We start from the raw sequence: 139,817 nt of genomic DNA, 5'->3' as shown, positions 1-139,817 counted from the left end.
GGGAAATCTGAAGATTACAACAGCAGGTAAAACCAGATAGTCCAGCCAAAGGATCAACAAAGTTAGCCATGGGAAAAGTAAACACAACGTGCAAGCCTTATAGCCAGCTCAAGGACTTGGGAGGCAGGGACTAAATCTGTTCTGAGAGACCAGACTGCAAGAAACTAAGATATTCTTTGCCCTCTTGGTCCCTGAGAGTGATAAGAGAATTGCCATCTTGAAAAAGTTTCTCTGAGAAGGGGAAAATCTGATCAAGAAATACTGGACACTTAACTGGACGTGGTAAATGGTAACTACCTTGTACAACCTTTTGGAGTTCAGAAAAAATTAGATCACTGAATTTTAAATAATGTTTCTCTGCAAAAGAGGGAACATATTATACTAAGCAAAAGGAAAGAAATGTACATATCACCTGGAAGAAATTGTTTTATATTGTTAATGTTCATAGAGTTCATAAGCATTGTAGACTAGAATGACGATGTCCATCATTGGGAAGGTTAAGAAAAAGGAGGAAGGGGGGGGGTTGGGGGAAGGGAAGGTGGGAGAAAAATGAGGAAGCGGGTAACAAGTATTGTTACAGGGCTCGAGGAAGGGAATTTCCCCATCCCTCCAAGAGTCCACCACTCAGAGACAGTCTTTTTTTTTAAATTTATTGTGAAGTAGTCATTTATTTCAAACAAATTTCACAAAACCTTTCTTGCTAAAACATGGATAGTTTTGAAAACTGACAGTCTATCAGTAAACAAAAAGTATGATGAGGAAGTAAGAATTTGTTAGCAATATTATACTCACTTCTCTTCAGTTATATCCTCAGTACCACATAAACAATTTTTTTTTTTTTTTTTTTTTTTGCCAGTCCTGGGCCTTGGACTCAGGGCCTGAGCACTGTCCCTGGCTTCTTTTTGCTCAAGGCTAGCACTCTGCCACTTGAGCCACAGCGCCACTTCTGGCCATTTTCTATATATGTGGTACTGGGGAATCGAACCCAGGGCTTCATGTATACGAGTCAAGCACTCTTGCCACTAGGCTATATTCCCAGCCCATAAACACATTTTTTAAATTAAAAAAATCTACTCAATGTAGTCTATGTAATCTCTTTTGTGGACTCTATGCTAGTTTTTTTTTAAATCTTTTCACTGACATTTTAGAAGTGTTCATTATCATTCATTTAAACTTAAGACCAAAATGTCTTGAACATTTTTTAAAGAGATACCCATCATTTTTTCAATATGTCTTTAGCCTCTTTCTGAAAAATGATTTCATCTAAATTTAAATAGTACTGACTTCTTTGATGTGTAAAAGTCTGTTTTCTTTTTTTTAATTTATTTTTATTTTTTACTTTTTTGGCAGTCCTGGGATTGGACTCGTTTTTTATATATACAGTGTTGGGGAATTGAACCCAGGGCTTCACGTATACAAGGCAAGCACTCTTGCCACTAGGCCATATTCCCAGCCCTTAAAAGCCTGTTTTCTTTTCTTTTTTTTTTTTTTTTGAGAGGTTGAATCTTGGAGTCATTATTTTATTTTATTTTATTTATTTATTTTGGCCAGTCCTGGGCCTTGGACTCAGGGCCTGAGCACTGTCCCTGGCTTCTTCCCGCTCAAGGCTAGCACTCTGCCACCTGAGCCACAGCGCCCCTTCTGGCCGTTTTCCATATATGTGGTGCTGGGTAATCGAACCGAGAGCTTCATGTGTAGGAGGCAAGCACTCTTGCCACTAGGCCATATTCCCAGCCCCCCCTGTTTTCTTTTAAAGCAAACAAAATGAATAGAAATATGGCCCCATTCCAATAACTAATTGTTCACAAAAATGGCATCAGTACAAAGATTTAAACCTCAAAATAGCAAATTAGTAATTAGATGATGAAATCTGATTTTTGATGAAAACAGAAGCTTAATACTAGTCAAAGAAACAACATAATGCATTAAATTGAATACTGAGCTGAAATTATTTTACAAAGTCTTCAATTCACAAATACTTACTTTTGAACAATTAAGTGTTAGCCTCACTTTTTAAATTAAATGCCTATTTAAGAAAGCCATTTGGACAAACATCTTCACAAACTTCTAGGATACCAGATTAAACACCAGACATTATTCAAAGAGCAATAATACAGTTCTATTCTTTTTCATCATCTGAGTGATCAGGTTGCAAAGGACATGGTTTTTTCTTTGCTTTTCGTAAGCCACTGGGTCCTGCCTCTTTAGGAATCTGATTTTCTTTTTCAGAACCTTTAGGAGACAGCCTGAAGAACTCTCCAACTCCTTTTTGCCACTTGGGAGTTGGGCGTACACAAACTGGATTCCCTCCTGCATACTTGTTTTCAGCTTTCCTGGATGAAGGAGATGGAGTGTTGATGGCAGAGGTGGAGGAGCCAAGCACCTTCCTGGGGGCCTGGGAAGTCACCACTTTTCTATAGGTGCTTGGGGCACTGTCTGCTTTAGTCCGCACCATGTCTTAATAAAAGGAGACAAAGCCCTAGTTCCAGGTGATTGAGTAGCCATGGATCCTCAGAGACAGTCTTAAGCAAAAAAGATGGGTTTATTATGGAAGCAAAAAGCCAACTGACCAGCCAGGGACACAGTACAGACTCAGGAGGTGTCACTGTGACCCCAAGCAGTCCTCAAATTGGGGTTTATAAAGGTAAAAGCATAGCACAGATGTAGGGGGTTGATGCAGGGGGTAGAGCAAGCAACAAGTTAAACAAGCCATTTACAGAAGCAGAATTTTGGGGTCAGGTTGACCTAATCTCCCCCCAACATTTCCTACCATGCTTCCCTAGTCAAGATGGAGTCAGCTTTGCTTCCTACAACAGTATGACAAGAAATGTACTTATTACCTTACGTAACTAACCCTTCTGTACATCATCTTGACAATAAAAAAAGGAAAAAAATGTTTGTCTGAGAGCTCAGGGCCAAAATCAATCACAGCTTAAAAACCTACAGGAGCTGGTGGTTAATGCCTGTAATCCTAGCTACTCAGGAGGCTGGGAACTGAGGATCATAGCTTGAAGCCAGTCAGGGCAAGAAAGTCCATATGACTCTTATTTTCTCCCTCAAAAGTCACAACAAGAGAGAATGAAGAAATCCCAAACAATGAGACTGACAAAACAATGATAAGATTGGTGAATAAAGTAAAAGAACAGATGTTTAAAAAAAACTGGACGAATTTAAAAAGCATTCAATTAAACAACAAGAAAATGAAAACAAACAGCTAAATGAACAGCTAAAAGAAGTCACTGCAAGATATGAGTAAGGAATCCAATAAAAAGATGGAGAGCTTCCAAAAAAAATCTTGGAAATGAAGAGCTCAATTGCCCAAATAAAAACACTTAAAAAAACCACACACACACAAAAACACCTACTCAATAGAATAGAAGTTGAAAACAGGGTACTAGAGGTTAAAGCAGAGGCATTAGCTCAAACAGCCAAACATATTAAAAATACACTTAGAAGATTAGGAAGACTTAGGAGATTTCACAGATGCTGTCAAAAGGTCAATCCTACAAATGATGGGGATGTATGAGGACAAAGAAATAAAACCTAAAGGCATTGAGAAACTATCCAACAAAATAATAGCAGAAAACCCTCTCAAGTTCAAGTGAAAGAGTGTTCTCCGTGTGACAGAGACATACAGAACTCCTAGCAGGCAAGCTTGAGGATGAAATATCCATGGAATAAATTAGAGAAAATTACTAGATATTAGAGTAAAAATACTAAATTTGCAGAATAAAGAAAAAATATCGAGGGACTCCTCTTTAGTCTCCTCTCCAGATGGAGAGCTTTTTTGCCATTTTCTTTCATGGCTTTCCTTTCACTTTCAAATAAACTTTCCTTTATCAGGGAAAAAAGTATATTAAAAGCAGCAAAAAACAAGAGACAATTTATGATGGTAAACTTGCTAGAATAATAGCAGATTTATCAACACAGCCACTAAAGTCAAAGAGGACATGAAAAGACATAAATCAAACCCTGGAAGATAACAACTGCCACATCAGATTACCAAGCAAAACTACCCATCAAAATTGATGGAGATGTAAACCTCCCATGATAAACACAAACTAAAGGGGCTCATGACTACTAAACCAGTACTGAAAAAAGATACTTAAGAAAGAACATTCCACCCACAAAAGAAGAGACTATAAAACAGAAAAATACAGGAAAAAAAACCCTACAGGAAGAGTAGATTAGCAAGGCAGGAAGAGGAAAGAAGCAAGCATCTCTCTCTCTCTCTCTCTCTCTCTCTCTCTCTCTCTCTTTCTCTCTCTCTCTCTCTCTCACACACACACACACACACACGGAATATGGCATATCTTTCGATACTAAAATATGAATGATCTTCAGTCTACGGCAACTTGGGTTTAAAAAAAATATAACAACAGGGGCTGGGAATGTGGCTTAGCAGTAGAGTGCTTACCTAGCTTGTATGAAACCCTGGATTCAATTCCTCAGCACCACATAAACAGAAAAAACCAGAAGTGGTGCTGTGGTTCAAGTGGTAGAGTGCTAGCCTTAAGCAAAAAGAAGCCAGAGACAGTGCTCAGGCCCTGAGTCCAAGCCCCAGGACTGGCAAAAAAAAAAAAAAAAAAAAGACTTCAAGCTAAAATTATTCAGAAGAGATAAAGCAAGTCACTTCATATTAATAAAAGGAATGATTATGAAGAGGAAATTACAGTTAACATTTACATGAATTACAGTTGTTGGACAAATAGTGGCACATTCAGATTCAGTCTCTGGGTTTTATCTGCCCAGTTCTGGTTTCAAACTTCAATCCTCAGATCTCAGCCTCCCGAGTAGCTGGGATTACAGGCGTATGCCACTAACACCCAGATCAATTGCTCTGGTTTTAAATGTTTTGAAACAGTTGTTTTTCTCTGGGATTATAGCACTAACTTTGAAGATGTTTTTCAGTTCTGTGGATTACACTCAGGCCCTCATGCATGCTAGAAAAACATTTAACCATTGAGTTACATCCTCACACCCATATTCCTTTTATTTATATATATATATATTTTTTTTTAACTTTTTTTTTTGGCCAGTCCTGGGCCTTGGACTCAGGGCCTGAGCACTGTCCCTGGCTTCTTTTTGCTCAATGCTAGCACTCTGCCACTTGAGCCACAGCGCCACTTCTGGCCATTTTCTGTACATGTGGTGCTGGGGAATTGAACCCAGAGCTTCATCTATACAAGGCAAGCAGTCTTGCCACTAGGCCATATTCCCAGCTTCCTTGTAGTTTTTGAGATAGTGTCTCACTATGGTAGCCCAGGCTGTCCTTGTACTTGTGATTCTCCTGTTTCAGCTTCCCAAGGACTGGAATTACATAAGTGTGCTACCATAGCTGGTTCCTTCTTATTTTGGCAATATATGCTGGCAATTACTTCATGGCAATATGAAAATCCTTTTCCCCAGAGTTTTTAGGATAGATTTCTAGGAATAGTATTGCAGTTTGAAGGGGAAATGCATATCTAACTGTGCTAATTACTGACAACCAAATTCCCCTCCCTTGAGGTTCTCATGTTTTGCTTTCCCACCGGCAATGAACTGTGACACCTGTTTCCTTGTAGCTTCGCCAACTAAGTGTGCTCACAAGATTTGGATCTTTTCCAATCTGATAAGTAGAATATGTTACCTTAGTATGGTTTTAATTTGTGTTTAGCTTATTGGAAGCAAAGTTGAACAATGTGTGTGTGTGTGTGTGTGTGTGTGTGTGTGTGTGTGTGTGTATGTGATGGGGCCTTTTACATTTCTTTTCCTGTGAAGTGCTTTTGATATCTTTTGCCGATTACATTGGTCATTTTGCCCTTTCTTTAAAAGGTTTTTATGTATTAGGGACGTTAATGTTTTCCAGGTGTGTTCTTACTCTGCTTGCAGTAATGTTTCCCTTAGGTTTCCCTTTCCTTTCAGGGCCTCTCACATGCTGGTTAAGTGCCTCACTACTAAAGTATAGCTCCAACACTGAAACTTGAAATCAAGGCCTCGTTCATACTCTCATTTGGCTTTCTTGATGAGAGCTGGTGCTTTATCATTTGAGCCACGTCTCTCCTTCTGGCTTTTTGCTAGTTGGAGATAAGTATCTCTTGGACTTGTCTCCCTGGGGTAGCTTCAAACCTGGATTATGAATGTAAGCCACTGATGCCTGACTTGTTTTTAATATTTTAATATAGTCAAACGTATCCAGATTTCCCTTCCATTGCAGCTGGACATTTGGCTGGTTATGAGTCTTTTTTTTTTTTTTTTTTGGCCAGTCCTGGGGCTTGGACTCTGGGCCTGAGCACTGTCCCTGGCTTCCTTTTTGCTCAAGGCTAGCACTCTGCCACTTGAGCCACAGTGCCACTCCTGGCCATTTTCTGTATATGTGGTGCTGGGGAATCGAACCCAGGGCCTCATGTATATGGGGCAGGCACTCTTGCCACTAGGCCATATCCCCAGCTGGTTATGAGTCTTTTCTCCCAAGATGTAGAGGAATTCCCCTCCCTCCCCTACCCCTGTTAATATAGAAGATGGCACAGAGTTTCACATGGAATCTATCCTTTTGTATGCTATGACAAAAATTAAATCGTATCTCTTTTAATAGAGTGTCTCAAATTTGGTATTGCTAGCTCCTCTCCCCTACTCTCTCACCTCAACTTGCCTTTTCCTGGACATGTTATTCCGTTCCTGGTTTGGCCAGAACTGGACATAGATCAGACGCACAGATCAAGATCTGTCCAGCTCCTTGCATTTGGATCTACTTCGTTGCCTGTTTTCTTTCCTGGAAACAGTGTTTTCCTAATAGTTCAAAGGAGTTGTGACCTTTTGAGCTTGTAGAAAGCACACTGAAGACCTGTCCAGAGGGAGATTTGAGTTGGAGGAGTCCTGTAGAATTCCAGGGGTGGGGCAGCAGTGAGGAAAGGGGGCAGCTTTGCTTTGGGGCTGGGCGTGAGGGTGGAGAATCAGATTTAGGAGGGGGAAAGGTGCTCATTTATGGAACTTCCAGGAGCTCTGTGTGTGTGTGTGTGTGTGTGTGTGTGTGTGTGTGTGTGTGTGTGTGTGTGTGTACTGGAGTCTGAACTCAGGGCCTCAATCTGTCCTTTAGCTTTTTCACTAAAGGTTAGCACTCTCCTCTACCTCCACTTCTGGCTTGGGGCTTAATTGGAGATAAGAGTCTCACAGACATTCCTGCCTGGGCTGGCTTCAAACTTTGATCCTCAGATCCCAGCCTCCTGAGTAGTTTGGATTACAAGCATGAGCCAGACTGGTGGCTCATTCCTCTAATCCTAACTACTTAGAAGGCTGACATCAAGGTTCAAAACCAGCCTGAGCAGGAAAATCCATGAGACTCTTATCTCCAATAAAATAGTGCCTGAAAAGCCAGAAGTAGAGCTGTGACTCAAGTGGTAAGTGGGAGGGCACTAGCCCTGATCAAAAAGCTCAAGGTCAGTGTCTAGGCCCTGAGTATAAGCCCCAGAACCAGTATGTGTGTGTGTGTGTGTGTGTGCACGCACAAGCATGTTCAGGGGTGGGTGGGAGTACATGCAATGCACACACACACACAGCAAGAAGAAGAGGAAGATGTATTTGAAACAAAGGGGGCAGTGGTAGAGGCAGAGCTACAAGAGCAGATCTGGGGGAAGTGTCATGTTCTGGGAGGGACCTGGGTTGCTATGCAACTTGTTTTGGGATTTCATCCAGGAAAATAGCTTTGGTTGTTTGCTTTTTGATCATTGATGATGTGATCTGGGCTGTGGCCACTCTCTGGTTTTTTGTGGGTTTTTTTTCCCTCTCTTTTCATCTTCTTTCTTTTTTTTTCAGAAGTCCTGGGGCTTGAACTGGGTACCTGGAGCTTGCTCTACCATTGGAACCATCCCACCTCCAGCCCTCTTTCACTTTAGCCTTTTTTCAAGTAGGTTTTTTGCATTTCTTGCCCAAGGCCAGATTAGAATCAGACTGTAATCGTTCTCTCTATACCCCCTTGAGTAGTTGGGATCATATACACATCCCACCAAGGCGTGGCTTGTTACTTTAGATTGAGGTATCACTACCTTTCTCCCCAAGTTAGCTTGCTAGAGCTGCAAACCTCCTGATCTCCATCTCCTGAGTGGCTGAGATCCGAGGTGTGAGCCCTGGTACCTGGCTGCCCCTTATCTCTTACTAGATAAGTTTATATTTCTATTGCATCTGCCCATCAACCCAAACTCAGAAACTGCAGAAGTAGAAAGGACTTTACTTGGAGTTACAGGAATTGCTATAAGAAAACAAAAACAAAAAACAACAACAATACAGTTTCACATAGTTCCTAGTCAGTGTCATTCAAAGACTGTGGACTTACCACAAAGCAGTGGGAATGCTTCTTGTGGGAACACTTCTGTTGGGACGTACTCCTGAGCATGCTAGGAGCCATGTGATGGATAGAAGGAAACTAAAGAAAAGAATGCTCATGAACTGGGAAGGTGGCTTAGTGGTAGAGTGCTTGCCTAGCACGCATGAACACCTGGGTTTGATACCTCAGTACCACATAGACAGAATAGGACAGAAATGGCTCAAATGGTAGAGTGCTAGCCTTAAGCAAAAAGAAGCCAGGGACAGTGCTTAAACCTTGAGTTCAAGCCGCAGGACTGGCAAAAAAAAAAATAGAAAAATACTCATACCTAGTAAAAATGTCCATAAAACCAAAAGCCCAGTTGCTGCGGCTTCTTCTTTCCTTCCTCTCCCCCTCCTCCCCCTCCTCCCCCCCCCCTCCTCCTCCTCCTCCTCCTCCTCCTCCTCCTCCTCCTCCTCCTCCTCCTCCTCCCTCTTCTCCTCCTCCCTCTTCTCCTCCTCCCTCTTCTCCTCCTCCCTCTTCTCCTTCTCCTTTTCCTTCTTCTTCTTGCCAGTCCTAGGGCTTGAACTCAGGGCCTGAACACGGTCCTTGAGTTCTTTTTGCTCAAGGCTAGCACTCTACCACTTGAGCCACAGCGCCACTTCCAGCTTTTCCTGTGTATGTGGTACTGAGGAATGGAATGCAGGGCTTTGTGCATGCTAGGCAAGCACTCTGCCACTAAGCAAAACTCCCAGCCCCCTAGTAACTTCTTTTTTTTTTTTTTTTTTTTGCCAGTCCTGGGGCTTGCACTCAGGGGCTGAGCACTGTCCCTGGCTTCTTTTTGCTCAAGGCTAGCACTCTGCCAACTTGAGCCACAGCGCCACTTCCAGCTTTTTCTATATATATGTGGTGCTAAGGAGTCGAACCTAGGGCTTCATGTATATAAGGCAAGCACTCTTGCCACTCTTGCCATATTCCCAGCCCCTCTCCCCCCACCCCCCCGCCGTAACTTCTTGATATGCATCTTAAGACTCTGGGAAGTATACAATGATCTGTTCTAGAAGTCTGCAATCAGAAGGTAATCACTTTTCCCATTCCTAAGTGGGAGCTGGAATCTTGCCTAAGATTCCTCCTATGAGACTCCAGACTTCATTCTGGAAAGTTCTTTCAATGTTGTCTCCATGGTAATTTTCCCTGTATTTTCATACACCCTGAACTCTCCTTTCAACCTGGAAAACAAAATAACAACAACAACAAAACAAATGGGGGGACAGGGGAGGAAGGCAGCCTTAAACAACAATCTGATGGGAAGGAGGTATTCAGCTCTCTTAGGTAGTGAGTTCAAGTCCTAGTATAGGCAAGAAAGAAAGGAAGGAAGGAAAAGGAAAGAAAGAAGAGAGGGAGGGAGGGAAAGAGAGAAAAAATAAAATGATGCATACAAAAATGCTGAAACTGTATGGGCTTTCTTTTCACTCTGTGTGCTTTTCACCCTAGATACTGCATATTCCTGCCTGTCTCTGTTGAATAGATCACACCCTTATATAGCAGGGTATGAATGATTCACACCCTGTAGCAACCCCACTACCTCCTACCTCTTCAAAGTCCCTTCTTTTCCTTCATTTTCTTTTCTTCTTTACTCTCAATATTTTCTCAGTCACATTTCTCAGTATTTTTCTTTCCAGTTCTTCTTTTTTCTTTTGTCGTGGGGTTTGAACTCAGTGCCCAGACAATGACCCTGAGCTTTTTCCTCTACCACTTTGAGCCACAGCACCACTTCCGCTTCTCTGGTGGTTAATTGGAGATAAGAGTACCACAAACTTTCCTGCCCAGGATGGCTTTGAACTATGATCCTCAGATCTCAGCCTCCTGAGTAGCAAGGATTAATGAGCCACTGGGGCCCTTTTTTGTTTTTTTTCCAATCCCCACCTTTGATCTCTTCTTTATGATCTTTACCTCCTCTGTAGTTTCAGACTAGTCCTTGCTTTTCTTCTTTTCCTTGCAATCCGCCTGCTACCTCAGTATCTGATCCACTGAAACTTATAATTTGCTAAAAGAATGTTTATCCAAGATGTTGTCTTCAGTCTTAGCATCTAACAATTCCCCCAAACAGTCAGATATAAAGGCTGCACCTGTAATTCCAGTTTCTAGGGAAGCAGAGATGGGTGAATCATAACATTGAGGCAAGTCAGTGAGATCCTATCTTAGAAACATGTAAAAACAAAAGGGTTGGGGGCTTGGCTCAAGGAGTAGAATTGCCTAACTTGCAAGAAGCCCTGTGTTCAATCCCCACCATCAAACACACAAATAATGATCATGATGATAGTGGTGGTGATGACTATAATAAAATGTTTAAAAATAAGAAAAAAATAGTTCACATAATAACCTAAAATTCCATCTTAAAACAAAACAACTAGCCTATCTGGCATCTAGTCATTATCATTGGTGGCTGGTAGTGAGGGGCGCTAGATGAGATGGCCGTTCACAGTGGGGCCTCATGGGGAGAGGAAGAGGAGGAAATGTCAACGGACCTTATCACCTAGCTCAAACACAAGTTTTTTTTCCCTGAGAAGACACTTCGTTTTCGCAACCCCAGCCCTCCTACCTCATTTACATTTCTTGCTTTCACCCAGCAGTGGGGAAAGTTTACAAACTCTCCCATAGACTCAGCCTTGGGTCTCCCAGCCCCATGTCTCTCATCACTCCCTTCTTTTTTCCTGTCTCCATAGATCCTTGTCCATCTTTTGTTTCTATGAAGTTAGTATTTAATGTATGGCTGTAAGGATAAATAGCTTCAGGACCACTTCTCAGAAGATTTCAGTCTCCCAATATTCAGGGGTGATGTTTACCTGCTAGGAACAGAAATCTGAAAAGCAATGGTTATGAAACATTAGATGTTAGTGGGTTGGTGGGTCACACCTGCAATCCTAGCTACTCTAGTTGATTAAAACATATCCTGGCTACCTTTATAGCACCCAGCACCCAGCTCCCTCTGCCTTCCACCACTCTTATGACTCTCTACCTTACTTCAAGAATCTAATTTCTGGGACTAGCATGCATGAAGCCCTGGGTTCTATTCCTCAGTACCACATAAACAGAAAAAGCCAGAAGTGGCACTGTGGCTCAAGTGGTAGAGTGCTGGCCTTGAGCAAAAGATGCTCGGGGACAGTGCCCAGGCCCTGAGTTCAAGCCCCAGGAGTAGGGAAAAAATCTAATTTCCTTTTCACATTTTAATTAATTTGTAGAAAGGAGTCTCACTATGTTTCCTAGGCTAATATACTACTAGGCTCCCGTGATCCTCTTGCCTTGGCTTCCTGAGTTGTAGAACTATGGGCTGTCCACCATTGTGCTGAGCTAAGAATCTTCTTTCTTTTTTCTTTTTCTTCTTTTTTTGGTGTTGATACTGGGGCTTGAACTCAGGGCCAAGACACTGTTATTAGCTTTTGGGCTAGAGTTCCACCACTGGAGCCACAGGTCCACTTCTAGCTTTTTGCTGGTTAATTGGAGATACACATCTCATGGACTGTCCTGCCTGGGCTCGTTTCCAATCTTGACCCTCAGATCTTTGCCTCCTAAATAGCTAGTATTACAGACCTGAGCCACTGGCTCCTGATGAGTAGCGGGGGGGGGGGGGTGGAGAGTGTGGGGAGAGGGAGAGAGATGGAGAGAGGGAGAGAGATGGAGAGAGAGAGAGAGAAAGAGAGAGAGAGAGAGAGAGAGAGAGAGAGAGAGAATTGTGTACTGGTGCTAGAACTCAGGATCTCTCATTATACAGCTTTTATGGTCCTGGGGTAAGAACTAAGGGCTTGAGGTACTGTCTCTAAGCTTTCATTGTTCAAGATTATTGCTCTATAACTTGAGCCACAGTTCTACTTCCAGCTTTTTGTGGTTAATTGGAGATAAGAGTCTCATGGACTTTCCTGCCTGCACTGACTTTGAACCAGAATCCTCAGAGCTCAGCCTCCTGAGTAGTTAGGGCAGATATCTATTTTTAAACTTTTCTTTAGGACTGAAAACAATCCTCAGGACTGACAGCAGTGGCTAGCATATATTTGGTGAACAAATGAATGGACACAGTTGAGATGATAGTCATGGCTCAGGCTATTCTGTTTTCCTCCAGACAGGAAGAAGTGGGTGCATAACTGCTGAAAGGAAGCCCAGGTCAGCTGAGTCAATTTCCAAAAAGAAGTTTCTGGAAGTTCCAGTGAAATGACTTAATCTGTCATCTCATTGCTAGTGTTGTGTCACATGATCACTCCTACCTGCCTAGGAGATGGAGTGGGATTTTTTTTTCTTTTTAAAGCACAGAACTTGGACGCAAATGAAACTTGCTCAATGAAGGAGGGCTGGGAGAGTGGTGCTGGGTCCCTCCAAGATGGCTGTGTGCGCACAGTGGGCTCCCAGTTCTAGAATCACACATGCAGGAGTTCTTTATGAGGGTCCACGGTTTTTCACTCTACGGATTACTTAAGTCCATACTTGGTGTTTACTTGTTGGGTTTCTAAGACATAATTGGATATAATTCTAGGGTCTATAAATACTAACATGACACTGGCCTACATTTATTTTTATTTATTTTTCGCCAGTCCAGAGGCTTGGACTCAGGACCTAGGCACTGTCCCTGGCTTCTTTTGCTCAAGGCTAACACTCTGCCACTTGAGCCACAGCGCCACTTCCGGTTTTTTCTGTTCCTGTGATACTGAGGAATGGAACCCAGGGCTTCATGCATGCAAGGCAAGCACTCTACCCCTAAGCCACATTCCCAGCCCTGGCCTATTTTAGATATCACTATTTCTACAGAAAACTCAGTGGCTTGTAAGTTCTACACCTGTGAGCCTGTGCCCAACCAGCACAAAAGGATGGAGCGAGAGGAAGACTCTCTACATCCTTATTCTTCTTTTCCAAGGCTGATGCTGTTCCTTAACTGAAAACGTTCTTCTTTTGCTTTCTGAAAATGTTTTAATGTGTAGAATGCACCTCAACAGATAGCCCAACCACTGGGAGAGGGGGCGCACCTCAGACCCTACCTGTGAACCCCGCAAGTCAGTGGGTGGTTCTGAATTCTAGTCTGGACTCAGCTCCCTTGGCCTCACACCTTGCCCAAAGGGATCCCTTTTTCTCTTTATATTTCTTTTGCCGGTACTAGAGCTTGAACTCCAGGGTTGTTTTGCTCAAGACTGTGACACTCTTGAACTGTACTCCCAACTTTCCAGCTTTTGGTTGGTTAATTGGAGAAAAGAGTCTCTCAGATTTGTCTGTCTGGGCTGGCTTGGAAGGTTAATCCTGAGATCACGGCCTCCTGAGGATCTAGGATTACAGGTGCCAACCACCCATGCCTGGCTAAACCACTTTTTCTTTTTCTTTTTTCTTTTCCTGCTTTTTCTTACTTATACAAAAGTTGATCTTTAGGGCTGGGAATGTGGCTTAGCGATACAGGGCTTGCTTAGCATGCATGAAGTCCTAGATTCAATTCCTCAGTACCACATAAACAGAAAAGGCTGGAAGTGGTGCTGTGGCTCAAGTGGTAGAGTGCTAGCCTTGAGCAAAAGCAGCTCAAGGACAGTGCCCAGGCCCTGAGTTCAAGCCCCAGGACTGGCATAAATAAATAAATAAACAAATAGCTGGGTGTTAGTGGCTTGGACTGTATTCCTAGCTACTCAGGAGGCTGAGCTCTGAGGCTTGCTGTGCAAAGCCAGCCCAGGCAGGAAAGCCCATGAGACTCTTTATCTCCAATTCACTACCAAAATGTCAGAAATGGAGGTGTGGTTCAAGTGGTAGAGTGGTAGCTTTGAGCAAAAAAAGTTCAGAGATAGGGGCTGGGGATATGGCCTAGTGGCAAGAGCGCTTGCCTCGTATACTTCAAACCGGGTTCAATTCCCCAGCACCACATATACAGAAAATGGCCAGAAGTGGCGCTGTGGCTCAAGTGGCAGAGTGCTAGCCTTGAGCAAAAAGAAGCCAGGGACAGTGCTCAGGCCCTGAGTCCAAGCCCCAGGACTGGCAAAAAAAAAAAAGTTCAGAGACAGCACTCAGGTCTTACTTAGTTCAAGCACCAGGATCGGCACACACACAAGTGTGCGTGCACATACACATACACAAGTTAGTCATTTTGCTAATTAAATCCCATAGAGCAGTTTACTATATAACACATCTGAAAGGGGCTGAGGAACTGCGTCCTGCCCACTAGGTACCATCCTGGATATTTGTTAGAGTTCTGGAGTGTTCTACAGATGCCCAGGGTCTATTTGTTGAATATGGGTGGCCAATGTGTGGGGAGGTGGGAAAAAATCCAGGCTTGGAGTCAGGATGAGTTGAGGCCTTGCTCGGCTACTATCTCATGACCTGAGGCAATGGAATAACCCACTCTCTCCCCAGCAGCCTCACCCCCTCACGGAAACAGAGCAAGCTGCCGCAGGTGGCTGCTCCTCAGCTGGGAGAAGACTCCAGGATCCCTCCTCCCCCTCATTTCCTCTCATGGCCTTTCTCAGCATCCTCCTCCAGCTTCTCCGTAGGCAGGCTGTGACCGACCTTCCTTCCTTCCTTCCTTCCTTCTTTCCTCCCTTCCTCTCTTTCTTTTTTTTTTGTGCCAGCCCTGGGGCTTGAACTCAGGGCCTAGGCACTGTTCCTGAGCCATTTTTCTCTTGGCTAGCGCTCTACCACTTAAGCTACAGCTTCACTTCTGACTTTGTTAGAGGTTAATTGGAGATAAGGTTCTCAGGGATTTTCCTGCCTGGACTGGCTTTGAATTGCAGTCCTCAGACCTCAGCCTCCTGAGTAGCTAGGATTACAGGTGTGAGCCACTGGTGCCCAGCTAAGCTGTGCGTCTCTATAGCCTGGCAGATGAAGCTGATTGCCTCTTTGCAGCCCATCATCCTCTTCTTCCTGGTCAGTGGCACCTCAACTTGGTGAGACCCAGGAGCCCATTTGGCAACTTTTGTTTCTCTCCATTGCCTTGTATCTAGGGATGGCTCCGTGACTGTCACCCACACAGGTCAGTTTGGTGGGGCTCTCAAGGGGACAGTTACTTTCCTGAATAAAGAAAGAAGCCAGGCACCAATGGCTCACACCTAAAATCCTAGCTACTCAGGAGGCTTGACACCAGGATTTCCATCAAAGCCAGCCCAGCCAGGAAAATCTGGGAGACTCATCACCAAGCTAACTACCCCAAAGCTGGAAGTGGAGGTGACTCAGGTGGTAGAGCACCAGCTTTGAGCAAGAACACCCCAGGACAGGACCCCATTCCTGAGTTCAAGCCCTAATACTGGCTCAAAAAAAAAATCCTAACTCATGATCAACTCTACTGTTACCAACATCCCTTATTCATCTTCAGTTGTTTTTTTTTTTAAGGTCCTTCCCAAAGCAAAATAGGAAACGTTTCTCTCAAGCTCACCTGGGAGGATGCCCCAACCAGAACATTCCTGGTATCTTGAATCTTCATTTCCTTCGTCTAAGAACAAAGGCTAGTGTTTTCACTTACCTAGGTACACCTGGAACGGGTGGGAGGTGGGATGCTCTGCCCAGCCAGAAGAGTCGGGTCAACACCCCTGCCATCTCTTTCTTGGCGAGTACTGGCTTCCTGGGGGACTAGGTAACGGTGACACCTCAGAACCACCCATATCCATCCTACCCAAGAGGGTGGAGAAACAAAGTAAAATGAAAAAGTTGGGTCTGATCTGGAGTCTGTGAAAAATTAAGGGACAATAATTGGTCTTTCCTACCTACTTTGGGGGGGGTGTTATAGGGCTTGAACTCAGGACCTGGGTGCTGTCCCTGAGCTCCTTTTGCTCAAGTACTACTCTACCACCACTTTGAACCACAGGGCCACTTCCAGTTTTCTAGTGGTTAAGTGGAAATAAGAGTCTCAGGACTTCCCTGCCTGGACTGGCTTTGATCCTCACATCTCAGTCTCCTGAGTAGCTAGGATTCGAGGCGTGAGCCACCAGAGCCTGGGTATATAATTACTTCTGCCTTAGTTCTGTCTTAGGCTCACTTCTTGAAACCTGATCTCCCCTATCTCAGCAGCTTTGGTGGAGCAGGCCTGCAGGGAGCAGCCATTTTCCTTCCCTGAGACCCACAACACGTTGTTGCTAAGTGTCAACAGACTGAAACCAGCTTGCATTAGACTTAGCTCTTACACCGTTCCTTTGCCATCCCTAAGGCAGGAACTGTACTCAGCCCTGCCCTTGGCTCAATACACTTGGCTCAATATTATTCAATGAATGCAACTAAGAAAAAAATCCCAACTTGGAAAGAGAAGGCAGATGTATACCCAAAACAATACAGTTAAATAAAGTGGAGATCATTTTCTTCGAGATCTGCCCTAGGGAGGCCTCTGCCATGCAGGTGTCAGCCTGTGGGTAAAAGGTGTGGTTAAAATCCACCTACTCAAAGGACAATTAAATAAATCCCTACGCCTCTCATCCCCTGCAATCAGGAAATTCTGAATGACTCTTTCCTGGGACCCACTGAGTCAGAGGTTCCCACCTGACCAGGCAGGTAGTGGGTGTGAGTAGAGATGACTGTTCACAAGGACTCAGCACCAGTACTGGGTATCTCTCCATCAGGAAGGCCAGTCTCCAGGTATAGAGTCCTGGGACTGTTCACGGGGCTTTCATACACAAGCTCCAACAGGAGTAGACCCAGTGAGTGACCTAGAAATGGTGGTGCTCTGCGGAGCAGACTCACGAGGGTCCCTTGATTGTGCCACTGAAGAGTTGGCCTTCAAGCTTTGTGCCTGCGGCTCATGCCTGTGATCCTAGCTACACAAGAGGCTGAGATCTGAGGATCGTGGTTGGAAGCCAACCTGGGCAGGAAAGCCTGTGAGATGCTTGTCTCCAATTAATCTCCAGGAAACTGGAAGTGGTGCTGTGGCTCAATGTGGTAGAATGTTAGTCTTGAACAAAAAAAGCTCAGAGACAGCACCCAGGCCCTGAGATCAAGTGCCAGTATCACACACACACACACACACACACACACACACACACACACACACACACACAATGGAATTGGAGGCAGGCAAAAGGATGGACTGGAATAAAAGTGGAGGTGGAAGGTGGATTCCATGGTGCCAGGGAGGGAGGAATTAGACAAGCTGAGTGTGGCAGACATGAGAACACCGACCTCGATCTCTCTCAAGAACTAAAATGGCTGCCTGGTGAGCACTGGTCGCTCACATCTGCAATCCTTTCTACATAGGAGGCCTGCCGGTTGAGCACTGGACAGGAAAGCCTTGAAACGCTTATCTCCACTCAACTACCAAAAAGCCAGAAGTAGAGGTATGGCTTCAGTGGCAGGGTGCCAGCTGAAAAAGCTCAGGGATAGCATCCAGGCCCTGAGTTCAAACCCAGTACCAACAAAAATCAACTCTGTTGCCCCACTATGAGAAGAGCAGTGAGCAGACAGCTTCTGCCATCAGTCTCGCCAGGGACCCCTTGGCTGCAGCATCTGGGCCTTTTCTCCAGGTAGTCCCATATGGTGAGTGGGCAGAGCCAATCCAACTAGATTTGCTCTGCTGCTTCAAGCTCCACAGAAGGATGGGAGGCGAGGCTGCCCCCCACCTCCACCCCACCCCACCCCCGCCCAGCTCATCTTCCCCCTCGGTCCCCTCTGCAATCCCGCTTCTTCATTCTTAGGTCTCAGCTCTGGATTTCCATTCAGCATTTCCACCTCCAATTCCTCCTCACTCGGCTTCAGAGGCTGAGTCTCTGAGTGAGATCGGGCAAATGGGGCTTTTCAAAGTTTGTGCAGGGCGGGGTGGGGGGCCTTAATGACTCACCCCTGTAATCCTCACTACTCCTCAGGCTGAGATCTGAGGTTCAGGATTGGAAGCCAGCCCAGACAGAAAGTCTGTAAGATTTGTTATCTCCCATTAACCACCAAAAAGCATGATGGAGCTATGATTCAAGTAGGAGAGCCCTAGTAAAAGAAAAAAAAAAGGGCAAACAACAGTAAAAAGGCTAAGGGACAGTGCCCAGACTCAGTGCAAGCCTCAATACCCATTCCCTCAAAACAAACAACAACAACAAAAAAAGCTTGAGGAATGTAGAGCAAAAGCAACAGTCCTTCCTTCCTTTCTTCCTTCTTCTCCCCTCCCTCTCTCCCTCTCTTTCTTTCTTTTCTCAGTAGGAAGGAGCCAATGGAGAGGGATGTTGAAGATACTGCCATAGTAGTTAAGGCCCAGGAAAAGTGACTAGCCTAGGAAAAAAAAGGATCAGTACGAATGGCTTATTCCTAGAATCCTATTACTCAGGAGGCTGAGGTCTGAAAATCAAGGTTTGAAGCCAGCCCAGGAAGACAAATCCAAAAGCCTCTTACTTCCAATTAAACACCAAGTGGGCTCAAGTGGTAGAGCACCAGCTTGAGTTAAAAAGTCAAGCTAGATGTGAGGACCTAAGTTCAAGCCCCTGGCACAGGGGGTGGAAGGACAGCATGGAGCCTTGAATAGAGGAAAGGTTTGCTTACTTTTGTTAGAATCTTTTCGGTAGGTGGGCACTAGTGGCTCACGCCTGTAATCCTAGCTACTCAGGAGGCTGAGATCTCAGGATCTTGATTCAAAGCCAGCTGGGGCAGAAAAGTCCCCAAGACTCTTATCTCCAATAAACTACTCAAAAAAGCTGGAAGCAGCACGGTGGCTCAAGTGGTAGAGTACTAGCTTTGAGCCATGCCCAGAGTTCAAGCCCAGGACTGGGGAAAAAATAATATATTTTTGGTTTGCTGATATGCATTTTATGTACTGATTCTGGAACCCCGTGGATTTGCTATTTGATTTTTAGACTGTCTCATCCATGTAGATGCTGGTCATACTCTACAAAACGAAGAAGACATGATAAAAGTATTGACCAGGAAAGGATTGAGGAGGGAACCTGTCACAACCTAAGGAATCTGTCATTTATCCGTTCCAATGTTTCCTAGCATAATGTATTTAATTTCTCCAGGAGGATGTAAACTGGGTTCATGGAAGGCTGTGGTAAAATGCAGACCCTTTGTCTAGACTACCACCTTATTCAGCCTGCCCAGTGATCATGCCAAAAGCACACGAATTGATGCTCCCTGTCCTTACTGAGCCTCTAGCGCCCCCTGGTGGCCACGCTGCAGTTTTTGTGTTTGTTCTTTTTTTTTTCCCTTCAAATTTTTATTATCAAACTGATGTACAGAGAGGTTACCGTTTCATACATTAGGCATTGGATACATTACTTGTACTGTTTGTTACCTCGTCCCTGATACCCCCCTCTCCCCACCCCCTTTCCCTTTCCCCCCATGAGGTGTTCCATTCACTTAGAACAAACAGTTTTGCAAGTATTGCTTTTGTAGTTGTTTTTCTTTTTTTACCCTGAGTATCTCAATTTTGGTATTCCCTTTCAATTTCCTAGTTCTAATACCAGTATACACGGTTTCCAATATACTCAGATAATGTTACAGAGAAAGTGTAGGTACAACCACAGGAAGGTGATACAAGAACATCATCTATAATAGATGCTAGAGATACACATGGTACATTGAAAGTAATTACAACTGTGATATAACAATCGTTTCCATAACATGGAGTTCATTTCACTTAGCACCATCTTATGTGTTCATAAGGGTATAGCTCATGGGCTCTTGTGATCCTCTGCTGTAACTTGCCTAAACCTGTACTAATTACTCCCAATAAGGGAGACCATAGAGTCCATGTTTCTTTGGGTCTGGCTCACTTCACTTAGTATAATTTTTTCCAAGTTCTTCCATTTCCTTACAAATGGGGCAATGTCATTCTTTCTGATAGAGGCATAAAATTCCATTGTGTATATGTACCACATTTTCCTGATCCATTCGTCTACTGAGGGGCATCTGGGTTGGTTCCAGGTTCTCGCTATGACAAATTGCGCTGCGATGAACATTGTTGTGCTGGTGGCTTTACTGTGATTTTGTTTGTGGTCTTTTGGATAGATACCCAAAAGTGGGGCTGCTGGGTCACAGGGGAGTTCTATATTTAGCCTTCTGAGGAATCTCCATACTGCTTGCCAGAGTGGCTGAACCAGTTTACATTCCCACCAACAATGAAGTAGGATTCCCTTTTGGCCACATCCCCTCCAACAATTGTTATTGTTAGTTTTCTTGGTATATAACATTCTTACCGGGGTAAGATGGAATCTCAATGTTGTTCTTTAGAGACCCATTATTGCTAGGTAGCTCAGACTAGCCACATGAAACTTGCAATCCTCTTGTCTATGAGTCTAGCTGAGTGCAGAGATTACAGGTATTTATCACCATACCTGGCCATGCGTAGTTCTTTTATAGGTTCATATAACACTTTATTTTTGTATTTCAAGATGTTTGTTTTTGCCAATAAACATTGTCCAGGCCACTGATCTGTGGTTTTCATGTTTTCCAGCTTTTGGGAAGCTGGAGGGGCTCTGAGACCTGCCTTGTCCGTTACCTGGAAACATGATGCCATTGGCCAGGAGGAGGGCTCTTCCTTACTTGCCCTCTTCTCCCTTTCTCATAATCAGTTTCAGCCCTAAAAAGACTGTACTTCTTTCCTCTTCCCCTTTAGGGTCCAGACATCAGAAAGTTCAATGCCTTGACACTCTGTTTGTAGCCTTTGTTCTGTGCTAATGAGAAATGGAGCCGGGGGGTGGGGGGGGGGACATAAAGAGGAAAAGGAATTACTCTGAAAAGGACACATTTGCATTTTCTCCTGTGGCCAAAGGCCTAGTGACAGTGTTTGCATGCTTGTGATTTACTCTGACCACTAGATGGCAGAAGTGAGGTTTAAAGATGGCTAATGGGGAGTGGGGGAGATGAGAAGGTAGAACCATGACAAAGAAAGCAAAACAAAGCATGCTATAAGTGTCCCCAAGAAAGCGTGTTCCAAAGGTCTATTCTAAATGCGGATTGATATTTCAATGTGGTTTTCTGCCATCAAAGGACAGTAGGAGAGATGATGAGGGTTCGAAATCATTTTCTGGATCTTAACATTTCAAAGACAGCCTTTTCTGCTTGGGAGTAAAAAGCCTTCTGGGAGTAAATGAGAAGCGGGGTTATCTTTGCTTGTTTGTTTGTTTGTTTGGTGCTGGGTAAGAACTCAGGGCTTTGTGTTTCCTAGGCAGCTGCTCTACCATTTGAGCCACACACCCCCAGTCTATAATATTAATGTGCGCATGTGTGTGTGTGTATGAGTGTGTGTGTGTGTGTGTATAACAGGATCTTATCTTTATGCATAGGCTGGCATGGACCATGACCTTCCTATTTATGCTTCTCATGAAGCTGGAACACAGATGTGCTCCACCACACCCAGCTTTATTGGTTGAGACTGGGGTTGGGATCTCACTTACTTTTTGCCCAGGCTAGCCTTTAACTGTGATCCTCTAGATCTCAGACCCCAGAGTATCTGGGATTATAGGTGTGAGCTGTGGTGCTTGGCTTTTTGAGTACTTCTAGTATTACCAATCAGCTGCCTGGGGGCTTTGTGCTCTACCTGGATAGGAATTGTGGGTAAAGAAGAAGTTTGTCCAGTCCTGGAAAAACTGGATTCTTGACTATTCAAGACCAAGAGGCTCCAGTGACAAATCCAGAAGCTTAGAGCTCCAAACCCTGAGAACTCGGGACTTGTTACTCTGGGCTAAAAAACAAACTTCAAAACATCATCCATTCAGCGGATCCTACCTATAATCCTAGGTAAAAATTTTCTGTTCCATTGTTTTGTGATGGGCTGTTTCAGCCTGTTTTGTTTGTTTGTGTTGGTGGTGTTGGGCCTGTACTTGCTATGTAGTAGCTCTACCACTTGAGCCATGCCTCCAGCCCTTCTGCCTGATTATTTCATAATCTCTCTCTTTTTTGTTGTTGTTGCCAGTCCTGGGGCTTGAACTCAGGGCCTGAGCACTGTTCCTGGCTTCTTTTTGCCCAAGGCTAGCACTCTGCAACTTGAGTCACAGCGCCACTTCCGGCTTTTTCTATATATGTGGTGCTAAGGAATCGAACCCAGGGCACTTTACCACTAGGCCATATTCCCAGTCCCATAATCTCTTATTTTGAAATATTTTACAGCTAGTAATTTCTCTGAGGTGACAGGAGTTCTCTCTCTCTCTCTCTCTCTCTCCCCATTTCTCTCCCTCTCTGACCCTCTTCCCTTTCCACCCCCGTCCCTATCCATTATCCTCTCCTCTGTGGGTGTCAGTGCTAAGACTTGAACTCAGGGCCTAGGTTCTGTCTCAGCTGTTCCACTCTAGGCTGGGACTCTGGCACTTGAGCCACAGCTCCACTTCTGGCTTTTTGCTCTCTTTTCTTTTCACTTCACCGGGTGTGCATCTGTCTCTCTCTTGCTGCTCTTGGCTGCTTTTTTTTTTTTTCTGTTAGCTTTTGTATCTGTTGGAATTTCTCTTTCCAAGTTCATATCCTATCCAATTTGTGTTTCTCCCTCTGTCCCTGTTCTCACCCCTTCCTGTCTACTACCCAGCAGCTGCCCTGCCCAGCAGTCCAGTGAGTTCTTAGCTGGTTCCCACCCCCAGTTGGGGGGAATGAAGTAGAGGCGCCCCCTGGTGGTGGGAGATGGAGTCAAGTCCAGATGCAGTTCCTGTTAAGTACTCATGGCTTCCCAGGGCCAAGGTCCCAAGCAGTAGGGATAGTTATTTCTGTCCTTCTGCCTTTACTTCTTCCTCCTCTCTCTCCTGCTTTTCCTCCTTCTAATCTTTCTCCTGAAGGAGACCTAGGAAGATCCTCCTTCATCCTGAGTGTGGGGGTTACAGGTGTGCCCCAACCTGGCTCTCAATCTTCTTTCTTTTGTGATATTGGAATTTGAGCCCAGGGCCTCGCGATTGCTAGGCAGTGCTCTGACCTTGAGCCACAGCCCAGCCTGTGTTGTTTTAGTTATATTTCAAATAGGTTCTCAATTTTTTTCCTAGGCTAGCAGGGACTATGATCCTCCTATTTATGCGCCTGCGTAGCTGGGGTGAAGGGAGGGCGTCGCCACAGCCCATTTATTGCTTAAGATTAGATCTTGCGGGCTGGGAATGTGTCTTAGTGGTAGAGTACTTGCCTTGCATGCATGAAGCCCTGGGTTCGATTCGTCAGGACCATATAAACAGAAAAAGTCTGAAGTGGCGCTGTGGCTTAAGTGGTAGAGTGCCAGCCTTGAACAAAAAGAAGCCAGGGACAGTGCTCAGGCTCTGAGTTCAAGCCCAAGGACTAAAAAAGATTAGATCTTGCTAGCTTCTTGCCTGAGCTGGCCTCAAATCTCAGTCCTCCCAATCTCCTCCTAAATAGCTAAAATGATGGGCGTGATGCCACAAGTAGCCTTTTGTCTTCTTTCTTAAAAGAGTGGAAGAGTGGGAGAGAGGCAGGTGCTGAGTCCTGCTCTTTCTGTTTTGCTCTGTTTGGTTGTTGAGATAGGGTTTCACTCCGCAGCCTCTCCTGGCGTCTCCTGAAGGCTGGTGTTACAGGCATGCACATCATACCCAACTCTCTGGTTTTGAGCAGTGAACATGAGCTAATCCTTAACATCTGTAGGCAATTTAGCTTTTTTATTCATCACTCGACAGGACTTGAATTCCAGCTTCCCCTGATTATATTCAGAGTCTAAACCCATGAGGTCTCAGCCTTAGCCTTGTTGTTGTTCTCGAATTTTGCATTTTGGTTCTATTTTGTTGAGCATGGCTCTATTATTTTCTGTAATATTGTATCTCTCATTGCTCTCCATTGGAGATCCATGGACTATGTATTCTGTTTCACGGGTATAGTGTCAATTTAAAAAATAATTTTATTGTTACTATTAATGTGCGGTACAGGGCAGTGTCTATTTTTGTACAAGCATTTAACTGCTGTAGCTTTATGCTGTGTATTGGGGGGAGCACGATAACCATGTTCCCCAATCATCTTCGTGAGAGGAGCCCTGCTAGGAGCTCACGTAGATCCAGCACCAGGCCCTTGATGGCCATCTGGAAGTTTCCTGAGCAAGTTTCCTAGATAGCCATGATGCACATAGAATCCTGATTGTACTCAGGGAATTGTGCAGCAGTGGGCTCAAAGAGCCCAAAGAGTGCATTGTCCAGGGCTCCAAACCACCCTCAGCCCGTTGGCCCTAGAGGCAGGGGACAGTCAGGGCCCCATCTAGAGACCATTCTTCTTCTGTGGCACCCAGATATTTCTCAGGGGCACAGGCAGCTTGTGTAGAAAATGGTGCCTCCTTTGCAAAATACAGTGGCTGTCTGAAGCAGAGGACCAGGACCTGCTGCATATTCTTTATTTATGGTGCTAGAACTCAGGACTTCATTCTCTTGTTTGGCCTGGGGACTGGCTTTGAACCTTGATCCTCAGATTTCAGCTTCCTGAGCAGTTAGGATTACAAGGACGAGCCACCAACATCCGGCCATTTTCTTCTATTCTATACATCTATCTAGGACACAGTTTACTTTTACTAAGCATGATAAGAGAGTCACAATGGTTAATATTACAAACAGGATGATAGAGTGTGGTTAAAAAAAGATATTTAAATTTCATGGTGCGGGGTGCTGGTGGCTCACACCTGTAATCCTAGCTACCCAGAAGGCTGAGGTCTGAGGACCCAGTGGTTCAAAACCAGCCTGAGCAAGAAAGTCTGTGAAACTCTTATCTCCAATTAAGCACCCAAAAAAGCCGGGGGTGGATTTGTGGCTCAAGTGGTAGAGTGCTAGCCTTGAGAAAACAAACAAACAAAAAGCATAAAACAGAGCCTAGGCTCTGAGTTCAAGCCCCAAGACCAGCACACACACAGAACAAAGACAGCCATGGATTGCTGACTTCTGGAATTCTCCATTCAGTACTTTTGGGCAGCAGTTGCCCATGAGTATCTGAAAATGTGGAAATGGAAAGTGGCGATAATGGGAAACCACTGGAAGCAAAACAAGGCTAGGAATTCTTGGCTGTGAATTCAGGAGCCTGAGCAGCCCTTGGCGTCCCTGGCTCCCCTGTGCAGGGTGTGGCCTGTGGTTTAGGAACAGCGAGGCTGAGGATGGGTGTGGACGACCTGCCCTAGACGCACTGGGCAACCCTCATGGCCAGACTGTCTCCTGGAGTGCCTGTGTAAGTTTGTCCCAGAAACCAGCTCTTCCGGGAACTGGGTGTCATGTCAGGACAGTGACTGCCAGGAGTGTAACTTGGCGTTGAAGCAGAGGAAAGCCTTCCAATCCTGCATGAGATAGCAGATTGTCTGACTTGGGACTGTGGCTTGAGTTTGCACTTGCAGCAGCACGGGAATTTCTGGAGTCTCCACCAGGGGGCGCCCTTTCCACATTTTAGGTAGACTATTGCATTTCCCAGTGTGTGTGTGTGTGTGTGTGTGTGTGTGTGTGTGTGTGTGTGTGCATTTCTGACTTGTTTTTCTATGATTACAGTACAGGATCATGACTCAATTTTCCTAATTGATGTATTCAGCGTAATCTGCTGCTGTGGCTCAGGTTCTGTCATGCTTCAGATGCCCTGCCAGCTTCGAAGGATTGTAGTTACGTAATGTCGCGGCCACCCATGAGCCTGTGGGGCTGAGGAGGAAGGACAGGGCTAGCAAGGGCCTTTCATTCTCCAAATGCCACTCAGTCTGCTGCTTCATCTGGTAACCAAGGTCATGAGATTGTCCTGAAGCTCTAACACCCGGGCAGCCGGAGGAGAGGAGCGTGGGAGGGGAGCAGATTGCTGTCTGGGTTGTCTGGGTTCACTCCCTGCCCTCCAATAGGAAGCAGCGGCAGCGTTAACCATGGTGGCTATCAGCAAATTCCCTTCCTGCCCGGTCCAGGTGCCATGGAGACCAAGGGTGGGGCTGCAGGGTTCACATGGTTGAGGGTCAGCCTCTCAAGGACAAGGCCGGGCTGAGCAGAGGGTGGCTCTATCTGAAGGGAGGACAGAGCTGATCCAGCTGCTGGCCTGTCCCAGAGGAAAGGACAGAGGAAAAGAGTGTGAGGCTGCGCAGAGGCCAAGCAGGGTGACGCAGCTCCGGGGGTCCGGTCCCACTTGAATACCACACACAGCATGGAGGCAGGCCAGGTCAGGGGGGAGCCAAACATGGGAAATAGAAGCTGGGAATTCAGATACAAATTGTATTTGTGATTAGCTTGATTAAAAGTTGTAACCTTCACACTCCCTAAGTGTCAGCCTATAGTTTAAAAAATAAAAAGACTGGGCACTGGTAGCTCATACCTATAATCCTAATTATTCAGGAGGCTGAGGTCTGAGAATGGTGGTTCAAAGCTAGCCCAGGCAGGAAAGTCTACTGAGATCCTTATTTCTAGTTACCCAGGAAAAAGCCACAAGTGAAGCTGTGACTCAAGTGGTAGAGTACTAATCTTGAATGAAATAACTAAGGGACAGGGCTGGGAATATGGCCCAGTGGCAAGAGTGCTTGCCTCATATACATGAAGCCCTGGGTTCAATTCCCCAGTACCACATATATAGAAAACAGTGGCACTGTGGCTCAAGTGGCAGAGTGCTAACCTTGAGCAAAAAGAAGCCAGGGACAGTGCTGAAGCCCTGAGTCCAAGGCCCAGGAATGGAAATAAAATAAAAAATAATAACTTTATTCCTTTTGGGGCTGGGAATATGGCCTAGTGGCAAGAGTGCTTGCTTCGTATAACTAAGGGACAGGGCTCTGGCTCTGAGTTCAAGCCCCGCTACTGACACAGAAAGAGAGAGAGACAGTGTGTGTGTGTGTGTGTGTGTGTGTGTGTGTGTGAGAGAGAGAGAGAGAGAGAGAGCGCACAAAATCTTTCTCTCTGAACTTGCCCAAGTGATTACTGTACCTTGGGAATGGAGCATGAATATCTTTTTTAAAAACACTTATCTAGGGGCTGGGGATATGGCCTAGTGGCAAGAGTGCTTGCCTCATATACATGAGGCCCTGGGTTCGATTCCCCAGCACCACATATACAGAAAATGGCCAGAAGTGGCGCTGTGGCTCAAGTGGCAGAGTGCTAGCCTGAGTCCAAGCCCAGGACTGGCCAAAAAAATAAAAATAAAAAATAAATAAATTAAAAAAACACTTATCTAGGAAAAAGAAATATTTGGTAAAACGACTCCTGTGATTACACAAGTATTTGCAAAGAATTCAAAATAATCATCTTAAGGAAAGATTCCTGGCTTAGAAGAAGCATCTGGTAATCCTGTGTTTAAAGGGGCGCTCTAGGAAAACAGACATTTATACTTGATGACCTACCTTTAGTAAACCTGGTTGGAGCTATGGAAGGATAATATTTGAAATATTGTGATTTTTTTTTCCACTGCTGTCTCTCCCTCTCCCCATCCCCACCACAATCAGCAAAATACACAGCACAGCAACGTTTTCTGTCTCCGGTTTCAAACATGAAGTCTCACAGGAAATAAAAGGATTCATGGCATGGGCCAAGTATTTAAAAGAATTGTCTCCCCAACTCCAACAGAAAGGATTTCCTTGGGCTGGAAGGGTAAAGAGACTCCATAACAACATGGATATTTGTGGGTGATGGGAGAACACTGAGCCCCAGGGAGGGGGCTCACGTTTCTAGGGTCAGCTGGAGCTCCCTCTTGCTCCCTTGTCTTGCTCAGTGGGGGTGTTACACAGCCCCTCAGTAGTGTCTTCAACTTCAATTCTCTGTTCTTATTTCTCCAAGGGTTAGTATGTGGAATTTATTTTATTTTATTGTGCCTCTCCTGGGGCTTGAACTCAGGGCAAGGGCTCTGTTTCTGAGCTTTCTTTTGTTCAAGGCTAGCACTCTACCACCTGAGCCACAGCTTCACTTCCAGCTTTTTTGGTAGGTTAGTGGAGATAAGAATCTCACGGTCTTTCCTGCCTGGGCTGGTTTTGAACCTTCATCCTCAGATCTCAACCTTCCGGGTAGCTAAGATTATCAGTGTGAGCCACTGCTGACAGCTATGGTATGGAATTTAATTTCTCTTCCTTGTTCTTTTATGCTGCTACTGGGGTTTGAACTCAGGGCCAAGTCTTCTCACTTAGTTATCTTGCTCAAGGCTGGTGCTCTGCCACTTGAGCCACAATTCTATCTACTTCTGGCTTCTTGTTGGCTAGTTGAAGATACAAGTCTCATAGACTTTCCTGCCCAGGCTGGCTTTGAACTGCAATTCTCAGATCTTGGCCTCTGGAGTAGCTAGAATTTCAGGCATGTATCACTGGTGCCCAGCTATTGGTATTCTTTTGTATTGATTTAATATTTAATTAAAGAACAAACAGAGGCTGGGAATGTGGCTTAGAGGTAGAGTGCTTGCCTAGTGTGCATGAAGCCCTGGGTTCAATTCCTCAATACCACATACACAGAAAAAGGCCAGAAGTGGCTCTGTGGTTCAAGTGGTAGAAAGCTAGCCTTGAGCAAAAGAAGCTCAGGGACAGTATCCAGGCCCTGAGTTCAAGCCCCAGGACTGGCAAAAAAAAACACACAAAAAAAACCCAACAACAACCAGAAAGCCCAAGCTTTGGACCTGAAGTTGAAGTATTGAAAGTTAAAGTATTAAAAGAAAATTAAGTTGAGCATGGAGTTTGGAACCAGCCTGGAGCCCTTGGTACACCATCTCAGAACAAAATACAAACAAGGACATGGAGGCATGGCGTAAATGGCAGATACAAGGTCTTTTGAGATAAAATTTCCAATATGGAGAATGTTTAAATATATATATATATATATATATATATATATATATATATATATAAAATGTAAAGCCTACAGTGGTTGTGCATGCCTGTAGTCTTAGTATGTCTTCTGGGCCCATCATCCTAGGACGAGCTTTCCCACCCTCAGGGTTGCCACATAGTCCGAGATGGCTTCTGGAGCTCTGGTGTATGGGTTGGAGGCAGGGCTGTCGGTAGAGTGCTAGCCAATGAGCGCAAGCGGCAGGTACCGAGTTCAAGTCCCAGTCTCACAAGAAAAAACAAAGAAAGGCTAGCGTGGCAGCATTGTTAACTTTCTATGTTGGGGAGAGCAAGACTGACTCCATCTTGAATTCACTGAGAGCTCTCCCACCCTTGGGAATTGAAAAAAATTAACTAGCTCAGGTGCTTAAGTGCTATCTTTAGTAAACACTTCCCTGTCGAGAAACAGCCAGTTTTTGTGAATGTTAAAACTACCCAAACTGCACCTATCATACTTCAGTAAGCGTCTGGAAAGTTCCCGCTTACTGTACTAAGATTGTGTACTTTGCTTGGCCACCTGCGTTGTGATTTTTGCCTTTATAAACCCAATCTGAGAACGAGTCGGGGTCGCAGTTTCAGCTCCCGAGTCTGTGCTGCGTCCCTGGCCGGTCAGCTTGCTTTTACTTCCCCAATAAATCCATCTTTGCTTGACACTGTCTCTGCGTGGAAGCCCCTGCCCCGGACCCCGCAACCTCTAGTGCTCCTCCTTGTAGACAGGGCTGTGTTGCACTGTCCTAACATCCTGGAGACATCTGCCCTTGAATAAGCTCCCCTGGGTCACCTAGACAGCCAGAGAGAGAGCTCACTGGTCCCCGGCCAGGCACCACCCATAGAAGGGGCCTGCCATGTCCAGGGCGATGACTTTGGGGCATCCCGGGGCTTTCCCCGGCCCCTGACATGCTCAGCTTGTGCGGAATGTGCACACTCCTCAGGGGCAGCTGGAGACGGAGCCATTCCCTCCCTGGAATGCGGAGAATCCGGGGTGCTGAGGAGACCGGCAGGATCCGCATGGCATCGTTGGGAGCTTCAGGCCAGGATCTGGACAGGTTCCATCTGTGAAGAGATAGACCAGGGGCTTGGGGAGGGCCGGATGCTCCACTTCGTGAAGGTTCCAGAGGACGCTCACTAGCATGACATCGACACTGACTGTGTCCCCGAAGACAACATGCAGCAAAATAGTGCTAAGTCTATGGTCCCCAGATGGGCTGTGTGGCTGGACCCGGTCGGGACATTCAGAGTAGCTTCAGGGGTGCCTTCCCTTCCTCTGCCCCTCCTCTAAGCAAAGCTATCACTTCCTGCCCCCTCTTCCTACCCTTCCCTTTCCCTCCTTGCCCCCCTTCTTATCCTTCTTTTTGCATGAGCTTACATTAGTTACACAGAAGGAGATTTCACTGTTAAGATTTCTACATGTATTTAAAATATATTTCAGTCAACTGGGTGCCACTGGCTCACACCTGTAATCCTAGCTACTCAGGAGGCTGAGATCTGAGGATCTTGGTTTGAAGACAGCTTGGAAAGCAAAGTGCATGAAATCTCCCATGAACTTCCAAAAAGTCTGAAGTGGAGCTGTGACTCAAGTGGTAGAGCCACTAGCCTTCAGCACAAAACCAGCGACAGTGCCCAGGTCCTGAGTGGAAGCCCCAGCCCCAAAATATAATTAAATAAAATATATTTGAATCAGTCTCAACCCTGCTATCACTTTCCTTCTTATCCTTCTAGGGAGATTCAAGGAGAACATTCCTGAGTTCAAGGACCCCCAGCCTCCCCTCCTCCCTCCCGCTGTCATCTCCTGCGGGTTCTACCTGCAGTCCGGGGCGTGTGTGTGTGTGTGTGTGTGTGTGTGTGTGTGTGTGATGGGCAGATTGTCCAGGCCGGCCTCCAGGGCTCGGCTTTTCCCACTTCATCAAGAGCATCCTATGGGCCTCTCCGATTTGTGATCTTCTGCAGCTGTTGTTCAAACTGTTGATATGTAACTTGAGACGATGAATGTAGATTATAAGAAACATTTGTTGGTGCTTTATGCTCATTTGTTAGGCTTGAACTCAAGGCCTGAGTGCTGTCCCTGAGCTCTTTTGCTCAAGGCTAGTGCTCTACTACTTTGAGCCACAGCACCTCTTCGGGTTTTCTGGTGGTAACTTGGAGATAAGAGTCTCACGGGATTTTCCTGCCTAGGCTGGCTTTGAACCATGATTCTCAGATCTCAGCCTCCTGTGTAGCTAAGATTATAGGCATGAGTCACCAGTGACTGACTTGGTATTTTTTTTTAATAAAATGGTAGAATTCTATCCCTCAGTGTGTACTCATGGCTGCTCCTGGCTCTACCACTAAACTATATCCCCAGCCTAGCCCTGGGGTGTGTGTATGTGAATGTGAGTGTGTGTGTGCACTAATACTAGGGTTTGAATGAAGGACCTTGTGCTGTCACTTGACTTTTTCACCCAAGGCTGGCACTCTACCACTGGGACCATACCTTCACGTCCAGCTTTTTGGTGGTTTCCTTTTTTCTTTTTTCTTGGCCTGTCCTGGCTTCAAACCATGATCCTCAGATCCTCAGCCTCCTGAACAGGAGGTTACAGGTGTGAACCATCAATGTCCACCAGCCCCAAGTCATTTGAGACAGACTCTCACTATATAGCCCAAACTGGCCTAGAACTTTCAATCCTCCTGCCTCTACATCCGGGATGGTGGTATTGCATACATGTGCCACCATGTCTATAATTTATTAGTGTATATTCATTGTATAAACTAATGGATTCCATTGTGATATTTTCAAATATGCATGTGATATACTTTGAGTCTATTCCTCCAGTGGGCTATTATTCTCTTAATATTTCATATTAAATTTTACCTTCTGGATTGAGGCTCTGGAAATCTCAAAGTTTCTTTCAGAAACTTCCTGACGCCAATGTGTTTCCAGAAACTTTTCAAAAGACATACTTAAAAAAAACCACAACTTTCCCCATTATCAAAGGAAATCTCCAAGTTCCAAGAAGGTCTGAATACTAACACCCACAAATCAACTCTGATGAAATCATTACACCATAAACAATCACTGCTTATTAAGTGCTTTCTCTGTACTAAGCAGGACTAAGATAAGTATTATTTTATGTAAGCCTTAAAATTGCTCTTAACGTCTCATGGAAAGCACAGTGGCTTGAAAAATGATGAATAAACAATGCCTTAAATAAAAGCCCTATATTAAAGACAACTTCTTACATCTGTTTAGAAAAATCTGCTTATGATGGTTACTTTCAAACACACACAAAAGCCATGGGAAGCGTATAAAGAACCTTTCTGAATCCATCAAACAGTTTACCATGCCTAAGAGCTAGCTATATTCAATCTGCCCCTAGCACTTTTCTTTTCAGAAATCTTTTTTTTTTTTTTTTTTGGCCAGTCCTGGGCCTTAGACTCAGGGCCTGAGCACTGTCCCTGGCTTCCTTTTTGCTCAAGGCTAGCACTCTGCCACTTGAGCCACAGCGCCACTTCTGGCCGTTTTCTGTATATGTGGTGCTGGGGAATCAAACCCAGGGCCTCATGTATATGAGGCAGGTACTCTTGCCACTAGGCCATATCCCCAGCCTTCAGAAATCTTTTTAAACAAATTCTGGACATTTTATTCCATATCATCCATAAATTTTTCAGAATTACATTCAGTCCTTGCTGATGTTATAAGCTAAAAGCATAATGTAAAGCACAGTTCACTGTAGGAGATACCATAAAATTTTTAAACCAGATATTAGGCACCAGTGGCTAATGCTTGTGATCCTAGCTATGTAGGAGGCTGAGATCTGAGGATCCTGGTTCTAAGCCAGCCTGGCAGACAAATCTGAGAGAAGCTTATCTCTACTAACTAGCAAAAAAGCTAGAAGTGGAGCTGTGGCTCACTGGTAGATTGACAGCCTTGAACAAACAAGCTAAGGAAGAACTCAAGGTCCTGAGTTCAAGCCCCACAACTAGTGCACACGCCACCCACATACACACACACATATACCCGTACACACAGGCACAGTTTAAGACCATACAATCCAAATTCACAGTATTATGAAATGAATATCTCCAATTACATAATCCAAAGTTGCAGTAACTCACTGCATCTATGTATTTAATTTTCTTCTGAATTCTTATGTTTGTCTGTTTAATTTTGTTGGTCTCAAGGCTTGAACTCAGGGCCTGGGTCCTATCCCTGAGCTCTTTTGCTCAAGGCTAGTGCTCTACCACTTTGAGCCACAGTACCACTTCTTTTTTTTTTTTCTTTCTGGTGGTTAATTGGAGATAAGAGTCTCACAGACTTTCCTGCCGTGGCTGGCTTTGAACTGTGATCCTCAGATCTCAGCCTCCTAAGTAGCTAGGATCACAGATGTGAGCTACCTGCACTTGGCTCTTGGGGCTTTTTTGTTTGTGATTTAAAATAAGAACGGATAGAGGAAGATGATGTTGATATTTAAAGTTATTATAGATAAATAGATAGATAGATAGATTTTTTTTTTCTGCCAGTCCTGGGGCTTGGACTCAGGACCTGGGTACTGTCCCTGAGCTTCTTTTGCTGAAGATTAGCACTCTACCACTTGAGCCACAGCGCCACTTCTGGCTTTTTCTGTTTTTGTGGTGCGGAGGAATGGAACCCACAGCTTCATGCATGCAAGGCAAGCACTCTACCACCAAGGCACATTCCCAGGCCAGGTTATATATTTTGACAGAAAAATTAAAGAGTACAAATTATCCTTGTTTCTAATGAAGAGCGATCCATTAACCAGAAAGTACTCTTGGCATCCTTGTAGAAAAATTATGTAGCCTGACACGAATTCAGAACGGCCAGATGCTGCAGAGGCAAGGATATGAAGAACATGAGCTCTTTGGCAGGGTTCTCTGAGCCCAACTGTCTTCCATTAGAGCAACGTTTCTTAAAGGTTGACAGCCAGAGTGAAAGAAAGCAGGCCAACACTGAAAGAGTACATACTGTATGATTTCATTTATATAACACTCTAGAAAATGCAAACTAATCTATAGAGACAGAAAGCAGATCCGCAGTTGGTTGACAAGAGCTGGGGAGGGCAGGAGGGAAGGAATTACAAAGGGCAGGAGAAAACTTGGGGAGTTATAGATAAGTTCACTATCTTAGTTGTGACAATGGGTTCATGGCCCTTGCACACATGAAACAACTTATCAAAGTGCACCTATCATACTTCAATAAGCGTGTGTGTGTGTGTGTGTGTGTGTGTGTGTGTGTACTAGGCTTGAACTCAGGGCCTTATACTCTGCCTCAGCTTTTTCACTCAAAGATGGTATCATCTACCACTTGAAACATTCCTCTGCATCTGGCTTTTTAGTGATTAATTGAAGAGAAGAGTCTCATGGACTTTCTTGCCCAGGCTGGCTTTGAACCACAATCCTCAGATTTCAGCTTCTTGAGTAGTGAGGATTATAGATGAGAGCCACAATGCCTGGCTCTCAGATAGGACCATCTTCAAGTAACAGCCTGAAAGTCAGGACCTTTCCTCAATCCCTGCAAAGTGCTGGTCTCTGTCCAAGTATTCCTGGAGGTCTGAGGGTGGCCTCCCGTGTGTTGATGAACCCAGTTGTCCAGGCTTGCTCCAGCGTGGTCCCCAGCTTGGGCTAAGCATCGCTTGAAGCAAGTGTGGGAACCTTTGTTCTGCCAAGGGCCATTCGGATATTTATAACATTAATTATAACATGTGGCCATGGGGCCATATAAAATGATCAATACAGGCAGACAGACACAGGCAGTCATTGAGAGACACCTGTCTAGCAGGTGTGAGGCCCTATATTCAAACCCCAGGACACAAAACAGTCTCTCCCAACCCAAATAAGTGAACGCCCACCCAAACAACAACCACAAAACCACTGCTTCTATCTGGACATATGGTACACATCGTCTACGGTGCTCCTAATCTGGTTCAGGATGTAAATACACACACACACACACACACACACACACACACACACACACACATACCCCACAAGAGCATTTTAGTTTAATATCCAAGACTTTGTTTCTGGGTCCAAGTTCATCACGCCTGGCTTCTGCTTCTGCTTCAGTGGGTTTTGTATGGAAAGCCTGTCCATTCCGAAGCAAATAGAGCCTGACAGCCCGCCTAGCAGAGGAGACCCTTCCCTGCCCCCTGCATCAGGCTACTGGGGTACAGGAACTTAACTCTTGCTGTGCCAAAAATGTCTGATTTGTTTTAACATTCAGCCCCAAGTATACAACAACAACAACAACAACAACAAAAAGCCAAGAGTAGAGCTATGGCTCAAGTTGAGTGCTAGCCTTGCGCAAAAATACCCAGGGACAGTGCTCAAGCCCTGAGTTCTGCTCATGCACTTTGGCCGGCTCCACCCAGGGCTGAATAGCTTTGAGATTCTCAGAGGAACCTCAGGGAAAGCTGTTGTTTGCTGCTCCTGCACAAAGGTTAGCCATCTACTTGTTGGTTCTGGTTTCAACCTGCCAATTCTGGTTTCCTTACCAGGTGCACGATTTAGAACTAGAAGCCCACAACAAATCGCCCTCCTTGGCCTCCCTTCCTGTAATCTCACTTCCCCTTCCCGCCATCCTTTATCTGATCACAGGCGAGCAGGAAGACTTTCCAGTGTCGGCTGGATGTAGCCCAGGCTCCTTGGCATGGCAGACAAGTTCCTTTAGAAAGCCTGTCCAATGTTACGAAAGCTCTTCACAGAAGATGCTTTCAGAACCCACAAAAAGCCACCCTCGACTTCCTTGCTGCAGAGTTCTCACTGAATTTATTTATTTATTAATTATTTCAGGGCTACCTTCCTGTAGATTCAGAAAAGGAGGTCCCTTTTGCAGCCCAAAGTGGTGTACTGTTGGACTGGTATAAACCACCCTTGCCCCTTTCTAGCACCTCCATGATGGGTTGACGAGAGGGCTCTAGGCCACAGGGATTTGGGGGAGCTAAGGGGCCCTTCTGTGAATGGCTCTGGGTCTCTGGATAGGACTGTGAAGAACAGGATGTGTGCAGCTTCCCCAGACAGCCAAGGCCGACGGGCGAGGCCCCCAAATCCAGAGAACACAAAGGGAGAAAGAAGCGGGGCCCGGCCCTGGTGGCTCACGCCAGGAGGCTGAGAGCTGAGGATCCTAATCTGAAGCCAGCCTGGGCAGTAAAGCCTATGAGAATCCTAACTCCAATAACTGCCCCCCCCCAAAAAAAAGCCAGAAGTGGAGCTGTGGCTCAAGTGGTAGAGCACTAGCCTTGAACAAAAAAGATCTCAGGGACAGCGTCCTGGTAGCCCTTAGTTCAAGTGAGGAGGAGAAGCAGGAGGAGGAGGAAGAAGAGGAAGAAGAAGAAGGAGAAGAAGAAGCTGGGTCTCTGACATCAAGCCACCAAATTAACCCAGAATCTCCCAGTCATTTGGCTTCAGCATCTGATCATTGTGGCTACATGCATTACTAGAAACCTGCCCCCTAGCCTTTTTCTTTCCTACTTAGTTATGTCCTTCAGAAATGTGTATGACATAAGCCCACCTTATTTGCACATTTGCTACCCATGGTTTTGGCCAAGTGCAGCGAAATAAACCATTCTGCATGTGCACTGGGCAGCTCAGTGGATTTGGGGGCTGTTCTGTCAGCCCTGTATTATTTGTCAATTATATTTAAATTCTATGCATCCTAAGTATTTGCAGTTTTAGACTGCTTAGAACCAAATGTCTGATATATAGTTAATTGGGGAAAACTTGAAGTTTCACCTCAATTCTTTTATATTTATTTTTACTGGTACCGGCGCTTGAACTCAGGATGTTACATTCTTGCTTAACTTTTTTTGATCATGGCTAGGGGTCAACCACTTGAGCCACACCTCCACTTGAAGCTTTTTGCTGGTTAATTGGAGATAAGAGTCTCACAAACTTGTCTGCCAGGGCGGGCTTCAAACCACGATTCTCAGATCTCAGCTTTCTGAGTAACTAAGATTCTAAGTGTGAACCACTACCACTTAGCTCAAGCATTGATTTTATCCTGTGATGTGTCATTGGCTTTTCCCCAGGTACCTGCCCAGGACCTTCTGGCTTACAAATTGCTCCTCCTTTTCTTCACTCTCAGCAACCCGGGACCCAAAGCTACTAATTTTCTTGTTCTTGCTCTTGGTTGGGAGACTTTTCACCTTCCATCACTGCAGATTTTCTTAGACACTCTTGAAGGCACACATTTGTTTTGCTCCACTGTGACAATTGGGCACTTTGGGGGAATTTTTTTTTCATGGCCTTTACTTGTTATCATTATAATTTAAAATAGAGTTAGAAGCTGGGCACCTCTGGCTCATACCTGTAATCCTAGCTACTCAGGGAGGGCGAGTTCTGAGGATCACAATTCGACGTCAGCCCAGCAGAAAAGTCCATGAGACTCTCCAATTAACCATTAAAAAGCTGGAAGTGGGGGCTGGGAATATGGCCTAGTGGCAAGAGCGCTTGCCTCGTATACTTGAAGCCCTGGGTTCGATTCCCCAGCACCACATATATAGAAAATGGCCAGAAGTGGCGCTGTGGCTCAAGTGGCAGAGTGCTAGCCTTGAGCAAAAAGAAACCAGGGACAGTGCTCAGGCCCTGAGTCCAAGGCCCAGGACTGGCAAAAAAAAAAAAAAAAAAAGCTGGAAGTGGAGCTCAAGTGGTAGAGCACTAGCCTTGAGCAGAAAGCTCTGGGACAGTGCCCAAGCCTTGAGTTCAAGCCCCAAGACTGACTAAATAAATAAATAAATATAGGGTTAGAGTTAGTTGTACAAACATAGCTATGAATTTTTTATTTCTTATATCTTAGTAAGATGAAAACAAAGTAGCTATCAAGTCAAACAAAGGTAGGAAAGCAGCTTTAAACATCGCCATTAATTTATTTTGTTGTGTTGTGTTTTTGGCCAGTCCTGAGGGCTTGGGACTCAGGGCCTGGGCACTGTCCCTGGCTTCTTTTTGCTCAAGGCTAGCACTCTGCCACTTGAGCCACAGCACCACTTCCGGCCTTTTCTGTTTATGTGGTGCTGAGGAATCGAACCCAGGCCTTCATGCATGCTAGGCAAGCTCTCTACCGCTAAGCCACATTCCCAGCCCCACCACCATTAATTTAACATGATGAATTGTGTTGTTTTTCCTGAAATGAAGTTGCTGTTAGCAATCCCAACATGCACTGCCTTTGAGGGAACAAGGGGGTTCTTTTGAACCTGGCACAACGTTTCACTGTGTGCCAGGGATGACTCAATTCTTCCTTTCTCAGGTCTATTCAGATTACTAAGAAATATGTTAGTACTTGTCTCGTGGCCTTCTTTGTACAGATTCAATCAAGACAAGGCAGGCTATAAATGGGCAAACGCTGGCATGAATCAGGCTCTCACATGCAGACTCAGGATTAGCTCCTTAAGATCCACACTGCTTATAATAATAAACAAAGACAATGAAAACAGGGAATTTAATATTTTTCACATAGATGCTCAGGAATTCAGAGACCTTAATTTGAGACATACACTGTTGACATTGACCTTGACTTTACAGTGTGGCCTTGAGCAAAGTGTGTGTGTGTGTGTTTGTGTGTGTGTGACTGATAGTACTGGGGCTTTGGCTTGAACTTGGGCCTGGGCACTGTCCCTTAGCTTTTTTATCCAAGGATGGAGCTTTGCCACTTGAGCCACAGCTCCACTTCTGGCTCTTTGCTGGCTAATTTGCCTTGTATTTGTCTGCCCAGGCTGGTTTTGAACTTTGATCCTCAGAACTCAGCCTCCTGAGTAGCTAGGATAATAGTCATTTGCCATTAAAAAAAAATCTGTCTATTCTTTGCATACAAACAAGAATGAGTTGAGTACTGTTCTTGAGATATGGAATTCAAACAGTCAAAGAGAGTATCTTGAGCCAGGCAGTGGTGGCTCATATCTGTACCTCTACCTACTCAGGAAGCTGAAATCTGAGGATCTGGGTTCAAAGCCAGGCTGGACAAGAAAAATCTCTGTGGCTCTTATCTCCAATTAACCACCAAAAATCTGGAAGTGGGGCTGTGGCTCAAGTTGTAGAATGCTAGCCTTGAGGGGGAAAAAAAGAGCTCAGAACAGTGCCTAACCCGAGTTCAAGCTCTAGAACTCACATACACACACACACACACACACACACACACACACACACACACCCCATGATAGTTTCTTATGATTCTCAAAGACTATGAAGGAAGAGGTGAGTTTTTTTTTGGGGGGGGGTTGTTTGTTCCCCCCCCCCGCCCCCGCCAGGCAAAGTATTGGTGGCTAAGACCCTCAGTCTGGCTTTTTCGAGGCAAAAAGCCTCCGCTTTGAATTGCAGCATTATCACAATACTCTGCGTGTACTCACCCTCTGTAACCTCAGTTTCTGGCCCTATAGAGCAGGCGTATTTCAAGATGCCCCTCACACCGCTTCTGTGAGAGCCAAATGGGAAGAGTGTGCAAGGCCAAGTGCAGAGCCTGCACGAGCGAGGCTCCCCTCCTAATGGGCCTCTGGAAGTGCTACAGGCTCTTTCGCCAAGGGTGGCAGAAGGAAAGGAAAGCTTCGGATTCTGTCTATAAATGACATTATCTCTGATAATGCAGTTCAGCCTTTCTCTCCCATCCCCGCTCCCCGCCCCCTCCCCCCAAGCTGCAGCTCTGGGTCGGAAATCACCTGCTCCATTTGCGCCCCCTAGCTGTCGTTCTGGTCACTTTCTGGTCATTGCAAGGGGGACTGTGAAGCTCACAAAAAGACTCAAGACCCATCCAAGGTGAGTCTGGGGGTAGGGGGGACTCCAAGAGGCTTAGGGGTGTGTACAGTAGAGCCACCAAGGGAACCCATTCTAGATCTTGCTTTAAAAGAGCCAGGCAGACAAGCTAGAAGTCCTGGGCAAGAAGCAGACACTTGCCACAGATCTAGGTCAAGTTTCAACTTCTGTTAGCTTGTTATTTTTTTCTCTAATTTTTTAAACGAACAAATTACCTCTAAGTGGTTGTACAAAAGGATTTCAGTTCAATATAACAAATTATGAGGTACAATGCATCTTTATCCTTGTCACCTCTTGCATTGTTCCTCCCTTCTGGCTTCACTCACCCACCTCTGAGGGCCCTGGCGAGACAACCGCAAGATAAGGAAGACTTGGGGAACCTGCCTAGCATGTGCACTGCTTTCCTGGGATTTCGCCATTTCTTCCTGGCATTCCTGGTTGGGGAGTGGGGGTCAGCCACAGGGGGGCGGACAAGATAAAGCTGGCATTACTCCTCTCCCCTCTGTCATGGCTCTGAACTTCACATCCCACATGCTGCTGCCAGAAACAAATTTAACAACAACAACAATAATAATAAACTAATATAATCATGTCATTTTCTGGCTCAGAGGCTCTTCCTTCTCACCTTCAGAATAGGCCAAACTATTAAGAGTCCAAGTCTGTCTTTCTGGCATTACTCACTGAGGACAGAGCTAGCTTGCCACCACAGTGGTATTTCCACACACCCATGTGGGCACCTCCCAGCTCGGCCTCAGCCAGATACGGCTTTGCAAATCTTTGTTTGTTTTTGGTTGGTCATGAGGCTTGAACTCAGGGCTCAGGCGCTGCCCCTGAGCTCTTTCGCTCAAGGCTAGCACTCTACTACTTTGAGCCACAGCACCACTTTCCACTTCCGGTTTTCTGGGAGATAACAGTCTCAAGGACTCTCCCTCCAGGGCTGGCTTTGAACTGCAATCCTCAATCACAGACACATGTGTATAATCCCGATCTGATGTGATTACACAGGTGTGTGTGTGTGTTTGTGATCTCCCTCTGGACTTAACTAAGCAAGAGTGTGAGGTAGATCCTGCTCTTAGCACCTCTTCATACTCTCCTCACCCAAGCTCTGCCTGGTGCACTTTGTGGATTGAATTAAGGGATGAGATGGGACTCAGAGATCAGGAGCTGATGTTAGGGTAATTTACCATCCAGACAGACCCCCTGGGTCTCCCCCACCCTACCAGAGAGGGGCCTGGATGGTGGTGTACTCAGCCAAGGCAAGCCAAATGGCAGTCATAATTTTCATCTGCCCCAGAGCCTGGCTTGCCTTGCCTTTTGGTGCTGGGGAGAGGCCTCATCACTCCCTCCTTCTGGCCCCACCCCCTCCAAGTCCAATCAGTCTTCTTCCTTCAGCTTTGGGGATGGCTGTTTGCAGACCAAGAATGGGAGTTACCATTGAACAATGCCGCTTACACATACATAACAGGTAGATGGTCAGCCTCTTCAGTTTGAAATTGGGGTGGTTCCTGAAAGGCAATGGTGCCTTTTGGCTTTAGTTCTTCCTGTGGCCACTGGTACAATGGGGGAGGAGGGGGAGAGAATTCATCATGTAAAACTTGGGGGGGGGGGGAAGCTGATTAGGAAACACATTCTGCCTCTCCCCAGGGTACAAAATGGAAATTTTGGGAGAAGGAAGTACATTGCAGGGACCCTGAAGAAGGCCTCCCAAAGGTCTACCCTGCTCAATTCTGATGTCTCTTCCCCTTCCTTGAGCCCCTATCCCCCCCCCATTCTCCCCCATCCAAGCCAGTGCTGCTTTCCACCCACTCCGGCTTCCATCTCCCTTTGTCCAGGGTCTCTTTGTCTGGGGGTCTCTTTGTCTAGGGGGTCTCTTTTAGTTCAGTTTCACAGTTCTTAGCCTCCCCTCCTTTTCTCTCAGGCCAGGCTGTCCCCTCCCTCTCTGCGGGGGCTGAGAGGCTCCGGCAAGGGGAGCGGGCTGGGTTGCCATGGTCACGTTGAAGCCGGCCGCAGCTGGCTGGGGCAGCTGCTCTTGGGCCTGGGGTGCTTGGACAAAGCCAGGCAGCTTCAGCAGCCTCAGACCTAGAACCCCAAAAGGCCCAAGACTCACAGACTGGGACTTTGGAGAAGCTCTGGCTGGAGGTGAGGGGGGGGGGGGTCAGAACTGAACTGGGAGGGCACGAGGGGCCCTGGAGTCTCCCCTTCTCCTTGTGGGAAAGGACCAGGGAGGATGTGGAAGAGAGTTGGGTGCTGCTTGTGAAAAATAACCTGAGGGACTAAGATGGCCTGAAGGTAGGACAGGGGCCTCTGTGTCCCATAGCCCCGAGACAGGGTTTGATTCCGATTCTAGGCCTCTTCTCCCCACTTTCTCTCCTCTGTCCTGCAGTTGCCTTTCCTTTCAGGGCCTCTTGGACTCCACCCCCTGATGTCCCCTTTTTGCAAACTCTGGGCCTCAGTCTCTCCCTTCTTTTTCCCTAAAGCTCATCTCGCTCTTTTCTTTGTCCCTTCTTCTCCATCTTGTGTGCTCACCTCCCACAGGCTCCTCACTGAGGGCTTTTTTTTGGGGGGTCTCTCCCCCCTTTTTCTTGGGTGTCCCTCAGTTATCTTCTGGGTCTCATGGTCTTCCAATCTTTCGATGTGTTCCCTCTGTCCTAAACATCCTTTTCTCCTCTCAGATCCTGAGGTAACCCCAGCCTCTGCCTTAGTCTCTCCTGCCTTTCTCTGAGTTCCATCACATGGTCCTCAAAACCCTTCTCTCCTTCCTACTCCTCTGTCATTTCTCCTCCCCCCAGGCCATGTGCAGACCAGCGATTTCATCTTTCTCCTATAGTGACGTCCTTTCTTCCTCAGTCTTCCACGTGGGGCCTCAGTTTCCCATTTGTCCTCAGTGGCATTAAGGTATGACTCATTCCTAGAGCCTTTTCCATCCCCTCCCCCTGCCCCCCACCACTTTCCCCAGCTGCTGACCCAACCTGCTTCCCCCCAGAGGCAGCTGCCTCTCTGGGAAGGGGGCTGTGGCTGAGGGGGCGGGCTGGGCTGTGGTCCGTCCTCCCTCCCTCTCACTGACTCTGCTTGGCCTCCCCACAGTGGCCAGGTCCCTGCAGGCCTAGAGCTCTTTCTGCTTTCTTCCACATTTTTTCTTTTTTCAGCTGTTTCCCCTCCTCTCCTCTCTGGGCAGCAGGAAGCCATTGGCTTGAAGGGGAAGGCAGGATTTAGGGGTTGCTGAGAACATGGTACCCCTAGGGTAGAGTAGTGGCGGAAATGAGGGGGGCGGCACCCTTGAGTTTTGTTGCCCGCTGTGGAATCCTGGATGGCTGGGATTTCCCTCTCCAGCCCCTGGAAATCTCCGTTCCGGTCCCCGCATTCCAGCTGGCTCCAGCCCCCTTTCGGTTGTCACTTGACTCCGCTGGGCCCCAGGGCTGCATCCCTCTTATGTGTCCAGGCCTGGGCTGGGGTGAAGTGGGCATCACCGGGCAGGAATTTCTCCTGGGAGAGTGAGAAGAAGCAGGCAAAGGTTTTAGGACTCTTTGGCTTCCTCTACTACTCCAGCATGAGCTTAGGGTGTGGAATGTCCCTCTGGGGTGTGAGGAGCCTAAATTCAGCTTGGCTGGGCAGAGGAGCGTGGCGGGGGGCGGGGGTCCCCAATGTACAGCTTCAGGGAGGAGGGGCTGAGCCTGGCCCAGGTGAGGTGACTGGGAAGCCTTGGCCCCACCCAGCCTGGCTGTGGGCTGGGCCCAGCCTCCCGGGGACTCAGATTTCCCTGCGCCGCCGTCTGCCGTCTGCCGTGGGGTAGGTGCTCCGGGGGAATCCCCGGGGGCTCGCTGGGAGGGTCAGAGGCCATTTCTGGCTGTGACCTGCGACTACCCTTGAGCTGGTTCCTCGGGGGGCTACAGTGTCCTTGGGTCGGTGAACTTGAGCTCACGGTGCGCCTCGGCCCTCTCCCAAGGGCCAGCCTCTTCCTGGTAGTGCTTTTGTGTTCTTGTCTGGTTTGGGCTTTGTGTTTCTTTCTTGAGACTATCTGGAACCACACTTGGGATTGTGTCAGAGTTTACGTCAGCTGTGAGGTGCCATGGGGTGGCGATCTGTGAGAGAGACCTCACTGGTGATCTGACATGGTGCAGGGGTTGGCAGGTGTGGGGGGTGGAGAGAGGGCTGACAGGTGGTGGTGCTTCGTGAGGGCGGCCGGGGGCACCCCACGGCCCACTGCTCAGCAGCTCGTTCATTTATGGACCCAAGTCTGGGGCTCCCATCCGGACCGGCAACGTCTGATTTTCAGCGTGCTTCGATCTTCTTCCTCAGCCCCTCCACTCACCTGTCCTGGCTCCTTTCTAGCCCCTCCTAGCCAGTGATCAGATCCGCCCTTGCCCACCAGGGCCTACGGACTACGAGCCCAAAGCAGGGGAGCCCAGGGGGACCGGGGCCTGGGAACGTGGCCCCCGAGTTCCCGAGCGGTCTGGGGGAGGAACTGAAGGCTGGAATGAGAGACAAACCGGGGCTAGGAAAAACATGGCTCCTCGCCAGGCCCTGGGGCGCTCTCGGATGGGCTGTGGAGAGCCCGGAGGGTCCCGGGGAGGAGCGCAGCGCGGAGGCCCGAGGCGCGGGTCGGGGTGGACAGGTGACCCCGGCTCCCTGCCCCCACCCGGGCGGCCGCGCTTCGCTGGGCGCCGGGCCTGTGGAAACCCGCTCCGTCCTCGGCGCCCCGGGGCTGCTCCAGGAACCGAGCCCAGACAGGGGGGATAGGGAGGGGCTCCAAGTGGGGGCCTGCGTGTGTGTGTGTGTGGGGGGGACCCTCATCATCCTGCCCTGGGGATGGGACAGCGGGGATGGGTGGGGGCGCGTGGGGGGGGAAACCGGGAGGATGGAGGGGGGCGCGCGCCGTGGAGGGGACGCGGGCGCGTTACCTGGGGGAGGCTGGCGCGAGGGAGATGCGGGGTGGGCGGCGCCGGGCGTGGGAGTCGGGGGGGGGCGCCCGGCGGGGGAGGGGAGGCGGCGCCGCGAGCGCGCGGCGGCCGGGCGGAGGGGAGGGGAGCGCGGGCGCGGGGAGGAGGGGGACCCGGCGTGGGGAGGCGGCGCCTGGGCCCGAGCCGCCCCTGCCCTGGCTCCTCTCCCCGGAACAGGCCCCCGACAGCTGCTCGCGGGTGCCGCCTCCCGACACCCGAGCCCCGCCGGCGCCTCCCGCTCCCGGCTCCTGGCTCCCCACCCCGCCCCGCGCCCCGCCGCCGCCGCCGCGGAGGCCCCGCTGCGGGGTCGGACGCCTGGAAGGGTCGACCGGGAAGAGCGATGAGAGGTAGGAAGCGGGGGAGGATCGGCGGGGCCGGGGCCCTGCGGGGCCGCCCCGGGGTGAGCGCGGGCGGGGGGGGGGGCGGGGATCGAGCCCTGCGCGCCACCCCCGAGTCCCCGGCTCCCTGTCCGAAATCGGGAAAAGTGGCTCCCGAGGAAGTGTGCTCGCCGTGGGGTAGGGGCCTCCTTGGAGCCAGGGTGGGGGACAGGTGCGCTAGTGTGGCCCACTGAGTCACGCCGCCCGCCCCTGAGAAGCTGCTCGGCCGGCCCCTGCGGGCATCGACTGCCAAGCCTCCGCTCAGCCAGCGGCCGGACCGACAGCCAGGCCCCAGCCTCGCCGGGCCAGGGCCGGACACCTCTCCTACGGGGGCAATCCCCGCCGATGGTCGGTTGGGTCTGCCTTGAGATGAGGTCACTCCCCACCCAGTGAGCGCCATTCTCGAGGTCCCACCCCTCTGCCCCCAAACCTTCACTTTCTGGTTCGCGGGCTGGCTGGGTAAGCCAGCACCTCCACCCCCAGCCAACGTCAGGCCGGCGCTGGAGTCCCTTGCTGAGGATGCAGGTGTGTCTAGAACCCTGTGGCACTGCGGAGACAGGTGAAGGAATGTATGGGAAAAAATGGAGAAATGGGTGTTGTTCTCTTCCCCCCCACCCCACCCCGCTCATAAAGGTGGGAAGTTAACTAAACAAATACAAATCCACTGTGAGGCCGGCCTGTCGTCCCAGCTACTTGGGAAGGTGAGCTCGGGGGTTTTGAGCTATCCTGGGCAACATAGTCAGACCCCATCTCAAAGCAAAAACAAAATGCAAATTGAGATACAGCCATACAATGGGATACCTACCGTGCAGAAATCCTAAAAGGTAGCATGAAATTACATATGGTTTTTGTTCTTCAAGCTGCTCTTACCACCCTGGGTTTCCATGGTTGCCACCCCCTTGGCCCTGTCTCTGGCTTGAGCACCCATGTGTGTTGGGAAGTGGATCTGGTTCTTTGAGGATCGTGTGTCTCAGGGTCTGGGTGGCTATGGGAGCAGGTGGTGTCTGCCATTTCATGTCCACAGGTGTCTGATCGGGGCTGTTCTCCAAGTGATTCGCTTGGATTTTAAAGAATGCCAAGGTGTGGATGGAGTGGATGGGTTGCATCTGTCTATGAGCCTTGCTCTTTGCCATGTCTCTCTCTGAAAGACTGGGAGGGGTTGTCTGGAAAGCTCTGAGGGAGCATGTGTTTAGCCCTAGTGTTTACAGTAAGTTTGTGTGCGCATGTGCTTTTAGGAGTGTGTGTGTGTGTGTGTGTGTGTGTGTGTGTGTGTGTGCAGAGCTGTCTGGGTGTAGATGTTTGGGTGGTAGGTGGGAGTTGGGAGAGGGGAGTAAAGGGTCTGAGGCAGGATATTCTGGTTCTTGGTTTATAATTGGTTGGTTGTAAAGGGGCCAAGCTAGGTGTGATTGGGGTGAATCTTCTTAGCCTGACCTCCCTGTATCTGACTGTGGGCCTAAGCTTTAGTGGAGAGAGATAGGGTGAATGGATTGGAGAATGGATTGTTGGGATTGCCCAAACTATACTCGTTGCTATTCTCTTCTGTGTTTCCCTGCTTGGCCCTGAGCCCTGCATTTTGAGCCCGTGCTGTTTACCTCTTGCTTTGTGTTCTGGCTCTCTCCCTCTGCCTCCTGTCCTAGGCCTGTCTTTGTATCTCTGCCTCAGGCTCCTCTCTTCTCTTTCTGGCTCGGGTGACTCATCTGGGATAGGCATGAAGGTTACTCAGGGGAACAAGGGCCCCGCTGTTCCCAGAGAGGTGGGGGTGGAGAGCAGCACCCAGAAATTCCTAGCCAATCTCCTGGGACTGTGGCACTGGAACCCCGGAGGGACAAGTCATGGTTTTAGCTAGTGCTCCCCACAACTCCCGTCATCTCCTTCAGCTGCCGGCTTCATGACTGACTATGGGGTCTCAGCTGCCTTTTACATTCCTGCCCTAGAGCATTGTGGGAGCAGCTGGAGGAGGACAAAGGGATGGGGGAGTCTCCCCTCCCCACTCCTCCTTACCTCCTGGGGTGACCTGGCTTCCCCCGTTAGACCCGCCCTCATCTCCAAGGCAACTCAGTCTTTTCCTCAGCCCCAAGCTCTTGTCAGAGGCAGCCACCTTCACGAAAGTAGGAACTAGGAGGATAGGATGTCAGCTGCAGAGCCAGGAGAGCAGGCCAAGGGATGCTCTGGACCTGATGGGAGGGGTGGGCCTCCTCAGGACTTCAGAGCCTTGAGAAGTCAGGTGCTGGCTTGGGTTAGGAGGGCTTTTCTTGTAGCGGGGGGCTTGGGGACAGCTAGACCCCTGGGTTTGTAATGAGATGACAGTTGGGCTGGATTGGGATGGAGTAGGCTGTACCGGATGTCAGAAGGAACAGTGTAGGGATTTTCCAACTGAAGTGGACACCGATCACATGGATGGTATTAAGATGCAGATTCCGATTCAGCAGGTCTGGGTGGGCCTGGGGATCTGCATTTGTCAGAGCTACTGGTTTAGGGACCACCCTGGGCCTAGGGGGCTTAGAGGATAGTGGGATTGGAAGGGACTGGAACGTCCACTTCTCTGAATTCCCAGGCTTGGGAGTGAGAGGGCCAATCTGTCCAGGCTTAGCTGATACTTAGGACACTTTTACTTTTTAAAAACAAAAGATGAGTGTTGGAGGCATGGATCAGGTGGTAGAGTACCAGCCATTGAGCAAAAGCAAGCATCAGATAGCAGGTTTGAGTCCCAGTCTCAGACAAAAAGAAAAAACGGAAATGACTTTTGTTTTTATTTATAGATGACATTTTACATAAATGCATTAGTATTATATATTTTATGAGAACAGTACAGTCAGCCTGTCTTTTCCTTTTGTTGTTTGCTCTTTTTCCATGTTAATTTGTATTGTATTTCAAGTGTTCTACACATGCTTACAAGTATGTGTACAAACGGGTTTGTTCTTTGCTTTCAGAAGGTAGAATACATTTTTTTAAATCCTTCTATATCTTGCTTTTCATGTTCAGCAGAAGCATCAAGGAATCACACCAAGTTAGAGACTAATTGTTACTTTGTTGCTTTTCATAGCTACATAGAAGTCTATGAACATTTATAATAAAAAAAAAAAAAAGAATTACTATACTAGTTTGCTTCCCAAATAGAGAATACTACCTTGCTGCCCAAAAGAGACTGTGGTTCCCTTTTCATTTGACTCCACCACTCATAGAAATTATGACCTTAAAAAAATATTTGTCAATCTGATTTGCATTCTTGTATTCCAGTCCTGGGGCTTGAATTCAGGGCTTGGCTTTTGTTCCTGAGCTTTTTTTGCTCAAGGCTAGGCCCTGAGACTTTAGCCACAGCTCCACTTCCAGCTCTTTTGGTGGTTAATTGGAGATAAGAATCTAGCTCCCTGCAAGTGGCTTATGTCTGTGGCTTAAGTGGTAAAGTGCTAGCCTTGAGCAAGAGGAGCTCTGGAACAGCGTCCAGGCCCCGACCAGAGTTCAAGCCTTAGACCAGAAAAAAAGAAAAAAGTTTTGTGGAAAGCCTGGGTTGGCTTTCAACCATGATCCTCAAATCTCAGCCTCCTAAGTAACTAGGTTTACACACGTGAGCCACCAGGTCCTGGATGATTTAGATTTCTTTGACTTTTCTTTCTTTCTTATTTTTTTTTTTTGTGCCAGTCCTGGGGCTTGAACTCAGGGCTCCCGGGAGCTGTCCCTGTGCTCAAGACCAATGCTCTACCACTTGAGTCATAGTTCTACTTCTGGCTTTTTTGGTAGTTAATTAGAGATCAAAGCCTCAAGGACTTGGCTTCAAATGGTGATCCGCAGATCTCGGCCTCCTGAGTAATTTAGGGTTACAGGTGTGAGCCACTGGCACCTGGCTTTGACTCTTAAAAAAGAGTTTGTTGGCAGTCAGGTTTTGCTTTTCCATGAGGTGACTATTTACATTCTTTGGCTATTTCTCTGTTAGATTGTTTATATGTATTTTTTTTCGTGTTTCAGTTTGTAAACTTATTATTGTAACTATTATCTTTTCCCCCTTTTATATGTGTTGTTTACTTTTAATTGAATGTTCTTTGTTTAAAGCCATTGTTTATGGGGGTACTTTGTCATCCTTTATTAAGAGCTGGGAGTCTTTTTTTTTTATTTTTGGCCAGTCCTGGGGCTTGAACTCAAGGCCTGAGCACTGTCCCTGAGCTTCTTTTTTGCTCAAGGCTAGAACTCTACCACTTGAGCCACAGCGCCACTTCTGGCTTTTCCTGCTTATGTGGTGCTAAGGAATCGAACCCAGAGCTCTGAGGTGCCAGACTTTGAAGTCAGGCCCCACCACGTGAACCCCATTTTAGAATCGAACCCTGAGCCAATCAGATTTGTACCTGTGTTCTAATCTTGCTTGCACAGCTGATTGTTGTAACCTTGTTCTTTGCCTTTATAAGCCCTGTGTAATCACAGCTCGGGGCTTCCTCCTAACCTCCGCTGTGTCGGTGGGTAGGACGAGGCCCGAGTTGGCAGCTCGTTAAATAAAGCCTTGCCTTGCTTTTGCATTTCGGAGTGTCTGAATCTCGGTGGTCTTCTTGGGGGTGGTCTTGAAACTTGGCACAACACTCTATGCATGCAAGCCAAGCACTCTACCACTGAGCTGCATTCCCAGCCCTTCTTTCAGCGTCTTTAAATGGATCTCTACCTCAGTTTCTTTACATATTCAATGTGGACAATAACAGAATCTACCCTATAATGTGGCTGTGAAGATAAAATTATAGATTCTGTTTACGGGTTTAGCCTGGTGTCTGACACATGAATAAGTCTAAAAATAGGCCTGATAATGTTAAACAATGACCATTTTTGTCATTTTACTGTGGTTATCCCCAAAGTAGCCATCCTATCTATTGCTGTCGCTGTGACTCAGTCCCCGATTAATTTACCCTCCTACCCATTTTGTCCCCTGCAGACATGCTCCCCCTACCTCCTTAGGCCTGAGGGATCAGGAGCTATGGGGCCAGGGGGCCTCTCATTTCTACTGCTGCTCTTGCTGGCAACTGGAGATGCTGACATGAAGGGGCATTTTGACCCTGGTGAGGACACTGAATCTTTCATCCTTAAGGGCTAGAGTTTGAGGGGGGCAGGGTGTTAAAAAGCTGGGGACATTGACCCACCGTGCCTGTGTTCCTTCAGCCAAGTGCCGCTATGCCCTGGGCATGCAGGACCGGACCATTCCCGACAGTGACATCTCTGTCTCCAGCTCCTGGTCAGATTCCACTGCTGCCCGACACAGCAGGTACCCGGTCTACCTACCTGGGACTCCCCTGGAGGGTGCTCTGAGGTCTCTGCTTGCCATTCCAGCCCCTCTGCCCCATCTCAGAGGCTTCTGAGATCGCCCACGCCAATGGAACTCTAGCAGTCCTGTGGGAGGAGGTTTTAAATATGAGACGCAGAGGCAGATCTGGGACCAAACGTCTCCATGACCTCCTCCCTCCTCCCAGGCTGGAGAGCAGTGACGGAGATGGGGCCTGGTGCCCCGCAGGGCCTGTGTTTCCCAAGGAGGAGGAGTACCTGCAGGTGGATCTACGGCGACTGCACCTGGTTGCTCTGGTGGGCACCCAGGGCCGCCATGCTGGGGGCCTGGGCAAGGAGTTCTCCCGTAGCTACCGGCTGCGTTACTCCCGGGACGGCTACCGCTGGATGGACTGGAAGGACCGCTGGGGTCAGGAGGTGAGGCTGGTAGTGGCAGTACTCAGCCATATTTAAAACCCTCTGGTTATAGCAGCTCCAGCTCCAGGATAGATCTAGGGTAGGACTATTCCTCCCAGTGCCCCACCCCCAGTTATTGCAAACCTGAACCCCCTCCTGGACCTTGGTGTTTAATGGGTATCTCATCCCTCCCATTGATTTCCAAAGCAGATCTTACTTCCCAAGCCTGCTTCTTCCCAGCAGCCTCAGCTCAGGAAGTGATATACTCTCATTGCCTAGTAGCTCAGCTTCTGATTTAAGGTGACATCCTGACTTTTTTTGGCCAGTCCTGGGGCTTGAACTTAGGATCTGGGCACTATCTCTGAGCTTCTTTTGCTCAAGGCTAGCACTCTGCCACTTGAGCCATTTGCCACTTCTGGCTTTTTCTGTTTATGTGATACTGAGGAATTGAACCCAGGGCTTCATGCATGCTATGCGAGCACTCTACCACTAAGCCACATTCCCAGCCTCTGGCTTGTTTTTCTTTCTCTTCCTTCCTCTTCCAAAGCTTCAGCAGTGCCTGTCTTTCTCCATAGCATTTCCTGAATCTCATTTCTCCCCACACCATTCGCCTTAGGCCAAGTGTCCATCCCCTCCCAGCTTAGATGAATGGAGCAGTCTCTAAACCATTCTGCCTAATGTTAGATCTTGACCTCCGGGCTACATGCAGTGGTCCTTAGGAAATGCCATCCAGAGCTAGACGCTGGCAGCTCAAGACTATAATCCTAGCTGGTCAGGAGGCTGAGATCGGAGGATCGTGGTTTGAACTCAGCCTGGGCAGGAAAGTTCATAAGTCTCATCTCCAATAAACTACTCAGAAAAGGCTGGAAGTTGCACTGTGGTAGAGTGCTAGGACACACAAAAAAAAGAAGAAATTCAGGGACAGAGCCTAAGCCCAGTGTTCAAGCCCCTCTCCTGCAGAAAGAGAGAGGGGGGTTTGGGGGTGGCGGGGAAGGAAGGAAGGAAGGAAGGAAGGAAGGAAGGAAGGAAGGAAGGAAAGAAGGAAGGGAGGGAGGGAGGGAGGGAGAGAGAAGAAAAATGCCAATCATAGGTGTCACACCCAGCTCCTAGTTCTCCATTGGCAATCGACTCCACCAAAACAAAGCTAGATCTCCTTCGCTGGGTGAGAACACTTAGCATGGCCTGGCTCCTGGCTCTCCTTTGGCCGCACTGCCTTTCTTACTGTGCCTGGAACAAACCAGGGCTGCTTCCAACTGTCAGAACGTTCTCGAATGCTGCTCTGTAAGCCTGATAGGCTCCTCCTCTAGGTACCCACAGGCGCTCCCTGGCTTCCACTCAGTTCTCCCCCGAGATGTCACCTCCCACAGAGCCTTTCGTGACCATCTACCTCATTGTCCCCACAACTCTGCCTCTTGTTCCTCGCAGCTGTTTCTCCTGCTGGAGTCTCAGGCCTGTGAGGGGAGGGACCGATGTGCATCACCGAGATTGTGCCTGGCACGGAGTGGGCAGTCAGCCAACTTCTGCTGAATGGACAGAGGGAATAGGGTAGAGCAAGAGGTGGGAGATGAAGTGGGGTGCAAGGTCCAGCCATCATGGCAGGAGTGACTTGGAGACACACGGGTAGAGGCAGGCAAGGAGAGAGGGGGAGCTGAGACTGGAGCTTGAGGACAGACCAAGGGCTCTAAAAGACTTGGGAGGCGGCTGCTGCAGACCCTTATTTTTTATAACTGCCCAACTGTACCCCTACAGTGCTGTGTGCTCAGTGTTCCCTTTTGTGGGTATCTTAGTAACCTCTGTGGGCTGACCACAAACTTTGTGGACCAGTTTGAAGTTGGGCACCTGGCTGTGACCTAGAGTTCTTCCCACTCATCTGCCCTGTCTCCTGGCCCCCAGGTGATCTCAGGTAATGAGGACCCTGGGGGAGTGGTGCTGAAAGACTTGGGACCCCCCATGGTGGCCCGACTGGTTCGCTTCTACCCCCGGGCTGACCGCGTCATGAGTGTCTGTCTTCGTGTGGAGCTCTATGGCTGCCTCTGGAGGGGTGAGTAGAGAAATCCCCTTAAGAATCCACTCCAGGGGTTCTAGGGGTTGGGGAATTCCAAGAGGGTCATCCAGTACCCTTTTCTGAGGAAGGGACTGGCCAGCGTCATTCTTTTCTTTCATGCCCGTGGGCCAGTGAAGGGATACAAGATTGGGGCTGTCATCTACCAGGCCCTGTGCAGGGATAGAGGGGGAAGCCTCCTGCCTCTAATTCCCCTCTTCCTTCCCTGACAGATGGACTCCTATCTTACACAGCCCCTGTGGGGCAGACTATGTACTTATCTGAGGCTGTGTACCTCAATGACTCCACCTACGATGGATACACCGTTGGCGGGTGAGAGGAGGAAGCAGGGGAGGATGTGGCGCCTGGGATGGGTGGGAGGTTGGGGGTGGTGTCTGGGTAAGTAGGCTTGACAGTGAGATGGAAGAACTGGGGTGAGAGATCAGGAAAGTGGAGCGAGCCTTAAGGGGCACAACCAAGAATAAAGTGGCAATAATACACAGGGCCACTAACCCCATGGGAAAGAGGCACCCGTTGGCTAAAACTTGTTGGGAATTGACATGATAAACACAAACATCATAGATGAAACCACAGATTAAATGGTGGGTCTTAAAGGTGTGCGGCGCATGACCTGCAGAGTACCTGTGATGGTGATGGTCCTAGTGGTGGTATAGAGAAAAGAAAGAGAACTAATGGGGTGGGGATGGGCTGAGGATGGACAGGAACTGGGCCAGCCACATTATCGGAGAGCGATGTCCAGTTGCAATCTTCTTTTCCAACCCCCGCTTCCCCTTCTTTGGTCCCCTCCTCTCCAGGCTTCAGTATGGTGGTCTGGGCCAGCTAGCGGATGGTGTGGTGGGGCTGGATGACTTTCGGCAGAGCCAGGAGCTGCGCGTCTGGCCAGGCTATGACTATGTGGGGTGGAGCAACCAGAGTTTCCCCAGTGGCTATGTGGAGATGGAGTTTGAGTTTGACCAACTGCGGGTCTTCCAGGCCATGCAGGTGAGTGAGTGCAGCCCTCGGGGTGGCTCCGGTGCCAGGGTGAAGTGCTGCCAGGGCTGTCTGGGGCTCTCCTGGCTTTGACCCTCTGTCTTCCCCCTGCCCTCCTAGGTCCACTGTAACAATATGCACACACTGGGAGCGCGCCTGCCCGGCGGGGTGGAATGTCGGTTCAAGCGAAGCCCTGCCATGGCCTGGGAGGGGGAGCCCGTGCGCCATGCCCTAGGGGGCAGCCTGGGGGACCCCCGAGCCCGGGCTATCTCAGTACCCCTGGGTGGCCGCGTGGGCCGCTTCCTGCAGTGCCGCTTCCTCTTTGCGGGACCTTGGCTGCTCTTCAGTGAAATCTCCTTCATCTCTGGTGAGTCCCTGGAGTCACCCCCAGGGTTGCCAACTGGCTTAAGCCCCAGAATACGAGCCCTGGCATCATTCTTGCCTGTCACCTATGTGACTTCTCAGCCAGGAGCAGAGTAATCAGAGCGCTTTATCTCCTTGTTCAATGTCCCTTTTTTTTTTTTTTTGTCAGTCATAGGTCTTGAACTCAGGGCCTGGGAGCTTGTCTCTGAGCTCTTTTGCTCAAGGGTATCACACTACCACTTTGAGCCACAGTGCCACTTCTGGTGGTTAATTGGACGTAAGAGTCGCACAGATGTTCCTGTCCAGACTGGCTTTGAACTGTGATCCTTGCATCTCAGCCTCCTGACGAGCTAGGATTATAGGCATGAGCCACCAGCACCCAGCTTGTTGTGTCTTTAGGAACTTATCATTCATGACTGACCCTGACCCAGAGGACAGTACTGGTTGTTTGTTTTTTTGCCAATTTGGGGGCTTGAACTCAGGGCCTGGGCTCTGTTCCTGAGTCTCTCTGTGCTCAAGGCTAGCACTCTACCACTTGAGTCACAGCACCGCTTCCAGCTTTTTGTGTTTATATGGTACTAAGGAATCGAACCCAGGGCTTCCTGTATGCTAGGCAAGCACTCTGCCACTGAGCCACGTTCCCAGTCCAGTTCTGGCTGTTACTAGTAGAAGGCTTCTGTGTTTGTGAAGCCAGTTCTTCTCCACGCCTTCTCGTAGCCAGCACTCCCACCCTGGGCTCTGTCCTGGCGCCCTCCTCTTGCCCACAGCCAGGGACTTCCCACCGCATGCTCTGACTAGTTGCTGCTTGGCTGGTCAGTGGTTGCCAATGTTGAGCGTCGCCCCTCCTCCTCCTCCTCCACTCCCTAGATCTCACACACACACTTGAGCCCCTTCCTCTGACTCCCTCCTCTCCTCCCTGCCTTCTCTCCAGACGTGGTGAACGACTCCTCTCCAGTTCTGGGGGGCACCTTCCCGCCCGCGCCCTGGTGGCCGCCTGGCCCACCTCCCACTAACTTCAGCAGCATCGGTGAGCAGCCTCTGGCACCCAGTCCTCCCTGCCCCCGCCCCCTCGGGTGGGACTGGACTCCTCCTGTGGTGCTGACCCTTCTCTTCTGCCAGAGCTGGAGCCCCGGGGCCAGCAGCCTGTGGCCAAGGCGGAGGGGAGCCCGACAGCCATCCTCATCGGCTGCCTAGTGGCCATTATCCTGTTGCTGCTTCTCATCATCGCCCTCATGCTTTGGCGTCTGCACTGGCGCAGGCTCCTTAGCAAGGTGGGTGGGGTGGCAGGAGGGGGTGGGGAGAGGGGCTGCTGGTGGGCCCCGAGTCATAAGTCAGGGTGTAGCAGCACCGGAGGCATGATCTAACATAGAGACCACTGCCAAGAATGTGCACAGGAAGTTTGGGGCCCGCAAGGAGTGGGTCAGTTCCCACTCTTGGGCCTGTTGGAACAGATGAGGGGAGGCTGCGGTTATCAGGGCTGGAGGGCGTCTGGAGCCGGCACCTTGAGAGGGACAGGGACTCTGGTGTAGGCTGCAGCTGCTTACAGGCCAGTGCTCAGGGAGGAGCTGAGGGAACACATCCTCTGACCTCCCTAACTGCCTCTGGGCAACCCCAATCAGCCTGTTCACACCGAAGCAGGCGGACAGTAAGAGTGAAAGGGGCAAATGGAAGAAGACGTGTGAACTCCCTAAGCCCCTGTTTACCTGTAATGTAGTGCACTAGGGGTGACAACTAGAGGCTGGCCAGATTTGTGTTGATATCCCATCGGGAAAGTTACTTAAAATGCTCTTGAGCGCGCGCGCGTGTGTGTGTGTGTGTGTGTGTGTGTGTGTGTGTGTGTGTGGTTGAGGGGCTTGAACTCAGGGCCTAGGTGCTGTCCTTGAGCCTTTTCATGTAATGCTAGTGCTTGAGCCACAGTTCCACTTTTATCTTTTTGCTGGCTAAGTGGAGATAAGAGTCTCACAGACTTTTATTGCTTGGGCTGGCTTTGAACTGCAATCTTCTGATCTCAGCCTCCTGAGTAACTCAGATTTATAGACATGAGCCACTGGCTTTTTTGGTTTGAGCTTGTTTCTAATGCCTGGAAGTGAAATGGAGCCTACAGGAACCCCAACCAAAGATCTGTGATGGGGACTAAAGGAGATGACTCAGGAGCTGCACTTACAAAGCACCAGGAGAGGCTGGGAATATGGCCTAGTGGTAGAGTGCTTACCTCTTATACATGAAGCCTTGGGTTCGATTCCTCAGCACCACGTACATAGAAAAAGCCAGAAGGGGCGCTATGGCTCAAGTGGTAGAGTGTCAGCCTTGAGCAAAAAGAAGCCAGGGACAGTGCTCAGGCCCTGAGTTCAAGCCCCAGGACTGACAAAAAATAAAAAAGTACCAGGAAATGTGTGCTACTCAGTGGCCTCATTTAACATGATTTAACATGGCCTATTTCCAACGTCCAGGCTGAACGTCGAGTATTGGAAGAAGAGTTGACAGTTCACCTCTCTGTTCCTGGGGACACCATCCTCATCAACAACCGTCCAGGTCCTCGAGAGCCACCGCCTTACCAGGAGCCCCGGCCTCGTGGGAATCCACCCCACTCTGCTCCCTGCCTTCCCAATGGCTCTGGTAAGGGCTGCCTTGATTCACTCCCACCTTGGTTCTATTTTCTTCTTTCCTCTCCTCCTCTCCTTTTCTCTTCTTTTCCTGTCTATACTATTCCAATTTATGATCTTATTTCTATACCTAGTCACTTTCCTTAGCATAGAAGTGATCTCAAAATTCCCTACCTATTGTCTGTAACTCCCAGAAGTCTCATCCTGTCTCTGTGTCACATACACGTTTTTCCATCTTCTCTGTGTCTTCTCATTGTATGTGCCTAGCCACTCTTGTTTTTTTCCTACACTCATATTTGTTCCTTCTATCAATTCATCTACCCATCCATTTATCTATGTTCATACATCCACCCATGTATAATTACCCACTGATGCATTCAGCCACGCACCTCTCCATCTACTTATAGTCATGTATCCATTTGCTCCTCCCCCATCCATTCACTCATGCATCTGTTTATCATCCATCATCATCTGCTCGTCCATCTACCATCCACTCATTCATCCATCTACCCATGCATGCACATCCATCCACTGTCCAGCTATTCATCACTCTCCAGGTCCTTGTTTTATTCTGTCCTGTCTCTTAGTACATTCATCCCAGTAAGCCCTAGTCTTGCTCTATTCCAGGTCTCCCTGTCTGTCTAGCCTTGAGTCTCATCCCTTCCCCGTGTCTCCCCCCTCCTTCTCCCGACAGCGTTGCTGCTCTCCAATCCGGCCTACCGCCTCCTTCTGGCCACTTACGCCCGTCCCCCTCGAGGCCCGGGCCCCCCCACACCCGCCTGGGCCAAACCCACCAACACCCAGGGTAAGCCCCTCTGTCCCTGGGCTCCACCAGGCTCCCCATACCTCTACTGGGGCAGGGAAAAGCCCTCACACCGCGCACTCCCTCCTTCCCCACGGTGGCCTCTTCTGCTCTCCTGAGCTCCCCAGTGGGCAGCTCTCAGCCCTGTAGCTCTGCTGCTTCTTGCTCCTTTTGATGGCCTCCCCTTTGAACCAGGAAGTAGAAGGCTACTGGTCTCAGCTCTGTCCCCTCCTCCTCTCCTGTAACTGCCTCCGCAGCTCTCCAGGGCTGCGGTGTCCTTGGCTCTCTTGTAACCCACCTTTATTCTCCCCTCTCTCTAGAGCTGCGAGGAGGAGGGCCTCACCCTGGGCGCTTGCCCTCTCCCCCATGTGTCCTCTCTCTGCAGTCCCAGAGGTGAAGGCTCACGCCCTGCCCCTCCTGTCTGCTCCTCCTCCCCTCCATGTTGCCTTCTCATTGTGGCCTCTTCCCCAGGGCCAAGAGGGAACCACTCTGATTCCCTCCTGTCTATGGATGCCTTCTTGTGGGGCTGTGGAGAACTGTTGCCCTCTCCCTTCTCTGTGTGCCCTTGTCTTTGTCTTTGAGCTTGGTGTGGTGGGTTGGGAGCTTTGGGGAGCCATGGCAGGGAGGGGCCAGGGGCTCCTCTTTCTGCCAGAGAGCAGATAAAGGGGTGGAGGGAGCTGGTGGTGAGAGGGGCAAGGAGTGAGGAAATGGAGGAGTCTGGGTGGCGAGGACCATCCTCCCAGTGGTGGGGAGAGGAATTCCTCTGCCAGCCCAGACTTCCTTGTGGTCTCTTGATCTGTGTTGGAAGATCCTCAGACAGTAAGAATTGATGACAGCAAGAACAGATGACCGCCTTTGCTTAACCATTTGCACTGCTTGAATACTCTCTGGAGTCATTAACTTGCATCTGGTTCAGGGCTAGTGGTTGGAGCCGCGGGGAAGATTCCTGGTGGACCCGATGTCTCCTCTGACTGGGAGACACAGGGCCGCAGGGAGGCTGTGGCTCTCAGGGGCCATTACTTGATACCTTGTCCTGTCTTTTCCCCCCTCGTCTCTCCAGCCTGCAATGGGGACTACATGGAGCCTGAGAAGCCAGGTGCCCCGCTTCTGCCCCCACCTCCCCAAAACAGTGTCCCCCATTACGCCGAGGCTGACATTGTCACCCTGCAGGGCGTCACTGGGGGCAACACCTATGCTGTGCCCGCACTGCCCCCAGGGGCAGTTGGGGATGGGCCCCCTAGAGTGGATTTCCCTCGATCGAGGCTCCGCTTCAAGGAAAAGCTTGGCGAGGGCCAATTTGGGGAGGTAAGAAAGATGTCTGACCATCAATAATGTCTGGCCCAACTGTGACTCTGCCACTACCCCTGCATGGCCCTGGCCTCCTGGCCGTTGGGCCCTGTGATCTGGGTGTACCTTGTGACTTTCATTCTCCAGGTGCACCTCTGTGAGGTAGAGAATCCTCAAGATCTGGTCAGCCTCGACTTTCCCATCCATGTGCGCAAGGGGCAACCCTTGCTGGTAGCTGTCAAGGTCCTACGGCCAGATGCCACCAAGAATGCCAGGTGAGGACCAGGGCACACATCTGCAAGGGAGGCCGTGAGGTGTGGGCATCGAGGCAGAGAGAGCTATGGCAGTGCCCAGCAGAGGGCTGGTATCTGGGGTGTGCCCTGGGGGTTGGGGCGCCTGGGCTGTGAGCAGGAGGCAGTTCTAGGAGAGCACTTCCCCTGCTTCTCCAGGAATGATTTCTTGAAGGAGGTGAAGATCATGTCGAGGCTGAAGGACCCCAACATCATCCGGCTCCTGGGGGTGTGTGTGCAGGATGACCCTCTCTGCATGATCACCGATTACATGGAGAATGGAGACCTGAACCAGTTCCTCAGCGCCCACCAGTTGGAGGACAAGACAGCCGAGGAGGCGCCTGGGGGCGGGGAGGCTACCCAGGGACCCACCATCAGGTACCCGCTTGTGCAGGGAGGTTTTCCGTGAGAGCGCCCCCCCTCTCCCCTACTCCAGTCTGGGGAAAAAGGACAGCATGAACTCAGGAGGCAGATAGAGGTCCCAGGGGTGGGGGTGGGGGTCCTGGGAGAGAGACTATGGGACCATGGTAATTCTAGAACTTGGCCACAAAGATGGAGAAGGCTATGTGGTGGGGATGGAGGGGCTCAAACACTGCAGTGGATCACAACTGCCCTCCTATACCCTCACCACCTAGCCTAACTCTGGTGCCTTATGGCTAGATGGCCCAGAAGGGGGTTGAGTGGGATCCTGCCCCTGACCTGGTGTGGGTGTTCAGACCTCTACACACCAGAAGCCTGGTGTTGGGGGTGGGCGTGTGGAGCGGGGGGGGGGCGGGGGGAGGGTAGGCTTCTGCTTCCTTTCCTAGACAGGAATGTGTGGAGTAAGGAGTTCTCTGGGGCCAAACCCCAGTAACCTTCTATCCTTGGCTCCCTCACCAGCTACCCAATGTTGTTACATGTGGCAGCCCAGATTGCCTCGGGCATGCGCTATCTGGCCACGCTCAACTTTGTCCATCGAGACCTTGCCACCCGGAACTGCTTGGTTGGGGAAAATTTCACCATCAAAATCGCTGACTTTGGCATGAGTCGGAATCTCTATGCTGGAGATTATTACCGAGTGCAGGGCCGGGCGGTGCTGCCCATCCGGTGGATGGCGTGGGAGTGCATTCTCATGGTGAGTGGTCTGGGGAGAAGCAGGCAGAGACAGGACAATAGTACAGGCCGACACCAGCCACCGTTCAGCACCGCGGCTCCACCAGTCACCTGCCTGCTCTGGCTGCTGTCTCTTCTTCTGTAAAATGAGAGTCCCTCTGTCACAAGGGAGGGGAGTGGGAGGGTGGGAGAGAGAGAGATCTTGTGATGGGGAAAGAGTCCAGGAGCCCAGAATGGGGACAGGGTGTCAGCTAGGGAAGAGGAGAGAGGAGGCTGGAGATAGGACTGGGGGAAGCCAGGGAATCAGTACCAGAAAATGGAGAACAGGTGGAAAGGAAGGATGAGGAGGAGGAGGAGAGGGGGTCAGGGAGGACAGGGAGGTCAGGGAGGACAGGGAGGACAGGGAGGCTTGTAGGGAAAGGCAGGCTAGCTGGGGAGAGTGGGGAGCCTGGTGTGTGTGTGTGTGTGCGCGTGTGTGTGCGCGCGCACGCGCAGGGTGGGGGGGCGGAGTCAGGCTGGGTGGGTGCAGGGCTGTGTTGCCTGAGGTCCTTTTTTGCCTTCTTCGTGTGCCAGGGCAAGTTCACCACGGCGAGTGATGTGTGGGCCTTTGGGGTAACCCTGTGGGAGGTGCTCATGCTCTGCAGGGCCCAGCCCTTTGGGCAGCTCACCGACGAACAAGTCATCGAGAACGCAGGGGAGTTCTTCCGGGACCAGGGCCGACAGGTCAGAGCAGAGCCCGTGGAGGAGAGATGGGGCAGGGGAGGGGGGTGCAAATGGAGGGGAGAGGGGCGGAACACGGGGCTTGGAGACTGAAGAACACCTGTCGCTCCCTCAGGTGTACCTGTCACGGCCACCTGCCTGCCCGCAGGGCCTGTATGAGCTGATGCTTCAGTGCTGGAGCCGGGAGCCCGAGCAGCGACCGCCCTTTTCCCAGCTACATCGGTTCCTGGCTGAAGATGCACTTAACACCGTGTGAATCATGCCATCCTGCTGACCCACCCTTGGGAAGCCATGACATGAAAACAAGAGAAGCCTATGGCACATGCCACCCCCCACCCCTTCCTGACTGCCCGTGCCCTGAAAGGCAGCCTGACTGCGGGGGGGCCGGGCCTACCCAGGGAGCTTTCACCGGACCTGGTGCTCACGTCCCCTTCCCATCCCTCTTCGCCTCTGCCCCTGCCACCCACCCAGCTGGCCCTGTGGATGGGACCCTGTCTGACTTCTACCAGCCATCCTTCGGGAGAGGTGGGGCAAAGGCAGGGCAGACACTGGACATGGCTCACCGGAGCACCTGGCCTCACTGGATAACACTGGTTCCTTGGGGTGGGGAGGAGCTGTGCCCCCAGCTTCTCTCTTCCTGTCACACACTGGACTCTGCTGGCTGAGACTTTGAGGGGTGAGGAAGACAAAAAGGGAAGGAAGATGTGCCCTTGGGGCCTACCCCTGGAATTGTTCTCAGCGTTGGCCTCCTTCTCCTCCTCCAATGCCCCCTCAAGACACTGGACCTGGGGGGGGGCAGGGTGGCCCCTGTCCTGATCCTCAGTCATCCCTGCCACCCGCCATGCTGTAGCTAGGCCTTCTCCAAGCCTGTCTGTTTCTCTGGAGTCAATACTGGGGGTTAGGGGAAAAGAGAGAGCCGTGGGCTGTGGCCTTGGGGTTGGACCTCTCTATTGTAGCTACCACATTGGTTTTTCTATAATCACCCGGGGTTTGTACATTTTTGGGGGGAAGAGACAGATTTTTACACTAATATATGGACGTAGCTTGAGGCAATTTTAATCCCCTGCGCTAGGCAGGTAATAATAAAGGTTGAGTTTTCCACAGCTGTGAGTAAGTTTCTTGGGGTTTGGTAAAAATCTACCTTCTCCACTTCCCTCTCAACCCGTTCCCTTTCTTCCTTCTCATTTTCCTCCCTGCCTTCAGTCCTGCGCTTTAATTGTCCAGCACTGTGGTCTGTTTGCCTAACATCCAGGCCCCTTGCAAGGGGTCCTCAGGAACTCAGGGACCTTATGTGCTCTTCGGGAGCTCTGAAGGGAACTCCTCAGCTCGAGGATTCCCAGAGTGTGTCTGTATATGACATGGATCCCTTGGGGGTCTGGTGAAATCTGTTTACTATTCAGAGTTATGTTTTAAAACCCACAAAATAAGAAGGATTACCAATAGAAAGATTACCAAAAGGTTATGACCAGGATAAAATAACAGATTCTTTAATTTATTTAATAAGAAGGTCTAAGGTGGGTGCTGGTAGCTCATGCCTGTAATCCTAGCTACTCAGGAGATTGAGATCTGAGCATCATGATTCTAAGCCAACCAAGACAAGAAAGTCCATAAGACTCGTGCCTCTAATTACCCACCAGAACACCAGAAGTAGCACTGTGGCTCAAAGTAGTAGAGTGTTAAGCCTTGAGAAAAAGAGCTCAGGAACAGTGCCTACCCAGGCCATGAACTCAAACCCCACAACTGACAAAAAAGATCTAGCAGCAGGTGGAGCAACATAATTAATATTTGGGGATGTCTTCCACTGTACTGGGGTAAAAAAAAACAAAAGAAAATGCTGTGGTATCTCAGTGACAAGTTACAGATACTGCTGATTCTACTGTGTTTTGCACATATTCAAAATTAAGGGTAATGTTAAGTTTCAGAGGTTAGCAAAAATAAAGGTGTGTTTCTGTGTGTGTGTGTGGGGGGGGTGTGTGTATTCTAGGACTAGGGCTTGAACTCAGGACCTGGGCACTGTGTCCCTTTTTTCCCCTCAAGGCTGAGGCCCTACCACTTGAACCACAGCTCCTTTTCCAGCTTTTTGGTGGCTAACTGGAGATAACACTCTCATGGACTTTTCTGCCTGGGTTGGCTTTGAACCATGATCCTCATGTCTTAGCCTTCTGCTTTTTTTTTTTTTTTTTTTTTTGTCAATCCTGGGGCGTGGACTCAGGGCCTGAGCACTGTCCCTGGCTTCTCTTTGCTCAAGGCTAGCACTCTGCCACTTGAGCCACAGCGCCACTTCTGGCCATTTTCTGTATATGTGGTGCTGGGGAATTGAACCCAGGGCCTCATGTATACGAGGCAAGCTCTCTTGCCACTAGGCCATATCCCCAGCCCCATGTCTTAGCCTTCTGAGTAGCTAGGATTACAGGCATGAACCACTGGCTGCTAGCCCTGTAATTTTTTATATTGCTTAAATTCGAGAAGTCCCTTTGGGCCTGGGAGGCCTGGGAAGCCTTTCTCAGCAAGCATGCAAGGATGAGTCACTGCTAAGAACATTTAACAAGTTTGAACTAGACTGAGGAGAAAAAGAAAATCAGTTGCAGGTATAGGGCCAGGCAGACTTAATAGCAGTTCAAGTGGAAGATGGTCCCTTGGGAGGTTTTGGCTGATGATAGTTACAAAATGAGCCAAATGGCTAATGAGAATAACAATAAGGATAATTTCATTTCAGGCTGATTTAATAGGCTCTTGGGGTCAGGTCACTGATCTAATAGGTTACTGATCACAGTGAGCCATAATAAAGACACAAACTGATGAGTTAAGAGTTCATAAGCCACAGCCAGAATAATAAGCAAATGGAAACCCCTGCAATGAGCTGTTAATGACAAAATCTCTGATCTCAGACTTTTAAAACATGGGCCTAAATACAAACCCAGGAGTTCAGCAAACTTCAGTCACAGCATGCTCAAACCTGCCTCTCCTCAGGATGTCCTAACTTTGAGTGACAGGATCAAACTCAGCAAGACAAGCTGTCACCTGACCCTCACCTGCCAGGTTAAATCCAGCATGACATTTGGTGGACTTTGCATCCCCAATCTCCCTGAGACTCATTATGTCTCTGTTGCCATTGTCCCCACTGGTGCACACTGCCCATCCTACCTGGCTTACTATAGTCTCTTCTTTGATCACCTGGACTTTCTCCTGTTCCTGTCTCATTTTTTTCCAGCCCTGTAAGCAAGGTGACTTTCAATGCACGTAACTCTGACTTCACTCCTTTGTTTCAATCCCTCTAATAGCTTCTCAATGTTTATTACTATTTGATACAAGATCTCATTGTCTTACTGTGTAGCTCAGGCTGGCCTCATACTTTTGGTATAACTCAGGCTGACTTTGAACTCATGATCCTCTGGTGCCTCTACTTCCTGAGTGCTGGGATTATAGGCTTGTATCATTATGCCCAGTTGATGTTTTTGTTTGTTTAGCAGTTCTGAGGGTCAAACAGCGGTCGTTGCACATGCTAGGCAAGTGTTTTACCACTGAATTACATCCCCCAGACCTACACTGATATTTGTTTGTTTATTGAGACAGGATTTCCCCATGTAGCACAGGATAACTTCAAACTCACTAGGTAGCCCAGGCTGACCTCCAGCTTTTGATCCTCTTGCTTCAGCCTATCCACTGCAGGGATTTCAGACATGTGTCACCATGACTAGCTCCTCATTGATACTAAAAGGACAAAATCTTGGGCTGGAGGCATGGCTGAAGTGATAGTGCCTACCAAGTGAGAGCATGAGGCCTTGCTACTGGCAAAGAAAGAAAGTAGCTAAGCACTGGCTCATACCTTTAATCCTAGCTATTCAAGAGGCTGAGATATGATGACCTAGGTCCAGCAGGGGCAGGAAAGTCTGTGAGGCGCTTATCTCTAATTAATTACCAAAAAGCAGGAAATGGGGCTGTGGCTCAAGTGGGAGAGTGCTAGCCTTGAGCAAAAAAAGGTTCAGGCCCTAAATTCAAGCCCCAGGACTGGCCACGTATGTGCTCCCCCCCCCCCCCATACGCAGAAGAAAAAAGAAAGAAATCTTGTTTAATGTTGGTCCCTACAACTTTCTGGAGCACTCTCTGCTGTATGGACCACTGACCTTGTTTTGATTTTTCAATGGCCAAAGGCCTTCCTGCCACAGGCCCTTTGTAGCAAATTGCTCACTGTTTGAAACAATTTTCCCTGCAGTCTTTTCCTCCTTAACTGCTGTTTACCCTTCAGTAGTCTTCCCAGACAAGGGCAAATCTCTTATTGATGCTCTCAGAACACACAAATCTGTTACTTGTATTATTATATCTTATTTGTATCATTTACAGATGATACTTTACATGCATTTGTGCATTTATGTTTTTTCCATCTGCCTCTCTCACTAGACTATAGGCGACACAATGGTCAATCTCCCGAGAGGGGAGCTTAATTAATTAAAAAAAAAAAAAAGGGCTGGGGATATAGCCTAGTGGCAAGAGTGCCTGCCTCAGATACACAAGGCCCTAGGTTCGATTCCCCAGCACCACATATACAGAAAACGGCCAGAAGTGGCGCTGTGGCTCAAGTGGCAGAGTGCTAGCCTTGAGCGGGAAGAAGCCAGGGACAGTGCTCAGGCCCTGAGTCCAAGGCCAAGGACTGGCCAAAAAAAAAAAAAAAAAAAAAAAAAAGCCAGGTTCCAATGGCTCACACCTGTAATTCTAGCTTCTCAGGTGGCTGAAATCTGAGGATCCCAATTCAAAGCCAGCCTGGGCAGGAACGTGTGAGACGCTTATCTCCACTGAACTACTCAGAAAAACAAACAAACAAACAAAAAAACCCAGAAGTATTGCTGTGGCTCAAATGGTAGAGCACTAGCCCTGAGTACAGAGAGCTCAGGGACTGGCAAAAACAAACAACCCAACAGCAAAACAAACAAAAACCGGTATCTAACAGCTGAAGGGTTAACATGAAGTTCTGTGTAGCTCCCAAACTAGGATTGACAAGTGAAAGTTACAGAAATAAAGATGAAGATAATATTGTACTGTGCACGAACTATACACTAGGTATTATGTGTATTGCATTTATCACATTTAACACTCAAAACAATTGTTTTAGGTCAGTAAACATAGATGGAAGATGGTAGAAGGCCTGGCTTCTGGCTCTTCCTGGCTTCCTGGACTTCTCAGTTAAAAGCTGATCCTTCACGTGCGAAAATACTATGCAATGTGAATCATTCCAATGTTGTAGGCGTCACGTGAGGCCAAGAAACCTAGTTGTGCGGTCTCCACCCCACGCCTCACTTTAAGGGGCCTCTGCATGCTTCTGCCAGGAAGCCCTCGGGGCCCTTCCACTCGGGATCCCGCCTCCTGCCCAGGCGGTTCGACGTGCCGTTACGTAGCGTCCTCCCCGAGAGCTGCGGAACGAAATGGCCTGGCTTTTAGTTTCCCCGGGCTTCTCAATTAAAAACCAGCATCTTCTGAGCCCGGCCTCCCTGCGGTGCCTTCCGGGATTCGTAGTCAGACACTCTGCAGCTTGCTCTGGAGTAGGCAAGAAAAGAACTACAATTCCCAGTGTGCCTCGCGCCAAGCGAGTGCATTGCTTATTCTTATCCTTCCCATTCGTTCACTCCTTGCCTGTTCTTCCGATTTCTTCGCTCCTGTTTGAAATCTTTCGTCGTTCTTTTTGTCTTTGCCTCGTGTGTTTCACGATTTTTCTCTTTATCTCTGGAAGCGAAGCGACGGTTCGAGATCCGGTGTGCGCGAGGGGGGTCGACGCCGAGTAGTGAGGGACCCCACCGAGGGTAGGGGACAGGAAAGCCGGGAGAAGACAGATCAGAAATGGGATCTCTGGGAGAGGAGCGAGGCCGCCGGGAGTGGGAAAGGATAGAAGTGTACTGAGATTTGGGAGACATGGGAGGGAGAGATAGCTTATTACAGCATCTAGCAGAAGTGGGCTAAGAATTAGGATGTGGGAAGGACTGACAGTTTTGGGGTGCAGAGGCTGATCTGATCCGTATGGTTGGAAGAGAGGGAGGGAGAGGGAGAGGGACTGGACACAAGTGTCTTTGGCACTGCTTAGCTAAAGATCAGACAAGTCACTGAAATACAAAATGATTTTGCAAATGTAGGACCACTAATAGTCTCATCACTTGAAAACCCAAGAAGGTGAGGTTAGGAAAGAAATGGGATGAAGAGGCAGGAAAAGAGGGGAAGTCTGGAAGAAATAAGTGATGAATGGCACGAGGGAGGAAGCCACAGGAAATATGGGGTTATTGCTTAACTGATGGAAAGGTGAGGGGTGACACTGGCACGGATCTTAGGGTAGGGATGTGCTTCTAACACTTGTCTCTCTCAGGCGATGGAGAACACCCCCTCTGCAAGGGGTGGACTCAACAGGGTGCACCTACAATGCAAGAATCTTCAGGAATTCCTGGGGGGCCTGAGTCCTGGGGTATTGGATCGTTTATATGGGCACCCTGCCACTTGCCTGGCGGTCTTCAGGTAAGGAGCCTCCTTCATAGCAGGGACTATAATGGGGACATGCCTACTGCAATCAGTTATCATAGGTAGGAATGTAGCAGCCTTGTTAGGGTATGGGGGTGGCAAGGCCAAAACCAGATGGAGCTTGTGGGGGTGAAAAGACTATTGTTGACATATTGTCTACTGTCGACATTACATTTAAAGCCCTAGGTGAATTTTCTTTGGTGTAGGCCACGTGGCTACTGTATATGTTCTTGGTACACTGTGTATTGTATATACGTCTACCTGACCTAGGGAAGGGAAAGAAAAACAGGGTGTAAGATATCACAAGAAATGTACACACTGCCCTACTATGTAACTGTACCCCTTGTGCACAACACCTTGTCAAAAAATTTTTGGGCTGGGGATATGGCCTCGTGGCAAGAGTGCTTGCCTCGTATACATGAGGCCCTGGGTTCAATTCCCTAGCACCACATATACAGAAAACGGCCAGAAGTGGTGCTGTGGCTCAAGTGGCAGAGTGCTAGCCTTGAGCAAAAAGAAGCCAGGGACAGTGCTCAGGCCCTGAGTCCAAGCCACAGGACTGGCCAAAACAAAACAAAACAAAAAAACAATCTTCCATATCTTTGGGGCTGGGGATATGGCCTAGTGGCAAAAGTGCTTGCCTCGTATACATGAAGCCCTGGGTTCGATTTCCCAGCACCACATATATAGAAAAGGCCAGAAGTGGTGCTGTGGCTCAAGTTGCAGAATGCTAGCCTTGAGCAAAAAGAAGCCAGGGACAGTGCTCAGGCCCTGAGTCCAAGGCCCAGGACTGGCCAAAAAAAAAAATATATATATATATAATAAATTAATAAATAATAATTAATAAATAAATTTTTTAAAAAGACTGGTAAAGATGTATTGGGTAAGGGGAGGAGAGGTAAGATGTTTGAGAGACAGGTAGGGATGCAGGTATAACACGGCTGCTGATATGTACATTTGGCCTCTAACCCCTACAGGGAGCTCCCATCTCTGGCTAAGAACTGGGTGATGCGGATGCTCTTTCTGGAGCAGCCTTTGCCGCAAGCTGCCGTGGCTCTGTGGGTGAAGAAGGAATTCAGCAAGTGAGTCTCCCTTCTCAGCAGATACAGTTTTCTCAACAGTTAACATTTCCCAAACTTGTTTCTTGGAATACACTTATATTTTGATTACATATATTTAGTTAGTGGGGATTAGACCTAGGGTCATTTAAGTATAATATAAACTACCATTGACCTATACCCTCCGCCCTTCCAGGGAATATACATTTTTTTCCTTTTGGAGAGTTGTGATCATGTTTAACAAGGCTCTGCTAGGCACTGTAGTAAAGATACTTAAAGAGACACAATTTTAGTCTGGAATGGTGTCCCAGAATCAGTAGTTCTGGAAAGGCAGAAATGGAGGCATCCACAGCCTCCTTCTTTTTGCTCTCTAGGTACCTGTTCACCTCTCTGCTTCTGTTCCAGGGCCCAGGAGGAAAGTACAGGGCTGCTGAGTGGCCTCCGGATCTGGCACACCCAGCTGCTCCCAGGTGGCCTCCAGGGCCTCATCCTTAACCCAGTCTTCCGCCAGAACCTCCGAATTGCCCTTCTGGGTGGGTATGTTGTTCCCATCTCTTTCTAAGCTAGGCCAAGGGAACTGCTCGATGTCACTGATGGAAGGGGAACTCCTTCAGGGATGAGTTGGACCAGATGTGGCTCTAGAATACAGGAAATGTCCCCTTCTCGTGGCCTGTGGGATGAGGGTGGAAAGGGCCAGGGGTCAGCAGGGGAGAGACGGGGCTCCTTACTCCTGGCCCATCCTGACCATAGGGGGAAGGCCTGGTCTGATGACACAAGTCAGCTGGGACCAGACAAGCATGCTCGGGATGTTCCCTCACTTGACAAGTACGCCGAGGAGCGATGGGAGGTGAGGAGTTAGGTGTCTGTGTGTGTCTCTGCTGTGTTCCTACTTCCTGCAGCTAGCAGAGGCCTCAGTCTTTCTGTTCTCTTCATTCCTAGGTGGTATTGCACTTCATGGTGGGCTCCCCCAGTGCAGCTGTCAGCCAGGACCTGGCTCAACTCCTCAGCCAGGCTGGGCTCATGAAGAGGTGGGGAAGCCTGAAGTGTAACAGTCCCTTCCTTGGCTGTTGCCTTGGGTCCTTGGTATCTGGGATTAGACACCCAGGATTAGGAGCAGTTGACTGAAAAACAAGATCTGAGTAGGGTACAGTGAGAGATAGCCAGAAAAAGCCTGAGAGGACACTTGGGGAGGGCAGCAGCTCTCCATCATCATACCGCCTCATTTCTAGTAGTGAACCCGGAGAGCCACCCTGTATTACTTCTGCTGGATTCCAGTTCCTGTTGCTGGACACCCCTGCCCAGCTGTGGTACTTTATGCTGCAGTATCTGCAGACAGCCCAGGTAAGGAGGTCAGAGCCCCTTGTCAATATCCCTTGCTCTTAAATCCCATTGACAGCCACCCTCAAACTGTTCCCTGACTCATGTCCCTGCCTCTCTCCTCCCCGACCCCTCCCGTTTCTCCTCTCTCCTTTCTCTCTAGAGCCGGGGTATGGATCTGGTAGAGATTCTGTCTTTCCTCTTCCAGCTCAGCTTCTCTACTCTAGGCAAGGTAAGTGGGGGACTGGAGTACAGGAAGATGGGAAGGGCAGGTTGTGAGACAGCAGAGTGAGAAGTAAAGTATGAACCCAAAATGACCAGAGACGGGGATGGAGGGAATGCATGTGAGGGATGGGTCAGGGGAAGGAGGAGGAGGACGGGATGGGTTTCGGACTTCAGCTAGCCACCTCTTCTCCAGGATTACTCTGTGGAAGGTATGAGTGATTCTTTGTTGAACTTCTTGCAACATCTGCGTGAGTTTGGACTTGTTTTCCAGAGGAAGGTATGAGCACCCAGATTCGTGGCTTCTAGGGAAGACAGGGCCTCAGCAGTAGAGGGAAGTATTTGGTCAGGCCTGAGTACTTGGAGAGGAAGTTGAGTTGAGATTCTGTGCACTGGGAGGGATCTGATGTCCCAGCAAGGAAGGTGTCGGGTGATGCCTCCTGAGAGAGGACCTCTGTCTCCCTTTCCAGAGGAAATCGCGGCGTTACTACCCCACACGCCTGGCCATCAACCTTTCATCTGGGGTCTCTGGGGCTGCTGGAGGTACTGTGCATCAGCCAGGCTTCATTGTCGTGGAAACCAATTACCGGCTATATGCCTACACAGGTGAGACTGGATGTCAGGCTCCCTTGGGTGGGCGTGGGGAGGGTAAGGAAACTAGAGGAAATGCCAGCTTATGTTTACTTGGTCTACAGAGCTGTCTTCTTCTCTTGAGGAAAAGGCTTAAGGAAGTCTGGGTAGCGGGGTAACCTTGTCATCCTCTTCTACCCCTGGGTCAGAATCAGAGCTGCAGATTGCCCTCATTGCCCTCTTCTCTGAGATGCTCTATCGCTTCCCCAACATGGTGGTGGCACAAGTGACCCGGGAGAGTGTGCAACAGGCCATAGCCAGTGGCATCACAGCCCAACAGGTATCCCTACTTGGGAGGGATAGAGGTGGGAAGATCACTCGGGTTGAGGGGTGCAGGATGGGCCCATTGTGGAAGGCTAGCCTTCGGCTTGGAGTTGTCTGTACATACCAGGCACATGAGAAGAAATCAAGACTTTAGTGGTGGGAACTGCTAGACCCTTGAGTGGAAAAACTTGAAGAGAGGAGATGTAGCTCTTAATGTGTGTCTCGATATCATGGTTCCTGGCTGTGTAAACTGGACTGCATTGCTTTACCTCTGTGAATCTGTTTCCTCATATGGTAAATGACAATTCTCACCACATAGGGTTGTTGGGAGAATTCAGTATAAAGCATTTAGCTCAGTGCCTGCTGGATATTAAGTACTCAGAATACAGTAGCTTCTGCTATTTTAAAGAAAGTGAGACAGTAAGACTGGAAAGAGCAGACATAACCATTGGAGGACCAATCTGAGATAACAGCAGAACAGGGATGTGTTGATGACAGGAGTGTGTTATGACTACAGTGGCAGTGATACTGGTGACAGCTTAGATGGCTTTCCTGCCTTGTTGAACCCTCATGGCAGTCTTGTTTTCTCCTAGATAATCCATTTCCTAAGGACAAGGGCCCACCCAGTGATGCTCAAACAGGTGCGGACAGGTACCAGGATGCTGGTAGCCCCTGAACCCTGCAATGAAATGGTGGAAGAGGAAAGGGGGAGCCCAGCCCCTGGCAATGAGCAGAAGGCTGCGGGTGTCTGGGGCAGTGCTCCTGAATCCCTGCAGCCTAACTTTGCTCCTGCAGACCCCGGTGCTGCCCCCCACCATCACAGACCAGATTAGGCTATGGGAGTTGGAAAGGGACAGACTCCGATTCACTGAAGGTAAGTCACTTCTGGTGGCCCAGTCTAAGTTTCTGGCCAGAGGAAGAGCATGCAGTTCAGTCTTGGTGGACTGAAAATATTCCTCTGCAGTTCATTTTTTGTTTATGTAGGGAGAGAAAAACTAGCAGGACACTTACATTAGGGTGAATTTGAGTGGTTTGGATTTGGCTAGGAGAGAGCAAGTGGGAGAGGTGATTCATTATTTTTCTGGGTTTGGTAATCAGGTAAGCCATGAGTTTTCTTCCTTCCTCCCTCCTTCCCTCCTCCTTTCCTACTTCCTTTCTACCCTATCTGTGTGTGTGTGTGTGTGTGTATGTGTTGGGTCTTGAACTCGGAGCCTGAGTGCTGGTCCCTGGAGCTTTTTTTGCTCAAGGCTAGTGCTCTACCACTTGAACCACAGCTTCACTTTTTGCTTTTTGGTGGTTCATTGGAGATGAGTCTCATGGACTTTCCTGGCCGCCAGGGCTGCTGGATTTGAACTGCGATCCTGAGATCTCAGCCTTCTGAATAGCTGGGATTACAGGCGTGAGCCACTGGCTCCAGGCTCAGTCCGAGTTTTCTTAAGGTGAACATGTCTGGATGGCACTAGCGGCCCACACACATAGACAAAGCCGGGCTGCTGCCCGGAGGCCAGGAGGCCGGGAGGCCCGGCCCCCGCCCACCGCCCGGTCCCGCCCCGTCCAGGCGTCCTGTACAACCAGTTCCTGTCGCAAGTGGACTTCGAACTGCTGCTGGCCCACGCGCGGGAGCTGGGCGTGCTGGTGTTCGAGAACTCGGCCAAGCGGCTCATGGTGGTGACCCCGGCCGGGCACAGCGACGTCAAGCGCTTCTGGAAGCGGCAGAAGCACAGCTCCTGAGGAGACCGGAGAACCGGAGACCCCGGGCCGGGACTGGACCCTGGCGGGTGGGCGGGACCGGGCGGGATGGGCCCGGCGGCCGCGGCCTCATAACTCAGGTGCTTTTTCTTATCATTCTTCACACGCGGGAACCTTTCTTGTTTGTAATAAAGTTTTGGAAGTGAGCCACACAGCCCCGGACACCTCCCCGCAGACAATACTTGCCCGCACACCCGCTCCGGTTGGCGTCCGCGGCCCTCTGACTGCGGGGCGGGGCCAGGAGGCGAGGCGGGCCATCGCGCATGCGCCGCGCGCGGCCACGCCCCCACACGCTCGCGGGTCGCCGGCCGGGTTCCGGTGTCGGGGACGCAGCGACCCCAGCCCCTGCCCTGGGTTAGCCGCGGGGTCGTGGGGTGAGCGTGAACGCGGCCGACTCCCGGAGCTCGGGGGTGGGGGGCGGGGGCGGGAGGGCGGTCGCTGCGGACCCCGGCCCACGTGGTGGGGAGGCCGCGCGGGCCGGCCAGACACGCTGCAAAGGCGCCAGGCCTGCTCCTAGGGGCCGCGAGTGTCCATCATCCCCTGAATCCCCGAGCCGCCGCCCTCGGTGCCCGCTGTCAGGGCCGACTCCACGGCGCGGCCTGCGCGGTACCCCAGCCCTCGCGGAGGGCTGCTAGGGGGAGGCAGGAAATAAAGGGGTGTGACTCCCCGCGCGCACGCTCATCCTCAGATCCCGGCCCCTTCCCCGCACGCCCCCGATGCCTCACGTACCCCTGACCTCGTTCCGGCCCCCACTGTGGGGGCTGAGGCCTGCACGCGGCCTGGGGCGGCCCCGCTCCCTTTCCACGCACTCCGAGCCCCACGGCCCCTCCCTCTCTCGGAGGAACCGGGAGGCCAAACAGAAACGCCTGCGGGAGAAGCAGGAGGCGCTGGGAGCGGCCGTAACCCGGAAAAGCAAGGTCAGGGGTCAGTTTGTCCTTGGGTCTCAAAGAGGCTTGGGAGGGAGGCCGGAGGAGACAGAGTGGGGGCCAGGTGGTCGTACACTGGGAATTCCAAGTTCCCGTTCTGTTCCCGCCTTCCAGTCACCTGCAGAGTCCAGTAAGGCATGGAGTCCTAAGGAGATAGTATTTTATGAAGTCCCAACAGAACCCGGTGAAAAGAAAGGTAACTAGGGAGCCTGAAGACCTTTGTGTTTATTTATTGTTTATCTAAAGTAAGAGTCTAGCTGGGTAGGTCAGACTGGCCCTGGAGCTTACTATGTAGCCCAAGTTAGCCTCAACTTGTGATCCTCCTTGCATCTGCCTCCTAATAAGCATTGGGATTACAGGCATGTTGCACCACGCTTCTTCCCTATTTTGGTTGTCCATTTGGTCATGCAGCTCGGAACAAAGTTCAGCAGTTAATGGAGTTCCCTTCTACTTCACAGACGTGTCAGTACCCTTGCCTCCTGCTTACAGCCCCCGATATGTTGAGGCTGCTTGGTACCCCTGGTGGGTGCGAGAGGGCTTCTTCAAACCAGAATACCAGGTTAGTGCCTAGCTGAGAGTCCTAAATGGTCCTCAAGACCCCAGGGTAGAATGGCCCTTGGAGTAGGTGGGCACCCGTGAACCATAGAGTCCAGGTGACATGCGGTTTCTTTTCATTTTCTCCCTGGCTTCTGCAGAGGTTTCTCTTGCTTTCCTCTCGCTTTTGCTGGTTCATCTCTGAAGTTCTTTTTGCTTTGGAGGCACCAGAGGGTGCTATTCCCCCAGGTAACTCCCAGTTCTTTCTGTGGCCTTTGACTTCCCTCTAGACGAGGCTGCCCCAGGCTACGGGAAAGACCTTCTCCATGTGTATCCCACCTCCCAATGTCACTGGCTCTCTGCACATCGGCCATGCACTGACAGTGGCTATCCAGGATGCCCTGGTGCGCTGGTGAGAGGGGGATGGGATCGTCCGTAGTGCTCGGAGGGAAAGTATTAAGTGCAGTAATGGGTGAGGATAAGCATGTGAGCCCCGGGCTCCACCCAGAGCCTTTCTGTTTCAGGCATCGGATGCGTGGGGATCGGGTACTGTGGATCCCTGGCTCAGATCATGCAGGAATTGCCACACAAGTAGGTCTTTGGTCACTTGTCCTCTTCTTGGCTGAAAGCTGTATCTTCCTCCAAAGCCTGCTGACTCCCTGATCATTTGCCCCTAATCTTACTGCAGGCTGTGGTGGAGAAACAACTGTGGAAGGAGCGGGGAGTGAGGAGGCATGAGCTGGGCCGGGAGGACTTCCTTAGGGAGGTGTGGCAATGGAAGGAGAAGTGAGTATGATGGACAGGGCCACAGGATACCAAGAGATGACAGGCTTCCCCTCCCCGCCCCCACTATGCCCTAAATTCCTCAGAAACAGCTTTGGAACCCCTTAGCGTTTGGTGGAATATACAAATTGTGTGTATGTGCATGTGCGCACAGTATGCACTATACATACATATTAGTGTGTACCTGCACATATGTAAGTATGTATTGCCCATCCACATATCCCAGTTTCCCTTGTGTAGATTTCATCACCTCTCCCACCTGTCCAGTCCCACCTTCCAATTTGCATAAATTACCTTCATTTGGAAAAATAGTCTGTTATGATATGTCATAATTTCTGTGCAGTTCTCTTGGGTTTTCCACAAAGTGATTATCCCTCCTTTGTAGATTCTTTGGCATGTGTGTGTGTGTGTGTGCGTGCGTGTGCATGCATGCGCATGCGTGCTTGCATATGTGTGTTCTGGGGCTTAAACTCAGCCTGGGCACAGTCCCTGAGCTTTTTATCCTTAAAGCTAGTGCTCTAGCACTTGAGCCACAGCTTCTCTTCTGGCCTTTTTGGGTGGTTAGTTGGCGGTAAGAGTTTCCCAGACTTTCTTGCCCAAGCTCGCTTCAAACTGCGCTGTTCAGATCTCAGCTTCCTGGGCAGCTAGGATTACAGATGTGAGCCATTGGCACCTGGCCTTCTGCCTCTTTTAATGCCATGGAAAGCCTCACACTAGATTTGGATTTCTGTGTCCATCACCTTGTCAGGCTAGATTAGGACCATCTGCACCTTATTTTCCTCTAGCATCTGGCACTGTGGTAGCAATCATTGGGCCTGCTACTTGGGAGGTGCTGGGTGTGTTGTTTGCTGACTGGCATCTCTGGTACAGGAAAGGAGGAGAGATCTGTGAGCAGTTGCGCACTCTGGGGGCCTCCTTGGACTGGGACCGGGAATGCTTTACCATGGATGCGGTGAGTATTTCATGCTACAGTCCCTGTGGGTGTTGAGGCAGGGTTTTAAAGACCCATGTGTGGAGCAGGCTCCTTAGGGAAGGAAAGCTGGGTGCCTGGGTCCTTCAAGGCAGATTCGACTGGGAGGGGCTGATTTGGTCACTGTGGTCATTCTAGGGTTCTTCAGTGGCTGTGATGGAAGCTTTTGTGCGACTCTACAACGCAGGGTTGTTGTACCGGAACCGTCAGCTTGTCAACTGGTCATGCGCTTTGAGATCAGCCATCTCAGATATTGAGGTGAGGCGAGAGTATGACGGATGGCTCTGAGGCAGGTAGTCCAGTGGTTAAGAGCATAGACTCTGGAGCTGCACTGCCTGGGTTCGGTCTGAGTGCTTCCTTAAAAGTGTGACTTTTGGCAGGCTTTAGCCCCTTTAAGTTCTGTTTCTTGAATTGTCAACCAGAGATGCTGGAATGCTTGTTTCTCAGGATTGTAAAATGAAAGGAAATTTTGTGTGATGTGCTCAGCACGATACCTCATCGTGACATAAAGCTCAGTGAATACATACTGTAACTCCGTAGAAATTGGGTGAGAGGAAAAGGGGTGACTTCTATCCCTTCCAGGATTTAGGATTGCAGGATTTGTGGATTGCAGGGAAGCCGGGGTGGGGAGCGGACATCCTGCCTGAGAGCTCTGTAGATTGGCGGCTCTGACCTGGCCTCCTCAACCCTCCAGGTGGAGAACCGGCCTCTGCCAGGGCGCACAGAACTCCGGCTGCCTGGCTGCCCCACCCCTGTGTCTTTTGGCCTCCTTGTTTCTGTTGCCTTCCCTGTGGATGGCGAGCCTGGTGAGTTGCTCTAAAGGGTCACCCAATTTGCATTGCTTCCTCCTTTGTTTTTTTTTTTTTTGCTTTCAGTTTTGAATAGAGTCTTGCATTTATGCCCAGGCCAAGATTGACTGTGATCTTCCTATTTCTGCTTCCCACATAGCTGGGATGACAGGTGCACACCCTGGCACCTGGGTTTTTTTGTTGGTTAAGACAGGGTTGCTTCAGTTTTTGCCTGGGCTGGCCTTAAACTGTAATCTTCCTAGTCTTGGTCTTCAAATTAGTAGGACTACAGGCATGATCCTCCATGCCCAGCTTGTCTCCTATTTTCCCAAGGCCATGTTGGGCTGCCAGGAGCCTCCGCAGTGTTTGTCGCGTGAGCACCTACCTTGGCTATTATGGAGCATGTAAGGAAAGCATGCATTCATGCTCTTTTGGAGCTTGGTGTCCTTTAGTGGGCATCTGCTGCCCAGGAAAGAGACAAACGATCACTTCTAGAATGTGGTTTGTACAATAAGTATTCTGAAGAGATCAGAGAAGGGAAGAGACAGGTCAAGAATGGTCCAAAGCAGTGTTTTCAGTGGCCTGAAAAAGGCACAACATTTGTGACTAGGACTGAGATTTCCAAGTGTTTTCAGGCACTCAGTAGGCTTTAGTTGCTTTTGTCACCACTATCTTGGATTCTTCCACACAAAATATTGGGGAATTCCTTTGCACCCTCAGCCTCTCCTGGTCATGCAGTTACAGGAAACCTGGGTTCCTGTAACCATGGCTCCTAAATTTCCCTGTGGTTCCTGGGGGCCTGCTTCACCTTGATGCTCTCTGCCCTTCCCTTCTCTAGCTCTGCTGGCTTTACTGTGGGGGTGATGACCAGCTGTGAATGCCTGAATGTTTGTGTTTAGACGCAGAGGTGGTGGTGGGAACCACAAGACCAGAAACATTGCCTGGAGATGTGGCTGTGGCTGTTCACCCCGGTGACTGCCGGTACACAGTAAGAAATACTGCTTGCACCCGACCCCTTCTCCCCGCTGCCCACTTATCAGCTGCATCTTCTCTCCATCCCTCCTCTTCTCTTTCTTCTCTTCCCCTCCCTTCCTTTTTCTTCCTCCCCCTTTTTTGGGGGGAGGGGGGCAATCCTGGAGCCTCACATGTGCTAGGAAGGTGCTTTACTATTTGAGTAATGTCCCCACCCCTTCCTGCTTTTCTAAGACTTCTCTCATCTCGCTCTGCTCCCTTTTCTTTTTCTCTTGCTCAGGGGTTAACCCACTGTGGCCCCTAGACCAAATTTCAGCTGCTGCCTACTTTTATACGAGCGATGCTCACTTGTGTGTGTTGGATCTATGGCTGCTGTTCTAGATGTATTCTCTAGCTCTGCCACAGTGGCTGGGTGGAGGGATTAATCAGAGACTGAATTTACTTCTTGGCTCAAAAAAACCTAACACATTTACTTTCTGGTTCCTGAGGGAAGTGTGTTGACCTGGCTAAAGCTTTTTTACCTCGGGTTTCCATCCTCTTGTTCCTGGGGTTCTCACACCCCAGACCTTTCCACCTGTGGGTGTGCCCATTCCTGATCCGTGTCCTCTTCCTTCAGCATCTGCATGGACGACACCTTCGTCACCCCTTGACGGGGCAGCTTCTCCCCCTCATCACAGACCCTGCAGTTCAGCCGCAGGTGGGCACAGGTGAGTGGAGGTGAGGGAGAGCAGGAAACCCGGAGAGAAAGTGGAGGAGAAAAATGAGGGCAGGCAGTGGGAACGAAAGGGAGGCGCAGACAGAATGTGGGGAGGGGTAGGGAGATGTAGGTGACAGTGTGTCTGGAAAAGCCTGTGGCCCAGGTCAGGGTCTGTACCGATTGCAGTTGTGCCTCCACAGGAGCAGTGAAAGTCACTCCGGCTCACAGTCCTGCTGACGCTGAGATGGCGGCCCGCCATGGCTTGAGCCCCCTGACTGTCATTGCGGAGGATGGAACCATGACCTCCCTCTGCGGGGACTGGCTGCAGGTGGGGTCAGCCTCAATGCTCCATCCTCGGGGCTTCCCTCTGCCCGCCTTCCCCTCTCCCATCCTCTTTCCTTTTCAGAAGGCCTTTGATCTTTCCTGTCACCGTTCTCTTCCCAGGGTCTTCACCGATTTGTGGCCCGGGAGAAGATTATGTGTGCCCTGAGGGAGCGGGGCCAGTTCCGGGGCCTCCAGGACCACCCTATGGTACTGCCCATGTGCAGGTAGCCCCATTTTAAGCCCTTTGCTGAGGGCTACCCAAGAGGGGATGGGAGAAATGTAAGAGTGCCAGCAGATGGGCTCTAAATCCTCTGTGTTAGAAAATAGGTGTTGTGTCAGTTCTGTTCATGGCTGCTTCTCAGTACCGAGGGCCCAGCAGGCTCCTATGCACAGGGCGGGAGAGCAGTGAACTCCTTCGCTCTCCTTTTCAGCCGCTCTGGGGATGTGGTGGAATACCTGTTGAAGAGCCAGTGGTTAGTTCGCTGCCAGGAGATGGGGGAGCGAGCTGCCCAGGTAAGGCTTTAGTACAAGGAAGGACAGGGCCTAGGGGGTAGGGGAATGCTGAGATGAAGCAGCCAGGGACTTCCTGAGCTGAATCCTCTGTAGTCATGGTAACTGAGGGGAGGAAGTCCCCCAGGCAAGGAAGGGGCCAAGTGACTCTGAGAGGGTTGTCTTGTTCAGGATTTCTGGGGGAGACTTGGGAGGCCATTCAGAATTATAAAATCACCTCAGAGGCCACTTGTTCTATCCCAGAGGTCAGCTCAGGTGGGTAGGAAGAAAAGCATTTCTTTTTTTCTTTGTTCTTTCATAGTGCTGGTCCTGGGGCTTCAACTCAGGGCCTGGCACTATCCCTGAGCTTCTTTGGTTGAAAGCTAGCACTCTACCACTCGAGCCACAGTGCCACTTCTGGCTTTTTTTTTTTTTTTTTTTGCCAGTCCTGGGGCTTTGACTCAGGGCCTGAACACTGTCCTTGGCTTCTATTTGCCCAAGGCTAACACTCTACCACTTGAGCCACAGCGCCACTTCAGCTTTTTCTGTTTATGTGGTGCTGAGGAATCGAACCCAGGGCTTCATGCATGCAAGGCAAGCACTCTACTGCTAAGCCACATTCCCAGCCCTTACTCCTGGCTTTTTCTGAGTAGTTTATTGGAGATAAGAGCCTCATGGACTTTTCTGCTTGAGCTGGCTTTGAACTGATATCCTCAGATCTCAGCCTCCTCAGTAGCTAGGATTGCAGGCACAAGCCACCAGTGCCTGGCTGCTGCTGCTGCTGCTGCTGTTATTGCTGTTGCTGCTACTCCTCCTCTTCCTCCTCCTCCTCCTTCATTTAATCAGAGTTTGAACTCAGAGTTTTGTGATTTTTCAGATTGCTTGCTTTGCTGAGACTCTACCACTCAAGCCATGACTCCAGCCCAGCTTTTTGCTGATTATTTTAGAGATGGAATCTCACAAGCTTTTCTGCCCAGATTGCCTTTGAAGCACAATCCAGATCTCAGTCTCTTGAGTAGCTAGGAGTCACTGGTGCCTGGCAGGAAAACATTTTTTTTTTTGTTTTATTTTGTTTGTGCTGGTCCTGGGTCTTGAACCCAGGGCCTGGATTCTGTCCTTGAGCCTCTTTATGCTCAAGGCTATTGCTCTACCACTTGAGCTACAGCGTCACTTCCAGTGTTTTCTGAGTAGTTTATCAGAGATAACAGTCTCACAGACGTTCTTGTTCAGGCTGGCTTCAAACCATGATCCTCAGATCTGAGCCTCCTAAAGTAGCTAGGATTACAGGCATGAGCCACCAGTACCCAGCAAGAAAGCATTTATTAAATGCCTCTTTCTCTCCAGGCTGTAGAGTCTGGGGCCTTGGAGCTGTGTCCATCCTTCCACCAGAAGAGCTGGCAGCACTGGTTCGCCCACATTGGGTAAGGGTGAGAAGAACGTTGTGGAGGAGGGTGGTCTGCTGGTCGTGTTGGGGACTCACTGACTTCTCTCTATAGGGACTGGTGTGTCTCTCGGCAGCTGTGGTGGGGCCATCGGATTCCAGCCTACCTCGTCACTGAGGGGCATGAGAAGGTTGGTAGAGGAGGCGGTGTGTGGTGGGAAGAGCCTTACCCAGGAGTCAGAGGACTGCCAGCGCCAGAGCCAGCTCCTGCCTGCTAATGCACTTTGTGGTCTTGGTCATGAGACTGACTGTGTAGCAAAGGCTCCCTGTGCTCCAGTTTCTTCTCAGCACAGAGGGGCTGGCCTTTCCAAGACATCAGGATTAAACAGGAAAACCAAGGGCTTTATACCTGACCCTGTTTTCCTCACTCGCCCACTTCATTAGCAGGATGACAAGAAGGACTGCTGGGTGGTGGCGCGGTCCGAGGCCGAGGCCAGGCAGGCAGCGGCAGAACTGACCGGAAGACCAGGGACGGAGCTGACCCTGGAGAGGGGTGAGTACAGAGCTAGAGAGGGACTGAAGAGAGGAGAGGAGTGATCGGGGTGGGGGGTGGGGCCATGAGGGGAGGAGGTGGGGTCAGGCAAGCTGGGAATGGGGGCAGGTGAGCCGCCTGGGCTCTGGGGGGTGAGAATTTTCCTTGGGGATGGGCAGCAGTGGTCTGAGGTGCTAGACACCAAGGTTCCAACTGTCCCCAATCCCTGCTCTGTTCCCAGACCCCGATGTCCTGGACACTTGGTTTTCTTCTGCTCTCTTCCCCTTTTCTTCCCTGGGCTGGCCCCAAAAGGTGGGTTGAGACGGAGAGGGTGAAGGTGGGCTTGGTGAAGAAGTTGGGGGGCTGGGTGCCCAAAGAATCCAGACTAATAGATGTGGGGTGGGGGGTTTGGACTTGGTTACCGCTTATCTCTTCCTCCTAGACCCCAGACCTTGCACATTTCTACCCCCTGTCACTTTTGGAAACGGGCAGTGACCTCCTGCTGTTCTGGGTGGGTCGGATGGTCATGCTGGGGACCCAGCTCACGGGGCAGCTCCCCTTCAGCAAGGTAACAGCCGCCAGTGCCCTGCCTCTCTGTTTCCTCCTAACTTGTCTTCCTGTCTTCAGATGTGTTTTCTGTGTTGCCCACGTCTGGATTCAGTTTCCTAATCCCTAGAGTATAGAAGTCATAGGCATAACCCCTCCCCCATGGCGCTGACCCCCTCCATGCATGCCCTCAGGTGCTCCTTCATTCCATGGTGCGGGACAGGCAGGGCCGGAAGATGAGCAAGTCCTTGGGGAATGTGCTGGACCCCCGGGACATCATCAGTGGTGTGGAGCTGCAGGTAGGTGAGGAGAGCCTGGCTGGAGAGATGGGCCCCTAAGGAGAGGACAGGGGAGGGACAGTGGCTGTAGGGGCAGCGGGCCAGTGATTTCCTCACCCACCCCCAGGTGCTGCAGACCAAGCTGAGAGATGGGAACCTGGACCCCGCGGAGCTGGCCTTCGCAGCTGCAGCGCAGGTGAGGTGCAGGCCGCCTCTAGCCCAGCCGCCAGCTTCTCTCGCGACTCTGGCTCTGCCCTGCATCTTGGTCGGTATCTACCGCGCTCCTCTTGCTCTGGTTGCAGAAAAAGGACTTTCCTCATGGGATCCCCGAGTGCGGGACAGATGCCCTGAGATTCGCACTGTGCTCCCAGGCAGTGCTGGGTAAGCTGGGAGGTGAGGTGCTGGCGAGCCGAGGCAGCGGGCTGGCTGATTTCCTGTGGCGCTGCATCCAGCCCACACGCACACGCCATCCAGGTTGTCTGCTCTCCAGGGGGCGACCTGCACCTGTCTGTCTCCGAGGTCCTGAGCTGCCGCCATTTCTGCAACAAGATCTGGAATGCCCTACGTTTTATTCTCAATGCTCTAGGGGAGAATTTTGTACCCCAGCCTTCAGAGGAGGTGAGCGAGGAAGTAGCTATGTTGGATGTGGGGATGGCTCCAGGTCTAGGGGCTGAAGGGGCACCTGGAAGGAAAAAAGGGAAGAAGTTGGGGATCCACCCCTCTAGGTCTTGACACCAGTTCCCTCCCCCAGCTGTCTCCCACCTCTCCTGTGGACGCCTGGATCCTGAGCCGCCTGGCCCTTGCTGCCAGCGAGTGCGAGCGGGGCTTCCTCTCCCGGGAGCTCTCAGTGGTCACCCACACCCTGCATCACTTCTGGCTCCACAACCTCTGTGATGTCTACCTGGTAAGCGGGTGTGTGTGTGTGTGTGTGTGTATGTCCTGCCTTCCTCCTGTGGCCTGCCGCCAGTTCCTCCTGAAGTCTGGCGATGCCTGAGGGGGATGGATTTCATGATTCCTAATTGTCTTGTCAGTGAGGAAAGCAAAGGGAGGCCCAGTTCCCCTCCCCTGGACTGGTTTCTGCAGCACAGCTCGAGTACTGTTTGTTACCTGCCTCTCACCTAGGGGACACTAAGGAGTTTTCTAGAAAACACTTGCCAGGCAGGGTTGCAAAGCAGAAAGAAGGATTTCAGTCCCCAGAAATGCTCTGTCTAGCTCATGTCCAGCCAGGTACTATGAGGTGCTTTGGAGGAGAGCACTGTGGCTTTCAGACCAGGGTCTGCCTGCAGGGTTCCATGTTGGGGTCATTTGTGGCTTGTTGACCATAGCTTGCCTGGCCACCCCAGAGCAGATTGTTCTGCAGGTCAGGCTGGGTGTTGAGAATGTGTGTTCTCCTCCCATATGGAGCTGATGGCTACAGCCACAAACCACACCCTTGCCTATTGCTTCTTAACTTTAGTAAATGCCTTGTTACCTTTTAATGAGCCAAGAGCTGGCTTTCCCCCCAAATTTCACTTCTCCCTGGGAATCTTATTTTCACCTCCCTCTGAGAACCTGCCTGGATTTCCTCTCTTGGCGGGTGCTGTCAGGCATGCCCAGGCCTCTCGAGAACCGCCCCTGCTTGCAGTCCCCCCAGGGACAGCAGCCACTGTGGGGGAAGGACATTGCTGTGGACTCCCCTCTGACCCACCGACTTCCTTTCTAGGAAGCTGTGAAGCCAGTGCTGTTGCGCAAGCCCCGTCCGCCTGAGCCACCTCAGGTCCTGTTCTCCTGCGCAGATATCGGTCTCCGCCTCCTGGCCCCGCTGATGCCCTTCCTGGCTGAAGAGCTCTGGCAGAGGCTGCCCCAAAGGCCAGGCGGCCTCTCCGCCCCCAGCATCTGTGTTGCACCCTATCCCAGTGCCCACAGCTTGGTGAGTCATATAGATCTGCTTGGCTGGTGTGTGACTCCAGCAAAGCGGGGGGAAAGCTCGGGCAGGCTTGCTGCTGTGGGCATTGCCATAGCGGCTCACACTTAGAGAGGATGGCTTGTCCCTGCATGGTGTGAGCTTAGGGGTCAAAGCAGGATTCTTACCAGATTGGTATTTTTTTTTTTTTCCAGTCCTGGGCCTTGCACTCAGGGCCTGAGCACTGTCCCTGGCTTCTTTTTGCTCAAGGCTAGCACTCTGCCACTTGAGCTGCAGCGCCACTTCTGGCCATTTTCTGTATATGTGGTGCTGGGGAATCGAACCGAGGGCTTCATGTATACGAGGCAAGCGCTCTTGCCACTAGGCCATATCCCCAGCCCCAGATTGGTATTTTATAATTGTGCCACTGCCTCAGTTTCTCCCACCTTTGTACTGTACCAGTCATAGTTGTGAGGAGGATTAAATGACAGAGTATCAGGGTGTCCTTAAAAATCTCAGGGCATATTTAATATCTTCAGGAGGATAAATGTCATAAACTCACCCCAAAACTACTTTAAAGCTTATTAATTTCTTTGATACTTTCTTGGTTTTTTGAAGTTTGGACATCTGTTTAAGATCTAATCTGATTGTGTATTGTTCTGTCTTAAGAAAATAGAGCATTTTGTGTGCTTTTTTTTTTTTTTTTTTTTTTTTTTTGCCAGTCCTGGGCCTTGGACTCAGGGCCTGAGCACTGTCCCTGGCTTCTTTTTGCTCAAGGCTAGCACTCTGCCACTTGAACCACAGCGCCACTTCTGGCCATTTTCTGTATATGTGGTGCTGGGGAATTGAACCCAGGGCTTAATGTATACAAGGCAAGCACTTTTGCCACTAGGCCACATTCCCGGCCCCTTGTGTGCTTTTGAGGACAGCTCTGTTGCCCTGGGAGATGAAGGTGGATGAGTGGAGGGTAGAGCCACGGGAGTGGATAGGCATCACTAACTCTGGGTTCCCGTTGCCAGGAGCACTGGCGCCAGCCTGAGCTAGAGCAGCGCTTCTCCCGGGTCCAGGAAGTGGTGCAGATGCTGCGAGCTCTTCGAGCCACCTACCAACTCACCAAAGCCCGGCCCCGAGGTGAGAGGCGAGGCATTTGGAGAGCAGACCCTGGGTCAGGAGGTGAAGGAGGCAGGAGCTGATGCCTGGGCCTTGACCTTCCCTCCCCCCTCCCTCCCCAGTGCTGCTGCAGACCGTGGAGCCCGGGGAGCAGGGCCTCTTCCAGGACTTCCTGGAGCCGCTGGGCACGCTGAGCCACTGTGGAGCTGTGAGCATCCTGCCCCCAGGCGCAGCAGCCCCCGCAGGCTGGGCCCGGGCTGCCCTCAGTGATACTGTTCAGGTCCACATGGAGCTGCAGGTGAGCCAAGGGGACTGGAGGCAACAGGGAGAATGCTGGGCACAGTGGAAGGGCTGGGGAAGGCGGAGGCCTGAGCAGGCTGCAGGTTTCTCGGCCCTCTCTTCCCAGGGCCTGGTGGACCCTCAGACTCAGCTACCTCGGCTAGCCGCCCGAAGACTCAAGTTGCAGAAGCAGCTTGATGGCCTCAGGGCCTGGACCCCGTCAGAAGGGGAGGCAGACACACAGAAGCAGCATCGGGTAAGTCTTGGCCTCCTGGGAAGCCTGCACCCTGAGGAAGCATGTGCCGGCGGGGTGAGCTCAGACCTGGGTCCTCACTGCCCTCCCTCCTTCTCCAGCTTTCCGCTCTCCAGCTGGAGTTGTCAAAACTGGACCAGGCCGCCTCTCACCTCCAGCAGCTGATGGATGAGGCTCCCAGCCCCAGGGAGCTTTGAGCTCAGCTCATACCCCTGGTCGTTGCCCTCCCTGGCTGGCGCATCTGAGGTCACAGACTCCACGGTCCACCTTCATTTTATAAATGAGGAAGTGGACCTGCTGGTGAAAGGCAGTGCGGATACTGCCCGGCCCTCCTGTGCGGCCCGCCTGCCAGCGTAGGAATGAGGAGACTCAGATAAACTCATCAAATCTCACCTGTGTCTGCTTGCGGGCTTTTTGTCCTTTTGTCTGTTGGTAACCTTCTTACCTCTCCAGTGTTCCTTAAGTGCCTGGTCTGGGAAGAGAGGAAGAGTTCCTCTTAGGTCTTGACCCTGGGCTGCATGGACGTGTGGGTGCTGGGTAGAAATGACCTCATTGGAGGAAGAACCTTCTAGAACTTGGTTCCAGTGCCCTGGCTGCTACCAGCCCTTCATAGTCCACTTCTCAGCAGATGGAAGCTTCCCTGCACTTGCCTTTCCCCAGAGATGCTGAGAAATGCTGGCCTTCCGCCAGGCCCCAGGGCCTGCAGGGTGTGCTGAGTCCTGTGTGCTTCCTGCCCTCTGTGCACCACCAGGGAAACACTCAGACACACATGCGCATGGATGCGCGGATAGCCACCCAGCCCTCCCAAACACCTTGATTCATCTCAGTGGAATCCAGGGGCTTTGTCCTGCCATGCCCACATTGCAGCTGTCCAGCGCCTCTGGGGAGCTGTTTATGGCAAGCCGTGGGTCCTTAGTCCTCCATAGGGCTGGATGTCCATTTAGTCCTGCCTAGAACCTTCTGAGGGGAGAAGAAATGGGCTCAGAGACTACAAGTAACCTGTCCAAGGTACCAACAGAGATTTAACCCAACTTCTTGAGCCTAATAACTTAGTTGCCCGCTCTAACTGAACGTTGAGGTGTAATAGATGAGATGAGTGTTTTCCATGCTGGGTGTAAGCAGTGCAGAACTCTACAGTAATGGGGCTTCGCACCACTTCTCACCGCTGAACTACTCTCCCCCTGGGCTGCCCCACCCTGCTTCCTGTTGTGCCGGCCTGTGTGGGCCTCTGGGCCAGGGGACCATGTTCTAGGGGTGTTCTGTCCACATCCCTGCTTCAACTTGAGCTAAGAGGGCTGAAATCAAAATCTTGCTTAAACATACACCTAGCTGGTGTCTGATCTCTCCATTACCAGTGATAGTTGAGTGAGCCAAGTTAAGTTTCAATTTCCTTATTTGTAAAATAAAGTAATGATACCTATTATGCAATCTTTAAGATTGCCCTATTGAATATTCTAGAAGTAGTGGGCTTAAAACAAGGTGTAGATTCATAACTTAATTTTCCTTTATTTCCAGGTGTCCTGAAGACCCAAAGTTTGTTGTGTGTTTGGGGGAGAGGGTATGTGCACGCGCGCATGTGTACACACGCACTCGCAGTTACTTAATTCCCCAGATTCCCTTTAGGCATTGGTGGTGTTGAGAGAGACTAAAATCCCCACACTAAGCAGCTGGGAATCAGACTTGAGTATGCAGCTCCCATTCTCTGGCCGCCCGCCCAGTGCTCATGGATCCCGAGTGAGCCATAGGACTCAGCATTATTTATTGGCATGGTGTGGGCATGAGCAGAGTGAGGGTCTCCTGGAGGACAGCGAGGTTCAAGGCAGGGTCCCAGCACCTGAAACCAAATTCCCTTGCTTGACACAGGCTTCAGTTGTCAGTCTTCGCAGGTAAAGTGGTGCGGGGCTCCCTTCTGATGGAGGGTGACATTGGTCCCCGATGGGAGGTGAAGGAGGAGGCAGAGCTGGGGAACAGAAAGGACCAGAGCGTGAGGTGTAAGATGGCTCCTCAACTGCATGCTTAAGACAGCCAGCCCCCAGCAGAGACCCAAATTGATTCCCAGAAACAAACAGCCTCAGCCGCTCCCAGATACCCCGTACTACCTTTCTGGGCAGTTCCAGGAAGCTGGAGTCACGGGAGACATTGGCCAGAAAAGGCTTCTTCAACTTCACTTGCAAAGTCGCAGTTGGCCCTGAGAACCCAAAGTTGCAAGATCGGATCCCGCAGTCAGGGCTGCGTTCCTCCAGAGTACACGCACCTCACGACCTATGCCTTGCATGGCTCCTCCTTGAGGATGCCTCCCAACTGTCACTGGATCCTGGGTAGCTCCGCCATCTTTGAGTGGCCGAGGAGTCCCTCCCCTTCTCTATGCTGAGCAACCCAGACGACCACCTTCCAGGGCTCACCTGTTGCCTGTGTGCTGATGAGGAGGGATAGGAGGAGGAAGAGGTGCAGTGTAGACCCCATTGTGGCCACCTCCCTTCTCATCTGGCCCTGTGGCTTCTCTGTCCGTCCTGAACAGCAAGGATCTGGGAACTGGATTTTCCCGTTCACCCTGTATGCCTGCCAGGACCCTGGAGAGGGCTGTTCATGGGGCTCTTGAGGAAAGTTGGTGCCTCATTTTTACCCCTGTCACCAGGTCTGGGGGGAGGGAGGGCGCTGCTGGCCCTTTGGAGAGGAAAGCAGGGATGGGGGAGGTGGCTCACCTGCAGGTGTCTGGGCCCCACCCAAGCCTGGGCTTCTTGGTGCTCTTTAGTGATTAATTATTAACTGCTATTAATGGCCGTCATTGCTGCCACTCCAGGGCTCAGGAATGTGGGCCCAGCAGGGAGGGGTGAGGAAGTCAAGTTTCTTTGCCAGCTAAGGTGTCCTCTGGCTTTCCAGGTGAGAAATCTAGAAAATGAGGACTTCCATCTTTGAACAGTTTCAATCTCCAACACACCCTCAATAATATTCAGGTGGAGATTGGGGTTTTTACCAAATATCCACCCTACCTTTGCCCATCCAAGCAAAGGAAATGTATCCAGCGAGTCCCAGCTAAGGGTAAGCACCAGAATCCAGCTGTAGAGGGAGCACACACCTGTAATCCTAGCTACTCAGGAGGCTGAGAGCTAAGCACCGAAGTTCAAGAACAGAAAGCCCATGAGACTTATCTCCAATTAAACACACACACACACACACACACACACCACTAAAGCAAGTGAGAGATTTTTTTTTTTGCCAGTCCTAGGGCTTGGGACTCAGGGCCTGAGCACTGTCCCTGGCTTCTCTTTGCTCAAGGCTAGCACTCTACCACTTGAGCCACAGCACCACTTCTGGCCATTTTATATATTTGTGGTGCTGGGGAATCGAACCCAGGGCCTCATGTATATGAGGCGAGCACTCTTGCCACTAGGCCATATTCCCAGCCCCAGAGCAAGAGCAAGAGATTTTTTAAAGCTGTAAATTTAGCTGTGGCTCATGGTAGAGGTAGGGAGAGCACTAGCCTTGAGGGAAAAAACCCTCAGAGAAAATGCTCAGGCCTTGAATTCAAGTCCCAGTGATAGTACACACTAGTGGCATGCACATGTACACACTTACAAACACACAGCTCTATCTAGGAAACTATGACCGCCCATAGAGAATAAATGACTTGTTAAGGTCACCAGCAGGTTAATGGCAGAGATTAGAACCTAACCCTCATGATGCAGAGCACAGGAGGACATGCTCAACAGACTGACACCTGAGTCACATGAACCCACATGATGCCCAAGAGCACAGGCCCTGCCTCCTCCTACTGCTTCTCCCTTATGGGGGGTCTCCTCAGGCAGCACCAGAGGGAGCAAGTGCAGAAGGATGGAGGCAGAGAGTACTGGGCAGTTAGGGAGAGAAGCCAAAAGCAAGACCAAGAAAATGGAGGACGAGACAGTCCCCTGCCTAAGGAGACATCCAGGGGCTCCCAGGTTTGCTCAGGAGAGCTGCAGGATCCCAGTGGGAAGAAAAGTGAGCAAAAAGCAGCATACATGGCTGGGAATATGGCCTAGTGGCAAGAGTGCTCGCCTCGTATACATGAAGCACCACATATATAGAAAATGGCCAGAAGTGGCGCTGTAGCCCAAGTGGTAGAGTGCTAGCCTTGAGCAAAAAGAAGCCAGGGACAGTGCTCAGGCTCTGAGTCCAAGCCCCAGGACTGGCCAAAAAAAAAAAAAAAAAGCAGCATACACAAGAGGTAAAAGTGGGAGAGGAAAGGGGACATAGGGCTTTGGTGTTCCTGAATCTTCCTAAGAGGAAACACAAGCACCCTTCTTTCTCCCCAGCTGGTATCCCCCACTATTCCTATATAACACAGCTGTGCACCAGGCTCATATAAACCCTAGTGTTCCTAGACCACTTCTGTCTGTGGGTGGAGAATCTAAGATGCCGCATCTCTTGGGGCTTGCTGGGTAGTGGTGGAGCCCCACGTAGCAGGTTCAGCCCCATTGCTGGGCTTAGGAATTCAGGGATGTCTGCGCCATCCTTCTGCATGACACCTCATTTTCTCTTTCCCTGCCAAAGGAACAAAGAGCCAAAGCCATCTTAGGGAAGAGGTGGCTCAGTTGTCCAGACCAACGGGTCCCAAGGTCTTTTGAAAGTCAGCTCTACAATGCCTTGACCACCTCTCCCTACTCCCCACCCTTGCTCCCAGACCCTGCTTCCTTGAGCTATCCCTATGTCCTGACCCATGGTTGCACTTGTAGGAATAAGAGGAGGACTCTTGGATAGGACATTGGGGTGTCTCCATAGTTACAGGGACAGAGCTGAGGACCCACTCAGGCCTGGGATGGGAATGGCCCCTAGTCTAGAGCTCAAGGACTCATACCCTCACCTGCCCCTGCCCAGAACGTCCTGGGATCAGACTTGGATGGATTAATCTCTTGAGATACCTTAGTGACCCCTCTCCTTCCCTAGAGGTCACCTGGTGTTAATGGGGGCCCAGACACAGTGCTCTCTGTGGACTTGGTCCCCAGCCTTTAAAGAGCAAGGGGCTGGAACTGGCTGGGCCCATCTGCTGCACACCCCGACTTCTGCTTTTCTTTAAGACTGGCTTGACTAGTCTCAATACTTTGATCTTCATAGAATAGGTTCCATTTTGATGAAAAACTTAATAAGATTTGGAGGCGATATTTGTTTTCCTCTCACGTGGGTCTCTTCTGCCTGGTTTCTCCTCTGCATTCCCAGTCTGCATCTCCCCGCTGGTAGCCCCTGGCACCACCCAGTTGTGCATGAGATGTTGCTGCCTTAGGTTTCACACCCCTGGTGCTGGGGTGACCACCATGTCCCCTCGACTCTGCTGCTTGACCCAAGAGGCACTTTCACAGTAACGTCTCCTCCTCCTCCTCCTCCTCCTCCTCCTCCTCCTCCTCCTCCTCCTCCTCCTCCTCCTCCTCCTCCTCCTCCTCCTCCTCCTCCTCCTCCTCCTCCTCCCCCTCCTCCTCCTCCGTCATGGGGATTGGGCTTGAACTTAGGGCCTGGGCACTATCCCTAAGCTCTTTTTGCTCGAGGCTAGTGCTCTACCATTTTGAGCCACAGCGCCACTTCCAAATTTCCTGGTGGTTAATTGGAGATACGAATCTCACTGACTTTCTTGCCTGGGTTGGCTTTGAACTGTGACCCTCAGATCTCAGCCTCTGGAGTAGCTAGTATGACAGGCATGAGCCACCAGTGCCTGCCCAGTCACATGTTCTTTTTTTTTTGGGCGGGGGGGGCCAGTCTTGGGCCTTGGACTCAGGGCCTGAGCACTGTCCCTGGCTTCTTCCCGCTCAAGGCTAGCACTCTGCCTCTTGAGCCACAGCGCCGCTTCTGGCCGTTTTCTGTATATGTGGTGCTGGGGAATCGAACCTAGGGCCTCGTGTATCCGAGGCAGGCACTCTTGCCACTAGGCCTATCTCCCCAGCCCGGGTCACATGTTCTTAATCACTGAAAAAGTGAGTCCTCTTTATGGGAACTGGATAGTGTACTTTCACTAAGCTAGATGGTATAGGGTCAATCATTTGAAGTGGCCTCTTGGGCAGTCAAGGAATGTATTTATGGCTGGTGCTGGTGGCTCACACTTGTAATCCTAGCTACTCAGGAGGCTGAGCTCTAAGGATCACAGTTCAAAGTCTGCCCAGGAAGGAAACTCCATGACACTCTTACTCCAATGAACAACCAGAAAACTGGAAGTGGTGCTGTGGCTCTAAGTGGTAGAGTGCTAGCCTTGAGCAAAAGCTCAGGGACAATGCCCTGAGTTCAAGCCCCATGACCAACAAGAACAAAAGAAATGTATTTGGACTGGAAATAACTCAATGCTTGCCAGTATGTGTGAGGCCCTAGGTTCCATTCCCAGCACCTAACAAAACTAAACAGCAAAACTGATAAGTGCAAGATATATAAGGCTCCTACCTTATATATATACAGCCCTCATGGTGAAGTATTTTTTTATAAGTAGGAGTATCATGATAAAAGTATAGCAAATACATAAGCCAGTAATAGTCATTTCCTACTACCCAGCATATGTGCTCTGCTATTATACACAGGGCAGCACAGTGGTAGTTCACACTGCCATTAACACAAACCCCAGTGGCACCCTGTGCTACATTATTGTGTCTATGACTCATTGGAAGGAATTTGTGTCTGTTATCATCTTAAGGGATCACCAGAGTATCTGTCACCAACTAAAGCATCATCATGGAGCACACTATGGTGTTTGCATTGGGTCATTTTCTGGTTCAATGTTGGTTAGGCCCATTCTCTCATTTCCTAGCAGCCCCCCTCCCCCTTACCCCCGGCCCCTGGAGAAGAGTACAGCGACCTGCACATCGACACCTGCTCTCCACAGTTTCCTGTCTGTGTAGGGATGGGTCTGTGTGTTTGTTTTTGTTCCTGTACTGGTCCCAGGGCTTGAATCAGGTCCTGGATGCTGTTCCTAAGCTTTTGTGTTCAAGGCTAGCACTCTACCACTTGAGCCACAGCTCTACTTCCAGCTTTTTTGGTAGTTCAGTGGAAGTAAGAGTCTTGCAGACTTTCTTACCCAGCTGGCTTCAAGCCATGATCCTCAGATCTCAGCCTCCGGAGTAGCTAGGATTACAGGCATGAGCTACTGGCTCTTAAAAGGGCCTCAGTACTCTTCCAGCCTCTGGTCAGGCCAACAGCAGTTGTCTGTTCTCTTCCTTCCTCATGGCCCTACTATCTATTCTGAGAATCAACGCCTTTAGACATCCTGCCCTCCCTCCTCCCTCTGTCTCCTTCTGCCTCCCCCTTCCTTCTTCATCCATAGAGGAAGAACTTAGGAGCCCCTCAGAAGGCTTTGGTTTCCCTCTGAGTCCAAAATCAGGATGGGACTGTGGAGAGAATGAAGGGCTCAGAAGAAAGGAAGGCACACCTGGGGACCATTATAGTGCTGAGATAACACAGCTCAAAAGGAATAGGCAAGATGGGATGCAATTGGTGCACATCTATAATCCCAGCTACTTGGGCGTCAGAGATTTGAAGGATTGTGGTTCAAGGCCAGCCTGGGTTTAAAAAAAAAAGTGAAACTACACCTCAACCAATAAGCCATGGGTGATGGTGCATGCCTTTGATCCTAACTATAAGAGTAATGTGCCTCCTGGTCTGTCTCAGAGTGTTTCTGAACCTTTTAGCTCTCGCTGAGTCTGAGCCAGGGCAATTGGACGCTTTGACCATGCCTGCTTATTTCCATTTCCACCCCTTCTCAACTATCACACAAGCCACTTAACTGAGGACATTTCTTTCCTTAGGGAGTCCCCACCCCTGCAGGCTGTCCCCTGACCCCCACTTCCTAAGCCTCTCCTTGGGGACAGTTGAAGAACCTAGCTCTGGGATGAACCTTAGACCACGTTGGGAGAATGGTGGCTAGAATCCTTCCTAAAATGGCGCACACACCGCTCCACTGGTCTCCACCTCTGTGGACTTTGCCAGGTGCCTGGGCAAGTAGGCACTTGATTATCACTCTCTGGTCCCAGCTTGTTTGTCCTCATCTGGAGACTGAAGATGACCTTGCCCTGCCAGTCCCGCTGGTCATAACTTGTAAGGCGAGCATTACATGCTTCAACATACAGAGATGTACAACCTTCTGTTTTATGGTTGGCTCCTCAGCCTTTTAGCTAGATGAGCCAACACTACTGACTGTGAAAAGATCATCTTGGGCCCCCCACCCACCCCACGTTCCTCCTCTCTAGGGTCCTCTGGGTAGAGTTGTGACTAAAAGAAATAGGAGGGGGTGTTCATCCACAAATTCTGACTACAGTTTATCCTACAGTAGAAATCCTTCCCTTTGGCATTACTGACACGTGGGGCTGGACCATTCTTTCTTGTGGAGGCTGTTTCAAGTCCTGCATTACAGCATGTGTAACAGCGCCCATTGCTGATGCAGTAGCACCCATCTCTAAGTTGTGACAAGGCTGTCTCCTAAATTGTCTAATATTCCTTGGGGGAGGGGATTGCTCCTCCTTATGAAAAATCTCTGCCTTATAGTTTGGAGTTCCTAGAGAAAGAACAGAGTATAGACCAGCAGAAAAAGGACTAATCACCCCTGAGTCCAGATGGAGTTGCCTGGAAGAGGGTCTACCTCTGTCTCAGTTTCCTGGTCTTGTGGGATGTATTAAACCTGCCTCCTCTCCATTTCTTACCCATTCCAGCCCTACCTATGGTTGAGAACTCAATCATGCCAATGATAAGAGATCCCCGTGTTACCTCCTACATGAGCCCCAGATATCCTGAGGTCCCCCCCCCACCGCCCCTGATTTATCCCCTCTCCCTGCTGTCCTACTCCCCTAAGCCACTCCCAGCCAGCGCCCAGCCTCCACTCTATCCAAGGAACAAGCATTGATCCACTGCCTCCCATGTGCCCGGCCCTGTCCCAGGTGCTGAGAAAATGGCGGTGATGAAAACAAGGGCCTTGCCCAGGCCACTTACTTTCCATTGCCAGAGGCCCCCAGGGAGTGGACATGCCAGCCGCAGAGGTGGTAGCAATCAAGGTAGCCTGTCCTCTCCTGCTCCAGCCCCAGGCACTGTCTCTGAGCTAATACTTGGTCACAGAATGAGAAGGACCAGAGGGGAAACTTCAGAGTCCCTAGAAATCAGAGGTTTGTCTTTCTGAACTGGGGTGACTGGGAGCTTGGAGGCTGGGATGATGGTAGGGAAGGGTAGAGTGAAGGCAGAAGCTCCCAAAGGCACGGAGCTGGGCACCAGTCCTTGGGTGGCCTGAGCTGCCCGTATCCCTGGTGAGTTGTGTGCTGTTTCCGGGCGCTGCATCTGACTTGCCTCAGTCTGCCTCCGCCACTCCCCACAGCTTTCGGTATCAACTTGGGTATCTCCAAGCACCTATCTTTGCATGGTGGGCCACGCATGCATTTCCTTTCCCTTGCTCTTTCACCTGACCCTTGAGGACAGCCCCACCCAGGGCGGGAAGAGTGGCCATGTGTGAGTAAAGGGTGTGGAGCTGGAGGAGAGAAATGCAGGAGGCCAGTGAGAAGCTGGAGACAGACCCAAATGCCAACTTCCCCCCAGTCCCACCTCCTCCTGCCCCCTGCCCCCTGCCCAGCAGACAGTTTCTTGGCTTCCTGTAGTCTGGAGACCATTCCTTCCCTGGCCTCCTCTCTTGGGGCTGCGTCAAGATTCTGCCTGCTCCGGGCTCTATTTCTCCGCCTGCAGATCCCACCCCTTTGGTGGTACCCAGGTATCTGACTTCATGACACACCCCAGCAGCTGCCATTATCAGGGCGCCCTATGAGGTGAGGCAGCTCCATTTGTTTAAGGCTTAGCTGTGAGGGGCCCCAGCCTCCATGACGTCAAACCTGGCCCCATATAAGATGAAGGATCCCCAGCTCATGGTTCCCAAGTCGCTGCACAGCTCTGACATGGCCCGGCCAGCTGGTGTCTCCTGGTCCACTTTTGGCTTCCAGTGCTGCCTTTTCTTCCTGCTAGCTTCCTGGGAACTAGGTAAGATGCCCACAAAAGTGATGGGGTCACCATTACATAGGGGGATGGAGGTCAGAGAGGGCTCAGCTCTTGGTAGTCACAGGGTTGGATGACCAATCAGAAACAAATGAAGGGGGGGCGTGCCTGTGTGGCTGTCTAGAGTTGTCTAGTGTGTCCACTGCCCAAGTCGGCTTGCTGAGGGACATGTTGGAGATGAAATCTAGCTCTGTCTTTGAAGACATGTTCTGAAGGACTGTACCCATCCCCGGGGGTGGGGGCTGGTCTTCAAGCTTGCATAAAGATACTGTATGGGCTGGCAGTACTAGGTTGGCAGGGAGCACCAGCCATTCTTGGAGCACTTGCTGCATGGAAGGAACTGACCCATCAGCATCCCTTGGGAGGGGTGGTAACATCACCGTGGCTCATCGTTGAGGCTGTGGGCCTTCTGAGGCATTGAAAGGACCATGGCAAGAAGAAAAAGCGATGGGGGACAGAGTATAGTCCAGCCTTGTCCTTAGATGCTTCACAGACAGTGGGATTTCACACTCCATACTGCTAGTTGCTCATTTATCTATTCAATGAATCTTTATTCCTTCTTTGTGGTAAAAAATATCTGGGATAGATTAGAGCCTGACTTAGCCAATTACTGAAGTTCTTTGACTCTCCTTTCCATCACCTGTAAAACTGTGAGATCATAAATCTCTTTGTAAGATTATGAACAAATTAAATACATGACCAGTATACTACACTTCAGGAGTTCCTCAATTGCCAATGGGTCTCCTGACCCAGAGACTAGACTGGCCTATAAGCTGTGTGCTATTGTCTTAACCAGAAAGAGTCTGGGCCAGAATGTGTATTTAAATCCTGTCTCCGGGCTGGGATGTAGCTCAGTGGCAAAGCGCTTGCCTAGCAAGTGCAACGTCCTGGGTTGGATCCCCAGTACCAAAAAAGAAAACACACACACAAAAAAATACAGTTAAATCCTGTCTCCATTTCTTCCTTTCTGAGTCTCCCTAAGGTGATTATTAGACCACTCTGAACCTTCTTTCCTCATGTAAAAATTTGGTAGAAGCCAGGAGCTAGCAGCTTATCCCTATAATCCTTGCTACTCAGAAGGCTGAGGGCTGGGGATATGGCCTAGTGGCAAGAGCGCTTGCCTCGTATACTTGAAGCCCTGGGTTCGATTCCCCAGCACCACATATACAGAAAATGGCCAGAAGTGGCATTGTGACTCAAGTGGCAGAGTGCTAGCCTTGAGCAAAAAGAAGCCAGGGACAGTGCTCAGGTCCTGAGTCCAAGGCAAAAAAAAAAAAAAAGAAGGCTGAGATCTGAGGATCACAGAAGTGAAGTCAGCTTGGGCAGGAAAGTCTGTGATGCTATTATCTCCAATTAGACACCAAAAGTGGAAGATGTGGAGCTGTGGCTCAAGTGGTAGAATGTTAGCATTGAACAAAAACACAAGAAAAGCCCAACCCCACTGGACATTGTATATATGCTTACCTGAACTAGGGAAGGGAAAGAAAAATGAGGGAGGGTGTAACAAATATGACAAGAAATGTACTCACTACCTTATTATGTAACTGTACCCCCTCTGTACATCACCGTGTCAATAAAATTTAATTAAAAACACACACCCAGGGCCATTGTTTAGGCCCTGAGTTCAAACCCCAAGAATGGGACCAAAAATATCCCCAAGAGTGGGACCAAAAATATGGAAGAATAGGAAATAGTTCTCAACCTTAAGGAATTAATATTTGTCTTCATTCAAACCGGCTGATAGTAAGTACTCAAGAAAAAGTTTGGCTATGGCTATGGGCTGTGGGATGGTGTACAATTCACTTTTCCTCCATGAGTAAATTCCAGCTTCTCAGATGTAAAACAGGTTGAGAGTTTCTAGGAAACTTTCTGGGAATTAAGAGATCAGTCACCATAGAAAAGAATCCAGAAAAATAATTGTGAGGCAATCAACCAAGCCCCTGGCTTATTGTGTTAGTCAGCCTTCGGTTACTGTCCCAAGATACCTGAGATAATCAACATATAGAGGTGAAAGGTTTGCTTTCTGCTTATAGTGTTAGAGGGTTGAATCTATGAACAATTGTCCTTGCTTCTCTGCCCATCATAGTGGGAGCATGTGGCAGAGCAAAAGCCATTCATTTTCTGGCCAGGAATGAAAAAGAAGAAAGAGCAAGGGTCTCACTATCCTGCATACCTCTAATAACCAGAAGTCCTCCCCTCAATCTCCACCTCCCAGCAGTGCTTCACTGGGGACCAAGCCTTTAGCCTATGGGCTTCTGATAGACATTTAGCTTCCAGATCCAAACTGTAACACGTAGAGAAGAGCCTAACAAGTGACAGTTATTATTGGAATTACAGTCAAAAGGATCAGAGAAGCCGGATGCTGGTGGCTCATGCCTGTATTCCTAGCTACTCAGGAGGCTGAGATCTGGGATTGCAGTTCAAAGCCAACCTGGGCAGTAAAGCCCGTGAGACTCTTACCTTCATTAAAACTACCAAAAAAGCTGGAAGTGGAACTGTGGATCAAGTGGTAGAGTGCTAGCCTTGAGCACAAACCCTCAGGGATAACACCCAGGCCCAGAGTTCAAGCCCCAAGACAGGCAAATAATAATAATAACAATAATAATATAAAAAAATCAGAGAATGGAGCTAGAAGAGTGGAGTGGAGGCTAGACAACTCAGCCTTTCTTTCTCTCCCCATCTCGAATCCCCTCGAGGATTAATTTTTCTATTCCCCTTTGACTTCTTCTTGTCCCACCCACATTTGCCACTCAGGGGCCGAGTTCCCCAGCCCCCTTCTCCTTGTCAGCAGCGGGGTGGCTGGGAACTGTTCCAGGCTCTGGCTGCCACCTTCAGCTAATAGAGACCAGCAATCTCAGTTCTGTAATCAGTCTTTCTTTACTCTCTTGTCTCAAAATCTGAGATAAGACCTCTGTCCCTTCCAGTTTTTCCCTATGAAATCGAAGCCTATATCTGTCCACTGATACAGATGTTTTCCTTCACACCCTGTCCTTAAACATAGGTAGTTGCTCCCACCACACAGTATCAGTGGAAGAGAGGGATCCATTGGGGAGCAGAGTCAGCTCATCTGTCTTCAGATTTCATTGCCACCATGGCAGCTTCTCATTTCCTTTCTCTGACTCAACCTCCACTTCTTTCACTATACTTTCCCCACAACCTGTCTATCAACTCATCTCTATGGGAAGTTTTTATTTTATATTGTTATTATAAAGGTGATGTACAGAGGGGTTCCCGTTAACATGAATCAGGTAATAATAAGAACATTTCTTTTTGGACAATGTCACCCCTCTCCTTGTTCTTTCTCTATGGGAAGTTTTGCCAGAGGTCTTACCTTAGTTTCTCACTTGAAAACATTTAGAAGCCAGGAATGATATGAAAAGATGGAGATTCTTTCCCTCCTATTCTGCCACGGTTAGGGAATTCCATTCCACCAAAACTAAAAGAACAACTTGAATAGCAAAAGGACAGCCAATCCCTGCTCTCAAAATTGTCCAGTTCGGCAGACATGTTAGGCAGTAGATGCTGACAGGCACATGGACAGCATTCATGTTAAGTAAACGTTAACAGGAAAAAGAATAGGACTTCTTTTGTATGTGATTGTTCTGGTGCTTGAATTCAGGCCTAGGCACTGTCCCTTAGCATTTTTGCTCAAGGTCAGCGATCTACCAATTGAGCCACAGCTCCATTTTCCAGCTTTTGGGTAGTTAATTGGAGATATGAGTCTCACAGAGTTTCCTGTCTGGGATGGCTCTGCACCATGATTCAAAATGTTTTGAACACTGAGATGATGCTTTATTTTATGTACTTAGAGGAACTTGGAAAGATACCAGAAGGCCTTAGGGTCAGCTGAGGAGATGTGGCCAAGGAGGGAGGTGATGTTTTGTTGAAGGCCTGACTTGAAGGTAAGTGCAGACGCTAGAGATAGGAGTGGGCATTAGCCATCATGGCATTCTAAGGAAATGTGGCTGGGGAGTCATATCTAGGAGACCCACAGGAGCCCTAGAGGTGGAAGGAACAAGGGAAGAACATACAGGAAGTTTCTCATCTGCCTTTTTCCTTCTGTAGGTGCTACAAGCTCTCGAGAAACTCAGAAAGCTGGTGAATCGCCAACACCTTCTCATCTGTTCCCCCCGGCTCCAGACCCTTCTGCTCTGCACTCGGCACAGCGATCTCCAGACCTCCCTAGGCCTGGAGAAACCCCTAAGCCAAAACGCCGCTGCAACACCACTCGTGGCTCCAAGCCCATTCGCAACCTTGAAACCATAGGCCACAAAAACTCAACAACTCATCACGACACTCCTCCCAAGCAAAACATCAGCACCCAAGGAAAAGACCCAATGAGCCGCAGCGGGCGCTCCATCAGTTATGCTACCTTCCCTACCACACGGAAGTCAGCACCTGGTGAAAAACAACCAACCTCAGCCCCCAAGAGGAAAACGACTTGTAAAACCACACCAAGTAAATCAAGAGCAACGAGAAGCTCAAGTACAACTACAGGGCCTGTGGGAAAGACTGGCACTACCTCAGCTAATAAAAGAACCAACTCACACAAGACCACAACTGCTTCTCACAACTCAGTCAATTCAGAGATCCACAGAAAAACCACGTCTTCCCCAATAAAAGATATACAATCCATGAACATATCACAGACGACTACAAGAACCCCAGGAACATCAGAAGTTGCTAAAGATGAGAGGACTACAAGTGCCTCAGACAAGCCTGTCATAGGGACTGCAGAACCCATCAAAGAGACCACATCAGCCAAGGAGGTCACAGGAGTCCACACAACACCAACAAAACATGTAGAAGGGATCACATTGGCTGGCGAGACCACAAAAGCCCACCCAATACCTACAGTAGAGCATGGAGGAGAAACCACATTGGCTGGCGAGACCACAAGAACCCACCCAGTGTCTACAGTGGAGCATGGAGGAGTGAGCACATTGGCTGGTGAGACCACAAAAGCCCACCCAGTGCCTACGGTAGAGCATGGAGGAGAGACCACATTGGCTGGCGAGACCACAAGAACCCACACAATGTCGGTAGAACATGGAGGAGAGACCACATTGGCTGGTGAGACCACAAGAGACCACCCAGTGCCTACAGTAGAACATGGAGGAGAGACCACATTGGCTGGTGAGACCACAAGAGCCCACCCAGTGCCTACGGGAGAGCATGGAGGAGAGACCACATTGGCTGGTGAGACCACAAGAGCCCACCCAGTGCCTACTGTAGAGCACGGACGAGAGACCACATTGGCTGGCGAGACCACAAGAACCCACACGATGTTGGTAGAGCATAGAGGAGAGACCACATTGACCCATGAGAAGATCACACAAGTCTCAGGAAATTCTACAGTATATCCAGAAGAGACCACATCAACCACAGAGAAAAATACAAGAATCATAGAAAATCTTACAATATACCCAAACAATACCACACTAACCACACAGACAGTAAAAACCTCATCAAAATCCACAAAAAACCCAGGAAAAACAGAAGTCACAGAAACTACAAGGCCTCCAGTCAAGATTACGGGGGACAAATCCACCGCTACTATCTCTCTTCACTTCAACAAAACTGAGGTTACCCATCAAGGACTCATTGGTTCTTTGGCACTTACCACAAGCTCCATCCTTTCGAAAACCCCAAGTAACCAGAGCCTTCCATACCAGAGTAATGATGGCTCACAGGGAGGTGTCCATGCTGGAGTGACAAGGGAGAATGATTCATTCCCTCCATGGGCAATAGTTATTGTGGTCCTAGTGGCTGTGATTCTCCTGTTGGTATTCCTTGGCCTGGTCTTCATGGTAAGGAAGGGTGCTTCATAGAAAGGAATCCATAAGATAGATAGTCAAGGACAGCTTCAGGGCTTCAGGACTAGAATAATAACGCTAGGAAAGGGGACAGAGTGGAGGTGGACTGTGATAATAGTTAAATAGTGAAAACCAAGCAGGAAGTGATAAAATAGACAAAAGGAAAGAAGTTGGAACTGGGCTGTGGCTGAGATAAATCAGGATGTGGAAAATGGAGTGACAGCAGTGATCTCAGTGTGAGAATGAAGGATATAGAGACAAGGGAAATATGACCAAATGGAGAGTGAAGAGAAATTGGCCCTGGGGGTATTGGATCTGGGGCTGGAATGAGTCTGACAAGCTGGCTGGATTCTTAGGAAAGGTGCAAAGCACAGGTGTGGGTTCAGGCAGTAAAGAATTAAGAGCTGGCATTGTGGGTATTGAGCAAAGCAATGGCATGGCAGGTGCCATTCTCATTTCTTTCTCCTCTCACGCTCAGGTCTCCTGTGTGACTCGGGCACGCCACACACTGACCCGGAATGCTGAAGATGATGACCCGGAGGACAAGGAGGGCCCCAATTCCTACCCTGTGTACTTGATGGAGCAGCAGAACTTGCAAATGAACCAAATCCCTTCTCCCCGGTGATCTTTTTCCAAGGATCTATCCCCAGCTCGTCCAGGCTTTGCTCCTTTCCTGAATGATGACATAGACTCCCCCCACTTTTTTTTTTTTAATTTCTTGGACTCCAAAAAGGCCAATGAATACTCTCAGTGTAGCTGACAGCATGACCCCTCCATCAGCTTTGTGCTGAACTGAAATGGGTGGGAGAATGTGGTGATAAGCAGGAAGGACGCAAGTTTCCAAGAAAAAGAGAAGTAACAGTGCAAGCAAGTGCGATCTGTAGAAGGTGGTGGTCTGAGAATAAAGAGGTGGCTCGTGGATATGTGGGGTGGGCACCAGTACACTGAGTCTGGGAGGGGCATGGAGGGAGTCTCAGGAGACTAAGAAGGCAGTGCTCCCAGAGTGACTTGCGAGTCAGGGATCTTGGTAATCAGAGAGAATGACAGCGCTCTGGCATTTCAAGACTGAGCTATATTATTTCCACCTGTTATCACTTAAGAATTTGTACATAGACCCCCATCCCTGAATTTCTAGAATACTTGCCCTTCTTTTTTTTTAAATGAAGGGAAAAAAATCCAAGAAACAAAGAATATTTTATAGTCTTGCCTTCTCCACTCTCTCCTGTCTCTGGAGGAAGGAAAATTCAAAGAAAAAAATTATTTAAAAAAATCTCTCTCATCTCTATGGCTCTTCCCTTTCCTTCTTGATCTCCTGAATCCCTTCCTTGTTCTCCATGTCCGTGGTGGGCTTCCTGTAGGTTTGGGTGGGCAGACAGGGAGGGGATTTCTGCTTGGCCTACAGTCTCATTCCCATCCCAGACATTTCAGTATCTATTCTCCTGTCTCTTCCACCAAAAGCCAGTTCTGGCTTTTATCTTGTCAGTCCCTCAACTTCTCTCCTCCCTGGTTCTTTCTCCTCACATCTTCCCCAGGGTTCAGGTTTTCTCCTTGTAGGCATTTCATATGTGTATGCCCTCTGGATTTGCTCTTTCAACTCATTACCACCGTGTTACCTACTACTGATTGGGGGAGGGGGAAGGCAGTGCACAAAGGACAGATCCTTTCTATCACCGGTATTTTTATAATAAAGTATAACATATTTATAAAGAAAAGACACAGAATATTATCAGGAGAACTGACTGTTGTTCTTTCTCTGGTTGTGACCTTCTAGATGACCCTGGGGCAGGGGAGGCTGAGGTACAGGAAAGGAATTCTTTAGAGCACCAAGAGAGGGGAATTTGAATTTCTGTTGTTTCTAAAATGCCTGCTTCAGGTCTTGATTTATTATTTTTTATTTTAATTGCTTTTGCCAGTCCTGGGGCTTGATCTCTGGGCCTGGGTGATGTCCCTGAGGTTCTTTTTTTTTTTTTTTTTTGCCAGTCCTGGGCTTGGACTCGGGGTCTGAGCACTGTCCCTGGCTTCTTTTTGCTCAAGGCTAGCACTCTACCACTTGAGCCACAGCACCACTTCTGGCTGTTTTCTTTATATGTGGTGCTGAGGAATCAAACCCAGGGCTTCATGTATACAAGGCAAGCACTCTTGCCACTAGGCCATATTCCCAGCCCCTGAGGTTCTTCTTCTCAAGGCTAGCGCTGTACCACTTACGCCACAGCACCACTTCAAGCTTTTTCTGAGCAGTTTGCTGGAGATAAGAGTCTCATGGACTTTCCTGCCCAGGATGGCTTAAAACCATAATCCTTAGATCTTAGCTGCCCGAGTTGCTAGGATTACAGGCGTGAGCCACTAGTGCCTGGCTTTCTGGATCTGGATTTAAACAAACAAAAACCAGCCCAAGATTATGACAGATTTATTTACAAGATACAAAATAGGGGGAAGTGTTTTGTTTAATAATTGCTAAGCATCCATGAAATGATCTGTTGAGGATATAAGGAAATATAAAACATAGTTCTCGCCTGAGACATAAGTACAAATTAAACTTACACAAATGGAAATGAGATAACTCCACAGGAGTTGTCACAAGGAAGTACCATGCAGAATAAAACAACACTACAATTAATTAAACCCAATGCTTATGATCCTCAACCAGGCCCATTTTTATGTTAAGACTCCAATCCGGCCCCAAACCATTCTGAGCCCATGTGTCCATTCCAACAGAACCCTGCCCTTCACCCTGGACATTGAGGTCACTAATGCTGTATTCGGCATTTCCATCTATCTGAAACCATAACCCCCACAGTAAACCCAACCCCCACCCACATGTCCCTGAATTCTCTGCTCTGGCTGCCAACTCTGGGCTGGATGTGTTGGGTCCTGAAGTCTCTCTGGATGTCTCACCCGAGACCGCTTCTGCTCAGGGTAGGATGGAATGTTAGTCTTAGAAAGGAGGCATCCTAGCTGCCAGAGGGACCTGAGACTTAGATGGCTGGTGAAACCCGGGGCTACGTGGATTTCTGGCTTCTGGGAGATGGCTATGGATCCTGCCAGAAAAGGAGGGCTATGGTGTGTGGTTTTCTGTGGTCTAGGCAGATGGGCATTCAACATGGGGCAGCTGCCAGAACAGGAGGGTCCCTGGCCCAGGAAGGATGCGGGAACCTTCTAGATCCAATCTCTGACAATTGAATCCCCTCCCCAAAGTCTGAACACTGACTAAAAAGACACAATGAAATACAAACACTTTTGCCTCTGGAATCAAACATCGACTTGACCCACCCCTTCCCAAGGAGTGCCAGGATCAAGGCTACTCCCTGCTCCCTTTCTTGGGCTCTAGCCTCTCTTCCTCACTAATTACCACCCTGAAATCTCGGGAGTGTATTCTTTAAGCACCTCCAGGCTGAGTCCTGAGGGTCATTATCCCTAATCACTTAATTAGTAGGTCTGTAAGGAATCCACTTCCACACTTATGTCACCAGCCTCTGGATCACAGCCGGAAGTGAGAATCCAGGACCGGAGGGCAGACTGGGCTGTAGAAGCAGGATTCTGAGTTCTGCACCCCCTGTCTCTCCCTGGAGGCGGCTTCTGGCCTCGAAGATCTTGGATTTCTTTCACCTAACCCAGCTGATTCGTGGGCAGTGGCCTGCGGCCCTGGGCACCCTCCTGGCAGCCACGTCTAGCTCCGGGTTCAGTATCTGCCCCAGCTGCCTGCTCTAATCGCCCCATCAGCAGGCCTGGGGTTTGCTCCCATGATACACTGATGACAAAAATCGCCAAACCACTTGTGCTTTGCTTTCCTGGGCATTGAGACCCTGATCCACCCATTCGCCTACCAGCTGGTTCTTGTGTAGATGAGAAAATGAGGTGCAGCAAGGCCTTGTTCAGATGCCCCAGGGTCTTGTGGACTTGTCCTCCAATCTCCAATTCACTATGCTTCTGTGGCAGGACCAGGGTGTGTGGGAGACTGTACCTGAGGTTGGTGACACAGTCCAGGTTTCCTCTTACTGTTGTGCCAAGTCGCAAGACCACCACCAAGAAGACCACCGAGACTCAGACATTTCGAAATGCCATAGCAAGGCAAGACTTTTTACAAGTGAGGCCGCAGCCCGGGCCTCGTCCTACCCACCGACACAGCGGAGGTTAGGAGGCAGCCCCGAGCTGTGATTACACAGGGCTTATAAAGGCAAAAAACAACGTTACAACCATCAGGTGTTCAAGCAAGCAAGATTAGGACACAGGTACAAATCTGATTGGCTCAGGGTTCGATTCTAGGGGTGGTCAGAGTTAAGCATTCCCAGCGGTTAGAGTTCTAGACCAACTGGGCCCTAATGGGCTTGTCCTGGGTCTGCTCACAGGGCCTGCTTATCTCAGGTTCGCGTGGTAAAGTGGGGTTCGAGTGGTAAAATGGGGTTCACGTGGTAAAATGGGGCCTGACTTCAAAGTGTGGCACTTCATTACAGCCCCATGAACTTGCAGAGTATTGCTCTTCTGTCCCCACAATTGAGCCTGAGTCAAGCTCTTTACCAACAATCTCCGTGACCCTCTGAGGCCCATTAAGTAACCTCCTAATAGCCAGTCCCCTAGAGGTTTTCCTCGACCCCTAGGGACTAGTAATCCTCCCCCTTTCTTCCAATTCTTCTCTTACCTCATTTCCTTCCTTCTTCTGCTCTTACCCCCTCCACCTGCTTTTTATTCCTGCTCTTCTTTCTTAAAATTATTGTGGGTAAGTGCTGCCCATTGTCCATCACTGTAACAAAATACTTGAGGGAATCACATGACAAAGATGAAGGGCTCTCTTGGCTCACATTTTGGGAGGTTTTAGTCCACAATCGATTAGTCCTACTACTGCTCTGATGAGTGAAGTGGCACGTCATGGTAGAACATGGTGAAGTAAAACTGCTCACTTCGTGACTAGAAGGGGAAAAAGAAGAAGGAAGGCTGGGGATATGGCCTAGTGGTAAGAGTGCTGGCCTCGTATACATGAAGCCCTAGGTTCAATTCCTCAGCACCACATATACAGAAAATGGCCAGAAGTGGCGCTGTGGCTCAAATGGTAAAGTGCTAGCCTTGAGCAAAAGAAGCCAGGGACAGTGCTCAGGCCCTGAGTCCAAGCCCCAGGACTGGCAAAAAAAAAAAAGAAAGAAAAAGAAAGAAAGAAAGAAAAGAAAAGAAAAAGAGGAAGGAATTCTATAGTCGCATTCAAAGACACACCTCCAAAATCCCTAGGACCCACTAAGGTCCCACCACCTAGAGATTCTACCATCTCCTATAGCTCCACCTTGGGGATCAAAGCCTTTGATGTATAGATCTTTTGTGTAGGTAAGGGACTTCTTACCCAAAACAGAGCATGTCAAATATACAAATAATTACATTTACCGTGGAAGCCAGGTGCTGGTGGCTCAAGCCTGTGTTCCTAGCTACTTGGGAAGCTAAGATCTGAGGATCACTGAAGCCAGCCTGGGCAGGAAAGTGCACGAGACACTTATCTCCAAGGAATCAACAGAAAACGGGAAGTGTAGCTTAAAGTGTTAGAGAGCTAGTTTTGAATGAAAAAGCTCAGGGACAGTGTCCAGGCTATGAGTTCCAGCTCCATGACATACATACATACATACATACATACATACATATACTTACCATTGGGACCTGTGGGTTTGTGTGTGTTTCCTCAAGGCTAGCTCTTTATCACTTAAGCCACACCTCCATTTCTGGCCCCCCCCCCCTTTTTTTTCTTTTTGCCAGCCCTGGGGCTTGGACTCAGGACCTGAGCACTGTCCCTGAAATTCTTTTGCTCAAGGCTAGCACTCTGCCACTTGAGCCACAGGGCTACTTCTGGCTTTTTCTGTTTATGTGGTACTGAGGAATCAAACCCAGGGCTTCGTGCATGCTAGGCAAGCATTCTACCATTAAGTTACCTGTCCATCCCGGACTTTTTTTTTTTTTTTAACATTATGCTTTTATTTGATTCATCTTTCAAACACGGAACATCTGGCTTTTTTTCCTGGTTACTTGGAGATAAGTCTCTAAGATTTGTCTGCCTGGGCTGACTTCAAACTATGATCCTCACATCTCAGCCTCCTGAGTAGCTAGGATTACAGGTGTGAGCCACCAGCACCTGGTCATTTGAACCCTGTTTGAATGTTCAGCTCAGTGTTGAGTACATTCCTATGACAGTGCAACCATCCTGAGAGATGATGAGTAGAAATAGGAGTGATAGAAACAGGAATCTGAAATAGGGATTCAGAAACTCCCTCCCCCTGAGTTAGACATTGAGGCTACTTCTATGTGTCAGAGCAACTTAGATTCTTCAGACAAGAATGGGATATGTTCCCCTTGATGATGTAACTTGAATTGCAAATTGATGACAGACTATGGTCTTGGAGTACATTTCTCATGGACTAAGTCACTGAAGGTGAGTGAGGCCCTCTGAGGAGGGGCTGCTCTGGGGCTCACAGCTGCAGCACGGCCTTGGGAAAATCTTCCCTGCGGGGAGCATCACAGTTGGCCTTATTTGTGTTGATATTCCAGCCTGATGGATGGCAGGCAGGTGGTTCTTTTCTGTCTGGCTTTTACTCTCTCGAATAGCATAATACGAAGTCCAAGCAGGCAGAGAAAGCAGAACATATAAAAATAGATGTGCCAAAGGGGCAGAGAAAAACAGATAAGATGGGGTCCCAAATGAGAGGGAAGTGGAATCCCCGCGTGTGGACGTGCAAGGGGTCACGTGTGCAGTGGATAGTGTGCCTGGATGTAGGTAGGAACTGCAGTACCAGAACAACAATCTTAACCAGGCACCTGTGACTCACACCTGGAATCCTAGCTTCTCAGGAGGCTGAGATCTGAGGATCACGGTTCAAAGCTAGCCCAGGCAGGAAAACCTATGAGGCTGTTATCTCCAATGAGCCAACAAAAAGTTAAAGTGGAGCACTGGATCGAGTGTACAATGCCAGCCTTGGAGTGGAAAAGCATAGAGACAGAACCTACAGTACTGGCACAAAGAAGAAAGAAAGGAAGAAAGGAAGGAAGAAAGAAAGAAAGAAAGAAAGAAAGGAGGAAAGAAAGAGAAAGAGAGGTATTTTGTGATAGCAACACAAAACGAACTAAGAACTGAAAGATGGCTCCATAACCACGGATCTCTGCTGACTCAACAGGCGTTATTGAGTGCCTATGGCAAACCTAGCAGCACTCCATTTGTCTCTGTAGCCTAGAAGCCCGAGTGCCCTATGTTTCTTTGCTTTACAGAAATGGGGTTCTGCCCTTCAATCATGTTCATTAGGGCTTCATTCAGGTTAAAGACAGCTCTGGGGACTTCTTGACCGAAAAACAAAGGTGAATTCTCCTTACTTCCTTCTGCTTCCTGTGCTAACCCGGTCCAGTGACCTGCCTGGTGCGATCATGTCATTCTCATGCTCACCTTCCTCTCCATCCCCTGGCATATTGCTTCTCGGGCTCAGCATTGCTGTGTTATCTGCTCTTAGTTGGCAGACTGTCAGAACAACTGCCCAACCCCTCCTCAGCCCGCACGAGGTTATAAAGGCCCCTGCAGCATTCACAAAACAGAGGAAGAGGCACCAGCACTGCATGGTGGAAGCTTAAGGAACAGAGACATCCAGACTCCCCCAATACACACGCCCAAGGGTCTTTCCCAGAGTACATACTTAGGACCTGCAAGCTCCAAACTTTATCTTCTCACCTTGAGCACTCCTCTATTGAGATTCTTCTCTCCTTTGCCCTCTAGGTCTGGACTACTTCTGGGATCCAGTCACAAAGAGGAAGAGGAAGATGCAGAAAGGAAACAGTGTCCTTCAGTGTCGGGTGCTATTGTACCTCCTACTTTTAGAAAATGGTGAGTGTTGTTATTTAAAAGTAGACGATCTGGGGCTAGGAATATGGCCTAGTGGTGAGAGTGCTTGCCTCCTATACATGAAGCCCTGGGTTCGAGTCCCCAGCACCACATATATAGAAAATGGCCAGAAGTGGCGCTGTGGCTCAAGTGGCAGAGTGCTAGCCTTGAGCAAGAGGAAGCCAGGGACAGTGCCCAGGCCCTGAGTTCAAGGCCCAGGACTGGCGAAAGAAAGAAGGAAGGAAGGAAGGAAGGAAGGAAGGAAGGAAAGAAAAGGCCTGAAGTGGTGCTGTGGCTCAAGTGGTAGAGTGCTAGCCTTGAGCAAAAAGAAGTTCAGGGACAGTGCCTAGGCCTTGAGTTCAAGTCTGATTGGCAATAAGTAAATAGATGATAGGTAGATAGATAGAGTAGCTACTCAGGAGGCTATAATCTGAGAATCAGGACTCAAAGCCAGCCTGAGCAGAAAAGTCTATCATTTTCTTATTTCCACTAAACTACAAAAAAAAAAAAAAGCTAGAAATGGAGCTGGGGCTCAAGTGGTAGGGCCTTGAGCACAAAAGCTCAGGGATGGCTGGGAATATGGCCTAGTGGTAAAGTGCTCACCTAGTATACATGAAGCCCTGGGTTCTATTCCCCAGCACCACATATATAGAAAAAGCCAGAAGTGGCGCTGTGGCTCAAGTGGTGGAGTGCTAGCCTTGAGCAAAAAGAAGCCAGGGACAGTGCTCAGGCCATGAGTTCAAGCCCCAATGCTGGCAAACAAAACAAAGCTCAGGGACAACACCCAAGCCCACTGTTCAAATCCCAGGACCAGCACACACGTAAAATTAAGTGGATGGTCTGAGAACCTTGGGAGGAATGGTTCCCACTCATCACTGCTGGGAGGAGGTCTAGACCTCCACAGAGGAGATCCTTGTTTTATTCTCATTGCATCAGGCAAAGTGGATCACCCAGCAGGCGCTGGTTAGAACTGTGAAATCTGAGCTCACATCCCCTGTCCAGGAATCATAACTCCATTTCTTAACTGTGCACTTTAGGTAGGTGATTTCTCTGTGCTTTCGTTCATGCAAAGTGAATAATAATGACTAGTGTAATCTGATGGAGAATTTAAAGAATAAGAATAAGAGAAGGTGGGCACCGGCTGCTTATGCCTGTCTACCTGTCATCCTAGCAACTCAGGAGACTGAGATCTCATGTTTTGAAGCCAGCCTAGGCAGGAAAGTCCATGAGACTCCTCTTTCCAATTAACTAGCAAATAATAAAAAATAATAAAATATAAGTACAAATTATCTAATTAATAAGCTTAGCCAATCACTGAGCAGAAGGTATGCATGCTTGATATATACTTGCTATTCTTTATGATCATCTTCAGGAATAACCTCCAGTGATAATAATAGTACCACCAGCTCTGGATTCACTATAATTGACTCTGGGAAATGGACTGGAACCTTCCCTAATTCCCATGCTGGAGCTGATGTCACCTCTGAGGGAGCTGGCACCCCCAGTACTACACCTATCACAAGCTCAGGGGCCACCAGCACCCACAATACCATATCCACCGTGAGCTCTGGGGGACCTAGCACCTCCAATGTTACATCCGCTGTGAGCTCCAGGGAAACTGACATCCCTCATGCTGTATCCACCGTGAACTCTGAGGGAGGTGGTACCGCCAATACCATGAGCTCTTGGGCACCTGGCACACTTGCCAACAGTCTGTCCAGTACGAGCTCCAAGGGGACCAACACAACCTCCAACCCTGCATCTATCTTAGCCTCTAGCAAGCCTACCATGACCTCCAACTCCACCTCCAGATTGCCCTCCAGCAGGGACAACAGCACCTCTACAGCAGCCACTGTCTCTAGTAGGGCCAGCACAACTGGATCTGGTAAGACTTCCCTTACAGACAGCAGAGTCTCCAGGCCTGTATCCACCTTGACCCATATGACTTCCGGTGGCGCTGACAGGACTGCCAACACCGTACCCAGTGTAACATCTGCCGGGCACAGCACAGCCTCGAACACTGGACTGAGTGTCACCTCCAGCAGCTGGAGCACACAAGGAACACATGCTGCTTCTGGTGGAGTTAGCACACGTGATGGCACTCCAGAGAATGGGGTGAAGCCCAGTGGGTCCCTAAGGCCGTGGGAAATCTTCCTCATCACCCTGGTCTCTGTCGTAGTGGTTATGGGGCTCTTTGCAGGGTTCTTCTTTCTCCTGGTGAGTACTTCAGGATTCCTGTGGGGAGGACCAGCAGGAACCAAAGATGTGGGAGGGAGCCAAGTCAGTGCAGCTCAGGGAGAAAATGGAGATCAGGAGAGAGTTACAAAACAGACATTGTAAGATGTAACTACCAGAGCTCATCAAAGTGGGGAGGAAAGCAGTGACCTGGGTAGAAGGGTGCAGGAAATAAATGGAGGCTGGAGGGAGGAGGACTAGGTGGCAGAGGTCTTTGGAAAAGGGCAGATGATTCCAGAGGAGTTCCTATGGGTTGGGAGAGGGGATGCAGCTCTAAGGTGATGGACTCTTCTTTTTCTAGAGAAACCGCCTGTTCTTGAGAAACACCTCGGGCACCGCTGTCTACTGTCCCCGTGGCCCAGGCCTCGGTCTGGGGGGAAGTCACAGGGACCCCCCCAGGCCTGCGTGGAGCCCCGGCTGGGTCTGGAGGAGACCTGTAACCTCAGTGGCCACAGAGATGAGCAGGAGATAGAACTGTCCCCTGAGTAGTGTTACATTCTTCAGGAAGGAACCAGAGGCAGGGGGGCAGTGGGGGGGGGGGCACGTGGGTTTCCTTTTAGTCCTCCCTGAGGTCCCTTCTCAGCTTTGTTTGGGTCCCTAAAATCCTTAAGGAAGATGTTTCTTCCCCTTTTCTTGCCTTTACCAGACATGGGAAAGAGAGTAATCATTTAGTTAAATAAATGCATTCAACTGGTCTAAGAGAGAACCTGTGTGACTGTCTACAGCTCTGAATGAATACCTTAATTGGATGAAGGAATTGCTATGCTAGGATCTCAACATTTTCCACTGAAAAACCCAGAGACCTCAGTCATATCAGTGTGTCCCACTTTGCAATCCCAGACAGGCCTCCTGACGCCCCGAGACTCACCAGGCTCGGTGGAGACTGGATGGAGAGCAGGTGGCAGGGTTGGCCGAGTGGGATGACACGGAGGCGGTGTCATTACACGCATGACCACCGGGTGTGTACACGCTAAGTCATGGTTGCCAGGCACTTGAAGGCGTTCCACATCCGGTCCCTTTTCAGGGTGAAGATAGCCATTGACATTTCTCTCCGATTGTTCCCCTGAGGGGCAGAGAGAAAGTGCTCCCTGATTTTCCAAGTGAAAGACTTTCCAGACTGCTAAGCTTGAACCTTTCAGGAGATTCTTAGCAGACACCTCAGGGGGAAGGAGAATCTCGTGTGTCTCACATGCGTCCGTGGGTGAGGCTTCCTGACCCTTCATGTTTTGGAGGACAGCTGGGGGCTGCTTTGGAGAGACCCACCTGGGGCAGAACTGTTGGAACTAGTAGTGAACTGATGGGCTTACCCCCACTCACTGCAGGGGGGACGCTTTGCCTGTTACTGCTCCTTGAGTTCTCGAGAGTCAGCAAGCCAACTTCCTAACATGCAAGTAATAAGGTTCAAAAGGAAAGGAAAAAGCCAGATGCAAAGGGCTCCCACCTGAGAGACTGAGATCTGAGGATCATGGTTCAAAGCCAGCCCAGGGTGAAAAGTGCATGAGACTCCTATCTCTGAGTAACCACCAAGAAGCCAGAGTGGAGCTGTGGCTCAAGTGGGAGACTGCAAAAACAAAACAATAATTAAAAAAAAAAAACTGAAGACAAAAAGGAGATGAAACAAAAGAATAAAAGAAAATAAAGAATTGAATCAGTAGAATTTTTTTTTTTTTTTGGGCCAGTCCTGGGCCTTGGACTCAGGGCCTGAGCACTGTCCCTGGCTTCTTCCCGCTCAAGGCTAGCACTCTGCCACTTGAGCCACAGCGCCGCTTCTGGCCGTTTTCTGTATATGTGGTGCTGGGGAATCGAACCTAGGGCCTCCTGTATCCGAGGCAGGCACTCTTGCCACTAGGCTATATCCCCAGCCAATCAGTAGAATTTTTAATTGATTTTAAAACTGTTATTATAAGGGTGATGTCTAAAGGCGTAATGGTTACATAAGTCAGGTAAAGAGTACATTTCCTTTTAGACAATGTCACCCCTTCCCTCACTCTCTCCCGGTTTTTCCCTCCTGTCCTTACCCACAAGTTGTATAGTTCATTTTCAGGGGTCTAGAATTTAAGCCCAAGGATCCAAGAAATACACTAGAAATTGGGGAGGGCAGCCATTGGTTTATACACATTAAACAGATGAACAAGATGGTATATAAATTATATCTCAATGAAACGATTAAAATATTAATAGACATATCAGGTAAATAAAAATTGATTTCCAAAGATCAACAAGAGGACTGGAAGGAAGCTAGAGAGAGGTGGAGAGGGAGGATTCCCTGGTGAGTAATTCAGCCTGTGTAGTATATTCACATAATTATGCTCTGAATATCTCATTACTCTCAGCAACTGGAGCGTGAGCCTCAGTTTGAAAGCATCATTGCCCACATTTCATCATGGACTGCGCCTTTCCCTCCAACCTGCCCGTGTCCCCGCCCACTGAGCACCTTGACCCAAGTAGACATCCATGCAGTGGGCAGGGTAAAGGCTTCCACATCCAGACCTCTGTAACAATGGTTCCCACGGTGATCTTCACGTGGCCACTGTGGCCCACGGTCTTGGAATTACATGGGAGTGTATGCACGTGTGTGTGTGTGTGTGTGTGCCAGTACTGAGGCTTGAACTCATGCCCTCACTTGGCCTTTTCCCTCAATGCTGATGCTCTACCACTCGAGCCATAGCTCCATTTCTGGTTTTGTGCTGGTTCATTGGAGATAAGAGCCACAGACTTTTCTGCCCAGATGGGCTTTGAACCTTGATCCTCAGATCTCAACTTCCTGAGTAGCTAGGATTATAGGTATGAGCCAGGGACATCCAGATTTACTTGTACCTTTTGTTCTAGAACGCCATTTTGTACTAGTAGGATTTTCTCTCCTGTCCCTAAACATGAATTGACCAGATAGATAATCAATCACTGATTGCCATGTTTGAAGGTCCATTTTCTAAAAATCTCATTAATACCCAATGCTATAACAGCCAAGCTTCCTCTTATGGAAATGGAAAGCACTTAGGATATCTCAAGCATAGAGAGATATAGTCTGAGAAGCCAATGCTTACAAAATGATTTAGAAAGCTGCAATTATGGAAGAGAGACAGCTAATAGCTTTCAGGTTCACTGCCACAGAGAGCAGAGAATGGCTGTCATTCAGAGACAGCTGTACAGGCAACCACTGCCTGGTTCACCATCCTCCACATTCCACTTCATGTACAGAGTCGGAGAAATGTAGACTCTACTCCAAAATCTTCACCCAGCAGCTCAGCAGTGGCCCCAGCCATTGCTGCTACAGAAGTCACTCTCGTGAGAGTTCATTTCATTGAAGGAAGTTATAATGTACTGTTATGCCTAGATTTCCAGTCCCCAAAGACCACCAAGGAGCCGATACTGATGCAAACGCACGAGAGTCTTTATTGCAAGCTCGAGCCTGGTCTACCAATAGTCACCAACACAGCGGATCTAGATTGAGAGTCCCGACCCTCAGATAGGCAGGATTTTTATTATGATTACAACAGGGGCAGGGTATTTCCAACTTGGCAGATACTTGATTGGATGGCATTTAGCAAGCAAGTCTTGTCCTATTTCTACTGGCTATCTACCCTTTCAGTTATCTATTTTGGCTTTGATATTGGGAACTGGCCTCGATATCAGAAATTGACAACAGGTGGTCACGTAGCACTGAAGCAGGGGGTTAGTGCCGGGGGTAGAGCAAGTCACAAATGGGTTAAGCAAGCCGTTTACAGAAGCAGAATATTGCGGTCAAGCTGACCTAGTACCAACTTTATTTTAACAATTGCGACTATGTTTTCCCATTACCACTAGGTTAAAACAATCCAGTACTCAATCATAAGTAAACCAACCTGACAGTTACCATGGCATTTTTACTACTATTATGGTTATTTCTATAGTCTATGACTATGACCATTTTTACTGTCCATTACCATGGTTGCTACCCAGGTACAGAGGTGAACAAGTGCTCCCTACATTTTTAAATGTCAAACTATAAGAAACTAGTCTCACGGGTGGGGGTACAGCCCTCTAGCATGGAGTCATCACCAGGGTTTAGAAGCTGTTATAATTTTAACACTAAAACTTATTATTTAGTTACTCCGGTTTTCAGGTTAGCTCTAACAGTACCTGGAACATATTGGCAAAGAAGCCTGGGAAATGTAGTTCATGGAAAGACCTTAAAAGGTACCAAGTACTCATAACAGCTCCTGGCACAAATTCAGTGTGGGAGGGTTAGGTTGGAACTGGAGATGGTAGGGCAAAATTAGAAAGAGAAAGCAGACTCCTTGTCTAGACGTCTGAAGGCAATCTGAATTAGGACATACTAAAATTAAAGAGCTGGGCAGAGGGAATCTGGAACTGGGGCAATTCCTAAAACAACTTTTTGTACTTCTTCATGCTAAAGTTGTACTGTTTATATGCAAATATTTGGATCTTAACATTTCTAATCTGTGGGAACATGAATCTCTCATTTTGTAAACAAAGCCAAAGACCTTAGCCCCTCATTTTGGTTCCTCTGTGGTTCTTTGGACAGAATCCAGTTGAGATCTGCTCTCTATCAGCTCTGCTCAGATAACGGGGTTCTAACTCCCTCATTCTGATAGGATGCCCTTTTGGTAAATATTGCATCATTTTATTTCCTAGTTAACCTCACTAAACCATTGTCGCTTCCACAGAAGCTTCAGGATTTCTTTGACTGAGTTTGGAGGTGGCACCTGGATCATTCTGGAAGTAATGTTTGTAACTAGTGCCTCTTTTTATTGTGATTAAGAATGTGGCACTGCAATTCACAATAGCTAAAATATGGAAACAACCCAGATGCCCCTCCACAGACGAATGGATCCAAAAAATATGGTACTTATACACAATGGAATACTACATAGCGATTAGGAATGGTGAAATATTGTTATTTGCAGGGAAATGGTCGGAACTCGAACAAATAATGTTGAGTGAGACAAGCCTAGAACACAGAAAACAAAGGGGCATGATCTCCCTGATATATGACTGTTAACAAAGGGAGACGGAGAGACAGTAGAGACCAAGTCTGTGAATACTGTATATGTTCTTGATACATTGTATATTGCATATATGTCAACCTGACCTAGACAAGGGATAGAAAAACAGGTTGTAAGATATCATAAGAAATGTACACACTGCCCTACTATGTAACTGCACCCTCACCCTCTTTGCACATCACCTTGTAAAAAAATTTATGTCCAATTAATAAAAAAAAAAAAAGAATGTGGCACTGGTAGCTCACACTTGTAATCCTAGCTACTCAAGAGGCTGAGATGTGAGGATCACAGTTCAAAACCAGCTTTGGCAAGAAAGCCTTCAAGACTCTTATTTTCAATTAAACAACACCCCCCACAAAAAAGCCAGAAGTGGAGCTGTGGTTCAAGTGGTAGAACACTAGCCTTGAGCAAAAAAGTACAGAGACAGTGCCCAGGCCCCAGGACCAGCAGAGAGAGAGAGAGAGAGAGAGAGAGAGAGAGAGAGAGAGAGAGAGAGAGAGAGAGAGAGAGAGAGAGAGAGAGAAGAGAGAGAGAGAGGAGAGAGAAGAGTGAGAGAAAGAGAGAGAGAGAGAGAGACAGAATATGTGAAACAGAAGCCAGTACTACAACAATCCTTTAAAGTCCATGGGAAACCTGCAACTCAGAAAGAATAGCTAATAGATGAATAATCCAGAACTAGTTCTTTAACTCCAGTGGGGTCTAGAGAGGAAAAACAAATGTGTCTATTTAGAGAGCATTCCTTCCAAGAGCATTCTAGAGTCCTAGCACCAACCACACAGTGCCTATCCCCACACAAAACACCCTAGCATGAACACTGGGTCAGTCGGTTTCCAAGCCTTTTCCTAGGGCACTGTAGGTAGTATCTTGGACTCCTGCTCTCTCCACTCATTTTCTGTTCTAGGCCATTCTCTTTTCTCTTCTGGAACTCATCTACCGAGTGGCCAGACCTGATGTGTGGAATGCTTGACATTGGTCCCGTGGCCTAGAACTGAAATCACATAGGTAGACATAGATGCCTGTCTGCTCCTGGTTCTGTCTCCTCCACAGCCGCCCACCCTGCTCTCATATCCCAGAGGCCCCTGGGTCTCTTTTCACTCCTCCGAGATGTGCTTTGTGAATCTACTATGTACTCAGCAACGGCCGAAAGTCCTATCTCCAGTTCTGTGCATCCATTTACAGTGAGTGTTCACTTAAAGCTCAGTTTAGGGGTTGGGATTTAGCTCAGTGGAAGAGCACTTGCTTGGCAAATGCAAGGCCCTCAGCACAAGAAGGAAAGAAAGAAAGAAAGAAAGAAAGAAAGAAAGAAAGAAAGAAAGAAAGAAAGAAAGAAAGAAAGAAAGAAAGAAAGAAAGAAAGAAAGAAAGGAAGGAAGGAAGGAAGGAAGGAAGGAAGGAAGGAAGGAAGGAAGGAAGGAAGGAAGGAAGGAAGGAAGGACCTGCTGCCCCAGGCACTTGTCCAGGAAACAAGGTGTTGAGCTAGAACAGGTTTTCAAAACTATCTCTGCCAAAGAGGGTGGGTGCCCTCTACTTTGACAGCCTTGATTCCCTCGAACCCTCCTATTTCCTGCACCTCCCCGGGACCTGCCTACTGAAACCAAGCCATTCTCCATCCCTGTGTCCTTTCTGGCCTCTGTCCCTCCTCCTTGAACTCGGGTATCCTATCACTGGCCACAACTGCAAAAACAACAGGCTCCTTGGTCAGCCCCTACCCAGCCCAGGTAATGCTATAAAGGCCCTCTAAGAAAGAGAATGAGGAAGGCAGCATATTGGAAGGCTAAAGGAGCAGACATCCCCACTGGTTTTTTTTCCTTTAGGTTGAGAACCCATTCTGTGGAGACCCAAATTGCAAATGCTCTAACTCCCTGTCCTCACCTGGTACTGTCACGATCAATCTTACCTTTCTTTCCCTCCTAAGCTTTCATTGGCCTAGGCTCAGGAGCCTCCCTTCCAGCCCCACTACTTGCACAGACTATCTCAAGATGAAGAGAAACGCATTGGTCCTTGCAAACTGCTTGTTTCATCTTCTCCTTTTCGGAAATGGTGAGTGATGTGGTTTAAAATCTTGGGGCGTGAGAAGAATATGGGGAAAAGGTTGATAACTCCTATGATGCCTATCTGTTTTCCTAGTTCTTTCTTTTAATTGATTGTTATTATGAAGGTGATGTCCAGAGGGGTTATTGTTTTTACATAAGTCAAATCATGAGTACATGTCTTTTTGGACAATAGGATCCCTCCCCTCGCTCTCTCCGTTTTCTCTCCTGTCCCACCCACATGTTGTATAGTTCATTTTCAACACAGTGTCTAGTGTGTACCCCTGATGTGTTTTGTTCTCATGCAAGAGTTAAGGATGGTTATGTGTGCCCCACTCTTTCTAGTTCAACCCTGCTTCCATTCTGTTCCCAGTAGCAATTCTGACCAGCAGGCTGATCAGCTCCTTTTATAATAAATCTCTCTGAAATATAAATTCATCAGAGTTGGAAGATCAAGTCTTACAATGCAGCCCAGGGTGGCCTCAAACTTGTGATCCTCCTGCCTCAGGCTCCCAGGAGTTATACTTGTGTACTTCTTCATCCCACTAAAAGGATCTTTTTTAAAATTATTTTTTGGAGGGGTCCTGGGGCTTGAACTCAGAGCCTGTCCCTGTCCCTGAGCCTCTTTGTGCTCAAGGCTAGCTCTACCACTTGAGCCACAATGCCACTTCTGGCTTTTTCAAGTAGTTTATTGGAGGTAAGAGTCTCACAGACTTTCCTGCCTGGGCTGGCTTCGTACTACAATCCTTAGATCTCAGTCTCCTGAGTAGCTAGAATTATCGGAATGTGCTATATCAGTGCCTGGCTACTAAAGAGATTTTAAAGTTAGTGAAAGACTGCCCATAGTAGGCTGGGATCCATTTCCCACCATTCTGACAGCAGTCTCTAATGATATATTTCATAAGCCATACAGTTCCACCCTTGCAGGTTTTAGTTCTTTCTAGAAATCACCCAGTCTTGGCTTTGACTTTTTTTTTCTTTTTGCCAGTCCTGGGGCTTGAACTCAGGGCCTAGGCATTGTCCTTGAGCACTCTACCACTTGAGCCACAGCACCACTTCTGGCCATTTTCTGTGTATATGGTGCTGAGGAATCAAACTGAGGGCTTCATGCATGCGAGGCAAGCACTCTACCACTAGGCCACATTCCCAGCCCTCGACTTGTTTTTATATTTCTAAACAACATAAAACAACTTGATCCCTGTTCTTGAGCCAGCTTTTCTTCTCCACTTCTATTTAACTTTTTTTTTTTTTTTGCCATCCCTGGAGCTTGCCTCAGGGCCTGAGCACTGTCCCTGGCTTCGTTTTACTCAAGGCTAGCACTCTGCCACTTGAGCCACAGCGCCACTTCTGGCCGTTTTCTATATATGTGGTGCTGGGGAATCGAACCCCGGTCTTCATGTATACAAGGCAAGCACTCTTGCCACTAGGCCATATTCCCAGCCCCTCTATTTAACTTTTAACTTGGGGATTTTTACTTCTCCTACCCCCAGTATAAATTCTTATTTCTAGACAACACTAAGGAAAGAACACATGGACTGTGGGTGACACCTGTATCCCAGCAGGACTGTTAGTGACACAAGGTTCTGTATACACTTGAGAGGCCAGATGCTTGGTGATCCAGGGATGAAAACGTCAGAAAGCGGTAGAAAACAGTCGGGAGACAGAGGGAAAGAAACCTGGGCCTCCCCTTAATTCTAGCTGACCAATCAAACATGCTGCAAGATCTTATTTCTTCAAACGACACCTGGCTGGTTTTTGTTCAGTCATGTGCCAAGACCACCTGAGGTCTCTTAAACCAATGGATCTCTAATTTTTTTTATTTTTTTTATTTTTGCACAAGGAATTGCTTGAAAGCAGTAAAACATACCGTTCTCCCCAACAGATTCCCTTGGCTCATCCTCCTCTAATGAAGGGCTTAATGGCATTTGGGAGTGGCTCAAATTTGCATAATGGTCTCTCTCTCTCTCTCTCTCTCTCTCCTGCCAATATAATACTGGGGCTAGTCTAGGCTCTTTCCTTTAGCTTTTCCCCTCAAGGTTAGCACCCTACCATTTGAGCCACACCTTTACTTCCTTCTTTTTTGCTCACTAATTGGAGCTAAGAGTCTCATCAACTTTTCTGCATGGGCTGGCTTTGAACTGTGATCCTCACATCTCATCCTCCTGAGTAGCTAGGATTACAGACATGAGCCACCTGTGCCCAGCCAGTAGCTGTACTTTTCTAACCTTCCATTTTTCTACCCATAGAATGTGGGAAATCGCGCTTCGTATTCACGGAGTGCTGTGAGGATTTGAGATGCTGATTCATATGTGGGTGGTTATCGAGTACAGTGCTTGAAACATCATGAGTCTTAATAAGTGACAGCTATGATTACTATCATCATGACTAGTAATACAGCAGCCATAGAGACAAACTTGATTCCCAATGGAGATAACTAGACACCCTTTCCCAAGCAGCCATAGCCTCAAACGGTAACACCACGACCCCCCAGCCCATGCCAAGCACCGTAAACATCACCCTAAGATCAACCACAGCCACCTCCAATGGAGCAAGCACACCTGGGACAAATACAACAGCATCAGATCCCACCAGCAGCGGGACCAACGCCAGCATCGCCCTGCAGGGCCAGCTGAGACCATGGGAAGTTGCCCTCATCGCGCTGGCCTCGGTGGCCATGGCTGTGATTCTCTCTGTGGGGTTTGTCTTGTCCCTGGTGAGTGCGAATGGCAGATGGAAGCCAGGGAGACAGAAGGCCCGCCAAGAAAAGCTAGACAATAGGCAAAGGTCATTGGTGAGGGGAAGAAAGGGGACAAAAGAAGTAACAGGAGCTCACTGGAAATGTGGCTTAGTGGTAGAGTGCTTGCCTTGCATGCATGAGGCCCTGGGTTCGAATCCTCAGCACCACATAAACAGAAAAAGAAGTGACAGGAGGTGGCTATGGCAGGAACAAGGGATGCTTGGGGCTGGAAGAGAAAAGGGGGATAACTGACCAGAAGCTGTTTCATGTTTTCTAGAGCGATTCTCCATGCCTGAAAAATCTCAACACAGATCTCTACCAAGGCCATGACTCCAGCCCAGGCTCTGGCCCATGGGACTATCAAGAGATGCAACCAAGGCCTGGTGTCACCGGGCCTGATTCCCAAACTTACTGTCCTGTGGCCATGCAGCAGATGGAGAGACGAGCATCTTCATGCTGAAGAGGAGGAGGGTGGAGGCGGCCTCGAGGGCCAGGGCCTCCTCCCACCCGCCTCTGCTCCCGCAGCCCTCCTCCTGTTGGGCTTTCTCAGCCCAGAAGAAAAGAGACCCACGCTCTGACTGCCTGATGAAATAAATGGACCGAATATAGGTGGGAGCCAGACTCTGGGTGTTGGTGCACTGCTGTGAAAAGGGGTCCCCAAACCAGAGAGAACGCCTTTCCCTGTGTAGCCCTAGTTCCCAAATTGCTGTCATAAAAAGCAAAAACCTCACATGGGTCTCATTTACTTTTTTTTTTTTTTTTTTGGTCGGTCCTGGGGTTTGAACCCTGGGCCTGGGCGCTGTCTGTGAGCTCTTTAGCTCAAGGCTAGTGTTCTACCACTTTAAGCCACAATTCCACTTCCAGATTTCTGGTGGATAATTGGAGATAAGAGTCCCACGGACTCTCCTGCCTGGGCTGGCTTTGAACTGCGATCCTCAGATCTCAACCTCCAAGTGGCTAGGATTATAGGCATGAGCCATCCATACCTGGCCTGGTCCCAATTTCTTTGCCACCCCTTCCCCCCACTCTCTTGAGGCTTCTGGGCTGACAGGGGAATTGAACTGAAACATGAGGGTTGTGTGGGCAGGTGAGAACGTTGCAGATTCACGTGGCACAGAGAAATGTCTCTAAGTAAGCTTAGGCCTTGCAGCCTTTGGGGGGAGAGAGCAAGTGTGCTCTGCCACCTTTGTCTCTCTCCCCAGCTTCCATCCTGAGCACAGGTAACAGCAAACCTGGGGCCAGCTTGCCCTGCTCAGATCTAGGCTCTGGGCAGTCCCTGCAAAGCCAAGCCTTAGACAGATACACTATCCATTCATCCATGCTCTTGTTGAAGGCCCCGCCCTGCCAGGCTTCTGGTGCAACTGGCTCATCTCCCCCAGCAGCTCTGACTTTCTCTCTGAGACTATGAATCACTTGCCCTGGCTTATAACTGCATTCACGGCTTAACCCTGCCAACACTCTTCCACTTCTGCAGTTCTCAACCTGGGTCTTTGCCAGAACCTTAACAGCTCTGTTTCTCTAGATTTAGTTTATAGCAGCACTAGCAAAACTGTAACAACTGGATAAGGAGTACTTCAATGGTCTGAAGTTCTATCAGTATGCAATTCAAGAACAGACTAAACTAGTCTATAGCCACAGAAATCGAACCACAGGCCTCTTGTGAGGGTAAGGACTTTTAGGGAGGGATACTTCTGAGTGTGGGAATGTGTTGTATGTTGTCTGGGCCCTCCGTTACACAGGGCTACACATGGGTCAACACTCATCTAACCAAATCCTTAGCATCTGTACATTTCCCTCTGTAAATTTTACCTCAAGGAACACCCAGACCGCCCTCTTCTGTTCTGATGTTTACTGAGAATGGCTACTTCCGCCATCTTGACCAAAGAATAAAAAGCACACTGGAATTTTAACAGGTGGCAGCTTGCAAGCTTAGCCCTCTCATGTAAGTTTGTTCATTCTTGTGGAACATGGGTGCCACTGGGCACCTCTGACCCAAGAGGCAAAGCCACAGCTTTGAACCCAATTGTAAGTGTGAGTAAAGCTGACAGCAATGCATTATACACTTGAGGTATGCACACTTAATTCTACCAAAATGACACCTTGAAACCACAGCGTTCTGAGAGAGGCTGACAGGAGGAAGGGGGGAGGGGAAGCAACCACATGGTATTTGATTCACACGTGAGTCATATTCACTACTTGCCAGTAGAGACCATAACTTAGGGTGGTAGAACACAAGCTTCATATGCATGAGGTCAAGAGATGAAATTCCAAAACAAAAACAACCTCTCCCCCCATCTCTGTAGAGGATGGCCCTTTTGGAATTGACTGTTGTCATAAACAAATAGGCTTCTGTAAAACACTGAAAAACAGTCATTGTTATTCTAGGTTGAAAGCTGCTCTCCTAAGTGGTGCTTGCCTGGAAGCTGAGACAGGAGGGTCAGGAGATCAAGATCAACCTGTGCTACACAGTGAGACCCTGTCTGAAAAAGAAAAAGGGCTTGGAGAAGAGGCTCGTGGTAGGGCACCTGACAGTGAGTGAAAGCATAAGACAGGAAGGAAGGAAGGAAGGAAGGAAGGAAGGAAGGAAGGAAGGAAGGAAGGAAGGAAGGAAGGAAGGAAGGAAGGAAGGAAGGAAGGGAAGGAAGAAAGAAAGGAAGGAAGGAAGGAGAAAGAAAGATGAAGGATAGAAGAAAAGAAGGAAAGAAAAGGAAAGATAGGGGCTGGGAATATGACCTAGTGGCAGAGCGCTTGCCTCGCATACATGAAGCCCTGGGTTCGATTCCTCAGCACCACATATATAGAAAAAGCCAGAAGTGGCGCTATGGCTCAAGTGACAGAGAGCTAGCTTTGAGCAAAAAGAAGCCAGGGACAGTGCTCAGGCCCTGAGTTCAAGGCCTAAGACTGGCCAAAAAAATTTTTAAAAAGAAAAGGAAAGATGGTCTCCTCCCTCCAAATTAGGCTTCTAAGCACTGTTGCAGAGTGGTTCACAATGGTATGACTTCAAAAGCATGTATCTCTAGTGGTTGAGTTTGTTTGAAAGACGTTGGCCTAGGCAGAGCTATGGCTACAAGGAGATGAGCTGGAGCAATTTTAATGTATCATATATCACTAATGTTAAGAGATGGTCTCTCTCCCCTCTCTCCCTTCCCTCTTCCTTCCTTCCTTCCTTCCTTCCTTCCTTCCTTCCTTCCTTCCTTCCTTCCTTCCTAGGAAAAGTATGTCCTGTATCTATTAAATACACTCATAGGGTTGTTTCTTACACCATGTGACTGTAGTTGGTTCTGGAAAGATCAGACCCTAGAGGTTCTGGTCTGTGTGTCCTCAGGCTTCAATGGGCAGTGGTTTCCATTCTAAGACTGCCAGATGAGGAAGGCAGCTGTCCCTGGGAACAAGCATGTCAAGGACACTCGGACGCCTGTCTGCTCTGAGCACTTCTCAGTTCTGTCAAGCCTTGGCTACATCCCTGGGGGAAATACAACAACAATTACTCTTACCTGTCTATCAGGTCTGGTCATAAAATCTCCCTAGAGAGATGCACACAGGTCATATGTAAGAACTATTCATCAAGGTTCAAAGTCAGTCTGGACAGGAAAGTCTATGAGACTACCAAGAAGCAGAGATGGAGCTGTGGCTCAAGTGCTGTGTACTATGCCAGGGGCTGGGAACATGGCCTAGTGGTAAAGTGCTCGCCTCATATACATGAAGCCCTGGGTTCGATTCCTCAGGGCCACATATATAGAAAAAGCTTGAAGTGGTGCTGTGGCTCAAGTGGTAGAGTGCTAGCCTTGAGCAAAAAGAAGCTCAGGGACAGTGCCCAGGCCCTGAGTTCAAGCCCCAGGACTAGCAAAAAAAAAAAAAAAAAAAAAAAAAAAAAAAAAAAAGAAGAAGAACAAAGAAAGAAAGAAATACTCAAATGTTTACATTTTCTTTTAATCAAATGAAATTCTGCTCCTGGCAGAAAATCAGTCTAAGTTCCTTTTACTGCTTTACAAAGAAGATCCCAGTCTCACAGGACAGAGGCCTGAGGGACTGTTCCTGCCGTTCCTCCTGGCCTGTCCAAATTGCCCCGAGTCACCATGTCCCCAGGTCCCTTCCTGTCAGTGGTCCTATCGGAGATGTGGGGTGCTTGCTAAATCGGACCCCTCAACTCTCCACACCTCCTCATTCTCTGGGATCTCTCCAGGGTGCCGCTGGGAAGGGGGAATGGCTGCTGTGCTGGAGATCTACAGACCACGCAGGAGCGTCTCTGGACAGAAAGGATAAGATGCTGCAGAAACATCCAGAAGAAGAAGAAAGACAACGACAATGAAGAAGCCTCAAAGAATGAAGGGAAACCCTCCTGAACTACTCCTGAGACCTTAACTACAAGATTTGGTAGCTGGCTTCCGCCACCACCGCATGTGTCCATATGTCACGTGTGATTGTCACCCATATACACACGCCTTCTCTTTAGTGAGTGCATCCAGCTCACCCCGCCATGTGAGTCCAGCTAACCTCTATTGATTAAAGGACAGAGAAGGCATCGGTGAACAGCGGTACCAACTGTAGTGGCTATGCACGGTGCAAACTATGGCTATGATGCCCAAAGGAAGGGACCAACCCAAGGTGCCTCAAGTAGAATGGCGCCTGGACTGGATCGGTGCCCGCTCAGGTGTGGCGCTTCTCACACAGATGTCTGCGGATGCACATTCTAGTTCAATCCTTGTCTTCACCAATGAGAACATTTGCTGAGGCTTTCCGGCAATCATGATTTACCACCCTCTCTTTTGTTTCACTTGGTATTTTGTGTGTGTGTGTGTGTGTGTGTGTGTGTGTGTGTGTGTGTGCTAGTCCTGGGGCTTGAACTCAAGGCTGAGGTGTTATCCCTGAGCTTTTGTGTGCAAGGCTAGCACTCTACCTGTGGAGCCACAGCTCTACTTTTTGATGGTGAACTGGAGATGAGAGTCTCACAGACTTTCCTGCCTAGGCTGCCTTCAAACCATGCTCCTCAGATCTCAGCTTCTGGAGTAGCTAGGATTACGAATGTGAGCCATCGCCTGGCCTTTGTGCTCCATCTTGAAGACTTTGAAGGCTGGACCTCAGTCTGGAACAGTTTAGGATCCCACTCGGAATTTTTGAGACAGCAGTCCTGAATCTATTCACCTCCAGTCTACCTCGACATCAAGGAGAGGTACATGTGCGAATCCGCTCGTTTTTCTCGAGGAGGTATAGTGGCTGTCAACAGGCAATGGAGAGCCATATAACAGCTTCTACTCTCAAGGCAACTGTTAAAAGCTAATGGACTGTGTACATCACTTTGACAATAAATAAGTAATTATTATTAAAATAAATAAAAGTCTGAAAGAAAGTTTAAAAAAAGCTAATGGATATTTTCTAGCTGTAAACATTGTAAAAAGTCTCTACTCCACACCCTCTTTGAGGATCATTAAAAGAAATTCAGAAGGCTTTCAGCTATGATATTTCCCACTAGCAATGCAATCAAATTGGGCAACAACCAGCTACAGCTAGCTGCACCACGGGGGAGGGTGGGGTTCCTCTTACACTGGGACTACAACAGATCCATTCTCTCAGGGTTTGATTAGTATTCATTCCCTGTGTGTAGCTGCCTGCACTTGATACACAACTTGTGACTGGAGCTGGAGTATAATGTAAAGCTGGATACCGAAACACAGGGGCTGCAAGTTATCTTAAAAAGCACATGTTAAAGTCAAATGCCATGAATGCCGCAACTGATTAAAAACTAGACATTAGAAAAGTCTAACAAAAAGTTGAGCAGAATACATGTTTAGCATTTAAAAAGAGATAAAAGAAAACAAATCGATGCCAACCAAAGCAGCTTTGGAAACGGTATCCATGGGAACAAATAGGCCAATCAGAAGAGAAGCTCTCTGCCTGTATCTTCCTCATCAAATACCCTGCCCTCTAGTGGTAACAACAGGTAGTGGCCCAGGAATGAGCCCCTTTCCTAAAAACTGGTCTACATGCTGTGCCTTGGAAATTGGCTTGCCAGAGCTCAATACCACACCCCAATTCCCTCCTAGTCTGTGCTAGCTGGCACACAAGTATAACATTTTCCCATAAACACTGACCATGGACTGGAGATTTCATCTGCTGAAAAACACCATTCTTTTATGCACCACTAAGAAAGAAAAATAGCTGGGCACTGGGTTTAGGCCTGTAGTTCTAGCCACATAGGAGGCTGAGAGCTGAGGATAACGGTTTGAAGCTAGACTGAGCAGGAAAGTCTGTGAGACTCTTACCTCCAATTAACCACTGAAAAACCATTAATGGAGCTGTGATTCGAGTGGTAGAGCACTAGCCTTGAGCAAAAGAGCTCAGGTATAGTGCCCAAGCCCTGAGACCTAGAGAAAGAAAGAAAGAAAGAAAGAAAGAAAGAAAGAAAGAAAGAAAGAAAGAAAGAAAGAAAGAAAGAAAGAAAGAAAGAAAGAAAGAAAGAGAAATAGAGAAAGGAAGGACGGAAGGAAGGAAAGAAAGAAGGAAGGAAGGAAGAAAGGAAGTCAGACACTGATAGCTCATACCTGTTATCCTAGCTATCAAGGAAGCTGAGATCTGAGGAACATGGTTTGAAGCCAGCCTGGGCAGGAAAGCCCACAAGACTCTCATCTCCAATTAACCACCAGGAAACCAGAAGCAGAACTGTGGTTCAAAGTGGTAGAGCACCAGCCTTGAGTGAAAAAACTGAAGGACAGTGCCAGACCCTGACTTCAAGCCCTATGACTAAATAGAAAGAAGGAAAGAAGAAAGGAGGGAAGAAAGGAAGGGAGGGAAGGAGGGAGGGAGGAAAGGGAGGGGAGAGGAACAAAGAAAGGAAAGCAAAGGAAAGGAGAGGAGAGGAAAAGAGAGGAGAGGAAAGGAGATGAAAGGAAAGGAAAGTCAATTAAGCTATGACATGTTATTGCCTGGAAAATTGAGCCCTATTTGAGAAATGTGAAATGTTAAATAATTGCACATTTTGTAATCTAGAAAATATGATAGGTGACTTTTGGTGGTTGCTTAACATTCTTTGTTTTGTGTTACACTGTTTCGTGTACTCATTCTTTGGGTCTCTTAGATACTAACTCTGGGGTACACACTGACTCCCACCCCTAGGGTCTCTCAGGGGATTGGCAGCCTGTGGCTTTTGTTCTAATGCCTCCAGGATCTCTGCTGGCCTTTGCCACACTAACCTCCTGAGTCAGTGGTTCTATGGCCCCTAAGAGTTGCCAAGGGAACGCAGGAGCCAGATAATGTATCAGAAGGCCTGAGTCCTCATCTAGTTTAATGGAGTATGTAATTTCTCTTCTCAGCCTTAGTTTACTCAGTTTATCTATCTTTTGATAGGTACAGTCCATTTGTTGCCTGTCCTGCCTTGGTCATGGTTAAATCAAGAAATGGTCACATTTTTCTCATAGCCCAATCCTTCAAACAATAAACAGTGATAGTCCAAATGGCAAAGTAACCACAGACATGGTTTCCGTAGCAACCCAAGGTCCTATCTCTCTTGGCCAGCCCCTGAATCAACAAAACTCCAGAAGTTTCCTTGTTACCTTCTGATGTTAAGCAGCATTGTCTTCAGTATTTAGACATTTAGACATCGAGTCCAGAAGAAGATGGATTTTTTTTTTTTTTTTTTTTTTAGTTTTTCAGGATAGATGCTTTCATTTCCTTGTGGACAGCAGCGAGATAGTATCTGAGTCTTCCCTGCAAATATAGTCAGTAGGAGACATAATACTAGTCAGGTTGGGGCTGGGAACGTGGCTTAGCGGTAGAGTGTTTGCTTAGTAAGCATAAAGCCCTGGGTTCGATTCCTCAGGACCATATAAACAGAAAAAGCCGGAAGAGTGCTAGCCTTGAGCAAAAAGAAGCCAGGGACAATGCTCAGGCCCTGAGTTCAAGCCCCAGGACTGGCAAAAAAAATAAAAATAGTAGTCAGGCAATGTGCCGTGGGGTGGGAGTCAGAAGAGCTGCCTGGAGAGTGGAACCCCTAAAATCTCCAGGACAAAGGGATCTGCACCCCTGAGTGTGGTTGACTGTGAGCCACGCCTGAAAGCAATCTGTGTGGGGCTCATTTAATCCTGTCTGACATGGCCACCTAGTGGTGGGACCAGGGCTTGGCAGAGAGAAGCTGAGCGCATGGCTCCATTCCCAGAGGCTGGAGCAGGAAGAGCCGGTGGGGGGAGGCCGCGGCAGCTCTGTCCGCCCCGGGGAGGGAGTCTCTGAAGCTTCTCCAGACGCTCCCAAAGAGGTGAAAATACAGCCAGGCACTGGTGGCCTGGAATCCTAGCTGAGATCTGAGGATCTCAGTTCAAACCCAGACTGAGCATGAGACTCTTATCTCCAAGGAAGCACCATAAAAGCTGAAAGTGGAGCGGTGGCTCAAGTGGCAGAGCACTTGAGCAAAAAAAGCTCAGGGACGGCTCCCAGGCCCTGAGTTCAAACCCCAAGACTGGCACACACACACACACACACACACACACACACACACACACACACACACATACACCCCACACAGCTGAGTGCCAATGGCTCACACTTGTAATCTTAGCATTTTTCTAAAACTAAACACAGCAAACAGGGGGATTTTTTCTTCATTGTTGTTTTTGTTTTCGTTGCCTTTTCTCTTGCTCATTTGTTCATCGTCTTTGGGGGGGCACAGAAATGGAAGGACAAAGAGTGAACAGCTTGGTCCTCACTAGATATGCCAAAATAAATATATAACTTATGGGTGGGGATGGGAGAGAAAAACTGGAACAGAATGAGGGAAAGGGTGACATTGTCCAAAAAGAAATGGACTGTACCTCACCTTTATGTTAACAATAAAAATTTAAAATAAGGGCTGGGAATGTGGCTTAGTGGTAGAGTGCTTGCCTAGCATGCATGAAGCCCTGGGTTCAATTCCTCAGCACCAGGTAAACAGAAAAAGCCAGAAGTGGCACTGTGGCTCAAGTGGTAGAGTGCTAGCCTTGAGCAAAAGAAGCCAGGGACAGTGCTCAGGTCCCGAGTTCAAGACCCAGGACTGGCAAAAAAAATTAAAATAAAAAAATAAAAGTCAACACAGTATCTCATATTTCAGACAAACACAACAGATAATCAAGTGTATTCCAGGGCCCTCTCTCCACCGCTCCATCTGGTCCCCTCTTCCCATGTCTCCCACCCTCCAGAAACACAAAGCTTTAAGGACCTCCTGGCTGCGAAGCCACTGGGGGCCGGTGAGCTCCAGTCTGTGGTCCATCTCCCCTCAGTCTTGGCCCATGCCCAATAGGAAGCAGCTGCTCTTGAGATCTGACCCTGTCTAATGACTCGGCTTGCTAATTCCCAGGGCTCTGCGCATATCCCCTCCTCAGTTTCAGCTTCCAGCCTCTGCCAGATGGAGGGCAGTCTCTACGGATGAGGTAACCGGGCTCCTAAATCCTGGAGGCCTCCTTGGGCCCCCTTCCAACTGTAAGGCCCTGCTGGGGTCCTGAAGGCCACATACACAGCAGACACTCCTGGCAAGGCTGGTGGTCTGGGAGTTATCCAGAGCCTCCACCAACTGGTGGAAGACATCGCACGCCTCTCTGGGAAGCCAAGGGGAAGGACATAAGGAGAAACAGAGAAAGGCAGGCTACGACACTTCCTCCACTTTGTCTAGGTAGAGGCCTTGTGATAACTCAGGTCATTAATCCAGAAGCTGTAAGAGTGTTGGTGTTTAAAAGTTCAGCAAGCTCAGGAGGCTCAGATTGAGGATTGTGGTACAAAGCCAGTCAGGGAAAGAACGTCTCTGAGACTTACCTCCAGTTAACCACCAAAAAGCTGAAAGTAGAGCTGTGGCTCAAGAGGGAGAGTGACAGCCTTGAATGGAAGAATAATAAAGTATGAGAGCAAGGCTCTGAGTTCAAGCCCCAGTACTGGACACATACACACACGAGTCTGAGCTAGCCCATACTACATAGTGAGATCCTGTCTCAAAAAACAAGCAAAATCCTCACTATCTAGAGAGAACTTGGACATCACCATTACATTCCAAGATTAAACAAGTAAAGAGAAAAAGGAATAAGTCTCCTCTTGTTTAAAGGATATTCTTTCAGAGAAATGGATGGACCTAGAACAAATCATGTTAAGTGAGGTGAGAAAGCTCATGTGCAGGTCTGAAATACCTAATAAATTATACAGGATTCACACACAGTGAGACCAAAGGAGGATACTCTCAGGGGAGGAACACAATAGTACAATGCCTTTGTACTCTGATTATATACAATAATATTTATCAAAATGAAGAAAAATAATATTTCCTATTCTCAGACCAAAAAAAAATAAACACTACAGAGAATATTCCTTGAAACAGAATACGCTACTTCCTCTCCTGTTCCATTACTGGAACTCAATTACATCATTGCCCATGGCTCCAGGGACTTCTGTAGTATATAAGCTAGAGGACCAACACTCCACTGAGGGAGTCTGTGACCTTGGAGAAGGGCAGAATGCATATGAGCTGGCTTCTCCCTCTCCATGTCAGTCAGCTCCTCTCAGGGCTCCCCAGGGCCCGCATGCAGGGAGGGACTGGAACGTGCACTGGCTTGAGCTGTCTAACTGCCCCGTGGTTTATTCTGAGACGTGACTGTAGGTTCCATTCCCAAACCCAGATGACATCTGGTCTCACTCTGAGGAATGGAGCTTACTTAGCTCGGTGTCATCATGAGATCCTCTTTGTAATATACCTCCCCACCCCCACCCCACCCCCAAAAAAGGAAGGGAAGAATTAGAGTAGAAATAGACAAGATGGAGGCAAGCAGATAGAAGTCAATTCAAAAGACAAGTTATACTCTAGTTTTGTCTTCCACAAAAATGTAGTTTTCTTTTTCTCTTCCTTTTTTCCTTTCTTTCATTTTGTTGTTGTACTGGGCTACATTGAACCACATAGCCAGCCCTACCACAGTCTTTTTCTTCTTATTCTTCAGGTACTGGGGCTTGAATTCAAGGCCTGAGCACTGTCCCTTAGCTTTTTCACTCAAGGCTGGCACTCTACTCCTTGAGCCACAGCTCCACTTCTGGCTTTTTGGTGGTTAAAGGGAGATCAGAGTCTCAGATCTCAGTCTTCTGAGTCGCTAAGATTACAAGCGTGCAACATTGATGCTTGGCTAGAAGTGAAGGCTTCAGAATGCTGCTCCTTGCTCTTGGGCCTAAGGGGAAACTCAAATGGCCCCAGGAATGGTTGTTTTTTTTCTGTCTAATTCAAGTGGAAGCAATCACTTAAAACTCCAAGAGGGGGACTGGGAATATGGCCTAGTGGCAAGAGTGCTTGCCTCGTATACATGAAACCCTGGGTTCGATTCCTCAGCACCACATATATAGAAAACGGCCAGAAGTGGCACTGTGGCTCAAGTGGCAGAGTGCTAGCCAGGGACAGTGCTCAGGCCCTGAGTTCAAGCCCCAGGACTGGCAAAAAACAAACAAACAAACAAACTCAAAGAGGGCCAGGTACTGGTGGCTCACACTTGTAATCCTAGCTACTCAAGAGGCTGAGATCCGAGACTCACAGTTCAAATCCAGTCAGGGTAGGAAAGTCAATGAGACTCACCTTGAGCAAAAGAAACTTAGGGACAACAAAACACCCAGGCCCGAGTTCCTAGGACAGGAAAAAGAAAAAAACAAAAAAAAACAAACTCAAAGATGATGAAGAGAAGCCGGGTTTCCTTGGGTTGGGAGAAGCCAGGAGGAAGGATGGTAGGAGGTTGACTTAGATGTCATTATGATCAAAGTCAGAGGAAAGAAGGCATGACCCTGAGACCTGAGATGAGTTCAAGAAGGAGGGAGCTGAGGAAGGAGCCGCCCTAGCCTGCGCTTTGGAACTCTGGTTTCCCACATGCAGAAGCTGACAGGGCTGCCCTCTAGTGGAGGAACGCAGGATGGCAGGACGGCAGTTTCCAGGGCGTCTGTTCTTTACCCCTCTCACAGGACTGCAGCCAGGCAAAGGAATGATTCTAGCCCCGGTGGCTATAGGAACGGCAAAGGTGTAGCAGCTGTGCTGAATGATTTCCAAGTCTCGTTTCATTTAATCCTCAGGAAAAGGGAGGTGATAGGATTACCCCTATTTGACAAATGAAGATTGAGACAGCTTTTCCAACCTGCCACACAGTGGCCGCTTCTGCCAGGATAAGTCTGCAGCCTTGTCATTGACTTCCGCCCCTTCCTTCTTTCCCCTGGAGAGCAGCTTTGCATTTCCCTTGTATAAAATGGAGCAAGGACCCGGCCTAGCTACTCAGGAGGCTGAGAAGTGGGATCAAAGTTCAAATCCAGTCTAGGCAGAAAAGTCTATGAAACTTTTATCTCCAATGAACCACACCAAACAGCTCCAAGTGGAGTTATGGCTCAAGTGGTAGAGTACTAGCCTTGAACAAAAAACTCAGTGACACTGCCCAGGCCCTGAGTTCAAGTCCCTGGACTCACACAAACAAGAAAGCAAGGGAGTTGGTTGCACGGCTTCCCTTGTCCTTTGTGTCAGGGTGCTGGGATGGAAACAGGCCTGCACAAATGCAAGGCGAGTGCTCTACCAGTGAACTATACATCCAGCCTAAGACTCTAGGACAATTTCCACTCCCAGAAAATAAATGAGAGCAGACTTGAGATTACTGCCGTAGCCAGGCACTGGTGGCTCATGCCTCTAATCCTAACTACTCAGGAGCCTGAGATCTGTGGATCAAGGTTCAAAGCCAGCCCAGGCAGGAAAGTCTGTGAGACTCCTATCTCCAATTAACCACCAGAAAACCAGAAGTAGACCTGTGGTTCAAAGTGGTAGAGCAGGATCCTTGAGCAAAACAATGCTCAGGGATAATACCCAGGCCTTGAGTTCAAACCCCACGACCAACAAAAAAAAAATTATATATATATGTATATATAATTATATGCATACATATATTATATACATGTATTATATATATATACATATATATTTGTATCTCCAGTTTTGGGAGCATTTAGCTCCTGAGAATTGTTTGGCATTGTTAAAACTACAATAATAGTAACAGCAGCAAAAGTTTATTGAGTTCACATTGTACCAAACACTACACTAAGCAAATCTGTGGTGGAGTCATCTCAAGAATGCTCTCAGCCTGGAACTCTGACTCTCCCCACTTTACAGATGAGGAAACTAAGGCTTAGACAGCTTAGTGCCTGGCCCACTGGCTTCAGAAGTTACAGCTGTAATTATTCAATGTCATGGGGAGTTAGCGAGGGGTCAGGAAAGACTGGACCAGTGACTCACTGACAGATGGATGGACTTGTCGGGTTGGTTGTGTTGTTTTTCTTGTAAACCTAGCATTGTGCATGGTCCTTGGAATTGTACAAAGTCAAAAAGTTTGGGAAAGCTTTCATCTCCAAAGAGCAACCATTCAATAGCATCTCCATGAATATGCTTTAGAAAAAGAAAAAGATATTAAGTTGCATATCTGGCTTTTGTTGGGGCTTTTTATTTTTTTAATTTTTAGTGTAACAATGATGTACAGAGGAATTACAGTTATATAAGTCAGGTCATGAGTGCATTTCTTTTTGAACCCTGTCATCTCTTCCCTTATTTTCTCCCAGTTTTTTTCCCTCCCGATGCATATCTGGGTTCTGTTTGTTTTTGTTTTTCTAGGTAATATTTCCTGGTTTTCACTGGAAAGATTGCTTCCTAGGGGATCATTTCAGCCCTTCCAATAGATTAAAACATGAATCTCATCATTCTGATCAAATTGGCAATTGTTTTTAAATGTTTAACAAAGTGATATAAAGTTACTTTGGGGGGCAGCTCTAGGATTTGAACTCAGGACAGATGTTCTATCACTTGACTCATGCCATCAGCTCTTTTTGATTTTTAGTTACTTTTTAGATGTGGTCTGACATTTTTGCCCAAAGCAAGATCCTCCAACCATGCCTCTTGCCTAGCAGAGACGCGAAGCATGGACCCCCACAGTTCGTTGGCTGGAGCGGAATCTCACTCATTTTCTGTTCATGTGGGCTTCAAACTGTGATCCTCCTGATCTCTGCCTCCCAACTTGCTGGGATTACAGTTGTGAGCCAACACTCCCAACATTATGTTGCATTTTTATTTCACACCCGAGATCAGTCAGTACCTACTGGGTTTTCCCCTAAACCCAGCATGCTTTCGCTTCTTTCTTCCTTCTATTCTCCCTATCTTACCCTCTAGGTCTCCCTGGGTTTTGTGAAAGTCTTCTGAAACTGGAATCTGGTGAATGAATGGAGAATCTGCGAGGCAGACAGAGAGATGGGGGTGGAGAGCAGGAGGAAGGTACCTACTGCAGGTTTCAAGGGTCAGTCACAGACTGCGTCCGTGGGCAAGCGACCAGCCATAGTCAGGGATTCATTCTTTGGTTCTGCAGTAGGGGTGAGGATGAGGAGGACAGGGAGTTTCGGCCCAGAGGGCCAGGGAGCCAGGGTGAATGACCTCGGGTGCCAGCTCCAGTTTCTGCACCCAGCCCACGTGCAGCAGGGGAGGAATGTAGCAGCTGGCTTACAGAATGGGCTGGAGCGCCAATTAGGAGATGGGCCTAACCACCCAGTGTGAGAATGAGGGCCACAAACAGGAAACACACTTAACAATTAAAAGCACCTCCCTCATGCATGCGCCGTGCCAGGCCCTACAGAAACATCTGAGGAGTCACTTCCTCCTGGTGACCTGCCTGGCTAGAGTCAGCCCTGCCATCCATCAGCCATTCGCCACCCTTTCTGTCTCCCCGGAGCTCCCAAGATAATCCGAATCTTTTCTTGTCACTTCCAGCCCAAGCTAGAAGCATGGCTCACTGGTAGCGTGACTGCCAAGGCCCCAAGTTCAAGCCCCACTGCTGAAAGGAAAAAGAAAAACAAAAGGTAACCAGGCACTGGTGGCTCACACTTGTAACGCTAGCTAGCCAAGAGGCTGAGAGCTAAGAATCAAGGTTTGAAGCTAGTTCGAGGAAGAAAATTGCTGAAGACTTTCCAATTAACAACAACAACAAAAACCTGGGCTAAAAGTATGGCTCAAGTGGTAGAGCACCAACCATGCGCAGCAGAATGGTGAAAACGCGAGTCCCTGAGCTCAAGTTCCAATACTGGAAGAAAAGTAAATAAATAAGGGTAGGATACAATAAGTGTATCACTTAAATTAGCCGTTTGTCGAACTTAAAAGACCAGTAAATGAGTTCTCTCTCCCTCCCTTCTTCCCTCCCTTTTCCTCCCTCACTCCTTTCTTTATTCCTTTCTCCCTTCTTTTCTTTTCCTGCCTTCTTCCCTTCTTTCCTCCCTTCTTTTCTCCTTTCCTTCCTGGGTTGGAAACCAAATTGACACATGCCAGGTAAACGCTGTACCACCAAACTGCACCCCTAGCCCCTAAGAAAAGGTGTTTTTGCAATGAGTTATCTTGTGGACACCCCAGCCTTTGTCCTAAGTGCTATTCTCTGCCTAAAGAAAGTAGGGGCCCATAGGGTGCAGGGCTAGGGAGAGGAACTTGACTGTTCTATCCGTTCTGAAAGTAAGTATGCCTCCAGAATACCAGAGAAAGTGCTGGAAAGCACAACAGAGCCAGCCATTTGGAGCTCCCATTGTTCAAGTGGAGAGTTGAGGGGGAGGATGCTAATAATGGTTAATTGAAGTAAATTGAGGCCATGGAAGGCCCTGAGATCATTATGATCCCAAAATATACAAGTTAGTATCAACAGTACAAAAGAGGGCTGTACTAGAAAAGAATGGAGTTTTTTAAGAAAATGATTTAAACAAAAGGGCTTTTGGTTTCTTCTATTAATTATGCCCTGTACATAAGGCAGAGATGCTTATTGTTGTCTATGTATGCAGAAAAGAAGCCCTTGAGCAGTGGTGAAAAAGTCAAATAACCCCATTGAAAGGATGAGCTTTAGTAGCAAGAAGAAATAAAAATGAGCCAAGTGCTGGTAGCTCACGCCTGTAGTCCCAGCTACTCAGGAGACTGAGATCTGAAGAGCAAGGTACAAAGCCATCCCAGGTAGGAATGTCCATAAGACTTTCATCTTTTAGAAATCAGCAAAAAGCTGGAAGTGGAGCGGTAGCTCAAATTGTGGAGTGCCAGTCTTGAGTGAAAAAACTCAAGGACAGTGTTCAGGCTACAAGTTCAAGCTCCAGTAGTGACACCAAGAAAAAGAGAGAGAAAGGGGTGGGGAGGGTGGGGAAGGAAATAGGAATTACTGACTGGGTATGTCAGAGACAAGAATAAAAGAGAAAGTAGTTTCAATAGTAGATACCAAGAGGATAAATTAATATAAGAAGTTAGGTAAGTAAGTAGGCAGACAGGCAGATAAATAGATATCTCACCAAAGAGAGGTTTCCAATCCTGCATTTTCTTCAAGATGATAGTAAAATACAAGGAATGCATAAGGGGCTGGGGACATGGCCTAGTGGCAAGAGTGCTTGCCTCCCATACATGAAGCCCTGGGTTCAATTCCCCAACACCACATATATAGAAAACAGCCAGAAGTGGCGCTGTGGCTCTAGTGACAGAGTGCTAGCCTTGAGCAAAAAGAAGCCAGGGACAGTGCTCAGGCCCTGAGTTCAAGCCCCAGGACTGGCAAAAAAGACAAAAGGAATGCATGAGATTTACCAATGCTAACAGATCAAGTTAATGCCTCATGAGAGAGACAAGGATATGTAATGCCTATCACAAGAGATTTATAGAGTATTTTATATTAACAGAAGAAGATGGGTTGCAAAATTCTATCATCTATATGAAAAGAGTTTGATTCTCCCAGTGAGATACAACTTCACCATAATAATCAGAAATATAATTTTAAAACAACAGATAAAAGCCAGGTGTGGTGGCACAGGCCTGTAATCACCGCACTCAGGAGGGAGAGGGTCTGGAATTTAGGGTACATAGTGAGGTCTTGACTCAGAAACTAAGGGCTGGGAAAGTAACTCGGTGGCAGAATGCACAAAGTCCTATGTTTAATCCAGCATGATGATGATGATGATGAAGATGATGACGATGATGATGGTGATGATGACAATGATGACGATGACGATGGTGATGACGATGATGTGGTGTGTTGGGAAGAATACAGTAGAAGAGCAATGTGTTCGTTGCCAGTCAATCCTTCTTTCTATGGGTCGGGAACTAGTAGTTCCCCCTGTACAATCTTGTGAAGTAGGCTGAACATCTATTTTGTTTCAATTTACAGAGGAGAAAACAGAGGATTTGCCAAAACTGGCATGGCTGGGGATACTCTATGGCAGAAAAGGAACCTCATTCTATCCATTTCCAGACAAGGGCGCGATCTACTGAAGCTTGTTCCTTCTTCAGATAGGAAAGGAGGACTCACACCTGTAATCCTAGCTACTCAGGAGGCTGAAACCTGAGGACTGTGGTTCAAAGCCAACCTGGGCAAGAAAGTTCCTGAGACCCTATCTCCAATTAATCACCAAAAAAGCCACAAGTGGAGCTATGACTAGCACTCGCCTTAAGCAAAAAAAAAGCCCAGGCCCTGAGTTCAGGACTAGCATACACACACACACACACACACACACACACACACACACACACACACACACACACACACGATAAAAGCCAGAAGCTGGTGCCAGGGGGAGCCATACCTGTAATTCTAGCTACTCGGGAGGCTGAGACGAAAGAAGGGAAGTTTAAAGCCAGTCTGAACAGAAAAGTCCATGAGACTCATATCTCTAATTACCCAGCAACACGCCAGAAGTGAAGGTGTGTCTCAAATGACAGAGCACTAGCCTTGAGCAAAAAAGCCAAGCAGAAGTGCAGTGCCCTGAATTCAAGTCCCAGCAATATACACACAAAGTCAAACTCAGTATCCCAAGCAGCAGTTCCCACTGCGAACATTAAGACCTTTAGTATACCACTGACGCCCGGTGCCCCACTTTAAACAGCAACTAACCCTAAGTCAAAGCATTCTAAACCAGGTGTCAGGGCTCATGCCTGTAATTCTAGCTATTCAGGAGGCTGAGATCTGAGGTTCGGTTCAAAGCCAGCCTGGGTAGGAAAATCTGTAAGACTCTAATCTCCAATTAACAAGCAAAAAAATCAAGAAATGGAGTTGTGTCTCCAGTGGTAGAGCACTAACCTTGAGCATAAAATCCCAGAGACAGTGCCCAGGCCCTGAGTTCAAGCCTTAGGACTGGCATGCGTGTGTGCACGCACACACACACACGCACGCACATTCTGACACAACTAGCCACAGCTAAGGCCCCCCATGGCTGCAGGCCCAGCTTCTCAGCCATCAGTATGGAGTCCCGATGAACTTTGCTTCCTTGGCTCAGTGTTGCGGTGTGCAAGCCAGCTCCCTGCCCTCTTCTGACCTTAGCATCTCCCCTGTTCAAGGGCCCTGCAGTGCCTCCCCAATGGAGTTATTTGGAAGATTTGTTGGATGGGCTCGTGTGAAAACACCTTGTCCAGTATTTGGTATCTCTGTTCATTGTGTACTGTGTTGGAGCACTTCTTAGGACACACAATAAGGAAAAGCTAGGTTGGGCTGACAACCTTTGTCACTCATAACTACCTTTGTCATGGATAATAATGAGCGTTAAATGATGAAATGCTGGGGCTGGGAATGTGGCTTAGTGGTAGAGTGCTTGCCTAGCATGCATGAAGCCCTGGGTTCAATTCCTCAGCACCACATATACAGAAAAAGCTGGAAGTGGTGCTGTTGCTCAAGTGGTAGAGTCCTAGCTTTGAGCAAAAGAAGCTCAGGGCCAGTCCCCAAGCCCTGAGTTCAAGCACCAGGACAGGATGGGGGGTGGGGGTAGGGGATGAAATGAGCACTGTATGAGCCGAGAAGGCCTTCATGACAGTTGAGGCACAGTGATGAGGCCCTAGGGAGGCCACAGACTCCGCGCAGCTCCGTGGCTCAGGAATAAGAGCGGAGAAGAGAAATCATGGAGACCTGCTCTGTTTGTCAGTTTTCCATTACTATAACAAACTGGGACAATGAATTTAT

At 48.8% G+C, this 139,817-nt stretch overlaps 5 protein-coding genes across 12 annotated transcripts; 3 read left to right on the top strand and 2 right to left on the bottom strand.

Annotated features, from left to right (window-relative positions):
• Positions 1-1,929: 1,929 nt before the first annotated feature.
• LOC125352824 (PCNA-associated factor-like) lies at positions 1,930-2,455 on the bottom strand. 2 transcript variants are annotated; one of them, XM_048348207.1, is made up of 2 exons: positions 2,319-2,455; positions 1,930-2,170 (listed from the first exon to the last, which is right to left on the bottom strand). In XM_048348207.1, the coding sequence occupies exons 1-2, from the start codon at positions 2,453-2,455 to the stop codon at positions 2,095-2,097; spliced, it is 213 nt and encodes a 70-aa protein (XP_048204164.1). In that variant the 3' UTR covers positions 1,930-2,094. The 2 variants fall into 2 exon arrangements, with proteins under 2 accessions (XP_048204164.1, XP_048204163.1); XM_048348206.1 differs by having other exon boundaries at positions 1,930-2,455.
• A 39,189-nt stretch (positions 2,456-41,644) lies between these two features.
• Positions 41,645-61,877, top strand: Ddr1 (discoidin domain receptor tyrosine kinase 1). Of its 7 annotated transcripts, XM_048348103.1 has the most exons (19): positions 41,645-41,762; positions 42,413-42,518; positions 49,847-49,970; positions 50,071-50,173; positions 50,379-50,607; positions 52,480-52,627; positions 52,861-52,960; positions 53,443-53,629; positions 53,738-53,984; positions 54,912-55,007; positions 55,100-55,251; positions 56,431-56,596; positions 57,278-57,388; positions 58,446-58,690; positions 58,820-58,947; positions 59,122-59,340; positions 59,842-60,076; positions 60,628-60,777; positions 60,890-61,877. In XM_048348103.1, exons 3-19 carry the CDS (start codon positions 49,889-49,891, stop codon positions 61,028-61,030), a joined length of 2,739 nt encoding a protein of 912 aa, XP_048204060.1. In that variant the 5' UTR covers positions 41,645-41,762; positions 42,413-42,518; positions 49,847-49,888; the 3' UTR covers positions 61,031-61,877. The 7 variants fall into 7 exon arrangements, with proteins under 7 accessions (XP_048204060.1, XP_048204064.1, XP_048204063.1 ...); XM_048348106.1 differs by lacking the exon at positions 41,645-41,762 and having other exon boundaries at positions 42,395-42,518; XM_048348102.1 differs by lacking the exons at positions 41,645-41,762; positions 42,413-42,518 and adding an exon at positions 43,043-43,409.
• Positions 61,878-66,392: 4,515 nt separating this feature from the next.
• Positions 66,393-86,682, top strand: LOC125353525 (valine--tRNA ligase, mitochondrial-like). The gene is made up of 44 exons (XM_048349224.1): positions 66,393-66,547; positions 67,121-67,266; positions 68,247-68,351; positions 68,733-68,864; positions 69,078-69,174; positions 69,267-69,355; positions 69,557-69,668; positions 69,808-69,876; positions 70,063-70,146; positions 70,337-70,472; positions 70,646-70,776; positions 71,354-71,401; positions 71,556-71,634; positions 72,319-72,483; positions 72,913-73,183; positions 73,219-73,426; positions 73,550-73,631; positions 73,894-73,994; positions 74,260-74,381; positions 74,494-74,560; positions 74,658-74,755; positions 75,623-75,704; positions 75,861-75,980; positions 76,417-76,528; positions 77,410-77,498; positions 78,099-78,189; positions 78,380-78,507; positions 78,624-78,727; positions 78,935-79,016; positions 80,337-80,413; positions 80,489-80,564; positions 80,818-80,926; positions 81,147-81,217; positions 81,348-81,473; positions 81,646-81,750; positions 81,857-81,925; positions 82,032-82,110; positions 82,220-82,347; positions 82,481-82,633; positions 83,432-83,638; positions 84,631-84,742; positions 84,844-85,019; positions 85,128-85,256; positions 85,355-86,682. Exons 2-44 carry the CDS (start codon positions 67,124-67,126, stop codon positions 85,448-85,450), a joined length of 4,860 nt encoding a protein of 1,619 aa, XP_048205181.1. The 5' UTR covers positions 66,393-66,547; positions 67,121-67,123; the 3' UTR covers positions 85,451-86,682.
• Positions 86,683-86,852: 170 nt separating this feature from the next.
• On the bottom strand, positions 86,853-87,716 carry Sfta2 (surfactant associated 2). The gene is made up of 3 exons (XM_048349223.1): positions 87,656-87,716; positions 87,353-87,510; positions 86,853-87,213 (listed from the first exon to the last, which is right to left on the bottom strand). Exons 1-3 carry the CDS (start codon positions 87,714-87,716, stop codon positions 87,127-87,129), a joined length of 306 nt encoding a protein of 101 aa, XP_048205180.1. The 3' UTR covers positions 86,853-87,126.
• A 19,976-nt stretch (positions 87,717-107,692) lies between these two features.
• Muc21 (mucin 21, cell surface associated) lies at positions 107,693-111,615 on the top strand. The gene is made up of 4 exons (XM_048349222.1): positions 107,693-107,780; positions 108,765-108,872; positions 110,242-111,086; positions 111,406-111,615. Exons 1-4 carry the CDS (start codon positions 107,693-107,695, stop codon positions 111,574-111,576), a joined length of 1,212 nt encoding a protein of 403 aa, XP_048205179.1. The 3' UTR covers positions 111,577-111,615.
• The last annotated feature ends 28,202 nt before the right edge of the window (positions 111,616-139,817 follow it).

Source organism: Perognathus longimembris, chromosome 6 (genome assembly GCF_023159225.1).
Source record: "Perognathus longimembris pacificus isolate PPM17 chromosome 6, ASM2315922v1, whole genome shotgun sequence".
Taxonomy (NCBI): domain Eukaryota; kingdom Metazoa; phylum Chordata; class Mammalia; order Rodentia; family Heteromyidae; genus Perognathus; species Perognathus longimembris.
The sequence above is the reverse complement of the archived record's forward strand: the minus strand, read 5'-3'. Positions and strand labels throughout refer to the sequence as shown.

Coding starts and splice junctions, on each gene's coding strand:
- LOC125352824 (XM_048348206.1), bottom strand. CDS start 2,455: ATGGTGCGGACTAAAGCAGACAGTGCCCCAAGCACCTATAGAAAAGTG.
- Ddr1 (XM_048348103.1), top strand. CDS start 49,889: ATGGGGCCAGGGGGCCTCTCATTTCTACTGCTGCTCTTGCTGGCAACT. Junction 52,628..52,860: donor CTATGGCTGCCTCTGGAGGG/GTGAGTAGAGAA, acceptor CTTCCCTGACAG/ATGGACTCCTATCTTACACA. Junction 59,341..59,841: donor ACCCAGGGACCCACCATCAG/GTACCCGCTTGT, acceptor CTCCCTCACCAG/CTACCCAATGTTGTTACATG.
- LOC125353525 (XM_048349224.1), top strand. CDS start 67,124: ATGGAGAACACCCCCTCTGCAAGGGGTGGACTCAACAGGGTGCACCTA. Junction 81,474..81,645: donor GGCAGCTCCCCTTCAGCAAG/GTAACAGCCGCC, acceptor GCATGCCCTCAG/GTGCTCCTTCATTCCATGGT. Junction 82,348..82,480: donor TACCCCAGCCTTCAGAGGAG/GTGAGCGAGGAA, acceptor TCCCTCCCCCAG/CTGTCTCCCACCTCTCCTGT.
- Sfta2 (XM_048349223.1), bottom strand. CDS start 87,716: ATGGGGTCTACACTGCACCTCTTCCTCCTCCTATCCCTCCTCATCAGC. Junction 87,511..87,655: donor CATCAGCACACAGGCAACAG/GTGAGCCCTGGA, acceptor GGCATAGGTCGT/GAGGTGCGTGTACTCTGGAG. Junction 87,214..87,352: donor TCCTGGAACTGCCCAGAAAG/GTAGTACGGGGT, acceptor TCTGTTCCCCAG/CTCTGCCTCCTCCTTCACCT.
- Muc21 (XM_048349222.1), top strand. CDS start 107,693: ATGGGGTCCCAAATGAGAGGGAAGTGGAATCCCCGCGTGTGGACGTGC. Junction 107,781..108,764: donor GATAGTGTGCCTGGATGTAG/GTAGGAACTGCA, acceptor TTTGCCCTCTAG/GTCTGGACTACTTCTGGGAT. Junction 111,087..111,405: donor CAGGGTTCTTCTTTCTCCTG/GTGAGTACTTCA, acceptor TTCTTTTTCTAG/AGAAACCGCCTGTTCTTGAG.